The sequence below is a fragment of the Watersipora subatra genome, chromosome 9, assembly GCF_963576615.1.
Source record: "Watersipora subatra chromosome 9, tzWatSuba1.1, whole genome shotgun sequence".
In the NCBI taxonomy this organism is placed as follows: Eukaryota; Metazoa; Bryozoa; class Gymnolaemata; order Cheilostomatida; family Watersiporidae; genus Watersipora; species Watersipora subatra.
The window spans coordinates 17,441,901-17,564,514 of NC_088716.1; the positions used below are offsets into that span (position 1 = coordinate 17,441,901).

At 38.4% G+C, this 122,614-nt stretch overlaps 4 protein-coding genes across 4 annotated transcripts; 2 read left to right on the forward strand and 2 right to left on the reverse strand.

The window, feature by feature from the left end:
- The first annotated feature begins 32,050 nt into the window (after nt 1-32,050).
- On the forward strand, nt 32,051-32,650 carry LOC137404846 (zinc finger BED domain-containing protein 5-like). Its single transcript, XM_068091074.1, has one exon. It carries the CDS (start codon nt 32,051-32,053, stop codon nt 32,648-32,650), a length of 600 nt encoding a protein of 199 aa, XP_067947175.1.
- Nucleotides 32,651-43,580: 10,930 nt separating this feature from the next.
- On the reverse strand, nt 43,581-52,068 carry LOC137404847 (DNA fragmentation factor subunit beta-like). The gene is made up of 7 exons (XM_068091075.1): nt 52,041-52,068; nt 49,357-49,536; nt 48,101-48,280; nt 47,928-48,016; nt 46,084-46,269; nt 44,818-44,939; nt 43,581-43,779 (listed from the first exon to the last, which is right to left on the reverse strand). Exons 1-7 carry the CDS (start codon nt 52,066-52,068, stop codon nt 43,581-43,583), a joined length of 984 nt encoding a protein of 327 aa, XP_067947176.1.
- Nucleotides 52,069-59,566: 7,498 nt separating this feature from the next.
- LOC137404461 (uncharacterized) lies at nt 59,567-86,026 on the forward strand. Its single transcript, XM_068090672.1, has 3 exons — nt 59,567-59,720; nt 59,945-60,158; nt 84,765-86,026. The coding sequence occupies exons 1-3, from the start codon at nt 59,596-59,598 to the stop codon at nt 85,020-85,022; spliced, it is 597 nt and encodes a 198-aa protein (XP_067946773.1). The 5' UTR covers nt 59,567-59,595; the 3' UTR covers nt 85,023-86,026.
- A 6,874-nt stretch (nt 86,027-92,900) lies between these two features.
- LOC137404848 (DNA fragmentation factor subunit beta-like) lies at nt 92,901-108,963 on the reverse strand. Its single transcript, XM_068091076.1, has 7 exons — nt 108,859-108,963; nt 107,603-107,720; nt 107,052-107,243; nt 106,383-106,483; nt 94,835-95,065; nt 93,481-93,617; nt 92,901-93,102 (listed from the first exon to the last, which is right to left on the reverse strand). Exons 1-7 carry the CDS (start codon nt 108,961-108,963, stop codon nt 92,901-92,903), a joined length of 1,086 nt encoding a protein of 361 aa, XP_067947177.1.
- Nucleotides 108,964-122,614: the final 13,651 nt, after the last annotated feature.

The window sequence follows — 122,614 nt, forward strand, 5'->3', positions numbered from 1 at the left end:
ACAAAGAAAGTCACATATCTCATTTTTACATTTGCACCAGTATCAAGAGATACCATCCATCAAAACTTTGAACTCAACAAGCTTTTGCTGCAACAGTAATCTTTTTTAATACACAAATTTCCGTGTACTCATTGTTTATTTTTTCTCTTAATTCATTTGAACTTCACAAAAACACTTTTCTCATGATATGAAGTTTAAAAGTTAGAAAGGTAAATGCTGTATGTGTTGAATAAAAATATTTTGTGCAAATACTTTTTTATTACCCGGGCAACCCCAGGCATTCATTCGCAATTTTATATTCAAAGTTTTATATTATAAATAATGCTTTATAAATACACACTCTTAATTATTATAACTTCGTGAATTGTTAATGACTATTAATTTTATTTTTATCTTTACTTTTACCATAAAAATACTCCTGGTTTAAAAGCAAATTCACTCACATCATAAAAGTAGTTAGTAATTCTTTGCTTAGCTATTTTTCCCATCTCTCCAGATTTGGTCATCCCAGACTTAGTTTTTTTCTTGACATCCTTTTCAAGTCCTGCAATATGCAGACTCATGCAATAGAATAAAGTGCAACTATTTATTATTGATTACTACTACCCATACATTTAATAATAAAATAATTTATGTTTGGCAGTAGGTAATTAAATAAAACGTTTTTATTAAAAAAATTTCCTTTTTCAATGAACAACTTAGCATTTTATTTAAATTAATACATAAAGAAATACACACCCAATCATACAAATATAACTCTGTGAGCCTACTGTTTAGAAGAGAAGTTGAAGCTGATATTTGCAAAATTTTAAAACGATCAACATTCCTAGTAAACATTTAATATCGACTCCATTGCCTTTGTCTTGGTGATTCAACTTGTCAGTCAGCATGAATTTATAATTGCCATGAATTGTGAAAGATTAATTTGGAATACCGCTAGACGGTCTACTAGCTTTTTGACTGAGTGTTGATCTACCACGCTGAATGCCATAAGTTAAAGTCTCGTACAAATCAAATTTTATCCTAACATCTGATCTTAGTTTTAAACGGGTGACAGTATTATTTAGTAAAGATTTATTGAGTAATGGGTAATGTGAGTTGAAATACCTTTGAACCAGTCAGGATCCTCAGTATAACGCTCTTTCAAACTTCCACGCTCACGCAGCTTGTTTCTGATCGTTTGTAGAAACCTTGGACAAGCACAAGCTATTTCGGAAAGCTGATTACAAAACCTATCTTCTGACGTTGGAGTTATACAGACATCGTCTAGATGTCTGGTTATCTGGGATATCAGTAGATCTAAAAATTAATTTATTTATAAATATAAAATGTGTAAAAGTGTGTGTTAGCTTGGGGTGATAACCAGGCATTACTCTGTTCTGCTCTATATGATATTTTTACTACACAGTGCTAACCTAATACTAACAAATTGTTATATTTGGTCTGTTAGATACTCCTATACATGTCTTCATCATTCTATAATGCTGACTTTACTAAGGTGAAGTATCTTCAAGTTTGCTGTCTGCCCAATCAAAACATTTGCCTAAATTTGGCAAAATAATAGAATAGTTATTGACTTGATTATAGTATCTCAGATATTCAACTTTACACTTTCGAATTATTAATTTTAACTTGTGGTCTCTTGGTGATAGCCGTACCGGTTTGACTATTTGTGATAGACATCGTGTCTGTACCATCCTCCGGGCTAGGAAGGTAATCATCAACCGATTTAACATCATATTTTGACTGGTCCGTCATATAGCCGTCTTTGAGCTGTCTGTCTTGGTAGTCTATAAAAGGATCTCGAAGGGAGGTTGTTTGGAAATTTATAATGTGTAGATATGTGTGTTAGCAGGTGTTGATAATTACATATAACTCTGTTCTATATGGTATTTCTACAACACAATGCTAACATAATAGTAATAAATTGTTATATTTTGTTCTGTTAGATTCTCATATACATTTCTTCATCACTTTAATGCTGACTTTTCTAAAATGAAGTATCTTTAAGTTTTGTGTTCTGTTCAATTGAAACATTAATTTTGCTTAAATTTGACAAAGCAATAAAACAGTTATTGACTTGATTATGGTATCTCAGGCATTCAACTTTATACTTTCGAATTATCAATTTTAACTTTTGGTCTCTTTGTGACAGTTTTACGGTTTGGTTATTTAGATATGATTATTTATTTACTGCTAACTAGTGCTTGCTTGGTGATAGGCGAACCAGTTTGGCTATTTATAATAGGCATCATGTCTGTGCCATCCTTTAGGCTAGGAAGGTAATCATCATCCGACTTAACATCATCCTCAGACTGGGCCATCATATGGCCGTCTTTGAGTTGCCTGTCTTGGTAGTCTATAAAAAGATCTCAAAAGGAATATTTTTGGAAATATATAATGTGTAGTAGTGTGTGTTAGCAGGTGGTGATAATTACATATAGCTCTGCTCTGTTCTATATCAAGTTTCTACTGCAATAGCTAACATAATGCCAATAAACTGTTATATTTTGCTTTCTTAATGTGCTTATATACGTTTCTTCACTAATGCAATGCTGGATTCCTCCAGGTTTGAACAATATTCATCATCGGATACAAAGGCATATCTTGACTGGACAGTCATATGGCTGTCTAGATGTTCATCATCCATTATAATGATTGGTTCTTTTGACCAGTCGTTTGACTGGTCCGTCATATTTCTATCGGTCCAAATGAAGCCGAGGGAACCTTTATTGGTAGAATGACCATGTTAAATACTTTTAAAAGCTATAACTATATACACCATGCAATTTATTGCAACTAAAATAGCAAGTATGTATTGCACAACTCATAATGATAGACTTCTAACATTTTTAGCTTAACACATCGCATTTTACATAGCTGATTTTGACCCATGACATCTCTGTTTACTTCAACCTTGCTCTACACAGCATCATTCATTCATGAACAAAAATAGGGGATCCTAAATAGCATGAGAGCATCAACCGCTCGACACCTCCTTACCAATTTTCTGCGTTAAATTTATTTACAGAACCTTATGTGAAACTTGCGTGATTGGCAAAAGGTCACAATGAATAAAAGGTACCAGGTGACCGGCCACTACAGGTGATAAATAACAGGTCATACATATAAACTAAAAAAATGATTTGAACATTTAATGCTATTGTACATTGCTTTTCCTTTTATCGGCTCAGCAATGATCATTGTCATGGTGAGCTGTTTGTTTCTGGGAGGTTTTAACAGTTAAATAAGTTTTTTTACCAGCCATTTAGTTGAGATCTGAGAAATGTAATTTTTTTTCAAATATACAGTGCTAACCTAATGCGACTATTTCTTAACAACTATATTATATTATATACCCATAATATATTATATTACCATTATTAGATAAAATTCATTGATTGGTAAAAAGATGTGCAGTTTGATGTTTATTTTTACAATAATTGGAATTGTCTCCTCAGTTGCATTATTTTCTTTTTATTTTGTATTAACTCATTGCGTAAAGCTGTAATAGCACTTTAGTGGGCAGATTGATGCACATATATTATATTTATAGTAAGTAAATTATTATAATAATGACGCAATATTTTATTTTATCGGCTTTGTCACTTTATTCCACATTCCACCATCCAGCTTTTCTGAAATAGATTGTGCATTTGAGGCATCATATTCAGTTAGGAATTGTAAGTGCCTACAAAAAGTCCTGGGGTGTGAGTAGTGACCCAACGGTTGCCTGTAAAATTTTCATGCTTGTGTATTCTCAGTTTAGTTGCAACTTTTCATGGTTGTATTTCAGCTTATGCTATTCTTCGGTTGACCATTAACAAGACTAGAGCCCATGTTTGCTTTCCTTTATTTTGCTATTTTCTTCCATGTTTCTTTTGCTGGTTTTAATGGGAAAGTAACTGTGTGGAATTGAGAGTGATGCAGTAGTTATAGTGTATACACTATAGAACATTTCATTGATGCTGATGCAGTTGCTCTGGCCTTGCTAGAAATAAATAGTCATTTTGCATATTAACACGCTTTATTTTACATTAAAAATCATTAATCACTAATTAATTAAATTACCATTTATTAAGTTCCTATTAATGATTGTTTGTGCAAGATATTATTTGCTAATGAAAGATCGTTGGTGTCGAGTAATATTTCAAGGAAATAAGTGATATAACTATCATATTAGAGAACGAATACTCTATAAATATTATGTTAAAACTATAACCTTAGTAACAGTCAAAGGCAGTGGGGTTGACAAATAAGAACCAACTAATAAATGAACATTCACATAGAAGCAGCTACAGGCTAAATATTTTCCTACAATAAAAGGGAATAAGGTAAAGTTAGTTATAGTTATATATTCAAAGTTTTGTATTTATACGGATAAATACACAGTTCTAAATATACTGGCTTAGTTAGATAGCATTGCAACTATCTTTGCTTTAAAAACAGTAGTATCGTAAAAAAATTCAAGTATAAACCGAAAATCTCACAGCATAGTAGTGGTTACTATTTCTGATTTTACTCTTATTCTTCATCAATTGAGATTTAATTTTGAAATGCTTTTTCCAAACAATGTGCAGACTTATGTAATAAAACAACATGTAACCACTTGTTATTGATTATTGATTAATGTTCAATTGGATATTTAAGTCAACAAACCTTCGAACCAATCAAAGTCGTCTTGGCAGTTTTCAGCTGAATGCATCATGGTATTGCCAATAACTGAACGACTTTGGAAACCTCAGGTCATTCGAAACAATCGTGAAAAGTTGATCATAATGCTCATCTCTTGACAAACCTTGATCTTCTCTTACATAAACTCCTTCTGGCTGTCTATTTATCTTGTCTATGAGTAGATCTAAAAATTAATATATTTCAAAATGGATAATGTGTAGAAGTGTGTATTAGCATGGGGTGATAACTACATATAATTATGTTCTGTTCAATGTGGTATTACTACTACACAATGCTTATACAATACTAATAAATTATTATCTTTTGTTCCGTCAGATACTCATATACATGTCTTCACCATTTTAACGCTGACTTTTCTAAGGTGAAGTATCTTTAAGTTTTGCTATCTGTCCAATTGAAACATTCACTTAAATTTCACAAAGCCATAGAATAATTGGTGTCTTGGTTATAGTATCTCAGGCATTCAACTTTATATAATTAAATTATTAATTTTAACTAATGAGTCATTTTGTGATAGACATACTAGTTTGGTTCTTTGTGATGAATATCAGAAGATCATTACTCTTCAGAGTCTGAAAATCTTTATCAGCCTTGATAATGACATCACCGTGCTTAATATTTACAATATCTTTCTCATCAATCTACAACATAGAGACAGTGCTAGAAGTGACTACACACTCATGTAAGAGTGTTATAGGCATAGACTTACTGCTGACATGAGACATAACTGAATCAACCAAATCTATAATGACTCAGAGATGGTGAAGATTAATACAGGTACAATAGAATGTTAGCTTTATAAACTAAACTAGCGAAACGCTCAAAGGACATGGCCAGGCACTGAAAAGTAGCATCATTTCTGTGTAAAGTTCTTAGCCTTAAAACCTCGGCAATAAAAATGAAACTATCAGAAAGAAACAAAGGTGCTTACTAAATAGCCTCAATCTTTGCAGCATTTAGTCTAGTTCATACTTTGTGTTTACTGTTACGTTATTGATTATTTATTGTTGTTAAATTTATTGTTACTATAAACTGTAGATGAGGAGCAAGGCAGCGTGTTGCATTTATAATATTGTGTGACAATTAATCAATAGAATACCCAAAAGCTCTATGTTTTTGAGCTCTGTCATGGATGAGTCTAATGTTCTGATTGAAGTTATTTTGAAATCTATTGGGTAGAGTTAGTCAATAATATTTATCTACAATGCCCAGCCACACACTCACAGACAGGCAAATATCAAAGTTAATTTTTTAGAAGAAATACGATGAGGAAACAACTTCTTGCTAACACCTTCACTAAAACATTCGTAAAACTCAACTAGTCTCTCCAGCTATTTTCAGTACAACTACTGGCACTATCAACCTCAATTACAACAAGTCATGATACTCGTACTACAAAGCGGCTCTATTCATAGACAATAAAATGAATTTAAATGTGAGCTTAGCTAGTTTTTTCTGTGAGTGATTTTTTTTCTTAATTTGCTCATAGTTATGTATGGCTGTAGAAGCAATAAACTGCAGTGTTTGCCCTTGTACCACTTACCAGCGACCTATCTGTCCTAAGTTGAAATAACCATATTATGGTAGGTGTTTTCCGACAATCGCATACTTATGAAATATTTTTTGATTTTGTTTATGTTGATCTTCCTAATCTATAGTTTTAAAAAATAAATTCATCTATCATCTGAACATGTGAGTGTAAGCATTGTGTGTTCCATTTTTCTAGTGTTCTAAAATAAGCTATAACTATCTTGAGACGTTGACATTTTTTCCATATTTTAGTAAGCTAGCATCAATTTCCTTAATGTATGGCTCTGCTAAAATGTATGCAATCACAATTTTTAATTTCAGTTTTATTTTAGTTCCTTCACAAAACTCATCTCTACAACAAATCAATGTATACTTTGATCAACTATAGTTATCACGTTTTGTATTGGTGCAAAAATGCATATGTTGACGGTGGCAGACTGACAAGTTGCTATATAAATTTAAAAAGGTGTTTTACTGAACATCTTAAATGCAGAACACACTTCATAGTATTTCCTGCATTTTAAAAACAGTAGAGATCATTGGTACTTAGATATACTAATGAGGGTAGTCTTGCCCATTACAATTTGCACAGAGAATTTTTGCTATTAAAACACCTTTTTTTAAAGAGCTCTAGCAGTGTTCTTTCAATGAAAGATAGAAACCCACAAACACAAAGAGTGTAACGGAAACAATGAGTAAAGTTTACTAGAGTTATTTATTTTTGCTTTTAATAATACAATAAATGTATGATAATTTTTAAGGATATTGTTGTGAAGGTGAGTTCTTTACTTACTTGATCTGAATTTCTGTTTCTCTTATAAGCACTGCTTCTGAAGCTTTGCGAATAGGTTGACCTGAGACACAGACAATTGAAAAACGATTATTTCAAACAGGATACACATATGAATATACATATATGTATATGCATATATGTATATGTATATACATTTATGTATATATATATATGTATATGCATATATATGTATGCATATATATATATATATATATATACATATATATATATATATATGCATACATTGTATATATAAATATATATAGTTAAAAAGTATAGATCTATATATATATATAAATTGTTTTCTCACCCCGGTTAACCCGTATGGGTGGTCATTTCTGCTCTAACTCGGGTCTCCTACCAGAGACCTGGGAGTTTGAGCACTCGCCTCAAGATCTTAGTTGTTCCCAGTAGCGCACTTTTCTGCAACTCACATGAGTTGATTGCTATCGGTATTTGGGCAAGCCACATTTTATGCGCCCGTGTTATTGCGCCCAGTGCCCCAATGACTACTGGGATTACAGTTGTTATTACATTCCAGCATTTTTTCTATCTCTTCTCCAAGAGGGAGATATTTCTTTACCTTTTCCTTTTCTTTACTGGCTATATTGTAGCCATTGGGTACTGCTATAAAGTTTTATAAATATTTTAATCAATAAAAGGTATGCTTTTCTTTCTCAATTCTTTAAAGTTGAATCGAAAGTAGGACTGATAACTGTCTGCATGAACGTTACAGAAAGTGATCAGACACTTTTATAGTATTTTCTCGCACAAACATGCCATGCAGCTGAGGTTATTTGCACAACTCTATGGCACATTGGCTTGAAGTGTGACTTGTATTGGCAGGTACTTGTAACCGCTGTCCAAGCTATCCTTCTATTATAGGAAACACTTTTCGGGACCAGATCAGACTTTTTTCTGGTTGAACCAAGAGTATAAATCAAACTAACGTAATTTTCTTTAAATTTAATACATGGAACAATCTTAATTATCAAAACATCATCAAAAAAGTGATAACATTAAAAAAAACTTGCTCCCTACTCCATGCTAGTATCTTAACTTTGTGTGTGACATTACATTGTAAAATGTCAAGCTCCTAGATATTTTCTTACGCAGAACAGATACCATCCAGCTTATGACTTGATATCATGGATAAACTTGAAAAGTTCACAGAGAAGGTTACATCAGGTTGTGCTGCTATTTCTAAATAGACATTCAGTATACAATGTAGTACTGTGCTGACAAGTGGGTGTCACAAGCAGCTGTATGAGCTATTAATGACTAGAAACAACATTAAAGGTGAAGCCAGCTAAAAACCAGCTGATCTCCCGTTACAACCAAGTTGTGAATAGGATGACCTGGTACACAGACAATTCAAACAATCCAAACCAACTAGTGCCCTAGATCAACAATAATTTCAAACAGGATACTCACAAACTGATCTAGAAGATGTGAGTCTATTTGTTATATGCAGATATAACAAAGATGGCTACCGGCAGTGTTGTCACTAACAAACTGTTAATAAAATCTAAGCTTTCATTGTGTGGGATGTGTGAACAACGAACCTTTTACTCTTTAGCTATTATGACGTAGAACTGGCTATTCATAATGCTTACATATTATCATGTCGTCGATTTGAATGCGCTATCAAGTGTAAGTATTAAAGCTGCCCTACAAAAAGGCTCACAATAGAACACTATTGATTGTAAAAAGGAGACAAGAGTAGTTATGTTATCGCCTCTGCCCTTACATAATGCTTACTTTTTCACATTATCTTCAAGTATTTTCTTCAACGCTTCAGCGCTCATCAATGCCTATTTTGAACACAATTTTCCATGACTGACTGCCTCCAAAAATACTTTACTGCTTGTTTAAGATGTTTTGTTCAGATGCTACATTTAGAGAATTTTTGCTTTTGGAAATTTTCCCTTCGGTATTTGTGCACAGGATAAGCAGGCCTCTACACTTATTAATACAAACAAATCTTCAACACAATTATGCAGGATTGACCAGAGACTTGATATAAGCCTATAGATGTTTAATAGACTTTTTAACATTAGTTTTTTCCACGGTTTTTGTATGCATCTGACAGCGGGTTGATATGACAGCACCTTCTTTACATCAAAATAATCTTCAATTTTGACGCACATTCTCAATCACAGCGATATTTACACGCAGACAGCCGCGCCTCAGCGTGTTAGCATTATTGATTCATTAGTGCATCTTTAGGGTGTTTGTGACACAATGTTATCATGTATACATCCACTGACTCAAACGAGTATACGTACTATAGTAGCAATATGAGTTGGTAGTGATCAATTTAAAGACAAGATTAAGGTCAGATGGTTTGAGGTAATGTACAAGTAAGGAGTGAAACTAAGACTATGTAACATCTTATCTATTAGGTCACACACGGGTGTCACTAGAAATTAGCAAGTGCTATAAACAGTGTGACTTTCTTGAAATAGGCATTATGGTATTAATGTCAGAGAACGCTTATGCAGGCAGTATTTTAATAACAGAATTCATACGTGTAACATCTATCGCTTTGAAATGCCATCCATTTCTCCTGCAGTTAAATCTGGTTCAAGAGAGGTTATACTTCTTTAAGCTTCTTCCGATGCTCCAGTGCAAGGGAATAAGTATCTTGATACTGCCGTATGACAAAATTAGAGGGAGGACGACAAGAACTCAAATTTACTGACCAATCTAAACAGTTTTACGCTATTAAGTATAGAGTGAGTCTGTTCCCTCTGTGCTTTTGTCTTGTACGTTTTAGAATCTGTTTGAATATTCATCATAGAGCCGTGGCATCTACAAGAAATATAAATTTGAATGCTGCACCTAAAAATGACAAAAACTGAACAGTCAACAATTCAAGAGTTAGCCATTCATATAATAGTTGTTTTGTGCAATAGAATCTCTTCAATAATATAATAGCATATTTTTGTAGAAATAAAAAAAGCACAACTTTTAGATGTAAAATAATTTTTAAATGATCTACTCTCCATTAAAGGTATAGTAGTACTGTATTGTGTAGCCAATTGATTATCAACGGCTGTTACGAGAATAGTCAAGTTGTATCTTATTGTAAGATAGGTAGTTTAGGTACACATATTATGCTTTTTGATAGAATTATTGCAGCGTGATATTTAACAATAAATAGATCATCTCATATAACCATGATAGTGTTTGTTGCCAAATGAGGGCAAGCTAAATTGAAATGAATGCTACCAATTAGTATAAAATTAATAAAAATCTGTTTAAAGATTTTTGAAGCCTACACTATGTAGCTAAACAAAGTGGGTATAACATTTGATATGTAATAAAAAAAATATATATAGTGTATATACATAAAATTGAAGAGATCTTATGAAATGGTAAAATGATTTTATTCCTTAAAGTTTCATGCTATTAGCGTTTGATAAAATATTTGTATACAGTGTATAAATCATAGAGCTAATGCAATCGTCAGCTTTTACTAAAGAATTTCAAATCAATACCAAATGACAACAACACAATGTGTGTGAGTAAAATGTACCTGTAAAATTGAAGAGATCTTATAAAATAGTAAAATGATTTTATAACTTCAAGTTTCATGTTTAAAACAATCTTCAGATCTAATGATGATGATTGGGTATCGTATCACTTATATACAAACTGGTGCTATTTAAATGTTACTAAGTAGGTATTTAGCTTTATGTTTACATGCTGAAACCAGGCCTTTTTTTCATTCAGGCTAGCCATTTCTGGCAAATGTATTATGTAATACATTTATACATAATCCGCAGTAATATTTTGCTGTGTCGAATAGTTTGGCTTTTGATATAATTTGCCATTTTATAGAGTAGTTTGCCTGTTTGTCCTTTAGCTACCATATGAAGTTGCTCAGTTCTGTTTGCAATTTTTTATCTCGGTGATTAAAGGAAGCTGTACGGCTATTGTATCTTTGTTTGATTGTAGTGTTTGCTTGTCCAATATATGTGTGTTCAGCGCTACTTCCCGTTGCAGCTACTGTTGCCTGATATATTATTCCTTTAGTTTGGCACTTTCCTTCTAACAGGCACTCTTCTGGTCTTCTAAAGTTGCAGTCATTCATTCTGATGGCCTCGTTTGCTGTTGATAATAGCTGCGTTGTGTTTGTTTATGATACCTTTGACATTTGTCTTGCAGCAGTAGCTCAATTTCACTGTATTGGTGTTGAGGATCGTGTGTAGTTCGCCGGTAGCTGGAAATTCTTCACGTATTATTTTAGTGAACTCTTTTCCGATGTTGGTCGATACGTTTTTGCTGAATGGCGGATTGAACCATATTATTTTTCTTTGTCGCTGTGTTTTTCTTGACTGGGTGTTATCCTTGGGTGGTTCGTATTGCAACGTGTAATTGTATCCGCTGGTTCTTAGTGCTTCTGGGTATGGGTGTTTGGCTTTGTCAAAGATCTCTTTATTTGACGATGTCGTGTTTAGGCATTTGTTTATTGATGCCGAGATGTTCTCGATGATGCTTGGTGGGTGGTTGGAGTGTCTGTTGACATACTTTGGTTGATTGTTTTTTTCATGAATGGTGAATGGCGGCCCGTGTCTTTTCCCAAATGGTCCCGTCCACAAAGCGTTCAGTCTTTACGGTTGACTTCCCGCTGGGCTTAAGAGATGCCGGTGACTGATTGGACTCGGTCTCTAAAATGTAAGAGACCCGAGCCACCTCCGCCACCTCAATCTCGGCCACCCAATCCAGCTTCTCGTGTATCTCGAGTACTTCCTTGGAAGCAGATGCTGTCAAGTCGGCCAGGGCCGAGTTACCAGTGTCTCTTGGCCATTGGAGATAGATTTGTAGCCAACTATCTTCGTGGGTCGAGACTGGCCGATAACTGACAGAGTGTCAACCAAGTGTGACTCAACTCGAGCAAAGCTCGAGGAGGCAGCCTGGCCAGAGCACTCTGTCACTCGGTCGCTAGTGGCACCTACCGGTTTTTCAGAGGCAGTTTGGCTCGAGAGTGCAAACTCCTCTTCATCTAGGGCCGGAAAGTCCACCAGCCTCGCTTCTTCGTCGCTCCCCATGGGTTCGGACAGGCAAGGTTCGGTAGATAGCAAACTAGTGAGCTCATCTGTTCTAGCCATGTCGATAAGAGTGTTCGTAGTAGTGGCAATGCAGAGATCCTGGAGACTGTCTGTGTAGCTGTAGGGCATAAGCATAAGTAATTCCTGTTTTACTCTTCTGGTGGCTCCTCTACACGCCTGTTTGCTGTCTGAAGGCAGGCTCGGATTGGCTACTGATTGTTACAGCCACGCCCACTCGCCATACCTGTCTGGTGGTCCAGTAGCTCGTGCCGGCCGGGGATTATGTCGTACAGGCTCCCTAGACTCATCCCCATGGTGAGCTGGGGAAGGACTCTCAGTTCGGGCTGGGTTGGTTGGCAGATCTGCTAACTCCTCACTAACCGACTCTTCTGTGGTCGGTTCCTTTTGTTCTGAGTTACCATCAGCTATTATCCCTTGATTGGATTGGAGTAGCTACTCTGCCTGCTTCCGAGCCAACTCTGGCTTTTCTTTTTACCGCTTATTGTTCTCCCTAGTGAGATTTCCTCTGTTTGCCTTCTGGCCAGCTCCAGCTCGAGCTGGCAGTCTTTCTCTTGCTTTTTTGCGCGAGCCCCTTTCATGTTTGGGCCGCGTCGCTGCTAGAGTGTAGCTGGTGCTTGGCCTAGCTTTTTCTTGCGGGCATAGTAAGGCTTAGGCTGGCCCTCATTTTGAATAGAAGACTGGCCCTGGTTCTCAATCAAATAGGTATGGTTTGCCCATGTCTTTATGATTTTAAAAAGGCCCACACATTTGGCCTGTAATTTGGTGTTTTCTCCGCTTTGCCGGCGCTTGTTCAGAAGCCACACCCACTCTCCTGACGCGTATAATGGTGGCTCTTTTTGGTCCTCCTATCACACCGCCTGTTGGGCCTTCCTCAGTATTTCGTGAGCTGCTTTTAACCTCTTCTGCGTCTCAAGTACATACTGGTGGGAAGGCCACTCTTCCAGCAGAGGCGGGCTGATTTCCAACAGGTACAAGATTTCCAATTCCAGCATTTCCATCAGGTAACTCTCGGTTGAACATCAGCAGGTTTGTTGTTTTGCCCATAAAAGAGTGTGGCCTACCCCTGTAGGCCTGCATCAGCCGGGGCAACAGTTGTCCCACTCTTCCTGTCTTTGTGTCAGCAGAAGCGATCATAGTGAGTCTCCAAGTTGCCGGTTGTTTTTTTCCACAATGCCGTTAGCCTGATGGTGGTACGGTGTGGTGCGTGTCTTTTCTACTCGCTATGGCAGGCCAAGTTCTTCCATCAGTTGGCTCTCAAACTGTGCCCCTAGGTTCGTACGCATTTTTTCTGGCAAGCCCATGTAGCAAAATACTCGCTCGTCCAGCGCATTGGCAACTACAGAAGCCGTGGCATCCAAGAGGGCCAGTGCATCTTGCCACCGAGTAAAATGGTCTGTTAGCACGAGGATCCACTGGATCCCTCTCAGTGTGTCCGACATTGGTCCAACCAGGACAACTGCCACTTTTTTCCAGGGGCGACCTGCTTATAACCTTTGCCGGCTACCTGCTCCCTTGTTGCCACTGTGCTTTTCCGCCTGGCAGACCTCACAGCATCTGACCATTCTTTTCATCATGGCCTTCATACCTGACAAATACCAGATCAGTCGAAGCCGACTGACCGTTCTTCCCACCCCAGAGTAGGCCAGGGCGTGAGTCTGCCAAACAGCTGCTTTTCTGACCACTTCTCGCATCACCTTGGCTGGTCGTGTAGAGCAGTACGCTCCTCCAGTACCCTGTTCTGCAGCTGGAGGAATGGGCAAAAGTGGTGTAGCTGCCGCAGCTCAAATCTGCCCAATTCCAATTGCTCGGAGGTTAATTCCATTGCCTGCCGCATAGAGAGGTACATGGAGGCTACTGTTCCACATCCTACCTAATCGGAAAACTCCTTGCGTCGACACAGCCGTTGGAAGGATGCGTGATCTGTACGGAGGAGGAACTGGCATTCATAGAGGTAGGCCGGAAGTGTTTTACGGCCTTCACCACGGCGAGCAGTTCCCTCCAAGTCACACAGTAATTCCGCTCTTCCGGATTCAGTGTCTTGCTGATATTCATGATGACTCGCTCAATTTCCCTTGTACCTGAAACAACACTGCACCGACTCCGCAATTGCTAGTGTCTGTGCCCAGTATATATGGCTGCGTTGGGTCTGGGTAACCAGTACAGGGGCTGAGGACAGCGTCTCCTTCAACTTATTAAAGGCTTCTTGCTCCTCTTGGTCCCAAGACCAAGCCTCTCCTTGCTGGTGAGTCGGTTCAAATGACGGGCTGTGTCAGCGAAGTCGGGCATGTACTGTCGGTAGTATCCCTTGGTACCCAGGAAGCCCTGTAGCTCACTGAGACTCCTGGGATTCGGCCATTGCCAGACTGCCAGGGTCTTTTCTAGGCCGGTGGCTACTCCTTCCTTGCTAACTACATGTTCTAAGTACCAAACTCGCGGCTGCAGGAGCTCGGGCTTGGACCGCTTGAGTTTTAGTCCAGCTCCCTTCAAAAGGTGCAATACCTCCTCCAGCCATTGCAAGTGAGTATCAAAATCTGGGGCAACGACGATGAAATCATCCGGGTATAGAAAGAGTGTCTTCCAGTGTAGCCTGCGCAGGACCTGCTCTATAAGCCACTGGCATGTGGTCAGTGCTGAGGTCAGACCGAATGGCAGCACCTTTCATTTCCAGAGCTCGGATTGGCTCATGAAGGCGGACTTTTCCTGCACATCTGCGTCCAAGGGTACCTGCCAATACCCGCTCACCAGGTTGAGTGTGCTAAAATAACAGCAGCCAGAGAAGGCGTTGAAACTGTCATCAATCCGGGAAAAGGGTAGGCTTTCTGTGTGGTCACGGCGTTAAGTCGCCAGTAGTCGACGCAGAACCTCCATTTCCTACTCTCTTTCCGGACTAATACTATCGTGGAGCTCGTACTCCCTCAGCTGGCTCGATTAACCTCCTGTCTAGCAGCTCCTGTACCTGCCACTCGGCTTCTGCCTTTTTTTCCGGCCCCAGTCAGTGGGGTGGCTGTCGGATGGGGTGAGTACTTTTCTTCAGTAGAATAGAGTGCCCAACCTAGAAGGTATAACCCAAATCTCCGTCCCCCATGCTAAAGGTGTGCTGATAATGCACCAGTAGCTGCCCCAGCCGTGCCAGCTGGTCCAGCCTTTGGCAGTTCTTCTCGGCAGACACGTACAGATCCTTCAGGTGCGCTAGCATTTTTACACCCGGCATCGCTTCAACACCTCCCAGGGCGGGCCCGGATCCGGGGGAAGGTGGTTCATCATCCACCTGATGGACCTCTCCTCCTGTGTAGCTGCTGACGACCGATCCAGCCCCAAGTGATAGCGTTGGCTCGTGAAGTTGAAACACCTAGCAGTCACGCCTCCTTTTAGCCCAGGCCGGTTTAAGCTGGCAGCCAGGGGCGGCTCACCGAGGCAACTCTCTATTAATCGGAGCGGGCAGTGGTTTTTCGTGGTGACTCGACAAGGCCCTGTCATTTCTGTTCTGGCGGGTACTACCATGTCGCGCAATATTTGAACTTTACTAAGGAGCAACCGGTCCTGTCGGTTTGTTCAGGTCAAGGGATGACTCCAAACGGTCACGACTAGCTACTCCATGTTCATTGCGCACTGGTGAGCCACCAGGCAAGGCATCTCTAAGATAGCGTCCTCGCTTATCTGACTCACCACAAAGACCTCCTCGGTCTTTACTTCCCGGAGTTGTACTGGCGGGCGTACAGCCTCGTAAAATGTCAGCCTGGTCCCATCGGCCATGAGACTGTGGTTGTCACTCTCTTCCAACAAGCACCTTGTGGCCGGAGAGAGCTTATCAAACACCTGTTTGCTCAGCAGATTTGTGGTGCGCCCTGTGTCGATCAGAAACTGGACGGACTTCCTCTCCACCCTCCCTAGAAGGAAGCAGCTTGTGGAGTGATGCCGGCTCAGTGCCCGGGCTCTGATCAGCTCGGCGCCATTGCGCATACCTGCCACAGGTCTGGATACTCCTGGGCCCAAGCGCTGGGATATCTGCAAAGAGGGATGCGGTGCTTTGCTGGGAGTGAGCCCTTCCATTATTAAGAAAGGCTTCTCACCAGGCGAAGGGGGTTCCTTCCTTCGATCCGCCCTACAGGGGCGTCCGCGGTTCCTTAGGTGAGAACTCATTCTTGTGCCTTTTCACCGGGGGGCAGGGATACCAACAGGTTAACCTAGCTGCTTCTCCTGTCTCCCTGGGTTTCTCGGTTTTCGACCCAATCAGTGTCTGGGGGCACCGGGGTCAGTTTCTTCTTTTTCGTCGACAGGAGTTGGTTTCAATCCTCCCAAAGACTCGTAGTAGTTCTGAAGGGGGACAAGTCCAGTTTGGACTGGCCAAGAGGGCACGACCATGCTTGTCCTGTCTTTGTTGTCCTATAGTCGATCCCTCTCCATGTCGGCTTCTAAGAGTCGAGGCCCGACCGGAGTGGCCGGGTCACGACTGCTGCTATTTTCCGTTTGGTGGAGACTTTGGGGCCTTGGTGCAGGCAGTAGTTGGCCCTAATGCTACAGTCCCTCCCCGTTTTCTGGAACAGAGGGTCTACCCCGAGGGCACCGCTTTTTGACATGCCCCATCTTCCCCACACCCCCCTTCCATCACACCCCCCCCCAACATTACAGGAGTCGCTTTATGGGAACATCTTCACTGGGTGTGTGTTTCTCCGTAATTCTTCCCGTAAGGAGTTGGACCAATTGGGTTAGTTGGTCCATTGTGGCATCCCGGAACACCGCGGCCTGGTCTCCGGCAGGCTCCTCGACGCTTCACACTTCCGCCTAGTTTTTCTTTTCCGGCCAGATCTGCAAAAACGCTGTGCCGGCTTGCACAGCGTCTGCTGTGCCAGCTTGCACAGCGTCTGTTAAGATCACCATGGGCACAGCCAGCAGATGTCGCTGCAGATCAGTGTCATTGAGCGAGTTGCAAAATAATTCTATTGCCATATTGGCCTGGTAAGGCGCCAGCAAGTCACCGTAGGCCACCTTAACCCGACATTCTACTTGACAGGCGTGCTCCCATAGCGAGGTAGTCGCCATCTTCAGAAGGCTGTTTAGCCGAGTCCTTGATGTCAAGGGGAAAGACCGAACCATTCCCGGAGCATCTCAAAGATGACTCCCACCTCGTCTGCCTCACCGCAGTTCTTGGCATCCTCTCAGGGTGCACCCCTCAGATGCAACAGGCTGGCTTCATTCGTCCATCGGTTGGCCTCTGCCACCTCTCAGAACTGCCGGATGAAATACTCCATGACGCCGGTCCCGTTGTACTGAGGGGCTTTGAGCTGTGGCTTGGAGGCCTCAGTTTGTGGGGCCATCGCTAGGAGCTCCAGCACTTTGGCCAACCGGTCGATGCCACGCTCTGCGCTCCGCGCTCTCGTTTACATCTTTGTTTGAGAGTATGCCTGTTTACTGGGGGTTGACTGCCTGCCTCAGTACGGTTTGCCAGTAGCAGATAACAACGTCTCGTTGTTTTTTCCTAGCCGAGAGTTTGCCTGTTATTGGAAATTGACTGTGTGCATCAGCACAGTCGGCCAATAGCAGGGAATAACGTCTCAGTAGTCTTCTTATTGTGAGGCCTTCACAAATCTGGTGTGTCCGAGTGATGCAACAGCAAAGTCGGCAGCCGGTTCAGGGGTGCTTTTTTTGCCCAAGTGCTAGCTAACCCCGGTGTGCTCCATCAATGCTTATAAGCAAGGTTGGCAGCCAAGATCAGGTTTGCTCCTCAAAGTGTTTACTTGGTTGTTATGGATTTGGGCTAAGTATCCTACTGCAGCCACCATTGTGGAGGATTTTATCATGAAGACCGAGTTGTTATCTGAGCATACAATGTATATTTAAATGATAAATATATTTGTATTAATACAACTAGGTCCAGCATGCATACATAAATAATAAACAGTATGAGAATATAGTGTCTATCGTATGCAGGGAGCTGCGCTGTTCTGCCTGCCTTTCCAATCGTCCTTCCTTTTATCTTCTTTGCTCTTTGTTGGCTCCGCCCATTGGCGGTTTCGATTTCCGCCGTAACTTTTTGTAGCTACATGACCCGCGTCACTCCTATCCTTATTGCCGGCTCAGCCTCCAGGCGAAAGGGAGAGGTCCGGCCTGGCCTGTCAATTGACCGTTACGCTGGCACCGGCTCTGCTCGCGATGCTCCTCCCTCACAATATAACTATAATATATATTTGTATATAATTGTAATATATTTTGTATAATCTATTTTGTATATAATCTACATTAGATACACACCATACGTGCACACAATTGTGGATACAAATCACTAAAAGTGTGCAACCACTTTGACAAAGTATGTTGTTAGTCATTCCAAAATAATTCGAGTGATAACAACAGATAGAAACAGAAAGAGACTAATGTCAGTACAAGCTAGATGATGACTGTATCAATATATAGGCCTACTCTACATAAAAACTGTATGTTGACCACATGGTTAAAAATAAACTAATAACAAAAGATGACATTTTCTTTGTTCATAACAAGTACCTGGAAGAGTTGTATGAAAAGTATCAGTCTCTGCCACAAACACATGAGGAAATGGTGAGGTTTTCTTTTTTACTATGATGGTCAGCCAGTATTGATTGTATGACGATGGTGAACTTCTTCGGAATGTTATACAAATAATACCTGAAGGCAAACATAATTTTGAACATTTTGCATCACACATGTTTAACACTATTGAAAATGTTTATAAAGGATTGGTATAGGAGAAAATACAGTTAGAGGAAATTAAAAAAATTATTATTATAACCAAATATTTTATTAAGCAGCTATTCACTGATGCTTTACATTGAATAACTACTACTGCAAGCCACAGAAGGTGAATCTATAAGCCTTTTAAAGCCCCTTTGTGAGTGTATATCACTGTACTAATTGTGTACTTCTTAAAGTTCATGTATTCCTATGCAAACATCTGTTCATCATTCATCAATAAACGCCTGAATATTTATATTGCAGATCCAAGCAATTATGATTGTTCCCTACGCACAAAAAGTCAAGAGCATCAGGTTGGACTGTCTAGACCAGGGCTCACTATTGTAGTACCCACGGGTGACAAGACACTCTCATGGCCCGTTTAAGGTGCCTGCGAAGCATGTGCCAAAAACAGCATGGCTCATATTTCCATTCAGTATGAATGTTATACACATATTTTTAATTATTGCTCAAATTGGGCTACTTTTAACGCTATATAAAATCATAAAAATCAAGTGGAAATAATTGAAAAAATTAGTTAGAATGATTTGATATAAAAGTCGCTTCTTTCCAAGTTGAAAATCAGTCCCACTGTGCCGCCCCATTTTTTTCAGACCCGTTGACTGCACAAAGTGATGAGGAGTTTGCTTGTTTGTGCTTTTTTCCTTAAAAATCTAGGCAGAGAAGTGAAAAAAGGACACGTTTTTAATGATAGTTTTTAATGACAAAAAACTATTTTTATGTCCTTTAATGCGGTACAATGTAGAAAGGGACTTCAAAACCTGCCACAGAAACTTTGATGTCAACTATTAATACTGACACAAAAATCTGATAGATTAAAAACATTTTAGCCAAACAGCGAAGGTTTTTTTACGAAGCCAATGAAGAAACCACAAAATGCTCCTAAAGCCTTACTTAGAGCTGTGTATTTTTTAATAAAGAACAAGAAAACCTCTTTGGATGAAGAAGTTTTTAAAGAAACTATGGCGCTCGTTGCTATTGCATTAATCAAAGATGAAAACTATAGTCCTTGAGTTATCTCTGCGCCCTTTGATGTCCAGCTTGAAGCAAGTACAATAGCAAGACGATTTTCATCTTTGTGATCTTTGTCAACAACAGACAGAGCACTATCCATGACAGGCCGGCATGCGGACTTCATTGCACAATGCAGGAATGATCCAGACTTCTCAACGTTTCTGCAATACTACTGCATCATTCATCAACAGGCAATTTGTGTGAAAGTGGCCGGATTCATGTGACTTCATGTGGATCATGTGACTCCTGTCGCAAGGATTTTAAACAGGCTCTGATCTAAAGCAAACAGTACAGAGTGTAAAAGATGCTGCTAGATAAGCTGTCGGCTGAATACAACGACTTGCTATTACACACAGAAATAAGATGGTTTAGCAGAGGAAAGATTCTACAGCAATCTACAGCGTCCAGAGGAATTCAAAGAGTTCATGCATTCCAAAGAAAAAGAGGTGACACAGTTTGAGGTGTGCTTCAAGAGTGGTTACTTGTCCTCACGTTTTTAACTGTCTTGAATGAGAAGCTAAATTAACTTAGTTGGGAACTGCAAAGTAATGACAAAACTTGCTTACCTTATCTGTTCAGTAAACTATTTTAAGCTAAGATGAACCTTTTCTCTGCACAGATGTAAAGGGAAAAAATACTGCGTTTTCCTCTTTTGCACGCAATGTTAAAAGATGATGTTTCTGCATCTGCAGCTTTAGAGGAATTTATAATAAAATACTCCCAATTCATAAACAGGTTAGAAAAGGAATTTGAAGACAGGTTTGGTGACTTTGAGAAGATTTAGCCATGCATGTCAATTGTTACAAATCATTTCATGTATGTAGACATGATATCCACTGCTGAGCAGCTCAGTGCTTTATTCAGTATGAGCGCTAATGATGTATTAATATAAATCTTAGTGCTGCAAAATGGCATAAACCTTTAATTTCAGCAGTCTGCATCAAAATTTTGGTTCAAATTGATTTACCAATCTTACTGGTTAAGATATTTTCAGTATATTACAAAATAGTGTAACTGTTTTTGAATGAAACCCCAAACAATAATCAATAATTATGTTGAATATTTTGAATTTTGAAACTGAGTTTTTGACTAGTTACAAAGGCATCAAAAAACTGAAAAGCGATCTTAGATACAGCACGCATCAGAAATATTCCAGACTCCATAACCATCGAGTGGAAAGCAATAGCATAGCCTACAGAAATTACCATCTGAATTGGACATATTGAACATACTCTATGAACAATATTTGAAATTTAAGCTACAGGTTTCAATTGGCTTTGTGCTAGTAAACAATGAAACAAGCTGATTGCCATACTGTCACACCAGTGCAGGACATGAAAGAGACTATGAAGATTCAGCAGAAAAACTTTCTCAAAAGCAGTTTATAGAAAGAGCAACTCCTGCAAGACCATCAACTATTTGGTCTCGGTATTTGATAACTGACATCATATTCTATCTGTATCCAACAATAAATGATTCTATTGAGTGTCTAATGACTTTCCCAGGCTACACCAAACGTAACAAGGCAATATTAGCTAGCGATTTGGAAAGCTCTTGCAAGCCCCATCAAATCAACGTTTGGTTATTCTATGCCATCGCTTATACGTGAAAAAAATAGAAACTTTGGAATCCAAAACAAAACATATGTCAGTAAGTTCTTCAAAGCACTGGGTGTAAAAAAATTTACCGTGCCACCTTCACTTTATCTACAAGCCAAGTAAATAGAGAAAGCCGACTTGTTATCAGAGCATAAACTTATATTTATAGAATAAATATATTTGCATCATCATAACAGTGGTCAAAGCATGCATACATAAAGAATAAACAAGTACCAATGCACAATGTCTATTGTATGCAGGAAGCTGCGCGGCTCTCCTGCTTCTCTAAAATTCTCTTCCTAAAATTTTCTCGTCTTTAGGCTCCGCCTCCTTGCGGTTTCTGCGACCCGTCGTAGCGCTTTATTCTTTGTTCTGCCTATGTAACCCATGGACTGCCGAGTCATCTTTGCCCTCTATTGCTGACCAGACCTCCAAGCATAAGAGAGAAGCTAATCTCGGCCCGGCAACTGATCATCACGCTAGCACCAGCCCCGTTTTCGTTGCTCTTCCATCACACTCTCCTCCCAAGACTGGCCATAGGGGCCATCGAACCAACGCCAGAGAGAGAGAGAGCATCTGCACCCAGAGCCGGTGCTGTTGAGCCTTCTTTTCCCATTGGGAGATGGTATCCTCCAGGAACAGGGCATCATGGCTTTGATGTCAAGCATTCCTAGGGAACCTTCAATCTCAGAGAGCCATCTGATGCCACCGGCGGCTATCCTCTAAGAACCGGTTGCAGTGGGCCTCTTGTAGCCGTCAAGGCTCTTCCTCCTCAAATTGTTCTCTCAATAGGCTTTGGAGTTGGTCCGCTCTAGTGGGCAGGGTAAGCACGGGCTGGGGAGTCTCCTTTTTCCTACGGTGGTGGGAAAGCTGCGGTTCTGTGGCTCCAATTCCCTCCTCTTTAGGTGAAGGCTGCTTTTGGTCTGGCCTCTCCTGCCGTGACTTTTCTCAGGGTTGGTCGTTCTTCTGTCCAAACGGCCAAGGCCCTGGCCGGCCTCTTGGTTGGCGTAAGTGTGGGCCAACACTCCCGCATGGGCAAGTCGGCTGGCCATCTCCAGAGACGCAAGCAGGATTGCTTGGGCAGCCTGTCCACCAGGTAAATGACACTCCCACATTTTCTGCCTCTGTATGTCTTCCTGTGTGACATCAGCTGACACGTGCTGCTGTCAGTAGGGGCACACGAAGACAGCAAAATGCTGCACGACATGCTGTCAGATTTTCTGTGTGCCTAGCAGAGGTCACAGGTCCCAGGTGTCGAGATGGCGTGGCGGCCTGTATCCTCTTCCAAGTAGTCTTGTCCACAAAGCGCTTGGTCCACACGATCGGCTTCTTTCCTTTTTGTGCAGTTTGGTCTGGCCGTGTTGGCTCCCTGCTGAGTTTGGGAGATGCCAGCGACTGATTGGACTCGGTCTCTAAAATGTAAGAGACCCGAGCTGCCTTAGCCGCCTCGGCTGCCTCAATCTCAATCATGTATTTTGAGTACCTCCTCGGTAGTAGATGCTGCTGAGTCAGCCGGGGCCGAATTGCAGGTGTCCTCTCGGCCGTTGAAGATAGACTTGTAGCCAACTATCCCTGCTGGTCAAGACTGGCCGATAACCGACAGAGTGTCAAACAGGTGTGACTCAAATCAATCAGGGCTCGAGGAGGCAGCCTGGCCAGAGCACTCCATCACTCGGTGAATGGCGGCACCCACCGGCTCATCAGAGGCAGTTTGGCTTGAGAGTGCAAACTCCTTCTCATCCGAGACCAGTGAGTCCACCAGCCTCGCTTCCTTGTCGCTCTCCATAGGTTCGGACAGGCAAGGCTCAGTAGATAACCAACTAGTGAGCTCACCTGTTCTAGCCATGTCAATAAAGGTGTTTGTAGTAGTAGTAGTAGTGTAGAGATCCTGAAGACAGTCTGTGTAGCTGTAGGGCGTAAACGCAAGTGATCCCTGTTTCACACCCCTCATGGTTCCTCTACACGCCTTTTTTGCTGTCTGAAGGAGAGCTTGGATTGGCTGCCAATTGCCACAGCCACGCCCACTCACAATACCTGTTCAGTGGCCTAGTAGCTTGGGCCGGCCAGGGGTTATGCCAGATGGGCTCCCTAGACTCTTCCTCATGTTGAGGTGGGGAGGGCTCTCAGTCCGCGCTGGCTCGGCTGGCTCGGCTGGCAGATCTGTAAGCTCCTCACTAACTGACTCATCTGTAGTCGGCTCCCTTTGTTCGGAGTTACCATCGGCTATTATCCCCTGATTAGATTGGAGTAGCTGCCCGCCCGCCTCCGAGGCAACTTCGACTGGCTTTCCTTTTCACTGACTATTGTTCTTCGTGGTGAGATTTCTTCCGCTTGCCTCCTGGCCTAGTCCAGCTCAAGCTGGCAGTCCTTTTGTCTTTTGGTGGTCTTTTGTCTAATTGTAAAAATTGCTACGAGGTTACTGCACAGGTGACTTCGAGTTTTCTGGGCATCAGGTAGTTAAAGTGCTACAGAAGAAGATCGGAGAATGGAGATAAATTAATCTTTTACTTTGAGTCTCCTATAAATATACTGTTGAGTTTACATTCAGATTCTATTTCCCTGTTTGAGGCTAAGATGTAATTTCCTGCGCGTGCGAGATACGTATGTACAGTGAGTTCTTGACGGCTTCTTTTTAATCCATAGCATCTAGCAATACAATGGTTTAGATTGATGAATATACTAAAGGTAATATTTTTAGTACTCATTAATACATGTACTAATTAATAAAATTGTAACTTTTTGCTATCACTAATCGTCGTTTTATAATTTTTTATGGGTTCACCTAGCTACATTTGCTTCAAATTTTCTGTGGCAGTTTTATCCAGTAAATTAAATATATGATTTGACTTTAGATGTTCATTTCTCACTTGTAGAAAGTGAAGATTGATTCAATCGACGATTGATCAATACAAATCTTTACCTTCCAGAACCAAAACTTTGAATCGTTGGCTTGGGGTACTTATGCCTATGTTAAACATTTATTCGTTTTTAAAATTACACTTGCAATCTATCTAACTCCTAATTTGAAAGTTTTTAGTAGATACACGTTAGAATGACACATCTATGAATGACGTATATTTATTGCATTTGTTTTACTGATTACAGGATGTATATGTGGTCCCACCCGCCGAAGCGGCTTTGTCAGTGTGGAAACTGCCATAAATGGGAAAGAGAGAATTGAATGTGTGCTGCATAAACCATGATGTTTTGTTTGAGTTTGCTGCAGTAGATGAATTTGTCTTATTGTATCAGCTAAAACTATGTGAATGGCCATGACTTGATGAATATTTTTAACAAAAGCTTTATGTCAAGATGAAAAATTTTTTGCGTGTAAAAATTATATAATAAAATAATATTGTTGAAAATAATGCAAAACATGATTTGCAAACTATTGTAGTGAATTGGACACAGTATATGGATGTCCGCAGAACTGGAGAATGTGAGTTCAAATCCAGCTTGCAGGAGATTTCTCATCCTTAAAACTCTATCCCTATGTATATTCTTTTCAAAAATGCAGCTTGCCTATTTTACTTGCGGTAGTAAGAAACTAGTTTTTGGTGTGGGCAATGATATACAGCCCCACTCACAGGATAGACGATGGGCATAATGTGGGCGGGGCTTTTGGAAAGCTGTATATCGTTAGTGTGGGTAGCGGCAGAACTGTGCTGATACAAAAACCTTATTCTACATAGTTTGGTTGACAGAATTACTGTAGACCAGTAGAATTGTTAGTCAGTACTCAAATGTTTACACAGCATTTGGAGAAAGTGAGTAAGACAAATTTTCAATTTTCGTTATTTGAGGCCTTTGAAACATTCATAATAATGTATCTGTATCTGTATCTGAATTTAAAATTTTATTTTAGCTAACATGAGCAAATACAAAATGAAATATATGCCAATAGAGCCGCGTAGGACTAGACTTTTATCGCAAATAGCCGATGTGAATACGCGATATATTGCCAGGATATATCACGCATGACACCATTTTGGGCAAGTCTGGGCATGTTTTTTTTGGCCTGAGCATTTTTACCGCAATCAGAATTTTTCGATTTTAATCTTCAAATATTTTGCCAATGAAATTGCCTAACACAACAAACAACATATCAACTGATAGAAAAAAAAATCTTTTTTGTAAGATCAACTCAAATTTGACGCAACCACATCTTTAAGGCAGGCTTCTCGCCGGCTGATGGGGGTCCCTTCCTTCTTTCCTTTAGGTAGGTACTCGTTCTTGTGCCTTTTGACTAGGGTTCAGGAATACCAACAGGTTCGGCTGGCCGCTTCTCCTGTCTCCCTGCGCTTGTCGGTTTTTGACTCCCTCAGTGTCTTTTGGCACTGGGGCTAGTCTCCTCTTTTTCGTTGACAGGAGTTGGATCCAATCCTCACAAAGATTTGTATTAGTTCTAAAGGGGGACAAGTCCAGGTCGGTGCGGCCACAAAGGCGGCACAGCATGACCTTGCTTGTCCTGTCTTCATTGCTCTGGAATCGGTCCCTTTCCTTGTTGGCTTTTAGGCGCCAAGGTCCAGCCGGAGGGACCGGGTCTCGCCCGCTGGTAATTGTCGGGTGGTGGAGACTTTTGGGCTTTAGTGCAGGCAATATTTAGCCCTACTGCTGCGGCCTCTTCCCGTTTCCTGGAACAGGAGGATTACCTCCTGGGCACCCCTTTTGGACATGCCCCATCTTCCCACACACCCAACATTGCAGGAGTCTATTTATGAGAACATCTTCCCAGGGTGTATGTTCCTCCATAATCTTCTGTACTTGTCGGTTGAGGAGTTGGACAAACTGGGTCAGTCGGTCCAGCGCGGTGTCTTGGACAACCGTGGCCTGGTTTCTGGTGGGCTTCTCCACGCTTCGCACTTCCGGCTGGCTCTTCTTTTCTGGCCGGATCTGCAAAAACTCTGTGCCGGCTTGCACAGCATCTATTAAGGTCATCGTGGGCACGGCCAGCAGATGCCGCTGCAGATTGGTGTCATTGAGTGACTTGAAAAATAATTCTTTTGCCATATTTGTCTGGTAAGGCGCCGGCAAGTCACCGTATGCCACCTTAACCAGGCGTTCCACTTGACAGGCGTGCTTCTGTAATTAGGTGGTTGCTGCCATTTGAAGGCTGTTTAAACGAGTCTTTGCCTGTCAAGGGAAGAGGCCGAACCGAGCCCGAAGTATCTCAAAAATGGCTCCCACCTCGTCTGCCTCTCTACAGCTCTCGGCATCCTTTCGGAGTGCCTCTTTCAGATGTAACAAGCTGGCTCTATCTGTCCATCAATTGGCTTCTGCCACCTCTCGGACCCGGCGGATAAAATACTCCATGTCACTGGTCCTGCTGTACTGAGGGGCCTTCAACTGTGGTCTGGGGGCCTCAGGTCGTGGAACCACTGCTAGGCACTCCAGCACTTCAGCCAATCGATTGGAGCTGTGCTCCGCGCTCCGCGTTCTGTGCTCTCTTTTGCATTTTTAGCCGAGAGTATGCCTGTTACTGGGAAACGACTGCGTGCCTCAGCATGGTCTGCCAGTAGCAAAGAATGATGTCTCATTATTCTTCCCTAGCCGAGAGTATGACGGTGTGTCCGATCGATGCAAAAGCAACGTAGGCAGCCGGATCAGGTTTGCTCCTTGCCTGAGTGCTAACTAACGCCGGTGTGCTCGATCGATACTTGAAAGCAAAGTCGGCAGCCGAGATCAGGTTCACTCTCCTTGTGGTGTTTACTCGGTTGTTGTGGATCTGGATTACGAGTCTCACTGCTGCCACCAGTGTGAAGGATTTTACCGTGCCACCTTCACTTTATCCACAAGTCGAATAAATAAAGAAACCTAATTGTAAATGACTAATCCCATTTGAAAGAGCCTTTAGGGTGCAATGATGTATTCTATTCCGAGTTGTATAATAGGCATAGAATCCTATCACCAATCAGGTCTCAATACCTATGAATCAGGTAAACCACAAGATGCTTACTACTCTTTGGTTAGCAGAAAGAAAGTTGGTAGCTTTTTGAAGACCAGAAAAGGAAAGGCAACTTCTAAGTCATAAAATAAAACCAATACGCGAGCACAGTTGGTTTGTTGTACGACTAAATGTTGACAATATTCAAATGAAGTTTTTGTTATGTAAGAAGCAGACAAAAGGATATTTTATAAAATATGCTTTAAAAATTTTAAAAATTGTGGCACAAGTATATCCTATTACCTGACACTTGAATATCTTTAAGCATATGCTTAAACATATGAATTAGGCAACATATGTTGTCTAATTCCCAATTTTAATAAACTATTTTAACTACAAATAGGAAATATTATTAGGCCATGTTATAAATTATGCATTACTATTTTCACAATCAGAAAAAGTATAATTCACCATTAATTTCATATCCTACCATATCGATAAGAACGTGAACCAAAGCATCAGAGACTATCTGATTTGGTACGATTGTAATTCTAAGGCAATTTCTGAACGACTCTCAGATGTGTAATGTAAGTTCCTTGTTTCAATTGATCACAGACACCAGGACCAGGAGCGTATAACACAACAAAGCTGAATGCTTACAAAGATAAGTCTCCTGAATACAACATGGTGAGCAGAAACCCCATGCTAAGAGATACGACCCAGAAACCAGGACCAGGAGCCCATACTCACTGTGTTAGCAGCCTTGTTTCAAGTGTCTTATATTAGTTAGGAGTTGTCTCACCTTACTAGAAAAACTCATTTTTAGAAACGACTATTGTATGTACAGACAACCCTCGTTTATTTGGGCTAATACAGACTTGTTCATGTGCTGGTATGGAAAAATTTTTAACATTGAAAATAGATTATGGATGGGAAAATAAATGCAAAATCATGACACAATTTTTTCTCAGATTACATGTAATCAATGCAAGGTGGTTGACACAATAACGGAAAACTTATGCACATGCATCACTCGCGTCGTCTGTTACGATAGCGACCGCTCGATTAAAGAAACGTTATTCTTTGGACAGACACAAACACAGCTTAAGAAATTAGGTCCGAAGAAGCAGGGGTCATATATATACTATTCTATAATATTACATTTCATTTTATCATCTAATCATTTACATAAGAGCTGATATAATTATGGATGCCACTATAGTAATAGTTAACTCTCTTTGAATTTTATTCCTTCATAGTTTCACATTTTAACAGATTACAAAACTTTGAGCAATAATTCTGAGTTAAAAGAAATGAAAAATGGTGCAGACTACCTCATTAACTTTATTTACACAGGTCAAGGTTGTTTAAAGTAAATTAGACTTTGAGACAATAAATAAGCAATTTTAAAGTAAAATTACAAGTGTTGCAAGAAAAAGCTCTTTTTACATAACTGCTCTATAATGTAGATTGGCAAGGTGTTGGTGTCTGGTATTAGTTGTAATTGTTGTTCTGCAAAGTAGGAATGTAACGGATAGTCAGGAAATTAGAGTTTCAATTAACAATTATCAATAACACATTTAGCTTATCAACATTAATAACGTTTAGATGATCATAACTGTCTTATCTGTTAGCATGTAAACTCAGTTTTTGAGCGCATCCTAATTTATATTTAAACTTATTTATTATATAAGTTATAAGGTACATGAGTCAACATGTTTATAAAGTACATAATTCAACATGTCTATAAGGTACATGATTCAACATGTCTATAAGGTACATAATTCAACATGTCTATAAGGTACATGAGTCAACATGTCTATAAGGTACATAATTCAACATGTCTATAAGGTACATGATTCAACATGTCTATAAGGTACATAATTCAACATGTCTATAAGGTACATGAGTCAACATGTTTATAAGGTACATAATTCAACATGTCTATAAGGTACATGAGTCGACATGTTGATAAGGTACATAATCCAACATGTCTATAAGGTACATGAGTCGACATGTTCAAAGAGCACATGTACCTTATATATTATATAACTTATATTTAGAGTTTCTAATTGTTTCACAATTGTTGAGTTTATGCAAGTAGTGCTGCATTTTCTTCCTGCCAATGCTGATACCTAAATCTATTTATTTTTTATTATTTATTTATATTTATAATTCTCAGTGTTTGTTTTTTGTCTAGCTATAGCGATTAAAATATAGCAATGAAAAATCTGTATTGCAATGGATTTGTTCTCAGAACCTCCCAATCACAAAACGACAAGCTAAACCATTCAGCAATACAGGATACAACGGGCTCGCTAGGATGATAGTCATTATCTGGGTTAAACTGTATCTATAGCTACTCTGTATTACACGCAACGTTACTAAAATTTGCATTTATGGCTTTTATTAGTACATGTAAGTTTAGAAATATATATACTAACTTACTCAAATTGGCCAATGGCAACTACATTATCTGCCACTGTTTATAAGCTGTTTCTAATACCCGTGCAATGCCGGACATTCACCTAGTAAATGCCCGGTCACTTGGTCTCCCCATAAATACATTACTATGACTATTATCATCATAAATTATAACACAGCTTAAGCTGACATTATTTCCTGTCATCGATCTAGTTTCACTTGACTGAGATAGACAGAACCTTCTTGAATTAGTTAGTCAATCCTATTATTACTATTGGTAGTTATGCACAGCATGATGTTGAGCTGTTGTTTTTGCAACTTGGGTCAGAACAAATAACCAGAGAGATCCAAAACCTTCTTGAGTATTCTTGCCAATCCCAACAGAGCAGCAAATTGCACTTTTGGGATTTCCTTCTTGTCTACATTCAGTTTGATCAGCTCCTTTTCCAGATCCTTGACTGCACATAACACTTCACTGGGACAACTGGTACACGTGTCTTCCAAACCATCCTCAACTCTTTTGCCATTTCTTAAAGATTCTCCACTTTCGAATGTTCTTTGTCTTTTACTCTCCAGTTTCTTGATACTGCCACATCAATCAGCCAAGTGTGGTCTAGCTCCCTGTCCTTCAATACTATATCTGGTTGTGTAGCCCGGTGGTTCCTAAATTTTGGGGAATTTTTCCCCAAACGGGGGAATTTTCGTTTTCAGGGGTGGAAAAATTCCAGTCTTTATTTATAATTTTTTGATGATACCTTGTATTTGCAAAGCTGCGCATAATAGTTACATGCTGCATGTTGTTGTTTGTTGATAATAAACTGGTTGTTTATTACATTGTGTACTATGTGGTGATTCATAGTTTCATCATACTTTTTATAACTTTGGGGATTTTTTACTCCCTTTTCACCAATAAGATGCTGACCAGGACTGCCAACCTTAAAAAGGGTAAACTGAGTGAGATGGACCAAAAGAGTGAACAGTTTTTAAAAAAGGGTGATTTTTACTCATAAATGTTGGTAAATGGATTATTCTTTCATGAAATACAACACATTCTTAGTTAATAAACAAAAGAAAAGTGTATGTATTTTGTTGATTCCTCACTTATTTATGAAAATAAATTAAAAATGTTTTTTAAGACCTTAACAAGGCTGACAAAGAATCCGAATACATAGAAATATTTTGTAACAACAAAAACAGGGTGAGTGTGTGAGACGCTTGTGATATGAGGGCGAAAAAAGGTAATTGCGTGAGAGTTGACAGACCTTATGTTGACAACTGACTTCACATGCTATCAAGTAACTACTGGCTAAGATGTTAAGTCCCAAAAGTGCAGCACTGAGAGAAAGCAAGGTGTTGATAGTTTCAGTGGATACTAGGGCTGTGCCATTAGGTAAGCCAGTACTATTTAAAAATACTTTACAGTGAATAGTAGAGACTTCTACTTTAGTGCCTGGAATTATGTGTATTAATATCTTTACTATATTCAATGTATATTTAAGTTTGATTACTCAAGATTTTTCCGAGATGAGTGGAAAGAAAAGAAATTATGGATTTATTTTTACCACAGTAAATAGGGATGAAAGGCCAGTGTGTGCTTTGTACAAAGATGCAATCAAATGATTCTATGAAGCCTACAAAGCCAAAGCAATCCTTGCAGAATGTTCATGTGCCGCATAAGGCAAAGAAAAATCATTTATTGAGCATCATGGGCAGGCATTAAAACGGATGAAACTGGATTCATCTGGGTCATTGAGCAAAACAAATCAAAAAGTCACAGAAGCCTCATATGTTGTTTCCTTTGAAATCTATCAACAACTTAAGCCACCCACAATTGGAAAGAACCTAATTAAATCATGTGTACAGAAAATGGCCGAGATTGTACTGGGAAAAAAATCGGAAACAAAGATAGCACCCGTTGCGCTGTCAAATAACGCTGTACAGAGAAGGATTGGTGATTTGAGTGAAGATATAAAAGCTCAAGTAGTTGATAGGATCAAATCTGCTGCGTTTGGCCTATTTTCAGTCTCATTGGATAAGTCAACAGATGTTGCTTCTTGCTCACAACTGCTAGTTTTCGCAAGGCAAGTGCACTCCGGGGTATTCAAGGTGAAGTTTTTTTTTGTACCTCACTTCAAACAGCAACAAAAGCGGAAGATGTTCTCAGAGCAGTAGAAGTTTTCTTTGAAGCAGGAAACCTAGACTGGGCAAAACTGTGTGGTTGCTGTACTGATGTGGCCCCAGCTATGATTGGCTCAAAGTCTGGCTTTCATGCTCTTGTGAAAAAAAATCACCACAGGTAAAAGGAATGGACTGTATGATTCACCGCCAGGCTTTATCTTCCAAAACACTCCCCACATTACTACAGAGCACACTGGATGAAATTATACAGGTTGTGAACTTTATCGAAGGAAGTGCTCTTAATTCAAGGCTTTTCAAGCAGCCCTGTGAAGGTATGGATGCAAATCACCAGCTTCTCTTGTATCACACCAAAGTATGCTGGCTATCAAAAGGAAATGTCACAAAAAGAGTGATTGAACTGAGGGATGAGCTGAACTTATTCTTCCAAGAAAGCAGTATGTTAGAATTTTTGTCTTGGCTCAATGATGCCGAGTGGATCATCCGCCTTGGCTACTTGACTGACATCTTTGGACAGCTAAACAAGCTCAACTTACAAATGCAAGGCAGAAATACTAACATTATTAAGTTTGTAGACTGCCTTAAAGCCTTTATAGATAAGCTGGGAAACTGGAAGCGGAAAGTGGCAGTGAAGAATGTAGGCACATTTGAAAACTTGGATATGATTTTGGTAGAGAACAGTAATCAAATACCCAGTTCTATCCAACTTGCCATCACAGCCCATCTAAAGAGACTTGAGGAGAAGTTTAGAAGTTATTCCCTGAAGTGAGTAGTGATCAATTAGATATGGTACAAAATTCAATCAGGTTTACAGTTCAAAGCCTGCCTGATGCATGTCAAGATGAGTTCCTTTAACTGAAAATTGATTCCACTGCTAAAGATGTATGGAAAGAGAAAGAGGTTACGGAATTCTGAGCTCTTATGCAGCATTTCTACCCAAATATGGCAGAGCTTGCATTTCGAATTTTACTCCCATTCATTTCTACTTATCTAAGTGAATCCGGCTTCTCAATGCTACTGAATATCAAAACGAAGCAGCGCAACAAACTGGAAGTTGAGCCAGATCTCAGGTGTGCAATATCATCAACCAACCCATGCATAGACAAGCTGGTGAAGGAGTAAAAATGTCACACCTCACACTAATATGAATTCCTATTTTGTTTATATGTATTAATATTTTTATTAATTTGCGCAGCATGTATTTACTTCACAAGATTTGGGAGAATCATAAACAAAATGTGTTACAACTAGACTCTAGTTAAATTACTAAACGCTGTGATACTTGATATTTGGTGCTTTTGAATACAAAAATGACAAATTATGAAGAAGTATGCAGATTGAAAGCAAAACGAAGCCTGATAGAATAGGGGGAATAGAGTTTTAGTAGTGTGAAAAAAGGGAAACTAGCAAACCTAATTAGAAACCCCTGGTCTAGACCGTATCATATGACCTTTTGAATGCTCATACCCCATAGCATCTACGCTGTTTTTTCTCCAAGACTGTTTTATCTGGTTGTCATGCCACTTAAATATTTCTAATCCACACTGTCTAGATTGATTCCAATACACCAATCACACCACTTCATCGTCTCTTTTCTTGTACTCCATCACTACTATCTAACTGCATTCACTTAAGATAAAGAATGTAGTTTGTCTCTCTCTCCTCATATTCTACATAATGCCATGTCTATTTCTTTTTTCAATATGTTTCCTTCTCCATCTAGTTGGTAATGTCTGGGCCAGAGCTGCTATCAACATCCCTTCTGTCTCTTGCTGCACATAGCCATTATTTATTCATGCATATGTTAGTTTACTTTCAGAGTCTGCCACTAGCTGATGATATTATCATGTTATGCTTTTTATGTCCAGTCGTAGTTTTTATTCTCCTTTTTTTGCGTAACTCGCCATATTGATAAGTGCATAAGCCAAAACATCAGAAGCTTTCTGATTTGTTGTGATAGTAATTTTAAGGTGATTCCTGATCAGCTCTTCGATGTGTGATGTAGCTTCCCTATTTTGATTGATCACAGACACCAGGACCAGGAGCGTATAACACAAAAAAGCCTAGTACCTACAAAGATAAGTCTCCTGAATACAACATGGTGAGCAGAAACCCCATGCCAGGAGATAAAACCCAGAAACCAGGACCCAGAGCCCACACTCCCTGTGTAAGCAACCATGAAGTGTCCTATTTTAGTTGACAGTTGTCTCACTTTACTAGGAAAACAGTCATTTTTGGGAGTGACTGTTGTATGTGCAGACAACCCTAATTTATTCAGGCTAATACCAGGACAGGGCCATAATAGACTGGGCCAGGTGCTGACATTAAAAAAGCATCAACATTGAAAATTGGACATGGATGAGAAAATAACTGCACAATAATGACGCAAATTCTTTTTAAACCATGTGTAAACAAAGCAAGGTTGATGAAAAAATAGAACAGGAAACTTATGAGCATACGCCACTCACGTCGTCTGCCAAAAGAGTCAATGATCGGTCAAAATTGTCATTCTTTTGACGGATATTGATAGTGTCTAGTCCTGAGCTGCTATCAACGTCCGTTCTGTCTCTATCTTCATATAGCCATTCGTTATTCATGCATATCTTAGTTTTCCTTCAGTGTCTGCCACTAGCCAAGGTTATTACCATGAAAGGATTTTTCTGTACTGTCTCTAGTATTTCTTCTCCTTTCTCTCTTTTCTGCAGTCTTTTTTGCTGCTTTCTTTCTCCAATGACCTCAGTAACCTGTTGTAACCTTTCCTGATGTTTTCACGTAATCTTCTAGCTATTATCGTTATTATTATTATGTTTTGTTTCGGCATTGCAGCATCTGACTAAAATCAAATCAGCTGCTCCACTTTATTCATTTAGAATTCGTCACACACAGTATGAGGCTTCTTTCATAGTAGAGGTCAAAGAATAAGTTCATATCTGCCAGCACTTGTAATCACCAGTCTCCTCAAGTCCTCCAGTTTCTGAATCAACAAGTTCTGGACCATCTCAGACAACTGCTCCGGTTCGTTTTCTGTATTGAGAGATGACTATTTTAAAGACATGTTTTGCCAGATTCGGCTAAGGCTTACCACACAGCCTGTTTTTGACTCATGTTTGCCACACATAGTAAAATTGAAAGGAATAAGGGTTTGTTAGTTGTCAGGATGCATGTCCCGATTCTATTAAAAGATAACAACATCACTTTTTCACAACTTTTGACCACTGTAGAACAGGAGCTCACTGATCGTAAAATATTTACCTGTTATGTCATGTCATGAAAATATGCATGCAGTGTTATAACAAAAATAGTAAAATATGATAATGTTATTTATTCTCACATATCACAGAATTTGAATAAAAAATATATATCTTTTTTATGCAAATAAAGGTGCCTATTTTTCCCTCTGTTGAAATAATCTGCTAAAGAAGAAGAGAATGGCCAGAGACATGATAAATATTATAGATATACCCACCTGAACACTATTTATTTAAAGGGTAACTGACCGCAAATCGATATTACATCTATTTAAACAATCTAAATTTACAATTTACAATTTAAATAATCATGGTATTTCCTTTCTCAGCAGTAATTTGGATGCTACAACTACAAAATAAACTAGTTTTTGAAAGACAAAAACTCATGATGCAATCTCCAAACAATACCAATAAATCTATGGTTAACTGACAGCATTTTAAAATAGCATACATTTATAGAAATTTAATCATTCTATTTCATTTTTCTCCATTTATTTCTATGCAAAAAGAAAACAAACACAAGACAGTTGTAGAGACAAAAACAATGCAAGCTTTAACTTGTGATGTGGGAAGGTCAATTTTTGGTCAAACATACAAATGTAGATGTATGATATGCGGTACCAATGTTAGCGGTCAGCTAATGCATGGATGTGAGGCAAAAGCACTTCTGCTGGTCAACATTGTCATGCATTTTCCTCATCTAGTTGTCACACTACATGCTTCTATTACCCAATATGGGAGATAGGTTTAACGCAAGGTCAAAGTAGATTCCACAAATACTGAACTTTGTGCATTTACTCATTACTTATTAACTTCCAAGCAGAAGTTATAAATCTTGTAAAGGATTAGCAAGAAATTTTTCCATGACACAAATAAAATATGAAAAAAATGGTCCATAAAAATTAGCTTATTTGGAAGAATCTATTTATAGCCACAGTATTAATACTTGCTATCCTTTTATGAATATGATTTTTGAGCATATCATTTTTTGATAACAAATAAAAAAAGAGTGATTTTAATATAACATACCGCCGCAGCTGTTCCCATTTGATATTTGTCAAAGATCCCAATTATTTCTGTCCGTTTTCATGACTTTAAAATTTTGATACAACTTGGTATTTGATTAAAATTACACAGAAATATTATTTAAGCTCCTGTCTGTGTTGTTATCTGCTACTTTTAATATAATAATGTATTGTGCTATCAGTTAACCTGTAAGATTGCAGTGATCAAAGACAAATATTAGTTCAGTGGGTTCAGTTAGCAAATTACAAATTGCAGTGTGCTCAGGCATTGGAGACTCAATTATCTCTGTTTAAACTAATTCTTTAGTGAATGCACATTGAGCATTCAAGCAACTTGCCCTTTTTATTTGACATGATTTAATTACCAAGGATGCAAATTCCTAGGAAGGAGTAGAAAACTCCTGTTAATATTCGTACTTTTGATTTTTGTAGTTCACCATTCTAAAAGGATGCAATCTGGAGTCACATGAGCCATATGCAGATGTCATTATGCCAGTATGGTAAACTAGTATGCTTGCAGCTCAGTGAGCCATGAGAGATCATCATGTGTAATAATTATGTGCACAATTATTCGTAGATATAGAAAGGTAGTGGTATAGTTGGTGGGTTGCTCAGCTGGTTGGGGTAGAATGATTGGAGAATCTATTGGCCTGGGTTCAATACTCATTTCCTGCAACCTTTTTTCCTAACACTCCTCAGACGGACACCACTCTTATAGAAAATATTATGAAAATTATCTTTATTAGCGGTAGAAATATGACAAACTAATACTCTGGCAGTCCAATGCAGATAAGGAAAGGGGCTGAAAGGTGCAGATTATAGGTTGCACTTAGCTGGGAATCTGAATATCTCTTTGTGATTCCTGTGTGGTGCAATCTCTTTTCTTAACACTTTTAGTATGCCTTCAGACAGACAGACAGACAGACATACAAACAGACGTGGCTCATATTATGGTAAAGATTATGAAACCTTTAGTTACCACTCTTCAATATTACTAGTTCTCAAAAAGCAAACAGACTTTGTCCTAAAGTGGATATTAAGTTATTGTTTATGGTTTAGCAATATATTTTAATTATAATAGAAATATAAGCAGAGGCTGTGCATCGGCTTATATTTGCAAGCGCAAATATGCACAAACAATAGTTCTGTCATCTTCGCTGGACATATCTGAGTCCAGTAGCCTCAACGACTGGAGACATGCTCTGTTCGAAGAGCAGTTTAATGTTGGATGTCCTTCATGTCACCACCAGTGGCCTCAATTGGGAAATTAACTCCAACCTGTTGTTTACAAGTCATGCACTCTAGGCCATTAGGCAACGGCTCTTCTCATTTAACTAACTGTAACTGTTATTTAATACAAAAATCTTACCTATATTTAACAGTTTATTGTGAACAAATAACTGCCATAGTTAATTGTTGTTCATGAAACAAATTTGATTGAAAAGAGAAGACGAATACATTAGGATATCTATAAAAATATGGCTATAAGCCAGCCAATATTGACGGAAATAGACCAATACAATACTTATGATACAGTTTTGAAAAATCAATTTTAATAATAAATATTATTGATTTATTGATCTAAATACTATTAAATATATTACTTTTAATAATAAGTTGTAAGTTACCAAGTAAAATTAACGCAGTACCAGACTGCCAGCCGTGACACTCCAAAACCTCCCCTTATGTCACCCTTACTCCACCTGCACGTTTTACCAGAAAACACCGTAGTGCCAGACTACACCAGTAGGGTTACTCACGAGTCACCAAGACTCAGAAAGACTCTTAATAATCCTTTCTAAAATACGACAAGCACAGAGTCACAAGCTACGTGAACGGAGCTTGGATTCCCAATGACAACATGGCCGTTTTTGCTCGTCCGGTGGCGCATGCCCACGAACCCTTCCGAGCTATCGGCGGGCACCACATGACTACTAACTCACATTTCCCCCAGCTTTTAAGAAGCCACCAGCTATCCCTCATAGTCATCCAAATACCGGGGACGCCGTCGCTTTCGCTGCGACCACCTGAGCATTGACGATTGAAGCTCAGACTCATCAGGATCTAAATCCCCGGACGGAACCCCAGCAGTCTGAGGCTCACCATCCATGTTTTGAACTTCATCCTCGGCAGTCTGAGGACCGTCCTCCACATCCCCCTCCGAGACCTCAGCCACCTCACAGGGATGCAGCTGAGGCGGTGGGGGAGCAGCAGAACCGCGTAATCTATCTAGATTAGGCCGGCCGTCTTCGACCAGTTCACGAATGCCGTTTTCCCTACTATGGTCAGTGCCAAACTGCCGTTTGCGGACATCCCTCACATGCCTCGGCATACCATCTACGCACACGTTGTGCTTTGAAACGACTCCGGTAATCACTCCCGGTGCCCACTGTCTAGTGCACGGCGGAGTCGAGGGTTTCACCCACACCTCATCGCCGACAGCAAATTTGCCTTGACTGACCTCATCTAACCCGCGTAGATTGACGTCAAAGGACACTCGCCATGAATATCGATACAGATTATTCGAGGGTACCGAACCCCCATCTGTACCCTTGCGAGGCGTGACATTATACTAAAACGTCGCCTCCTCAGGGCTAATTCTTTCCCTCTCGACAATCCTCTTGATTGTCCGGTGATTCCTCTCAACGATTCCGTTGCCACTCGGGGCGTAAGCGGCACGAAATCTCAGAGAAATCGGCCACTCGTCAGCAAACTGTGCAACAGTTGCTGACCTAAACGCCATGGAATTGTCCATTAACAATTCGTCACACGGCCCTCGCTCAATTACGACCGTGCGTAACTGAGCCACGATGTGCGCTGCCGTCTCACTTGGCAAGTAGCGCCAGATAGCGAAACGTGACGGCCCGCAATCAACCATGGACAGAAACACCTGGCCGCCATAGTGAGTCACGTCTATGGCCACCCGGCACCAGTTCCCCTCGACAGCCAAGCTGCCTGTTTCCACGAGGTTCTCACCTCTCGGAGCCGGGTCAACACGCTGACAGGCCTCACAGCCAGCCAGCTCGCGTTTGACCTGCTCCCATGTCAAGTCACTGCGTACTTGCTGAGCAAGGTACAGTGTTCTCTCGACACCCAGATGGTGAGGCAAATGAGCCGCCCACACAGCTTCCCCGAGGGTCTCGCCGGTGAAGATGGCAGCAGCCATGCTCTCGGCCTCACCTCCACTCATCCCACGATGTCCAAGCCACTTCTTGGGCACCCTCGTCATTCTATCCGCCTTGTTCCCCACAGTAGGTACAAGACGCATAGTGACCGATAAGTCGTACTCGGCGATCGTATCATGGATCACCCCCAGCCGACGCTTCACCAGCATCTCTGCAGCACCTTTCGTGCAAACACGATTGCGCCCGTCAATTGTATTTGACATCCAATTGACAACTGTGAGAGAGTCAACCGCCAAGGTGAAGGTCTTGAACCCCCACGCGATAGCCAGGTTATCACCTCGTCCCACAGCTTCCAACTCGGCAACATCGATGTGTGAATGGTCTGACTCCTTCCTCAGCCACGACGCATCCTCAACAATGCTGCCATCAACCTCGACTGCCACACCGAGGCCCAGAGAGCTAGCATCTGTCCACACAACGACCGAACCGTTCGGTCTTACGTGCCACGGACCCCAAACAGGGTCCTCCTGACATACCCTTGTGTAAAGCTCACTAGCCAGCAAGCTGACCTCCTTTTCAACAGGGGCATCCCAGGCTCCGTTGCATCCCAGCCGCTTCAAGAAGCTGCAATGGGGCCGCAACCACCCAGCCACTGGGTAATGACCGACAAGTCAGCCACAAAACGAGAAAAGCTCTCTCTTAGTCAGCCCAGCTGGCTCAAGATATATTTCGGAGAGTGCAGTTCCCCTCGACATTTGCAAATGTCCACGAGTATTTTCCTTCAGAGAAATACCCAACAACCGACCTCCATCAAGGCCCTCCGGTTCTTTCGTCGCCAGCCCATACTTAGCAAGGTGCTTCCTCAGTTCCTCCATGCCAAGCACAGACTCCTGCACTACTATATCGTCGATATAGTGGTCAGTCCCTCGTCGGATCCGCTCGTCGAGCAAAAGAACCTTGCCTAGGATTTTGGTCATGATCCTAGGCGCACACGAAAGCCCGAAGCCTAAACGTGTCAGCACATAAGGGACCCCCTTATACTTCACGACCTGGTATTTCCACAGGTCCTCCGAAACATGGATTTGTAGGTACGCGGACTTGAGGTCAACTACCCCAAGTTTGCCACGCAACTGTCTCCACTTCCGGATTTTCTCGCCGCACACAGCGACCGCGTAACCTCCCTTGTGACTCTCGACAAACGCGTTCAGTTCACGGTAGTCCATGACTGGTGGCACTTTGTCCTTCGTTGGTTGCAACACGGCCAAAAGGGGGATAATACCCTCAATGGGCCGACTCCACCTTTTCAACCAACCTTTTGAGATCCAGCTCTCAATTTCAGCACAGTACCGCTCACGCAAATTAGGTGCCCGAGTACACTTGTACTCCGCGACCTGGGTCTGCAATCCTTTCGGAGATTCCCCGGACCACCGCCAGCTAACGGTCCAACGGCCTTGGGCAAAAGTGGCAACAAAATCGGGGTCGTCGACTCGCAGTGACACCAGATCACCACCCAACCCCGACAATGGTGCCACTCTTGCCACCCCTCATGCGCAGCCAGCCCCAGTATCCTGCCCTGCAGGTACTCCACAGCATCCACTCTGATAGGTTTTCCCCCACCTGACCGAATACTTCGCATCACTTCCTCTACAGACAGTGACGCCTCCCATGTGGTTAATGACATCGCCACCCAGCAAGCAGTCAACCCCAAGATTGCACAGCTTGTCCATAACAAGTGCCGTGACGCCGAAACAGTGTCCCTGTACACCGACGACCACCCAACACTGACCTTTCACATGAGACGCCTTACCATCCGCTGTCAACAGCGGGTGGCTCAGCTTAAGTCGGGTTGAGCCTGTCAACACCTGCGGACTTACCAGAGTCCTCTCGCTTCCAGTGTCAACCAGACACTGAAAACCGCAACCATTCAGAATTGCTCGAACGACCGGCATACGACTGCTCGTCGTAGGCGCTCCAGTCACCCCGGACAGCCAAGGACTGTCCCACAGTATACTCTTACTGCTTGCATGTGACCTCCAGCCTCCCCCTGTCACGCCAACACCACCTCGGGTCCCCCTGATGTTATGGGACCCCTCGTAAGCCTGGCTTATACGGTGTCCATATGAGAGGATGCGGCGCCCCGAGTTGCATCCTCCTGATGAAAACCCGGCTCATCCTCCGTGAGCCCTGCCGCCGCCCCAGGCGGTGGCCGTACAGGACAATCCCGTACAAAGTGCTCCCTGCTGCCGCACCGGAAACACCCGACCCTCTTGCCAGAAGAGGTCTTTTTTGCCCCCGTACCAGACGAAGGGCACTTAATACGTGGGCAGTCCTTCACCCGGTGTGGACCCCCACATCGAAAGCAACTGTCTTTGCTTCCCGGCTGCTTGCTAGAAACAGCCTCCAACTGCTTGCCAGAAGCAGTCGCCGGCCGGTTACCAGAACTGGCCGCTGAGCTAATTGTTGAGGGGCGACCCTCAACAGCTTCCGGGAAACCAACTTTCCCCTCACTCGGTTCAGCACCGAACCAAAATCAGCAGTATACGCCTGATCGTGCGTAACGGCCCACTCGTAGACTGACTCGGGCAGCCCTTCATAGAACTTGGTCCTAAAAACCATGTCCTCCAGCGTCACCCCCAGTCTACCGCCGAGCCGCTCCAGCCGCTCCAGGTACACGTCAACTGTCTCCCTGGATTCGAGTCAACAGCTGACAAAGCGACGCCATGCCTCCTGTCGAGGCATAGCGTACTCGGCAGTCAAAACTGCCTTCACGACATCCTACTGGGATGCCTCGCCCACCCTCATGCGTCCATGCACTCTGGCAGCAGTGCCATCGAGCATGTACGCAATCAGCGTGCACGGAGCAATGTGCTCCAACTCACACAGTCGCTCGTACTGCGAGAGCCATGCGGTTACTTCAAACGCACCATCACCGGCAAATGGCTGCATCTGCTGGCTCAGCCTTTCTAAAATAGGCCCTCGTGCCTCGTTCATCAGATTCGCTAAAAAGCGGCATCCAGAACCAGCGGCACTGTTACAGCGCTCGCGGCGCCCTCGGGTGGCTGACCACCTCCGCCATCGGTAGATGGCTCAGCCTTTTGGCTGCTCCCGGGCTCGCTCATGGCCCGCTCGTGCACACCTCAGCCCAGCTGAGTGGCACCACCTAACAACAAGGCAAAATAAATACAAATATACAAGGCCGAAATAGCTTGTAAGTTACCAAGTAAAAATAACGCAGTACCAGACTGCCAGCCGTGACACTCCAAAACCTCCCCTTATGTCACCCTTACTCCACCTGCACGTTTCACCAGAAAACACCGTAGTGCCAGACTACACCAGTAGGGTTACTCACGAGTCACCAAGACTCAGAAAGACTTAATAATCCTTTCTAAAATACGACAAGCACAGAGTCACAAGCTACGCGAACGGTGCTTGGATTCCCAATGACAACATGGCCATTTTTGCTTGTCCGGTGGCGCATGCCCACGAACCCTTCCGAGCTATCGGGGGGCACCACGTGACTACTAACTCACATAAGTTTTAATAGTATTAATTCTAAGCAACATCAAAAAGATGATATGTTTTCATTATTATTAAATTACCAAAAAACTTTTGATCCAATAAATTTGTAAAAATTAGATGAAAAGCACTTATGCTACTAACTTTCTTTTGTCTCTAGCAACAAAGCTACAGTTATCTTATCAATATTCTTCATTTTTCATACTGAGACATCACTGAAACAGTTATTAAAGCTTGCTGAAAAATATCGCAACTTTGCGCTATAACAAGACTAATATTTAAGTGGACTAACCTCATTCTGGTCAACTTTGAACAGCAACAAATGACTAGATTGGTTAACAGTATTGTAATCATTGATTTAGGCTTTTGCTGCGCGCATAGACTTTGGTATGACATATATCTAAGTTTTTCTATACTTCTTTGGAGGAATGATAACTCTTACATAGGATATATTTGAAGTGTAGATATTTAATTGATACTTAAAACAACATTTAACATCAATTAAAAACTGACACGTTTCAGGCTTAAATCTTCAACAAAAAGAATGAAATAAAAAAAAATTCACACCATGAGAGCAAAATTAACTTAATGCCAATAATTTTCAAACAAACTGTGCAAAACTAATGTAGCTATTTCTCAGCTAGCGAGTTATCTCAATATTAATGAATACAATTCATCAGTTGGTACATCTCAGTCAAAAGAAGGGCAGTGTAATGTTAGTTTTACAATAATTGGACTTGTCTCCTCGGCTAGGCTACTTATTTTATGATTTACTGTCAACCATTTTATGTTTCAGGGAGCAAAACTTGCTCCTCATCTAGCCCCATATTTGTGTGGTCCTCTCTTTCATGACACTTAGTGAGAACAAGCCTTATGTTCACCCTAGTAAATAAAAGGTCATAGAAATAGTCAACGTTTATTCTGACATCATGTCCTTCATGAATTAGTTCCATTAGTCTAGCCACAGTCTTCCGCTTTTCAATCCTGCAAAACAGACAACTCCTAGTTAGATAAGGTGAAACCAACCAAATGACTGTTTAGAATAAACAATTTTCCTAATATTGAGAAAAGAAAAGGAAGAAAAGAGAGTGGACTATAGTGAGAAAAATAGAGATAAAAGGAGGGAAAAAGAAAATGAAGAAAAAGAAAGTGAGAAATAAGTAACGAGAGAAGTGGATATGGAAAGAGAAAGAGAAGTAGAAAAAATGAGCAGTTGTGAGTGAAGGAAAAAAGAAAGGAAAGAGTGCAAGAGAAAGAGAGAGTGAGAGATAAAAAAGCAAAAAGTAGAGATATGAAAAAATAGAGGGAGAGAAATAGAAGGAGAGAAATAGAAGGAGAGAAATAGAGGGCGAGAAATAGAGGGAAAGCGAGAGAGAGAGTGAGAGAGAGAGTGAGAGAGAGAGATGGAGAGGGAGAGGGAGAGGGAGAGGGAGAGGGAGAGGGAGAGGGAGAGGGAGAGGGAGAGGGAGAGGGAGAGGGAGAGGGAGAGGGAGAGGGAGAGGGAGAGGGAGAAGGAGAGGGAGAAGGAGAGAGAGATACGGAGAGATAGGGAGAGATACGGAGAGATAGGGAGAGATAGGGAGAGATAGGGAGAGATAGGGAGAGATAGGGAGAGATAGGGAGAGATAGGGAGAGATAGGGAGAGATAGGGAGAGATAGGGAGAGATAGGGAGAGATAGGGAGAGATAGGGAGAGATAGGGAGAGATAGGGAGAGATAGGGAGAGATAGGGAGAGATAGGGAGAGATAGGGAGAGATAGGGAGAGATAGGGAGAGATAGGGAGAGATAGGGAGAGATAGGGAGAGATAGGGAGAGATAGGGAGAGATAGGGAGAGATAGGGAGAGATAGGGAGAGATAGGGAGAGATAGGGAGAGATAGGGAGAGATAGGGAGAGATAGGGAGAGATAGGGAGAGATAGGGAGAGATAGGGAGAGATAGGGAGAGATAGGGAGAGATAGGGAGATATAAGGAGAGGTAAAGGGAAAGAGAGAGTATGAGGCATTTCTTCAATCTACACTTACTGGTGGTCAAACTCAAACAGCGGCAACGCACGTAGTGTATCTTTTGACAAGTAAGGGTTGAAAGTGTGGGTAATAGGATGATTCGGATCATTCTCATATTGACACCCACCATCCAAGGTAACCTGAAAACCCACGTATGAATAGTTAATTTGTTTTTCAGTAAATAGTCGGCGAGCTTAAAAAAAGAGATAATATATATGCCATAGCAACTTTAGAGTTTAAACAACACAATAACATAGCAAGTTAGGAAAGTGTTCAAACTTATACTCTTCACGTCTGCCTTTGAATAGCCCACCACTAAATTACTTTGGTTTGTTGCACTATTCTGTTTATTTTCACCAAAAGCTACTAATACGAAGTACCTACAACCTTACAAAAGAACAGCATTGTAGTCCAAGAAAAATAACAATGGTACATCAAAGCTCTCAAATAAATTAGCATACAAAGCCAAGTATTAAGTCAACATATTTTACCTTGATTAGCTTATGGTAATGTACTAAATGCATACAGCACTGCAGACCTTACATAAATGATAAATATTTATATCATACAATCTCTTATCATGACAACAAATAACTTGCGTCCTCTACCACCAAATCTACCACATAATCTATCACTAAACAACTCCTAAACATTTCCATGTTTGAAATTATTAGGTGTTCACCAGGTTTCAATAGACTTCGTGCCAAAGGAGTGGTGTTTCGCAGTATGACTCATGAAAAAGCATCAATGACATGGTCTTATAGCTTTACTTGTGCATATTCAATAGCTGTCAAAATCAGTTACTGTGATTTTGTAACTATGATATTTAGGCCTATACTGTGTGTTTATAAACGTCTATAAATACTAGTCAGTTAGTATGTTGTATCAGTGAAATAAATGTACAACAAGAGATCTAGATCATTGGACAATGAGTAACAAGAGCTAGAAAAGGAATTACAAGTAGAGTATCAATAACATAATTTGAGTTAAAAAGGACCGGCACAGAGAACTTTTAAAATGCAGCATTTTGATTGATTGATTGTTTAACCAACGATAACTTGTCAAACCTCAACTTTTATGATCAGCTCCAAGATGTTCATTTCAGTTTATTAATAGTTGTCTGACCTACCAATAGTCAATAAATTTGTAGGAGTTGTCTAATCTATAAGTGGGAGAGTATTCTCGCTAATGACAACTTAAACTATCTCAAGTAATCTTAAGTTTTATTTTTGGCCAAAATGCTTTTCAGCTATCATATTGGTTATTTAATTGGCAAGAACTCACCCCTTCACACCTTAACAATCCATCTGCATCACAGAAGGCCCCTTTATCATGGTGAGCTTTAGAAAAGTAGTGGGAGTTGTAGTCCTCATCTTCTAGCTTTTTTTCCCACTCATCTAGAATCCTTTTGGCTACAGCTCTTTGAGCTGCATTTAGATTGCTCTCAGGTGAAAGCATGCGATTCTTTGCCTAAAATAATATGAAATTTAACCCACCTTTTGGTCACATCGTGTTGTTTTAATTCCAAAGCAGGTATCAACTTTTCAACTTTCCCTTGTTTGGCTGAATGAAATGAGATACCGTTTTATTAGAATATTCCAGCAAAATTCAACACCAAATATTTTCATAGGTGGTTTTTGATGGACTACTTTATACAAGCTACAAACATGTACACAGGGCAACAATTTGCAGATCAAGTAATATAAAAATATGGTAGGTATACTAATTATTATGATAAGCTTTTAATATTTCAACTTTAATGCTAGAAGTTTTACATAGGTAGTTTTTGAACAATAACATCTCTGTTTACTTCAACTTTGTACTACACAGCAGAATTCATTTATGAACATAAATAGAAGCTCTTAAACAGTATGAGAGTATCAGCCACTCGACACCTCAAGGCTGATATTCACAGAAATTAATAACAAGCTGATGTGTTTTGTAAACGGCCACAATAAGTAAATAGTAACAGGTGACAGGTTAAAACAGGTGATAAATGACAAGCCATAAACTAAAAAATTAGTTTACAAAATGTAATGCTACTTTAAAATATCCTTACTTATTAGCTGCCAAAATCCTTATTAAGATAGTGACTTTTCATTTCTGGAACATTTTCAAAGCATAAAATTAGCTTTGTCACCAGCCAATTTAGCAACTGAGATGCCAGCAATGTTAAAAATTTTCAAAAAGTGCAAAGCTAATGTAGGTATTTCTTAACTAGCAAACATTCTCGACATTAATGGATACAATTCATTGATTAGTACATGACAATGAAGAGAAGGGCAGTGTAATGTTAGTTTTCACAATAATACAATAATTGGGTTGTCCCCTCTGTTGCCTTAACTAATTTTTACTGTTAGCTCATTGTATGGAGCTGTTAAATAGCTTTAATGGGGTGGATAAAATATATATGTAACATATTATACATTTTACTAATTTAATTAAAAAATAGCTTATTAAATTTTATGTTATTACATGATTTAGCATCAAAAACTCAGTATTTTTTGCAAATACAAAGCAATTTTGCAGTATGCTAAGTAGTGAAATCATTTTCTCAAAAAAGGGAGTGCTGCTGAAAAAACCAATGGTGTACATGCACAGGCTTTGTGATGCTGCCCAGAGGTATTGTACGTTGTTTTGTACATGATTGCGTGATGCTAAAAACTATACAACTGTTTCAGATATTACACAGCTGTTAGCTACACCAGTAGTTTTATAGAAACACATAAGAAGACTATGGTTGTAAATGTAAGAATTTTGATGAACCAAGTATTCTGGCAATAAATAATATGTCTAAAAACTATGACAGGATTACCATATTGGAGAACGAATCCACTATAAATATATGTTAAAATTATAACTTTAGTAATATTCAGACACAGTGTGACTGACAAATAAGAGCGTACAAATTTACAGTCAGTCAGAAATAGTCACATGATAAAGTTATTCGTATTGTATAAGAGAACAAATTAAAGGTATTTATAACTTTATGTTCAAAGTCTTATATTCATATGCATAAATACACGCTCCTAAATACTCTGACCTTGTTACATGTTTATTACTACTGTTTTCTTCTTGAAATACTCATATCATAGAAATATTCATAGTATAAACAAAAAACTACTCACCTTTCTAAGGAAATTTTTTATTCTTCTCCTAGAATTTTCCTCCATCCCTTGAGATTTAGTTTCCATATCCTTGAACCCACTGCCAAGTTCTGCAATAAGTAAATTCACGTATCATGACAAAGTGCACTATTTATTATTGCATAACTTTTGAATGGTGATTTTACTCAACAGACCTTTAAACCACTTAGGATCGTCTTCACGGCGTTCACCTAGATTTCTTGCAGGTGGATTACCTTTCAAGAGCACATCTCGAAGCAACGGGTCGTGAAAAAGAATCGGGAACACAAGATTTACATCTTTCTTTGACACACCATTCCATGTTTCCAAAAGACTCTTTATCTGCTTTGTCCGATCTAAAATGTGACAATTTCCAATAACTCAGATCTGTTAATCTGTGTGGTATTGCTACTACACAATGCTAACATAATCCTAATAAATGAATATATTTTATTTTGTTAAATACTCATATACATGTCTTCATCTCTTTAATGCTGACTTTCCTAAGATGAAATATCTTTAAGTTTTGCTGTCTGTCCAATTGAAACATTCAACTAAATTTTGCCATGCAACAGAATAATTATGTCAACAATTATATTATATCAAGCACTCAACTTTATACAATTTTACCATCTAGCAATTGATTTTCAACTATTGGAATCCTTACGAACAATTTTTATCCGTCAGGGTTAACATCACGAATGGCGGCTTGTAAGAAGACAAATGACGGCCAAAAGTTTGTATCATATCCTCGCTTTCTTTATTAATCTACAACATCAACTACACCAATGATGACCCTTTGATCCTATCTTCTGAGAGGATCAAAAACTCAGCAAAAAGTCAGTTTGTAGCCTTAGAACCTCAGCAATAGAAATGGGACTATTGGCAAAGAAACAAAGATACTTAATAGCTTCAAATTTTCCAACATTTAATCTAGTTCATACCTTAGGTTACTTTTAATCTACTTGTAGTTGTTTTTTGACCAAGAAAAGTGCTGGTGTGTGTAAGCTACAGTTGTACTGTAATTGGTCTATATCAAATGCATTACATTAAGAGTACCGTAAAACCTCTATTTGAACGCTATGGTGCTCTATTTTCCAACCCTTTTACTTTAATGGCAGTCAATTGAAGGTGGCATTCAAATGAAGGCTGGCGGTGTATTTTTCAAATAACCCCCCAGAGTTGTAGTGAAGCTAAAGTTGCCTATATTTTGCCCTCTCTTTCTTGTGGACCTTTTGAATGCAATAAATCGCTAACTTACCTCCAAATTGTCAAAGATCTCTAAATAACTTATGCATTAGGAAGCTGAGAAATATCTCTACCAGTTGATATCTATTGCTTGCATTTATTCTGAAATGGTAATATAGCCTGCGCCTTGCTTTGTAATTTGTTAAAGCTTTCAAATTTTTATTTCCTAAATTTGTCAACAGACCTTTAAACCACTCAAGATCTTCTTGACGGCTTTCAGCAAAATTTCCTGGACGTGGATTACCTTTCATAAGCTCTCCTCGAAGCAGCGGATAGTGAAAAAGAATCACGCCCAATGGTACTGAAGTGTTCTTTGAAACACCATTCCTTCTTTCCAACTGGTTCTTCACCTGATCTATCTGATCTAAAATGTGACAATTACAGATAACTCTGTTCTGGTCTATATAGTAGTATTTCTACTACACAATGCTAACATAATACTAATAAATTAATATATTCTGTTCTGTTAGATACTCATATACATGTCTTCACCACTTTAATGCTGACTTTTCTAAAATGAAGTATCTTTCGCGTTTGCTGTCGGTCCAATTGAAAAATTCAACTAAAATTTTGCTAAGATTGAAAAATTGAAACATTAAACTAAATTTGCTAAGCAATAGAATAATCATTGTCTACGAATATATAATCTTAAGCACTCAACTTTATATTTTCTAATCTAGCAATTGATTCGTAACTAGTGGACAGCTTACATACAATTTTTATTCTTTAGGGTGAATACTGTGTATCGTATGGTGATTGAAGACGGATGGCCGCTACGAAGATGTTCATCATTCTTTATAGTAATAGAGACATCTTCATATTCAATACTCTTAATAATCTTATTAGTCTTTCTGATTATTAATCTGATTAATAGTTCTTATTAATCTACAACATCAACTACATCAATGATGACTCTTTGATCTTATCTTCTGAGAGGATCAAAAAACTCAGCAAAAAGTTAGTTTGTAGCCTTAGAACCTCAGCAATAGAAATGAGACTATTGGCAAAGAAACAAAGATTCTAATTAGCTTCGAATTTTCCAACATTTAATCTAGTTCATTCCTTGGTTTACTGTTAACCCAAGTACCGACCATAAAAATGCAGTTGTTCTACATGTAGTTGATTTTGACCAGAAAATTGCTGGTGTGTGCAAGCTACAGCTGTACTGTAACTGGTCCCTATCAAATGCACTACATCAAGGGTATATCTATGTAACTTCATTATGCTTACAAAAGAACATCAGGAAAACTTAATCGCAGTTAAAACACTCCGGAGTTTAGATTAAAACAGCTTAGGAGTTGCAATGAGTAGACAACCTCTTGTAGCTTCTTGTCTTTTTTGTATCACGCCAACTAAATATCAGCATGTTCATTAAATTCAACTAGTTCTTCCAGTTATTTTTAGTAGAACTACAGGCAAAATGAACCTCAACTTTAACAAGTAAAGATATCCGTATTACAAGTGGCTGTATTTATAGACATATACATGTACACAGATTTCAATATGAGCTTAGCTAGTCTATTCTGTGAGTAGTTTTCCATCTCAAATTGCACCTCGCTATTATATATCTCCAGAAACAGTAACTTGCAGTGTTTGTACTTGTACCACTCACGAAAAATCGATCTGCGCTAAGTTGAAACAACCATATTATAGCCGCTGGCATTTTTAACAATTACAAATTTCTAATTTAACTTCTTTCGTTACAATTTCGGTAGCAAATATTTTTTAACAAGTAGTAAATCTATCGAGAATTATTTCATTATATAATTGTGGTTTATGATCTAAAAGATAATAGAATATTCTAATACATATCACTAGTACTAACAGGGAAATGCTAAACTGACTAAAATTGTAACATTCTCCAACCATTTAACTGTAAACATTGTGTATCTAACTTTTCCAGTGTTTTAAGTAGTTTATGCTACTCTGAAAAATAGACATGCAAGCTCTCTCAATTCCTCTTTCGAGCTAAAATAGATTAAATGGTATGTTGTTCTTTTCTTTAATTTAATAAACACCCTTGACATTTTAAGTTCTAGTTCACTTCCAGTTTCTGAGCAAAACTTGTCTCTACAACAAATAATCACGTACTACATCATTTAGCACATACATCTTATATTGTTCATTGGCACCAATTAACATGCAGCCACTGTACAGGCCATCATAGAGACACACAACTGCAGGACCTGAATGCTGGTTGCGCTTGCCATACGGTACAGCTCCTTTATTTTACTAAAAAACTTTTATTTGTTCAAAATCAATTGATACTCTTCAAGCCTGGGGCCTGTTATTTATTATGCTAACCTTTAACTATAAGCGGTGGCTTAGCAACAACTCATTTAGAACACATTAATCGTATATTAAACAACTGCTTTTCACTCATTCACTATGCAAATCATGTGAGCCTTGATTACGCGTCCGCTCCGCCCTGAGTGTCTGTCCTGAGAGTTGTTGACAGTTTCACTTTTTTGACTCTTTGACTTTTTGACTTTTTAGAAATTTGTAAGAAATCTTTTAAAAATTTGTGGGAGATTTTGTTTGACCAAACTGAACCCAGTGTCTGTCCTGAAGTCTAGACCTTTGCGCTCTATGTACAACGGAGTGACATTCGGTATTGAGAAATGTGAAAGGCTAATTCTCAAAAAAAACCATTCTGTGCACACAGATGGCATAAAAATAAATGCCTATTAGTACCACCAGAGATATAGAAAAAAGGGTGAAAGTACTTGAGGATTATGCAAAGCAGCATCAACCATGAAGCCGAAGTACATCAAAAATCCATTACCAAATACAAGAAACACGTTCGGCAGGTCTTACGAAGTCAACTCAATGCCAGGAATCAAATCATGGCAATAAATACGGACGCACTGCCATTGATAAAATATCCAGCAGGCATAATAAAGTGGACTGAGAAAGCCATCAAAGAAACAGATATAGCAACTCATAAACTGACTATGCATGGAGCACTGAACCCAAAATCTGATCCTGCTAGATTGTATCTCAATAGGAAAGACAGAGGTGAGGGACTCAAAAGTGTACAGCAGACAGTGAAAGAGGAAGAACAAAGCATTGAAACTTATGGCGCCTCTATGGCCACCTCGGTTGCTAGATGAAATTCAGTCGGCTGCTCCAAAAATGGAGCTTCACAGTAATGATGAGGAACTTGACTGGCACAGGAAACCTTTTTATGGTGCTTACCATCAATGGATATCTAAGTTTGAAAATCTCCACCAGACATATATGTGGCTGAACCAAGGAAACCTAACGGCCAATACAGAGTCGCTACTTCTGGCTGTTTAGGATCAAGTGCTCCCAACAAAGCAACTTCAAAGAAAAATCTATCACACCAGAAACGATCCTACTTGTGGACTGTACAAATATGCACTTGAGACCATCCAATCATCTAACATATCAGCAGTGGATGCACACAGCTAGCAGGAAACGCATACACTGCGTGGCATTATCATGTTGCAGGTGTACTTCACAGAAGTTTATGTGATGATTATGACCTTAATAAGCCACAACACCGCTGGGAAGCTCTTGGTCAGGTAAATGAGAATGATCGTGCTAAAATCTTCTGTGACTTTCACATCTGGACTGATAAGCATGTCCTTCCAACCCAACCAAATATAGTGGTGATGGACAAGGAGAACAAGAGGGCTATTATAGTAGGTATAGCAGTACCCAATGACTACAATATAGCCAGCAAAGAAAAAGGAAAAAGCGAGGAATTATCTCCCTCTTGGAGAAGAGATGGAAAAATGCTGAGATGTAAGAACAACTGTAATTCCAGCCATCATTGGGGTACTGGGCGCAATAACACCTGCGCATAAAGTGTGGCTTGCCCAGATATCGACGGCAATCTACTTAAGTGATTTGCAAAAAAGCGCAGTTTTGGGAACAGCTAAGATCTGGATATGAATGCTTAAACTCCCAGGTCTCTGGTAGGAGACCTGAGTTGGATAAAAAAATACCACCCAAATGGGTTAACCGAGGTGAATAGTCTGATTTTTTAAAATCTATATTTATATATATAAAAAAAAAGTTTCCTCATCCCGGTTAACCCGCATGGGTAGTACTTTCTTCTCTAACTCGGGTCTCCTACCAGAGACCTGGGAGTTTGAGCACTTGGCTCAAGATATTAGCTGTTCTCAATAGCGCATTTTTCTCCAATTCACCTGAGTTGATTGCTGTTGGAATCTGGGCAAGCCACATGTTATACGCCGGTGTTATTGCGCCCAGTGCCCCAATGACTACTGGGATCACAGTTGTTTTTACACTCCAGCATTTTTCAATCTCTTCTCCAAGAGGAAGATATTTCTCTACCTTGTATTTTTCTTTGCTGGCTATATTGTAGTCATTGGGTACTGCTATATCTATTATAGTAGCCCTCTTGTTCTCCTCGTCTACCACCGCTATATCTGGTTGGTTTGCTAAGACAAGCTTGTCAGTCCAGATGACAAGCATGTCCTAGCAAATTAACATATTTAAATATAAATATATATATATGTATACATATATATATTTATATATATTTTTATATATGCATATGTACAATTATGCATTATTTATGTATTTTATATACTGTATGTTATATATAGAACACATGTATTATGTAGGTATACATATACATTCATAGAGATATTATTATGAAGAACAGCTATGATATTGAAGTGAGTACTCAGACTCCCAGGTTTCTGACAGGGTTTCCTACCTCAGCTTGAGTAGACATTACAACCCACTTTAGATAGTATTTAATTAATAAGTATCATATACTTATTCATTGTATTATTATTGATTATAATATGACCTATATATGATTACTTACTAAATTAATACTAACTAGTATGCTTCTTAGCCCCATGTGCAGTGAGACACTGTCATGAGTAATAGTTATTTGCATATTGGAAGAAGTAGTAAACTGACTGAGTTGTGTAGTGGTAGAACATGCTTTTGAATCTGGTTCTTGTTCAAGGACAGACGGAAGGGCAGAAGGACATACACTACTTTGATTATACTAATGATTAAAATATTATGTTTTTATTAGATGTATTTTCACTTATTATATTATAACGTATTATACTATTACGGATTATATTACTTCTTCTGGTATTCTTGCTTATACTATTACCAGTATCGTTAGTCATTGCATCCAACCAAAGTTTGAAAACAATGAATTATTTTAGGTTTATTGAAAAAAAGCATAGTAAACATTACCAGAGAAACATATTAGTGAACTACAATTGACATAAGTATGTCTTTATATTGCCCGGTTGTTGATGGCAGGCCTTTATTTATTTTCTCATTTTTGGCAGGCCGCAGTCTGCTCTCCTAACTCTTACTTAGCTGGACTTCTTGAGCGACCGTAGATATCCACACAAAGAATAACAGCAAATATGTTGGCAAATACCATTGCAGGTTCACCAAAAGATCTTAAATGTAAATCAAAATCAATGCGATGTTCAATGCTAAGTCTATGCAATAGGCAGGGTATTAGTCAACCATTTTTATCTAATAATGATAACACATGACAGAAACAATTTTGTAAATATTGTGATACTGTCTATGTGCTCAGATAGTTAAGAGACACAAGTATGACGCCTTGTCATTATTAGTACTCTGGCAGTTTGGTGCGTCATGAGAGATTCTCAGGTATGATAACTAAATGAAAATTTCTTTTAGACTACAGCAAAGATGGCATTTAGTGTGGGTCATAGCGCTCTAGTCGGACACCCCTCTTTTTGTAGGTTTCACTCCAATATAGAGCAATATTTCTCTCAACTTTTAGTCTCAGCTTTGAACCGATAGATGAACTAGTACTTTGGCAGTCTTGTTGACCATGAGAGATTATCATGTGTAATAGCTATGTGCACAATTATTCTTAGACATGGAAAGGTAGTCAAGTGACGTAGTGGGTAACGCACTTAGACATGGAAAGGTAGTCAAGTGAAGCAGTCGGTAACGCACTTAGACATGGAAAGGTAGTCAAGTGACGCAGTCGGTAACACACTTAGACATGGAAAGGTAGTCAAGTGACGCAGTCGGTAACACACTTAGACATGGAAAGGTAGTCAAGTGACGCAGTCGGTAACACACTTAGACATGGAAAGGTAATCAAGTGACGCAGTCGGTAACACACTTAGACATGGAAAGGTAGTCAAGTGACGCAGTCGGTAACGCACTTGAATGCGAATTGTAATATCCTAATTTGATTCTTGTGCAAGACACCTTTTGCTTTGATGCCCTTAATATGGCTTTAGACCAACAAACAGGCAGACACAGATTTTATTATAGTGAAAATTAGCCATAAAATTGCAAGTTGAAAAAGCTGAAAAGGCTGAAAGCATCCTCTTTACAAGTAGATGCCCTTTACCTGTACTAATGAAAAGATTAATACACTAATTTTAAAGATACACTTTGAGTCGTAAGTGGAAAACTGTCTGTCTGTCTGTCTGTCTGACAGCTATGAAATCCAAATGCGAATGATTAAGTTGAATGAAACAAACAGAAATGACATTCATGGGAAAAACATAAAAAAATGGTTGTTAAGACTTTTTGTTTTAGAAAAATTATTTCAACTTTTTGCTTTCAAGAACCTATATTAACAAAATTAAATTTTTCATTGTGCACATGCATTTGCTAGTTTGCCTGTTTTCTTGTTTGCCTATTCACATGCTCGTCTGATTGCTTTCTTGTTTGCTAGCTTGTTTCCATCTTTATTCATATATTAACTTCTGTGTCTGTATGTTAGTGCGCATGAACACTCAGCCTTTTCATATTTTTTTGTCTGATTTTATGTAAACTTCACAAGATTATATGCTTCTGGTTGTCCGCCAGGTCGCCAAAATAATTAGTTCTACAACTCTTTCTGGTTTCTGACGAAACACTTCTTAAACATCTAACAACAGGCTACTTTATTGAAAATGTTTAAATTTCTATGCATAATCTTGCTCGCTTTTGATTATATGTATACAGCAACTTCACAGCTAGATGGCACAATGGATTGAATGGCACCACAGATGAATGGAATAGCAATAAAAGGAGAACTTTCATCGCATTGTTTGACTTAATGAATGCAACTAACAAAGTTAGTCCAAGCTTCGCTTAATTTGAAAGCTGAGAAAAAGCACGTTAGCTTGCTCTATTAGCATTTGAACGCGTCATTATGTCGAAGCAGGGGTGCTTTTTACTGCTCGCTCTACTCTCAATATCAGCTCTTCTGATCGTGTTTAGTCTTCAAAACCAGACATTTTCATCTGTTACACGACTTTCTTTTCTAGGTAAGACTGTAGAATATACAGACCTTTCATTGTGCAAAGCATCTCTACTAGCAACACATGCGATATAATATATTTTTAACAGTTTTATAAACGAAGACATGATGTATATGTAGTTTGATTAAGTAAAATTTATTATCAAACAGCAACCAATCTTTCAGGGTTGTTTTTATGTTTTGCGTATCACTTCAGTGGTACCACTGGCTGCTATTGTTACTGATATTTGGCATAAAAGGGCTAAATTTTTGACCTTCTATTGAAAAATTATGCATTGCTAGTTGGAAAGAGTTATTACAGAGTCCTTTGGCCTTCTCATTGTAACAATTATTATAAACAGAGCAGAAAAGAGGTGATCTTGTAAGTTTTGCTGGTTAATAGAACTTGCATGAACACTTATGGGTGAACAATCAATTACATGTAGCTCAAATATTCAAGATTCAGTTTTCAAAAACGAAAAGCTGTTAAGAGTTTGAAGTACAACAAAATTTTACCTGGTTGTTTGTAAACTCATGTGTATTACTAGTGACTTTTCAATGTCAGCCACTCTACTTTAATAAATGGAGTTAATAGATCGCAAGTAATAGTCTTGTTTTAGCAAATTTATAGTTTTGTATTTTCTGTAATTGATCTCTAAGTTACCAACGTGATACACTGAAACTTAATTTTTATCGAGCAGGTTGCGTAAAGTTTATTCCTATGTGCGCATTTTCATAGCAGCACATGTACAAAATACTTGTTCGGAGTGCTACTTGCTCTCAAAATTCGACAGTAAAAATCACATTTTCACAGGAACCAAGATACATGTAAGCTTCACGTAAAATTACGTTTTCACAGGAACCAAGATAAACTTCATGTAAACTGAACGCTGATTTATAGCCCTAACCTCACATTGTATTTACAGACTAACCAATAGCTTCCATTTTTTGTTTACATCAATTAATATAATGTTTTCAAAAGCAAAGTTTGTGAAAATGTGTATCCTTCTAATACGAAGTTTTGGTATATAATTTGCACCAAAGCATACTTTCTGAAAGGGATATGTTATTAGCAGTACAAGATATTTCCTCTAAGGTATATATTATTAGTGCTACAGGATAATTCCTCTAAAGTATATATTATTGGTACTACAGGATACTTCCTTTAAGCTATATATTATTAGTGTTACAAAATACTTCCTCTAAGGTATATATTATTAGTACTAAAAGATACTTCCTCTAAGGTATATATTATTAATACTAAATGATACTTTCTCTAAGGTATATATTATTAATACTAAAGGATACTTCCTCTAAGGTATATATTATTAGTACTAAAGGATACTTCCTCTAAGGTATATATTATTAATACTAAATGATACTTTCTCTAAATTGCATACTACTAGTACTTCAGCATACTTCTTTGAATTTGTATATCAATTGACTAAAAGACAAAGTTTGTTAAAAATTATATTTCTAATCTTTTACTCAGTAAAAAAACCTGATGGCAAAAAACTAGCATATATTCTCAGTGGCTCTTTCTAAGATATCAACGGCTCTGCAATTTGTTGTTGTATATGTATTTTTGATGAAATATGTCGTTTTGTTCCAAAAATACATCTTTATTTTCATGCAAAATTGAATTCTGTGCTTTTTTAGGTCAACTATGAACACTTTCAGTAGAAATATTACAAGAGCTGCAGCTCATAGAAGGTAAAAATTGTGAGTCATATTGAAAGGAGCAAAGAGCTTTTTTGTTTACTGGAAAATAGTTCTTTCTTATGATTTACATGTAGTTAGCAACACACAGGGAGTAATCAATTGTATCAACAACTTTCGGCTGCTGTTGTTTGCCGTCCCTTGATAGTTGAGTAGAGACTGAGTTGTTTGGCCAGTTTGAAAAGATAAGCATCAGCTTACACCAAATGTTAATCGTATTTATTAAAAAGGTGTCGACTATTCTGTATCATTTGCAATTGTTTTTGATGCTTGAGTTGATTTGACTGTCAGGATATTTCAAAATTATAATTAATAAACATGAGTTGGATCAAACATATCAAATCAAATATGACTATGGCAACTATAGTTGTAAAGATATTGGACAGAATAGAGAGGCATAACGCTGTAACTTGATTGCAACAGCTGATTTCAACTATAACAATAATAGCAACTAGTGACTTCATTCTGCACATATTTTTCTTCAGAGTATTTTTATCAAGTTTTACTGATTTTAACCTTGAAACATCCTGGCCATTAGATTATCTCAAACATCAAAAACAATTGCAAATGATGAAAAAATACCCATACTTTCTGATAAAAAAAAACAATTTTGTGGAAGTTCATTTTCAAATTATATTTATTTTCCACAGATCAAGCAAGAAATCTATACTCAAAGCTTTAGTACATTATCCTAGATATGTTTACAGGAAAAGTTTTAATTTTGTAGGACAGAGCAGGCTGACAGGTTCGGAAACTCTAGCTAAGCCATATGAAGTTGGAAAGGGAATCGTGTACAAAGCTCTTGACAATTGTCACAAAGCAAAGTTTCTCGATGAATATAAAAATCCATGCTGGATTAATCAAACGTGAGTCATAAAATTTTTTGTCATATTCGATATTACAATATTGCCAAAGTGAGAATTTTCTATTTGTAGATATCTGAATGTAATGGCCAAGTGGTTCGGTTTAACCAAAGCTCTAAAGTAGTCACTAGCAAGTCATTTATGCTGTTAATCTCTGCAGATCTTACTAGTTATATTCAACTAAAAAAAGGTGTGCCAGCAGCAACGTTTCTACAGTTTAAAAAGCAGTTACAGCACAATAACAAAAGGTGTAAATCATTTTTGCATAATATTCAAAAATGAATCACAACGGTTTAGCTTCTCAGTGGGAGAAAGGGCCGGTAAAGCTAATGATTACCAAAGATTCAATTAATTTAATCCCTAAAATTTGCTAGAAAATATTTAGTAACTTGAATCTAGGATTAAACATTTCAGAAAACTAGACAAAGATTTGTGAGCGTATAACTACAATTATTGAAACTCTTAAGAAGAGAAGTAAAAAGTTTCGAAATGTTTACACTACCCTTCAATGCATTCATTTTGCTGCAGGAGAACAACCTGCGCAGCGAGAGTTATGCTTCTTGGCTTTCATAAAGCTGGCACATCAGATATGATAGACTGGTTTAATAATCACCCTGCTGTCACTGGTGAAACGCGAGACTATTTCATAAATAACTCTTCCATGACAGACGATTGTCCCTTGAAGTGGATGGAAACACATCTCAGAAATCCACGGTACATATAAAACCTATTCTAGTTTGGTTTAACGTTCCGAACACTGCATGTTTTCTTTGCAAGAGATTTTATGCAGAATTTTATAAACTATATATTTTATGAAAGTTTTATTAAAGAACCATCTCTTTTTACACAAATATGTATTTTAGTGCAAATAAAATATAAAATACTTTAAAGTTAACATGTACCACCGTGCAATGGTGTATAAGTTTAATTTGTTACAGACATCTTCAAAAGAAGAAAGATATCTTTTGTGGCTGTCCAGGATGTGCAATAATCTTTAAACTCCAAAAAGAGAATAAAACCGACATTTTATGGCGGAGCGCTGCACAGTACTTGTCTTACACTATGCTTGACACCTCTCGTTATATTATAACCATGCGAGAGCCTGCAGATCGGATGATATCTAATTTCTTCTATGAGCACAAGGAAAATAGGGTATGTGCTTTTATTGAACAATTATTGGTATTTGTAGTATGTGTCAACATACTGTATGTTTGATGTACTGTAAGATTAATGATGACGCAACAACTATAAGACTATATAAATTGGTATGCAAAATTTCTGAAACAGTAACTACATGTAAATAGTAAAGAACGAGAACAGGATTCTTAGAAAATGGTACGTGCTTCTATTGTGCAAACTTTGACAATTGTAGCACATGCGTCGAGCTCAAAACATTAATGACTTATTTGTTAACAACTTCGCTAGGGAGCACATCATTCGATTAGCTATCAATGACCAAATCCCACAACGCAAAAAAGAAGAGACTAGATTGCGCGACCTTTAACAGAAAACTGCACTTATCTAACTTATCTATATTTGTTGAAATTGTCAGTTGCACCTTTTTGAAGTTGTGCTCCCTAAAATTTAATTTATATCAACTCGAACAACTCTCATTGACACTATACTCTGTCAATTCTTGTTGACAACTAATTTCAACAATACCTCTTCACTGGATATTGTGCTGGACGCCAGGCCATGACATTGTAATTTGCGTAGATGTTTTTATATGTTATATATTGCATGCTTTGTTGTTCTTTTTATTATATCATAATTAATTTGTCCATATACTATATCGCTATTATGTCTTCGTTTATTGCTGTATTATAACCATGCGAACGAATTAGCAATTCTGTTAATAACCAATGTTATACATGTTTACTCGGTTCCATTAGCCAGAACAAGAAGGTTTATTGTATATAAAGGAGCGTGCTCATTCAGTTTGTCAAGCAAATAGCCATATGCTTCTTGGTTAGTGGAATTTCTTTCTGTTATAAAACCTGAAAGAAACTACACATATTCTCTTCTCTGTATGAATTATTCCAGATAGTGCCAAGTGCAGGCCCGCAGTTCCTTTACACTGGTGGCAACAGTGTAATTGAGCCAAACCCTGCAGGCAATATCTAGAAATTTTGAAAATAAAACTCTGGTAGACTTCAGTGTAGATAAACCGGAGTAGTATGGCAACCATCGGAAGTTCCAAATCTGGCTAAAATAGCTGTACGGCTATCCCCAACACTCGTAAAGAAACCTGGTGTTTTAGAATAACCAGTTTATACAGCACTCCAGAAAAAACGTTGATGACAGACACTACACCAACTGTTCTCCATTCTGTAAGCCACTCGATACTGCCAAAAAAATTAGGCACTCCAAGTCGGACTACGATTGCCTAAAACAGTCCTCTTTACTTAGAAAGAAGCTCAAGTCATGTCTAAAAGAAGGGCAAGAAGTGTAGACCAGGACACGGACCGACTAGCTGACGACATTGCACAACTTGTCAGATTAAGTCGGAACCCGGAACCGGCCTCCCTGTTCAAAACGCCCGATTATAAAGATGTCAGAGACCCAGAATACCTCATTAGCAGATTTAGAAAAATCGCAGCTGCAAATAAGTAGGCCGAGGCAGCCAGCACAGTGCACCTTAGAGAAGTTTTGAAGAAGAGACAGAGTCTTGTCGAAAGGCAATCAGAGTGGTGGCCATCTTTGAAACCATCCGAGCCTGATTTAGACTATTTTTTGACAAGCTTTAGCAGAATCAAACAGTTTAAAAACAAGAACCCAAACCTCCCTGCAGGAACAAGCAATAGAAATGGAATGGCTAGTCCAAATAGCGTTCGCGGAACTGCCCGAACTGTTAAGAAGCAACAAGACAAAAGAGCACATCTCAAACTCCCTAAACTACCCTGCCCTACAGCACTATCTCTTAGCCGTACTCACGGAGACTCTCGCCAACGCAATACAGGCTGTAGGAGAAATTATTCATACCAAATCTGGAACAAACGCAACTCTGGGCAGAGCCATCCAAACTGTAGTAAAACAAATAGAAGACTCAGAGGCCAATGTGAGACATGGTGCAGTACGCAATGTCGAATGTACTGCTATCCACAGTAAAGCAGCTAGGGAAAGAAGTTGAGCAGCTGCAAAACAAACCAACAGAGGCTTCAGAATAAGGAGTCAGGAAACGTGAAAAGGCCAACGCAGTAGCACTTACTTACCCGCATAAATGGAGCAGCCTCAAGCAGCTCCTTTTGAGAACAGAAAACCTGCTCAAAGGCTCCTGCTGTGGCGTCCACACTAGTTGGTCAAATTAGTGAAGACGTTTTTCTTGGCATGCCCTTCTGTATGGCACACCAATGCTTGATGGAGTTTAAATGACCCGTGGTGAACGTAGATGGGAAGCCATTGGCTTGTACCCACCGAACAGGGAAGCTTTTACAGAACAAAATTTAGGTAATTAGGAACGTGGCTGTGCCAGCTAGGACTGAGGTTGCAGTCAGGTGTAGGTTGACCACACAAAATTTCTCCCCACTCTAGATAATAGAAGGAAGACCTAAAGGCTCACCTTTAGCTACAAGCCTGAATGAGCCTGGAGCAGATGGAAATGCGTTGGTTAGGTGTGTCAACCTGAACCCCCAACCTCTGACCATCTATTCGGGAACTACCGTAAGCGCTTACACTAGTGTGAAAGTGCCTTCTCCTATTGCCGGAACCCCTACCCTCAAGGGAGGCCCTGCTGTGCCAATCACCCGAGTCGAGGCCAAGCAACAGATCCCCGAGCATCTCCAGAAACTATATCATGCTGCCAGACCCTCATGCGAAGACACAGATCAGACTAGAACGTCTGACCAAGTATGGGTCAGTTTTTAGCACTGGATATGACGATATGGGTAAAACTTCACTCATAGGGTACTCCATACTCATAAAAGACGAGACCCAACCTATTCGTCAACCTCCTCACTGCCCAAGGCTTAAAAAGGAGGCAAAAGCTGAAAGTCAGGTACAGGACCTGGTGACCGGAGGGTTGATTGAGCCGGCTGGAGGAGTGTGGAGCTCACCTATTGTATTAGTTAAGAAGAAGGATTGAAAATGGCAGCTCTGTGTGGTTTACAGAATGCTCAATGCAATAACAGAACGATACGCATACCCCCTTATTTGGATAAACAAAAGCCTGGATGCTTTAGAGCCAATATTTTAGTACCCTCAATCTCGTCAGCGGAGAGAGATAGGTTCGGCTAGACGAAAAGCCAAGGAAGAATCAGCCATCCTCACTCACTTGGGTCTGTGGAAATGGAGAGTCCTTCCTTTCAGACTGACTTCCACTTCAGCCACCTTTCAGCAATTGATGGAGAGAGCTTTGCACAGACTTCACTGGCAGACATTATCATTGTATCTGAATGGTGAGATTGTTATTGCACCTGATTTTGAAAATTACCTCCAGCGGCTCGAGAAAGTGTTCAAGCGACTACGGCAATCCATTCACAAGATCTCATCGACAAAGTGCAAACTGCTGCAGTTCCAATTGCGCTACCTTGCCCACATAGTAAGTAGTGAAAGGGTGGCCACAGACCCAGCTAAAGTGAAGGTGGTGAAGAGGTGGCCCATCCCGCAGGGAGTCCGGGAAGTGCAAGGGTTCTTGGGTACTGTCGGGTACTACCGGCAGTACATCTCAAGGTTTGCCACCATTGCGAAACTCTTCCACCACTGGTGGAGAAGGAGCCATGGCGATGGACCGGCAAGGAGCAGGCAGCATTTGAAACCCTGCGCTATCGCCTTACCACTGCGCCCGTGCTGGGGCATCCGGATCCGGAGAATACCGTTATCCTGGGCACGGATGCCAGCAGGTGCAGAGTAGGAGCTGTGTTGTCACAGCAGCATTTCGACCAGAAACAAGTGCTTGCTCATTATAGCAAAAACCTCAATCCCTCAGAGCGAAACTATTGTGTGACACATAGAGAGTGGATCGCAGTGGTCAAAGCGGGAAAACACTTCCGCCCGTACTTATATGAACAGGAGTTTTAGCTTTGCACAGACCAGGCCCTCTGCAGGAAAGAGCCCTCTCACCAGGTGGCGTGTTGGCTAGAGGTGCTAGCCGGGTTCAAATACAAACTGGATCACCATGCGGGATTGAAGCACGGCAACACTGATGGCTCAAACAGACAGACGTGCAAAGATTTTCCACAGTGTGTCCAGATAGGGTACCTCGATGAGGCCAAAGTTGGTTGGAGTTGAACCAAGAAAACCAGGAGGATGCTAGGGTGATCAGGAGAATCCATGCTCTGTCAGGGATGGCTAGGCCTGTGTGCGAGGTGGTCGGTCAACGGGTGCAACCCCTGTTTCCAATGAAGTTATCCACTAAGTTTTCAAAGTTAACCCAAGACCGGTCGAGGCCATTCTGGGACTCCCTGACATCAAACGGGTAATGACCCAATGTACTAATAGTTGTCACCAGAAACCACATAAGAGCTAGGCAGAGGTCACCAGAAGCGCTCACAAGATGACCAGCTACGCGGGCCAGCACCCTGCTCCCGCAGGGCACAGGCCGGTTCGAGGTCAGTCGAAGCCAGCCTGGGGCCCAATGTCTCAGCTCAGCAAACTAAACCGTTTGCTCAACTGCAGAGCAAGGGCAAGAGTGCCGTAGCCATAATGTACCCAGCACTTCGAAGTGACACCAAAGTCCCTATGGATCAGTTGGAGTTGGGGAGCTAGGAGCTCAGGGTTCTGCATCGCAGGAGGGAATCTCTGAGAATCAGGCATGTTAGCGTGCTAAAAGCCAGAGTGGCCCTTCATGGTCGAACCTGATAGTGTGCCTTGTGCCCCCCGCCCCGGCTATGAGAGAGCCAGTTATTTGGCCGGCACATGCCATGACCCACTCCAGGAGGGGAGAACGGTAAGCCGCCTCCAGCTTACTTGGTATTGGCCTTGACTGACCGCCACTGTTCGCAGTTTAGTACGAAGCTGTGAGGTGTGCCAAGCTACCAAGCACAGAGGAACTAAGCCTGCAGCAAGCCGGCAGCGATTATACGCTGGCCGACCTCAGCCGAAGGTCGTTGTTGACTTGGTAAGCCCCTCCTCACTACATGAGAGACAATAAGTGGACATTAGTGTTGTCAGACCACTTTACTCCCTGGCAGGATGCCATTGCCATTCTGGAAGCCACGGTTTCAGTGGCCTTGATGAAAAAAGTGTTCTGCTATTTGAGATTTGCAGAGTAATAACATACAAACAAAAGCGCTCAATTTGAGAGCCAACTGATGGAGACGCTCTGCCAGCTCTGGAAAGTGAGCAAGACACGAACTACTCCCTACCATCCAAGGCAAATGAAATCATGGAGATGTACAACCGAGGCCTGGCAACTCTCTTAGAGCCATGTTGTTGGAACGAGGCCAAGAGGAATGGGATGAGTCTCTGCTCCAGCTCGTGCGAGCGTACAAGGGCGACCCTTCACAGTCACAGGTAAGATGGCCAACTTAAGGTTGTTCGGCAGGGAGTTGCGTCTGCTTGACCAGTTAGAATGTCACCCGCTCCCACTGTCATGCATCTGCCAAGGACTACGTGCTGCGGAGGCAGCAAAGGTTGGAAAAAATGCATGAGGCCTTTAAGGCAAAAATGGGGACTAAGTAAGCAGATCATGAAAAGCCACTGGTCTTCGCACCTGGGGTTGGGTGTGGTTAGTAAACAGGCGGCGACGAGGGAGACAAAAAGTAAGCTACAAGCTAAGTTTGTGGGTCCCTAAAAAGTCAAAACCGCCTGTTCTGACTACACCTACATGTATGTGGTGAAAAGACAGGGCCAAACCTCAACTCACCACTAGTCTTGGTTGAAACCTTATCACGCCAGCCCTTGAAGCTCTGGCCGCGTTCCAGCAACGATTGAGGCTTGAAGAGGGCCAAATATGAAAGGAGCCAAGAAGTCTCGGCCCTCACGAAGAAACTGCTTGCAACCTGATGAAGAATTAATGGAGTTTCTTTTCCAAATGCGTCCAGCTGATAAGCTCGACGAATTGGGAAAGGCAACTCTACAAACCAATTCTGAGGAAGAAAACTTGTGCGACAGTTCAACTTCAGACCTCCTGCATCACCTCCCCAAAGCAAAGTCAGAGAGGAAATAAACCCTTCTCCTCTAGAAAGCCATGGTGAGTTTGCTATGAACCTGGACTCTAGACACCCAGCAATGTCCCCCCAGGCCGTGGAAAACCCCCTCATTGCTACAGAAGACCTGAATCATTGTTTGTCAAGTACTAGAAAATGCCGGAGCGATACAGTGATTGGGTCCATCACACAACGAAAGAATGTGACTACCTAGCCACAGACAAGATGACCCGGGAGCTTAGTTTAAACCGCCAAACCACTCTATTGGGACAGCCTCCAGCTGGTCACACATATTCAAGCCATGCCGTGATGGCTTCAGGAAGAAATGAGACAGTCCCAAAAGGCAGCCCACAGTATCAGAAACAGAATACCCTAGCTACTGATGACAAAAATTTGAATGATCAAGAAATTAGCTACCTTGAACACCATATTAAGCAATTTGAGATGTTGGCCCTATATATTATTATGAGAAGAGTTAGTTAGTAAATAAAACCGCCAAGTTTGTTTTGACTCAAACTGAAGCCACTTTTAGCACAAACTAGCGAACCAAATCTGTCTTAACTCTTTGCATATCATGAGCCCCCTAATGTCAGTGCGGTTGGTCAAAAACTGAATAATGCTGCTTTAGTAGGTTTTATACAAACCCTTTTCGATTAGTGAGTAGCTAACTAATTAGCCTATCTTATCCGTACTTAGATGAAAGAAAGCTATAATTACTCGGATGCCTCAGATAATGAAATAATATTCCCATTGGCTCAGGTTTGCATCTGAGCAGTGCAAAATCTAATGAATCAGATTTTGTATTAGGTTAATAAAAAATATGTTTACAGCCTATTCCGAGCGTAGTTTCAATTCTGAAAAAACTACCTTTTATTATAATTTGATTTTGAGCAATGACCAGTTGTGTCATATTCAGTACAGCAAGAAAGACTTTACTAATTTTAGGTATACATTATTTAATGAATAGGCATAGGCATTAATGTCATAGGCTATAATAGTAACAACCTAATGGTTGAAAAAGTGTCCGAACTCATTCTGCAACACATTTGTAGCATTTTTTGGCATTACCTATTGTATATTTTCATGCTAATTTATTTAGTATAAAAACATTTATATAGACTATGTGGTTCAAAGGTTATGATGTTTGATCCGCCTTCTTGTCAAGTAATAGGTTTTACATGATACTTGAGTATGTCTCAGTAATGAAAATGTGTTTTCGATGCAAGATTTTGAGGTTGCTATTGTGTTAGCTGACACGTTTTGTGAACACTTATCACTAGATTTTCGTTTTTATTTAAAAAATTAGGAAAATATGTTTGTACCAAAAGGGGAACAGCTTTCCTAAACTAAAAAACATTTATATAAAGTCCCAGATTCATTTTCACTGATCAGACTTTCAACTTGGTGTTCAGAATACGACGAATGATTTGGGTTTTTATGAGGGACTAAAGGTTTTGTTCTAATTTTTTCTATGATGGTTCTTAATAATATTAACTTGTAAAAGATATGTTTATCTAAATAGGAAAAGCAAAGCAAAACAAAAGAAGTTATTAAGCTCACAGAGTGTATGAAATAATTTCTTTTTTTCAAACTGCGTATGTCAAAAACATCATGTGTATGCACCAAATCTTTTGTTGCCTTATGGCAAAGTAACTTTTCAGAAACATTGTATGAAATAATAGCAGGGATTTTTAGGGCGCACCATAATTCATTTTCTAACTCTAAAGTTTTTAAGCATTTTCTTCAAAACTTTGAAAGCGCCAACAGCAAAATTAGTAGTAACTGAATCTGTTTTACCCTTTGTAATCTCTTGTTTAACTCGATCAGTATTTTGGCGTATAAAAAACTGTTTAGCTAATATGCTCACGCAGATGGTATTAATGTCATTCTGACTAAGAGAGAGTGAAAAATATATGCGAGATTAGCATCACTTCACTCATAAAAATATTAGATTTATCTTCTTCCGACTAGCTAATTAGACCACTTTTTCTTTTTCTGAGCGGCACCTTCAATAGACCACCACTATAGTGTGAGAGTTAAACATGCAGTATCATGGTGCTCAAATAGATGTTTTACAATAATTGTATCTGTGTCAAAAGCAGGGTGTGATTGTTTTCGCCAAACACACTTAACATATTCCCACCTTAGAGTATTGCCTCATAAAAAAATTGTTGTTGACTCTTTTAGATGCAAAATTCTGTATTTGATGTTGTTAATCTACCACCACTAGGCGATGTTTTAACGGAATATTATATGAATTTTTAAAGGATGTTGTCATCGTTCTCCTTCAAAGCCTCAACTCAATTTTTGGTCAAATTGCTATCCCATTTTCTATGCTCAGCTTTCTACTGGGTTTTTTAATTCATGGCATCGTAAAGGTTTTGTGCGACCTTCACTTTCCTCCACTAGTACAAGACTTGGTGTGTCAGTTTATACATATATTTTTTGCTTAGTTCATGAATTGTACACGAATGCTCAAATAACAGGCAATGAACAGGCCCAGAACAGCTCTGCTCTCTACAGCAAGTGTTCGTGCTTATATAGCTGGTAGGCCCCATCTCTGTTCTACTTGGCTGGGCCCGGTTTGGCTCGGCCCGTCCCGCCTTGGCTCAGCTTGGACTCGACTCAGTTTTGTCTTGACTCAGCTTTGGCTTGGCTCAGCTTAGCTTTGGCTTAGCTAAATGCAGGTAGACGTCATCCATAACACACTACCCTCCATTGGCGATTAGGGTCTCCAATTTATGTCTTGAGGGAGCACCAGTTGGGCCAGGGCTTCATGCTAGTGGGCTCCGTAGCGGAGGTGCTCTACCTCTTCCAGCAGCAGCTGGCACCCCTGGCCCTCCAGGTGTCCTTGCCACAGAATCGTCTGCATCGTCTTGGCAGCCTTCGTCCAATCCTGGGCATCCTGAGCCAACAACCGGGCCCGGCTGCGCTAAGTCTGCAGGAGGGCCTGGCTAGCCGGGGTCCGTCCCACATCTTGGTCAGCGTGCGTGGTCCGGCTGGGTCCAAGGCCATCTGGCTCCTTTTGGTTGAGGCTGCGCGAACCCGGGCTGGGAGACGCGACTGTGTCCTGGCCTGCTGGGCTCCTCTTCATGGGCTACAGCGTCTCCTTCCTCCAGTAGTAGGAGTCCCTGCAGCCATCATCTGAGAGCCAGGCATGAACTGGCAGAATCTCCTGGCAGAAATGCTCCAAGGAGTCTTGGTTGACCACATACGCCACCGGCTCCACTTCTCTCTGCTGGTGAGTAGCGTCGTGTAGTAGCATCTGATCCTGTAACACGCGCTGCCTGTCACAGGGGCATACGAACACGGCGTACTGTTGAAACACGTGAAAGCGAATCCGCCGGCTGCTTGTTGTAAACTGTCAGATCTGGCTGCTCCCGTCCTTCACCTGTTCCCCATTTGTGTGACAGTTCTGAAATACAGGTACTTGATGGTCCTCACCACTGTCTTCTTCCGTGGCCTGCTCTCCTCTGGCTCCAGATCCCTCACGCACGTATTTTCCCTTATGGCAACAGCCGGTGGAGAAGAAGACAATTCCGGTGAGAGGGGGTTAATTCGTCTCCTCTTAGTGCGCACAGCAGCCACCCGGCACTCCTCCACTTTTTCTTGCAGGGTCTCGTTGAGCGGGTCCTCCACTCTCTCTTTTGTTAGGGTCACATCCAACAGCACCGCCATTTTGCAACTTTCCCTCGCGACTTCCGGACGGTTTTCTAGCTATTCCTTAGAATAAAATACACCATCTCCGTACCGTTTCGGCTTCCTAGTTGTCCGGGCTGGCCTCGGATCATACCAGACTGGAGTTGATGGGATTGCTGGGTTAATAGGATCTGGCATTGCGGTCTCTCCGGTCTCCACCGGGTTTGATTCCAGTTCTCTCGGGACTTTTTCCTGTGTGACCGGATTGATTTTTTCGTAACTCGGAGAGCATCTTTGGTGTTCTCCCTTTGTGGGTCAAGTCGGGTTTTCTCCCGGAGTTATTTCCTGCCCTCGCTTTTCTGCAGCCTCTAGCAGCAATTTTTCTCAGTTGGAGGGCGGCAATATGGGTATGGGGTCAATTCTGACCTCCTCCGGTTTTCTCTCCGACTCGCTGGGTCGAGCTCCTTTCATGTTGGCGCCCCTCCTTGGTTCCAGAGTAGCCGGGACTTGTCCCAACCTCTCCGGGCAAGCATGGTAAGGCTTCAGCCTTCTCTCGCTCTAAATGGAAGACTGGCCCTGCCATTTCTCTAAACACATGTGGTTCCCCCTGGCCTTCAGGACCTGGTATGGTTCAAAAGATTTTGCCTGCAGCTTGGGATTTTCTCCCCGTCTCCGGCATTTGTTCGTGAGCCATGCCCAGTTGCCTGAGATGTACAGCGGTGGCTCCTTCCAGTCGTCGTGTCTCACCTCCATCTGACTTTGCCGTTGCGTCTTGCGCACTGCCTGCAGCCTCTGCTGCACCTTAAGGGTGTGCTCATGGGCAGGAAAGAACTTTGCCGGTGGGGGTGGCTTTCCAGCTGGTCTCACAGCATCAGCTATCGTCCCAACATCTTCATGTTGGCTGTCTCTCCAGTTGCGGAGTGGGGGTGCCTCGGTATGCTCTCGTTAGCTGGGAAAGCAGCAAGTTTTACTCATTCTGTCACAGCCAAGGAGTAGTGCCCTTAAGGAGTGTCCGAGTCCCCGGTTGTGCCGTTCAACGATTCCGTTGGCCTGTGGGTGATAAGGAGTTGTATGGGTTTTTCCCATGTTCCAGAGTTGGTACAGTTCGGCTCTCAGTTGGTTCTCAAACTACGCCCCCTGGTCTGTGTGAATCTGTTCAGGTAACCCCGAGTAGCAGAAGAACCGCTCATCCAGAGCGTTTGCGACCACAGGGGCCGTGGTGTCAGGTAGTGCCAGTGCGTCCTGCCATCGGGTGAAGTGGTTGGTGAGGCTCAGCACCCACTTGTTCCTTCTAAACGTGGCCAGAAATGGCCGCACCAGGTCCACGGCCTCCTTCTGCCAGGGTCATCCAGCGTACAGCCTTTTTTTCCCTCTGGCCGCTTTTGTCCCTCCATGCTTTGCGACCAGGCACACTTCACAACTCTTGATGAGCTGTCTGACTGTGGACGTCAGTCCTGGCCAGTACCAAGTCAGCTGGAGGCGGGTTATCATTCTTCCCACACTAGAGTGAGCCAGGGCGTGTGTTTGTCACACCTTGGTCTCCTGCATGGTCGAGGAATAGATGGTGCACCATCTAGCGCGGCCCTGCAGGGCCACGGGTGCTTCCAGCACGCCGTTGTGTCACATGCGCAGAGACCCTCGCATGTCATGCAGGATATCCAGCTCTCTGCTTTTGACTTTCGGGTGATCTGCTGGCACCTCTTTTTCTGTGGCGATGGCATGGTACATGATGGCCACTGGTCCTTGTTCGGTGGCATGAGTCTTCGCCAGCTCACTATTCTGTCCTGTCATCCTTGGTGTGGCTGATAGACCCTCAGGGGAACCTCCGGCACCCAGATTCAATCCCGCCACAGTTGGGGAAGAGTCTCGTGGGAGTTGCCAGCCGGGCTCCGGAGTATGTGACGTTTCACAGGGTCGATCCCGCGCCGTCGAGAGCGGGAGTCTTATCTAAGCAACTGGTCAGTACCCACATGGCTAACGACCCTTGTTCCCTTGCCAACTCCTTCTGTAAGGGGCCTCCATTCCTCTGCTGAATGCTCGGGCAATGCCAGCAGTCTTTGCATGTTTGCCTGCTCAGCTCATCTGCGTTACCGTGGCGAATCCCTGACTGATGTTCCAGAACGTAGCGGAACTCTGCCAGCATCTCGAGTGACCGGTTTACCTGCTTCGAGTGTTCCCTCCTCCTACATAGCCACTATAGTGAAGCGTAGTACGTCCGTAGGAGAAACTCCTGACCATACAGATAAGGCCGGAAGTGCATAACTGCCTTGACTACTGCAAGAAATTCTCGTCGAATGACACAGTAATTGCGTTCCGAGGGGGGTGAGGGTTTTGCTGTAGTAGGCAATGACCTTCTTGCAGCTCTCATGTATTTGGGACAGTGTCCGTGTCCAGGATGTACTGCCTCTGGTAATCCGGGTAGCCCAAAATCGGGGCGGTGCTGATACTGTCCTTCAGCTGGTTGAAGGCAACCTTTTCTCCTTCCATCCATCTCCAAGGCTCTCCTTTCGCAGTCAGTCGGTGCAAGGAATGTGCTATAGTGGCGAACTCCGAGATATATCGTCGATAGTAACCAATGATCCTAAGGAACCCTTGGAGTTTCTTCACTCCGCGCGGGTTCCGCCACTCCGTGACTGCCTTTACCTTGTCAGGGTCTGTAGAGACTACATCCTGGTTTTCTATGTGACCCAGGTAGTGGACCTGGGGTTGCAAAATTTTGCATTTGGACGGTTTTAGTTTTAGTCCGGTCTTGTGGGGTCTCTGGAAGACCTCCTCCAGCCAACGCAAGTTTGTATTAAAGTCTGGGGCGATGACTATAATATAATCACGATACAGTAGCAGCGTTGTCAAGTGGAGGCCGTGTAGAACATGTTTTATGAGCCCTTGGAAGGTGGCTGGGGCGGACGTCAGTCTAAACGACAACACCTTCTACTTCCACAATCTGGACCATGTTGAGAAGGCTGACTTCTCTTGCGCTTCTGCATCACGGGGTACCTGCCTATACCCGCTCACCAGGTCGAGCGTGCTGAAGTAGCAGCTGGCAGACTGGGCATCCAGGCTGTGGTCGATCCTGGGTAGGAGATGGGCATCCTGCTCGGTGACGGTGTTCAAACGCTGGTAATCTATGCAGAAGCGCCATTTCCCATCTTTTTTTTGCACCAGCACCACAGGGGAGCACCAAGCTCCTCCAGCTGGTTTGATAAGCCGCCTTTTAAGTAGATCTTAGATCTGCCTCTCGGCCTCTGCCTCCTTCTCCGGTCCGAGTCTGTGATGGGTTTCCAGATCGGCCGAGTGCCTTTCTTAAGCGGAATGGAATGTTCTACCTTGGACGTCCTTCCTACGTCACCGTCATTTGTGCTGAACACGGTGGCATATTGACTCAGAAAGGAGGCCAATCTCACCACTTGGCCTTTCTCCTTACAGTTCGGCCGGGTCGCCTGAAACAACTATTCAAGGTTAATACTAAACAACTAAGTACTAAAAAGCTATTCAACTATCCAATAACCTGTAGCTGTCACTCTCTTCAAGTTGGTCCCGAACGCATCCTGGCAATCGGTCAAATACTTGCTTATTGATCAGGTTTGTGGTGCATCCTGTGTTTAAAAGAAACTGGATGGGCCGCCCCTCCACTCTTCATGAGAGGAAATAGCTAATGGAATGAGGTCGGCTGAGGGCTTGCGCCCTAGTGGTGTCTTCCAAGACACCTTTTGTGAAGCCTGAGAGACTTCCTTTCCGCAGTGGAGCGGAATCGGTACCTCAGGCCGTCCAATGTCCTGGGTAGATCCGAGCCTACTGTGATTGCCATTCTCAAGGCGGAGAAGGGGCTGTATAATAATGTATACTATTGTTGTATAATATAGTTGTATAAAAAATATGATACACAATCAAATCTAGACTTCAAGCTTTCATTTCCAAACAGCAGCTATAAATTACAGCAAAAAATTAGATCATCTCTATTCAAGTTTGAACACAGTTTGAATGCAAACAATTATTGGGTTTTCTAATTTATACAATAGTACTAAACTTTTCTACTTGCACAATTTTAGGAATGCTTAGATTAATAGTTTTAGTCCATTTTTTTACATTGTTGTTTATCAGACAATTTAAATTTATAATCTGTCCCAAAATTGAGTGAATACTAAAAATTAAATGCATAAAGTAATAATATTTCTTACATAAATGCTCATAGCTTTAACACTTTTTAGACATCACTCCCTTACTATAACTACTCATTGGCGGAAGTGGGTAATCTCTTCTTCCATCAAATAATCTCAGAGTCTGTGGAATCTCTTACAAGATGTCTACGCAAATATGGGACCACAGCTTGCTTACTGAGACAAGCACCAATCTATCATCCACGACCATACATTGCTATAAGCATGCGCATCAGCTGTTATTCTACCCTTCTCAAAGAGCTCTTGAAGTTTATCCCCAAGGTGACTATGCTAATAGTACGAGTCAAGATTGCTTGCTGATACTAGCAATGATAATAGCAAACTAAAAATAAACCTCAAAAAAGTCGCAAAGAAAAGCTCACAATCGTGAACTATGTTCTTGAAAATAAATACAAAACAAAGCTAAAAAATTAAAGTCGTTTTGGATTGTGCTATCAAAATATTTTTGCGTAATTCTACCCTGCAAAGAGCAAAGTTTTTATATTGTTTCAAACAATAGGGCAGTTTCACTTCGATATATATGATCAAAAAGACAACTACTGAATACACACCTCTAAATCTAACCTACTATTTAGCGTAGGGATGGACGATAAATACTGATATGCTGATATCGTATCTTTTGGAGTTGTCTTCTCGACATATCGAGTTACCGATAACTCCCAAATATTGGTGATGCAATCAACTACCTACCGAAACAAAATAACTATTGACCTATTGGAAAAATAAAACATTGGGTTGACAGACAAGAATTTAAAAATTATCAATAATTATCAAGGGAACAAAGATTGTCATGGCATAAGATCTACTGAAATGATAAGATTGTGTGTGCAAAAATAGTCTTCAAAAGATTCAGTTGGGTGTTTAGGCTTCAGTTAGCATTTATTAGGATAAAAAAAACACCTTTGATTCAGCAACAAAATCACAGCCACAACAATCGTGATATCGTGATCCATTCATGAATAAAAAGGATGAACTGCAGAAAAAAGCAGTCTACAGCAAAAAAAATTGACAAACAATATATTGAGGTGTGAACTATTGATGAGAAAAAGAAACTACTGGTAAGATCGATAACACAATAGGGCAGTTTCACTTCGATATATATGATCGAAAAGACAAATACCGAATATCGCTTTTGTTATTTTGTCCTTCCCTACTCTATACATAACCTATTCATCGTTTTTACACAAAAATCACATGATCTCCGAAGTACTCCGGTTAGTGCCCCAACTGAATCAATATGAGTAGTATAAATAAATTATAGAGCCGTCTTTCCTTTTTCGATTCAGTCGTACCAAGCAAACACAATTTATATGAGTAAGTAATAAAATTTAATTAGTAGTAAATATTAGTAGTGAATTAAATAAAATTTACTACTCATTAAATAATTAATGAGTAGTAAATTACATCTAATTATTATTTACTGCCAACGTGTACCGCGAAGGTCATGTGAACTTATGTTTCTTGCAAGCACTGGAAAAAAACGGTTCTCTATATAGCTGGTAGCTGAAATTGAACATAAGACGAAGTCTATATATTCTGAACAATAGAAAGTTGCGGAGGTTGACTCACAACATTCATAGGAAAAGGAAACGTCAATAACATTTATTTATGGGCAGCAACCATGTCAACATGAACTAAGCTAAAGTTAGAAATCGGAGGTAGTCTAGAATCTTGATATTCTACTAAACGACATCATCAGCCTAACTCATCATCTTTTCTACCTTTGCGTCTCAGGCTAAAACTTCCAGGTTTAAGGAAAGATCCAATAAGAATGTTACATGCTGGCAGAGAGTCTCTAACTAACCTGAAGTGGGAGAATCAGAGGACAAAAAGGTATTCTTTTGGAGTTCGGATTTCCAACTTTGTGAACGCGCTGGGATCGAGATCAACTCAAGAATGCTAATTGAATTATAGAAAAAATAAGCTCAAGGTACTTTGAATTATTACATTGATTGCATTTATCAGTAATAGTGATTGATTGACATAGCTACGCTAGGTTTGATATAGTGTTGTTATGGCATTGCCTTAGTTACAAAAGCAGTAAAAGGAGATATAACAATATCGTAGATTTTTCCAACATGTTAACAAAACACTGATATTCAAAAAATTCATTGTATCTATACTCTGTGCATTGGTAAAGCGATGTCAGGCTACGAAGCGATCTCCTACAATGTTTCTTAATCTTACAAAACCGTTACTTTCACCACCCTCAGAGTCAGTGCTATTTTAATTATCTGCATGATCGCAAAAATCTGAATTGACTATAATGTCATCAACATAAGTAATTATTTGTTTTAAACTGTAATTAAACCATTTGTTTTTAAGTTGGAAATTCTCAACCAAAATATTAAAGTTAAATTTTAGGCTAACTTTATAGAGAAATCTGTAGACAACACTGTCACTACCATATAAGCCCATAAAGATCGTTGGTTATTGTATCAATGAATAATAAAATTCAGTTACTAGCAATTGCTGAGAAAGTCGCAAATATGCGTCTACGGCGGTCGACCATAGAAAACGCATAAATGTGTCTACTTCAGTGAAAGGGTTAAAAACGTTTTCTTTGCCACTGTTTGTGATAATAAACATGTACATTTCCTTCCGCAGCTGAGTTACTTTTACTTATTTTCCAGCTACGAGTACCACAGAACTACAGAACTCGCACGGGTACTGCTACTGCATTTTATCTACTAAATTTTTACTTCAAAAAGGTAAACACTTCTCATTCAATGTTGTATTGTCTATGAATTGCCACACATTCACTACTTGAAAACGTTGGACTTGCCACTGTTCGTGATAGTAAACATGTTCATTACCTTCCGCAGCTGACTTACTTTTACTTTTTTCCAGGTACGAGTACTACAGAACTACAGCTACTACAGAACGCATGGGCACTACGAGCGTTGTGATAGGCGATGGTGAAAAGAAAGCGAGCGGCGTGTATTACAAAAAAGCACACCATCTTATTCCCTTTTAGAAACGCTTGAAGCAGTACAATGCCTACCAAAAAGCCTACTGCCCAAATGCAAGAACAGATTGATTCCCGTAGAGAAAGAAACAGAATTTGCAAAGCAGCAGCTAGATGAGCAGAAACTGCAAAGCAAACACAGCTACACCTACGACGAGACAGAATACCTACTGCATCTACTAGAAGTGCAGAAACTGCAGAGCAAACACAGCTATGCCTACAACGAAACAGAATAGCTACTGCAGCTGCTAGAAGTACAGAAACTGCAGAGCAAACACAGCTACGCCTATAACGAAACAGAATAGCAGCTGCTAGAAGAGCAGAAACCGCTGAACAAACTCAGGTATATCGAGAGCAGGCCAGAATAGATGGTGCAGCTGCTAGAAGAGCATAGACTGCCGAGCCGACCCATCAGCGACTCCCATGGCGAGATACACTAACTACAGCAGCTGTTTGGCTGCCACAACCTACCAGGCGCCGTGCATGGGCAGAAAACTTTGCACTTGACCACAATCCTGCAACACAGTATAGAGCCTATCAAAAATTTTTTATGGGACGAATGTTTAAAAAATGTTCCAAATGTAATGCCTTACGTTGGAAAGGCGAGAGGCTAGGCATTTGTTGCAACAATAGGAAAATTTGCCTACGACCTCTCTCTGAGGATGTTCCACCTGTATTGACTCACCTATTCCAAGGCGCAAATCCTGATTCTGAACATTTTTGTGGGGAATATACGCAAATATAACAGCTGTTTTCAAATGGCATCATTTGGAGCTAAAATCATTGATGAGCCTGGATTTAACCCAAATTTCAAGGTTCAGGGTCAAGTCTACCATTTGATTGGATCCTTGCTTCCGATACCGGGTGAGCAACCACAGTTCCTGCAAATCTATTTCATGGGTGACCAGCAGGCAGAGGTAGAACGTCGGCGTGGTATTGTTGAAGGAGTGCGATTAAACGTAATCCGCGAAATGCAGGATGTTCTACACAAGCAAATTAAATATGTGCGTGATTTTAAAACCGCTCGAAAGAGGCTGCCTGAAAACACGGACGACTTGGGAACTGTCATTCATGCTGACAAACACCCTGTTGGAGAGCATGAAAGAAGATTCAATGCTCCTGTCATAGATGAAGTTGCTATTCAAATAGTTTGACAGCAGTTTGAAAGGCGAGATATTGTTCTGCAGTTACGTAGCAATGAACTACGGAGGATATCTGAGTCGCACAGAGCATATGACACCCTGCAGTATATACTAATTTTCTGGCGAGGTGACGATGGCTAGAACATTCAGCTGTGACAGACTGACATTCACACAGGAGAGCAAGGTACACGAAATGTTTCTGCTATGGATTTTTATGCTTGCAGACTGATTGTTCGTGATGGTAGCTTCAACTACATTCACAGGTGTCGAAAGCTGTTTTTTTCAGTTTGCAGTTGATATGTACGGTAAAATTGAAACTGAAAGACTTAGCTTTATCCACCACAATCAGACACGGCTAAGAGCTAATGACTACATCCACCTGCATGATGCAGTGGCTGATGATCGCAATGCAAACCAACGAGATAACATGGGGATTTTACTTTCTTCTTTTACTGGTGGCCCGCGCTACATGCACGAACGTACCCAGGATGCCATGAGATATGTGCGACATTAAGGCAGACCAGACCTCTTCATCACATTAACCTGCAACAGCAAATGGGATGAGATTTCCAATGAATTGCTGCTCGGTCAGCAAAGCTATGACAGACACGATATGGTTGCAAGAGTGTTCCACCTAAAACTAAAGCAACTAATAGATTACATCACCACCTGTGCAATATTTGGCGCTGTGCGATGCCATATGTACACCATTGAATGGCAAAAATGTGGACTTCCTCATGCACACATTCTAATTTGGTTATTTGATCACATATGGCCAGAACAGGTTGATTGTGTCATTTCTGCAGAAATACAAAATCGTGTGGAAGACCCTGAACTATTCGAAATTGTCTCCAAGCACATGGTACATGGCCAATGTGGCCAGCTAAACCCCGGTTCATCCTGCATGAAAAACGGGACATGTACCAAGAAGTACCCGAAAGCTCTCATTAAAGACACAGTTACTGGCATAGATGGGTATTCATTGTATTGTCGTCGTTCCGCTGATGATGGAGGTTTCACCAAACAAGACACATTGCGGGCTGCTGGAGAGGCCTACGGCATCACTTCGGATAATAGATGGTTAGTGCCTTACTGCCCTTTGCTGTCCAAAGTATTCAATGCACACATCAATGTCAAGTTTTGCAACTCAGTGAAGTCCATCAAATACATTTGAAAATATGTCAATAAGGGCAGTGATCAAGCAGTGTTTGGCTTGGAAAGAGATGGAGCACAGGTTGATGAAGTAGCTCGCTATGAGAGTGGAAGGTACATCAGTGCAAATGAAGCAATGTGGCCATCTTCAGTCTCCCCATTCATGCACGACACTCGACTGTTCAGCATCTTGGTGTCCATTTTGAGAATGGTCACAGAGTGTATTTCACTGAAGCAAATCTTCAGCAACAACTTCAAGAACCATGTGACACTACCCTTACAGTCTTTTTCAAGCTTTGTACACTTGATGATTTTGCCAGGACGCTTCTCTACTGTCAATTGCCAGCCTATTACACATTTGACGCATCCACAAAATGCTGGAAGATACGAGTTCAAGAAGTTGCAGTGCCTATCATCCTGGCATATATCAAACTGATGCCCTAGCACAGGTATACACTGTTCACTCTAACAATCGTGAATGTTTCTTTCTTCGAATCAATCTGCATGATGTAGTTGACCCAATGCAGGCATTTGGGGCTATTGGAAAATGATGCAAAGTGGAGAGAGGCCTTGGAAGAAGCTGCAACTGTACGGTCACCTGCCCAACTGCGCAAGTTGTTTGCTATTATGTTGAGCACCTGCCAGCTTTCTCACCCTCTTCAGCTATGGCAAGAGTTTAAGCAACATTTGGCTGAAGACATCCTGTTTCATGAGCGACAACTGCTTCAGGATCAACAACTGCAGTTCACAGATAGAATGTTCAATATTGTTCTTATATTTATCGAGGACCAAGTGCTCGAGGTCACAAACAACAACCTCTCAGTTTATGGACTTCCCAGGCTTGTTACAGTGGAGCAACCTGTTGTTTGCAGGGAAATATTATGCGAAACAGCATATGACCGTGAAGAGCTCCATCGCCATGTTGAAACCAATGAACCGCTGCGGCTGGAAGAGCAAAGAGCTGCATATAACACAGTTCTGGAGAAAATTGAACAAAACAGTTGCGGTATGATGTTTCTTCATGCACCAGGTGGGACCAGCAAAACCTTTGTCACTAATCTTATATTGGCAAAAGTACAAGAGCCTGGAAAAATTGCTTTAGCTGTAGCTTCATCTGGCATTGCAACTACCTTACTCCCTGGTGGCCGCACTGCGCATTCAGCACTGAAACTGCCTCTTAATTTGGCCAGAACTGAGAATCCTGTGTGCAATAAAAAAGAACAGCGGAACTGCCCAACTTCTGCAACGATGCGTTCTTATTGTGTGGGATGAGTGCACAATGTCACACAAGCTCGCATTTGAAGCTCTAAACTTTACCCTAAAAAACTTGCGTGACAATAATATACTTTTTGGTGAGCGAACTCTTTTAATTTCTGGAGATTTCCGCCAAACATTGCCTGTCATACAAAGAGGCACACCCGCTGATGAGATAAATGCATGTATCAAATCATCATTTTTATGGCCGTCTGTTGTGCAGCTACATTTGACACAGAACATGTGTGCCGCTATTCTTGACGACGAAACAAGGGCACATTTCGCTGCTGGACTGTTGCGTATTGGTGCAGGATGTTTGCCAGTCAGTGCTAAGGATGGATTGGTGTCACTTGATGACTACGGCACTTTTGTGGATTCAACCGAGGAATTTCAGGAGAAAGTTTACGCTAATCTGCGACAGAGGTTCCAAGATGTTGATTGGTTATCTGTGTGAGCTATTATTTGCCCCCAGAATGATGCAGCTGCTGCCATAAACTCACAGCTTTTAGCCCAACTACCTGGCAATTCAAAAACCCTCACTTCTGTTGATACGTCGTTAACTGATGGCGTTGCTGTAGAACATCCTGTAGAATTCTTAAACTCGCTGGACTTGCCCAAACTTCCTGCTCATAAATTGCAGATAAAGATAGGAACACCGATCATGCTTCTTTGCAACCTCAATCATCCAAAGTAATGTAATGGCACTCGACTAATTGTTACGCAAATGTTTTCACACGTAATTCAAGCCAAAATCATTTCAGCATCTGATAGAGGAAAATCTGTTTTTATTCCAAGGATCCCAATTATTCCAACCAATCTACCATTTAAAGTTAAAAAGATTCGGTTCCTCATCACCGTCTGCTTCGCTATGACCATCAACAAGTCACAAGGTCAGTCCCTCAAAGTAGCTGGTATCGACTTACTGTCCCCTGCTTTAGCCATGGCCAGCTGTATGTTGCCTGCTCAAGAGTAGGCACAAGCTGAAAACTGTTTGCTCATACACCCGACAGAAAAACAAAAAATGTAGTCTATCCACAAGTGTTACTTTGATTAACATTGTGTTATTGATGTCATGCTTGCATTAAATTAACATTATGTTATTAATGTGTCATGTTATGTTCTTCATATACTACTATACCTACCTATTATCCACGTGCAGCATCTTCTAGCATATTTTTTATATATATATATATATTTTCATGCATTTGTTTTCCTTATTGCGTCTCATAAAAAAGCTATTATGTTGGCGTTATGTTTTATTATTGTAAGGTGCTAATGCTGTATCTGCCTTGAAATTATACTGTCTGTGCTGTTATACATGTGAATTTTACTGATAAATTTTATTAACACAACCACATCACTGCAGCACTGTTTGTACATACCATGATTAGTGTTAGAAGTCTCCATTCGATGTCGAACTGTAGAAGTCATGTATAGTGCATGTAAATGTCTCTATTCAATAAATGCTGGCGATAGCTCAGCAGTGCAATAGCAAAATATTTTGTAGAATTTCTTAAAACATGCACAGTTTTTCAATACTGCCAGTTTGAACAACTTCTGTTTGCCTAGCGATGTCAATTTCATTATGAGTTCTCTGTACAAAAATAGGAAAACTCCCATTTTAGTGGTTTGAGACTGATGCATTGTAGCATTGTAGACTAGCTGTAAAATGCATTGCTGATTTCCATTGTTCTCTCCAAAATGATTGACATGTATGACTGCGTATGTTGTCTGATCAGCCCAACAATTTCAGTAGACTGCATAGTTGGAGTTGTTTTGCAGTATGAAAGACAACTCTCAATAAACCTTTTGCTGTACATGACTCTGTTCCCATGGAGGGGTAATTCAGCTAGTATATATATATATATTTACTCGTATTATTTAATATATTCGAGTGTATATACATATTCTTGATATATATTATATATAATATCGAGATATATATAATATATATCTCGATATTATATATATATTTTATATATTTATTTATTTGTTTGTTGGCTGTTGATCTGTCGTTCTTGTGTCCAGTTATAGGTATTAAAGGCTAATAAAGTAAAATCCATTTTACACTATTAGTTGAGGGTAACGTGAGGAGCAGACAGGTGTCTTATTCACTAAGCCAAACAGCCTACTTGTGGTACTATAAAATAGTTATTTGAATGTCTGGCATTGCCCGAGTAGTAAAAGTCTTTGCACACAAAAAATAATTTTTCATATATATGTACACTATATATACACTACAGTGTATATTAACTAGCATGCTTGGATATTTTTAGCACACTTAAAGGTCATGTCAGGTGTGAGCATATTTTTAGTATATGAGAGATCATGACCGCGTGAATGATCATGACCACGTGAAAGATCATGACTGCGTGAGAAATCATGACTGCATGAAAGATCTTGACCGTGTGAGTGACCATGAAAGCGTGAGAGATATTGACTGCATAAAATATCATGACTGCAGGAAAGATCATGATGGTGTGAGTGATCATGACAGAGTGAAAGATCATGACTGCATAAAAAATCATGACCGCGTGAGAGATCAGCACTGCGTAAAAGAGCATGATCATATGAGAGATTATGACTGTGTGAGAGATCAGGACTGTGTGATAGATCATGATTGTTGAGAAATCATCACTGTGTGAAAGATCATGACCGCGTGAGAGATCATGAATACATGAGTGATCATGACAGTGTGATAAATCATGATTATGTGAGAGCCCATGACTGCATGAGATATCATGACTGTGTGAGAGATCATGACAGTGTGAGAGATCATGACTGCATGATAGATCATAACTATGTGAGAGATCGTGACTGCGTGAGAGACCATGACTGCTTGAACGATCATGACTGCGTGAGAGATCATGACTGCTTCTTAAAAGATCATGGCGCAAAATGATTACAAGTACAGTAATTTAAAGTCAATACTTTATATCTGCACAACTGGGGAGTGTATAGGTATGATTCCTGTGTGATACCATTTTTTCATTTAAACGCCCAAATGGAAGATCAAACGCAGCTATTTTTATAACAAAGCTTAAAATACTCAAAATCATTAGGTAAAAAAACTTAAACAATGGCAACTACATTACCTGCCCCTGGTTTTCAATTTTTAATAAATATGTAGCACAAGCATTAAAAATTATTTCTTAACAATCTGTTTTAGCTATGTTTTGAGCTTTCAAATGTTTAAATTATGCATTGGCCAGACACACATGAAAGAATTAAACACCTTTATTTAAAAGTAAGAATAGTGAAGGTATTTATTACTCATGCATATCTGTGCTTTCAGCCAGCTTAACAAACTGTTTAACTGCTAGGGATAAATGTTTCCTGATTATCTAAAATTTAGTTGCTCGAAATAATCACATAAAACAGCATGAACTTAGTGTTTGAATTAAAAAATGTTCACAAATCTTTGACTTTTTTCAAGATCACCAGAGATTGAACAGGTATGCCAAATAATATTCTCTAAAACTCAACCTAGTTGTGGCAGGTTATTGATTAAAAAACTTCATTTATTGCACAATGTTACTTGACACGCATTCAGCCGCGATTAGCTAAAAATATTGTTTGGTTTTATAAGAACTGGCTAGAAAAACCTGACGTGCACAAGGGATTTTAGGTAAATATAGGTGATTGTGGACAACTTTAGGTAGTTTTTGATGATTTTAAGCAATTGTAGAGGCTTTTGAATAATTGAAAATGATTGTAGGTGATTGTGGATAAACTTAGATGATTATTGATGAATTCATGTATTTGTAAATGAATGTATGTGATCGAAGCTAATTTTAGGTGATTATAAAAGATTGCTGATGATTTTACATGTAGGTCACTTTTGGCATCACTAGGTTATTGTAGGTAACTTCAAGTAATTTTGAGTGATGGCAGGTAAATGAAAGTAATCGCAGGTGATTGTAAGTAATCATAAGTGTTCGCAAATTATATTACAAGACTTGGGTTGTTTGTAGTTGGTTTTAGGTAATTGAAGGGTTTTGGTAAAAAATCATAGGTGATTATAAGTACATGTAAATGATTTTACGTGGTTGTTGATGATCACAGGCGATTGTAGCGAATTATAGGTGATTATAGGTGATTGATGCATATTGTAGATAATTAAAGGTGATTGTAGGTAAGGGTGTACGACTAATTCATAAATTATATCAAAGCAGACACATATCGTAGTATTTTTTTCATACTGCATTCAAAGAGACAGTGTCGGTTTGTGTATATTAATTCTGGGATTTGTCAAGTTGCTGCTTGTTACTGGACTAAAAGTTTTTAGTATAAATATGTTGAAAAATCTTTATTATTCTTAGTAAAAATGATCTTCTTTGTAGGAAAAGATCTATTTCTCAAAAATGGAAGAGTATGCAAAAGACGAAGAAGAATCTATGAAGAGAATATTTAGGTTTGTTGGAATCCCTGTCATTAAAGCGAAAGAGGTGAACAGCAATGATGTTTCCAAGGTTACGAATCCTGGCTACCAGGTCAAACCTGTGCTGCCAGAGACAAAGGAACTTCTCAAAATGTTTTATGAACCATTTAATGTAGAACTAGCTGAGATGCTGGGAGATGACAAATGGTTGTGGAAATAGAGTGTAGATGGAAACAATGATCGTCTTGGTATGGAACTTTAGGGTGTTTAAAATAATTCAGCCGATCTGGCATTTTTGACCAGTCCGTTTTTCAATAGTACTGTAAGTTTTTCAGCAACAAAAAATGTAAAAGCTCCAAATTTTTTATTCAAAGTTAAAAACTCAATATTTATGTAAATAATGTAAAACTTGATTAAAATCAATGGCACAAAAAGATAAAAAAGATTATGTGAAATTTGACATGTGAAAAAAGTTAATATGTAATATTTTACTTCAGCACTAAAGATTACACAGTAATTTAAATCAATTTCTACTGGCTTTTTTACTTTTAAACAATCATTTTGCAAATTATAATTGCAAAATACTTCTTATAAAACTTTGATGCCTTCGTGTAAACATAATAGTCATTTTTCACAGCTCTTTTTGGGCAGATCATTGAAACAAACTTCTGCTTAATATTTGTGGTTTTAAATTGGAGTAAAGAATGCAATTATATAATAGAGTTAGAGAGTTATATATTAGAGAGCAATTAATATAGAGTTCCAATTTCTCTACATTTACCTGCTCCAATAATTCTAATCTCAAAATGTATCAGCTTTTATAATACCGGATTTTAAAAACAATAAACTGTCAAAAGTTGAAACTACTGTGGCTATTTTTATGTTGGAGTTGTTAAACCTTTCCAAAAATGTCTAAAGTTTTGTTAAATAAAATAGAAAAAAAGTGGTTTGGAAAATTTTGCTAGCTCATCTTTTAACAATTATAAAAAATATAGACAAAGAATGATGAACCAACAAATCTTGGTTAACAAATGGTCAACTCAAATTAAAAAAAACTTCAAGTGAAGGCAAGTGCAACATAGCTAAGATGTTTTCTGGCAACAAACCTTTAGTAGTTTTACACACAAAACAGCACAAATGTGTTAATTAATGTAATGCACCTTGTTTGCAAAAACTTTCATTCTGTTTACATCAGGTGTGTTGTTTGTTTGTTTGTTTGTTTGTTTATTTTCATATATAATATAACTACAAAAAATAATATGAAGAGTGTTTCTCACAGTATAAAAAGACATGAGAAATAAAAAAAAATGTCACTCCAGGGAAGGTGATGATGAGGTCCCTGTGCGCAATAGCAAGGCTAATCAAGGCGCGGAACCTGAAAGTAGAGTCAGCAGAAGTCTGTCTAGTTGGTTTAGTCTAGTCCGGTTGTCTGATGTAGCGCTTCAGTTCATTTTTGAAAGAATTAGGATTTACAATTTTACGCAGTGTAACCGATAGTAGCTTCCATAGCAATGACTTTTGATAATCCAAACAACATTGATCAGCTTTTGACTTAAACAATGGTATTTTTAGGTTTATGTGTGTTTTACGAGTAGTTAAATGTGTTATCGTTCTGTTTTTTTTCGTTTCATAAAATGTGTTGTGTGCTTTTATCAGTACTTTGTATTTGTATAACTTTTTAATAGTTAAAATTCTATTTAGGTTGAATAGCGGATTAGTAGAAAAATCATAAGATTTCTTGTTAATTATTCTGAGTAAACGGTTTTGAAAAACTTTAATTTTTAACTTCAAGTTTAAGTAGCAGTCTGGAGCATTTCCCTATGCCTCAACACAATACGAGAGTTTGGAATTGATGAAGGAATTGTACAGAATTAGCCAAACATCCCTAGAGAGGTGCTGAGACAATCGAAAAAACAACCCAGCATAAGGTCTAAAGTCTTTTAACAGTTTGGATATGTGATTGCTCCAATTTAGCTGAAAGTCAATAAGTACTCCTAAAAATTTTATATTGTCAGATTTATTTATTGCATGACCATTATTTAGTAGGGATTGTTCATTAAAGTGGTACGAGTTATGTGGGTTTTTGAATAAAATGTAGCAAGTTTTGTTGAAATTAATTGTTAGTTTATTTTGGTTGCACCAACTCTGAAGGATTTTTAGGTTTTAATTTATCAAATGTATTTGCTTGTGAAGGTCTTTGGATTCAAAAAAAAAGATTAGTATCGTCTGCATATAATATTGGTGAAATTACTTTTAATTGACATGCTAAGTCATTAATATATATTAGAAACAAAGTTGAACCCAATACAGATCCTTGAGGAACACCACATTTTATAGATTGTGGTGTTGACAGGGTAGTATTTATTTTTGTTTTTTGGCTCCGATCTTTTAAGTAGTTTTCTATCCATTTAGTAGCTGTTAATTTGAAACCAATAGACTTCAATTTTAATAACAATATATCATGATCAATGATATCAAATGCTTTGCTGAAATCTATAAATATACCAAGAACACAATTTCCCTTGTTAAAAGCTTGGACTGTTTTGTTTGTAAAGGAAATAATTTCATCTCTTGTTCCAATACCGTTTTCTAAAACCAAATTGATTAGAGTCTAGAATGTTATTGCGTTCAAGATAGTCCATGATTTGGAAATTTATAAGTTTTTCTGTGATTTTGCTAAATATCGGAAGAACTGAGATTGACCTATAATTTTCACATTTATTTATGTTTCCTTTTTTTATACAGAGGGTTAATTCTTGCAATTTTCATACCATCTGGAATAATTTGTGTAGATATGCTTTTGTTTATGATGCGGGAGAGTATATAGCTTAAAGAAGTAGCATTGCGTTTAATAACTTTGCTTGTAATACCATCTAAGCCAGCAGCTTTTTTTTTCGCTTAAAGAATTCATTGTGTCTATAATCTCTTGGCTGGTAACTGGATGTAATTCAAAGCTTGGATTGTAATTGGGTAGTCTGTAGCTCAAAATTTCAGTTGGAAGCTTTTTTGCTAGTGAGGGTCCAACGTTAGTAAAATATATATTTAATTCATTAGCTATTTCTATATCTGAACATATTAAATTAAATAGCCTCAAGTTGGGTTGGCACTCTGCAAATTTTTAATGTTGATTTGTTCAGTATTTGTGCGTTAATTACTTTCCAAGTTTCTGAAGCATTGAAGCAACTGTTAAAACAGTCCTTGAAATAAGAAAATTTTGCATTCTTCAATTCAGTTGACAGTTGATTCTTGATTTTGTTGTATTTAAATTTCAAGTTCGAATTAAGAGGAGACTTAGATCACCGGCGGTAAATATTGTATTTTTTTTTAAATTTTATTCAGCAAAGCATTGGTCAGCCAAGGTTTGGTATATTTGAATCTCTTGTTTCCGAAGGACCCGGACCTCTCAAGAGTGTATTTTGCTATCAGATTTTGAAGTGTTATAATAAAAAGAGTGTAATTTGTGCTGAGATATTCAGAAATGAAGGTATTATCCCAATTTGTATTTGTTATATATTGTGCTAATCTATCGTAATGGATATATTGTTTATTTGTGGTTGAAAAGTTACTGATTTGATCGTTAAAATTATAGTTTTTTGTCCTTATGTAAAAAGTAGGTAGATGATCAGTTAAATTACATTTAATAGTTCCTGAAAATATGTTGTTTTTCATTGTGTTTGTTAACATATGATCTAAACAGGGATGCTTTTGCTTTGATAGTTTTGTTGAAATTGTATTAGTGCTTTCAAAATTATATAAGGAAATTATGTTTTTATAGTTTTCACTTGCTTTTTTATATAGATAATCAATATTGATATTACCTAAAATGAGGCACTTAGACTCTGAGGTAGTTGCAAGAAACTGGTCAATGTCATTTAGAAATAAATCAAGGTCGGAACTCGGTCTACGATAAATTATAATTACCGTGAGGGAATGAACTGAAGCGCTACCAACTAGTCTGAAAGCGTGTACGTCTGCCCCTCTCATTGTGATATCCACCGTCTCAACAGCCATGCGACACCGTGCATAACCCCCAGCACCACCGCCCCTAAAGTGTCGCTGTGTACCTGAGAAAAAGTAATTCTGCAATGTAAAATTTGAAGCTTCATTTTCGTAGAATCAAGTTTCAGTAACACATATCACATCAAAACTAGTCTTAATTGTTGAAAGAAAATACTCAGAATCTGTAAATTTATTTCTTAAGCTCTGGCAATTAAAGTTTAGAACATGAAGACTATTAGTGGGTAAAACCAAATCTGGTTGAAAGAAAATACAGATTGTGGTACACAGTCTACACAAAACTCTGCCATAAATACATATAAGCACCAGTAAGAAAAACAAATCATGATTACTGCTAAGCTTCCAAATCATCCAAGTCACTTTGGGTTTTTATCTGAACAGCATCTGATTCAGGAGTTTTATGTGGGTAAATTATTTGATTGAAAGTTCAAATAAAGTGGAACTTTTGTTTGTTTTAATATTTCGAGCTTTCCAGAACAGTTTGTTTTGTTCTCTACTTAAAACTTTGTTGATGTAAATTCTGTTTTCTCTTGAAATCCTAAGAGTGAAGTATCAATAATATTCTTTCTGTATGATTCAAAAAAATTGTCTCGTTTAGTTGTCTGGATGAATTTAACAAGAATTCTGGGAGTCTGTCTAATCCTATAAACATTGTCAATATCTTGTGTAGGGCTGATGTCATCAAGTTTTGCTACCTTCAAAAGTTTTGAAAAACCTTCCATCAAGTTCTCGCCACTTTTAAATGGAATTCCGTTCAGCTCTATGGCATTTGCTCTGTTGAGATGTTCATTAGCTTCAACACGCATTAACAAATTATTATGTGTGGTTGATTGTTGCGTTACTGTTTTAGCTGATTCAAGTTCATTAACTTTAGATTTGACATCATTGATTTCTTCTTAAAAATTTTTTAGCGACAATTCATATTCCGCTTGCTTGTTCTCAATCAAGTCTAAACGTTTGTGTGTTTTGGCAACATCAGATATCGGCTGAGTTAGTTTTAGATCAATAGAAGCAAGAGTGATATGGTCTCCAAAGTATGAAGCAGATTCTCCACGTTTTGATCCCATATTGATCAGAAGTATAATAAAAGACTTACCAATTTCAGGGGGGTTTTACGGTTAACACCAATTACGCCCCCTATCACAGTCCTGTGCTTGAATTATTTCTTTTGTGTTCTGTAGTTGGTAAATACTGTATTCTGTACACGCCTTGATAGGGTATATATCAGCGGTCGAGTATGTGTCTTGTGTGTTGCGTATATAGAAATATAAGCTCTTTGCTGACAAATGCTTAATCCTCAGGAGCTCTCAAAAACACTTGTGCACAGTTCAACTGCTAACAGCTAAAAAAAATCAAGTGAAAGTTTTCTTATTTCAAACATAAACCTATGCTATGCAGCAAGTTTATACATTACATCTTAGGTAGATATGGGATTTCAATAGGCTGTTAAACAGGGCACTAGTGAGCTGTATATTGTGTGTACTATTTAAAGCTTTACCAGGTGACCCGAGATCACCAAAGTAACACTTGTACATATACTGTATCTACTAGTTACGTTTACTAGTACCCTGGCGATCTCATGTACTATGAGAGATTACCATCTGTGAAAATCAAGCGCAGAGGATAACCAAGTGCACAATAATTCTTAAATCCTAAAGACTAGGGTGGTGAGCAGCAATGCCATGTGCCGGGGGTTCAAATCCGATGTGATGCTATATTTTTTCCTCACATTTAACTGTGATTGCAGACGATTGTACAATTGGAAAGACTGATGCACTAGTGAGCTGTCAGTCTTGTGAAAGATCACTAAGTGAGTTGATAAAACACAGAGACTCACTAGCTGCACAATTATTTTAACTCCTGCAAGGCAAATGATTGGCACCGGTGGTAACAAGCTAGTGGTGGTGAATAGTCTGGTGGGTTCAAATCTTGAAAAGTGCATTCAGTTTTTCCAGCCTTAAATCACTGCTTTAGAGGAATGGATGAACAGAACTTTTATTACAGTAAGAATTGTATATTGACAATGTGTCAATACATTTCTCAATATATGAAACAAATAACATTACAACCGCAATGAAAAACAAACAAGGAAAATGAGTTGTCAGCCTTTGGTAAAGGAAGTCAGCAATCAGCCTATAAAAACTGTGTGCTGTTAATATATATATATATATACATGTATATATATATATATATATATATATATATATATATATATATATATATATATATATATATATATATATATTGATATATATATTATGCTCCCTCACTTCGGTTTGGTTGAGCGCTCTGTGAGAGGTGCGGCACTACTAGCCTTTGTGCAAAGCTCATCACTTTTGTGATTTGAGCACTCTGGTGCCAGCACATTGGCTTTCTTAAAGTCTGTGAAGCAACTTAGTTGTTTCGTGGCAGGAAGTCAACTCTCATTGGTAATGGGATTTGTGTCCCTTGCCTAAGCTCTGAGCTGCACTGATGAGGCTTCAATAGCCGAAACAGTACTGTCTGTAGCATGAGTATATATATATATATATATATATATATATATATATATATATATATATATATATATATATATAGAAATATATATATATATATATCTATATATATATATTAACAGAGGTGGGGTTTTTGTAAAACCCCACCCCGCCTCTGTTAATGTCAAACTAGCTATTCATGTTTACATATTATATTCTCATTGCTCATTGATTTAGACATGATATCCAGCTTTGGTGCAAAAGCTGCTCTAAAAAGGCTCACAATAGAATGCTATTGGTTGTTTGCTTATTTGAAGGGAGGAAAGCTAGTTGTTAGCTAACTCTGCCGTTAATGCCGCCTTTAGTAGTTAATAGCTCCTGCAGCTGCTGGAGAAACTCACTTGTCAGCACAGTACTACACTGAATGTCTAGTTAGAAATGGCAGCGCAGCCTGATGTAACCTTCTCTGTGAACTTCTTAAGTTTATCCATGATATCAAGTCATAAGCTGGATGGTATCAGTTTTGTGTAAGAACACATCTAGCTGCTGTCAACCTTACAATGTAATGTCACACATGAACCTAAGATACTAACATGAAGTAGGAAACAAGTTTTATTTATTGGTACAATTTTTAGATATTTTTTTTCATAATTAAAACTGTTTCCAGTATTAAATTTTTAAAAAATCAGTTGGTTTGCATTACATTCTTTGCTCTACCAAAAACAGTTTTTATCTGGTGATGAAACATGTTTCCTATACCAGAATGATTGCTTTGATGCTGGTTACAACTACCTGCCAATACTGGTCACAAAATTCAGAACAGAGTGCTACCATAGGCCTGTGCAAATAACCTCGGCTACATTGCATGTTTGCTTAACAAAATACATTACAAGTGGCTTGTCAATGTCACATAAGGAGCTAAGATACTAGCATGGAGTAGGAAAAAAGTTTTATTTAAATAATGCAACAAATTGTTAGACCATGTTTTCGTAATTAAACTTTTTCCTATATTACAATAAAAGATAGTGAGTTTGCATTATAATTTTGGCTCTACAACAAACAGCTTTGATCTGAAATATGTTTCCTATAATAAAATGATTGCATGGACAGTAGTTACAAGTACCTGCCAATACCAGTCACAATTCAGAACAGAGTGCTACCATAGGCCTGTGCAAATAACCTCGGCTAAATTGCATGTTTGCTTAACAAAATACAATACAAATGGCTTGTGAATTTCTATAATGTTCATACAGACAGTTATCAGTTCAACTTTTAAGAATTGAGAGAAAAACAAAACTTTCATTGATTAAAAATATTTATTAAGATTCAAATATCTAGCAAAGTTGAATAAAATAGATATCTATTAGAGCCATTCAATTAAAAATAAACAAAATCAAACATAAAGTATATGAATTAAAACAAACTATAAATATATGATCTAGTAAAGCAACATTCATAAAAAACTATCGGATATTTAGTCTATTAATATCATTATTATAGAAAATAATAAAAAACAATATACTTCAAATCATCATATATTAACAATACCTATCATCTCTACAATATACCTATCACCTTCATCACATAATAAATTTAGAGTTTGTATGCTACATTTTGTCTTTGGCCAGAGCCTTTCCCTTACCTGTAGCTAAATCTTTATGTGCGGATTTGTCATGACACTGAGAGTAAACAAGCTTTATGTTCTCTCTAGTGAATAAAAGACTGTAGAAAGAATCTTTGTCACTTTCTTTTATCGACTTGTTTTTAATTTTTTCAACAAGTTCTTTCTTTACATCTATCTGCTGCCGCCTGCAAGATAAAATACAACTTTTGACCAAAGAAGCTCAATTCAATGAAGCAATCGGATGAATAAAGAGTATGATAGGTCGTTATTCAATAACTGCTGGAATCAACAGATCTGTTTCTGAACATTCAAAGAGAAAGAAAGAAAATGAGACAGATAAAAAGATAAAAAGAGGGAGGGAGGAAAAAGCCAAGGGAGCAAGAAAGGGGGAAGAAGGTAATGAGTGATGGAAAGAAAAATAAGGAAATAGAGAAAGAGAGGGAGGAAAAGAGGGTAATGAAGAAAAAGGAAAAAAAAGAAGCATATCTGAATGAGAAAGACAAAAAGGTAGAGTTCATAGAAGAATAAGCTGTTTCTTAAACATATTCAATAGTTATGCTTACTGGTGGTCTAAATGCCAATCCCTAAATAAAGTTCGTGCATCTCTTGACAAGTAAGGGTTAATCCAGTGACCTAGATGAATGTTTCTTTTGCCATCCTTTGTTTGGTTGTATGTACAACCGATTTCAGATTTGTAGTGCTACAATAACAACATCTCTGATATTATATCTCCATATTTTCACTCACAAAAAAGGGCATAAAACACAATGGGTAAAATTATTCCTGCTATAATTTCTACATCAAGTGATAAAAACTATTGCCGCAGTTTTAAAATTTTCTTAAACATTTAACAATTCATCGGAAGTTGAGAATTCCATTAGAACCTTCTTTGAAACAGAGATTAGTGCAGAAACACAGGCTATCCCATTCACTATAGGTTACTTATTATATACAAACTTGAATTAAAACTTTCAAGTTTTACAATCTGCTGGTTGGAAAAAAAACATAAATTTATCACATCAGCTCCAAATAATTCCAATAGCTCTTTTAGCTAGATTAACATCTAGCTAAAACGTTCTTATATATGAGACATGATATATGTTGTCAAGTATAAGCTAAGAAACACTACTTAAATATTTAAAATTTATTATAAACATCCTAACAAGTAAGCAGCCACACTGATCATTTATAGTTTTTATTCAACAATATGCACTAGTCTCTGACAACAAGACTTAAAAAAGTTGGGCAATTAGTAAGCCTATTTAAATTCTTCAACTACTGACTTAACATGATGAGTGAGGAGCCAACAAGGAGTTATGCGCTCCTAAAATCAAAAATACATAGCATCGACCTTGTGATGCAAAATGACCCATCAATTTCTTTTTTCTAACAGTTAAACCACCATTGCCCAAAACATATCTATATATTCTTTGATCAATAAAAAATCAGTAAGAATGCATCTCTAAAAAGATTTTGTAAGTTTAAAAAAAATCTTGCTAATATGTTTCTAATTAGCAAAAGAGTTGTTACATTTGCTCTTTTTTAAATTTTCTGACAAACATGAAAAATATTGAAGGAGATTTCTGGTTTCTCTTCAACTTTGAGATAACCTGTAAGTTTAAAAACTTACAGTCTAGTAATGAGCCGCTAACAAATGACTCTGTTAACGGCATCAGCTTTTATTATAACAAAATAACGAAAAAACGGTTTTGTGAGTTACACTTATGGAACTATGTAATCTCGTTGAGAAGAGATGAAAAATCCAGTTAAGTTGATCTAGCCAATCAAAAACTGAGTACTATATTTTGGTAGTTAGACATATTAAAATGACTATGGGCACTAAACTCACCTAGGAGTGTATGATAAACCAATTACAGCTCATAGCATCAAGAGTTGTATTCTCTATCAGAAACTCACCCCTTCACATTCAAACCACCCCTTTTTATCGCAGAATGCACCTTTAGCATGGTCAGCTTTAGAAAAATAGTAGGAGTAGTACTTGATTGCTTTTAGTTTGTCTTGCCACTCATCTAGAATCTGTACAGCTTTTAGTTGCACTTTTGTTAGGTCTTCAGGTCTTTTTAGCTTTTCTTTTAGTTTCTTTGGTTCTTTTGGTACATTAAGTTCTTCAAACACGTAGTCCTTTGTCTAAAATAGTATAATAAAGTTAACTTATTTGATGACACCACACGATTCTTTCTTCAATAACTGGTCTCAATTTTGGAATTTGTACTTTTTGGCTATCTCTTCTTTTTTTCTCTGTGAGTTTAGCATCTTTTAACAACTGTTTTGTCTGAAATAGAACACACAAAAAACATTCACATTTCAAGGGAAATCTAATAATATTTGAGAACTTATATTTTTATTTGCTAGCAAAAATAATAATAAACTTTGCAAGAAACAGTTTTGACAAGCCTTGATTAAGTGATTTGATTAATCCCAGCCTCACTGTGGCAACTCTTATTTGTAAACTACTTTAGTTGAATTGTGAACTGCCAAAATTGAAAAAATTACGGAACTGGTCTGCGAAGAAAGTATTTGATAAATTTGTAGAAACAGTGCTGATAACATTTGCATCAATATTTTTGGTGAATCCTGGCCTCATGGAGGTATCTTTATTGGTAGAGTGACCTTGTGAACTACTTTATACAAGCAATAAACGTGTACACAATGTACAGGTAGCTCATTGAACAAACATATGCACAGTGTAATGATTTGCAAATCAAATAATAAGTATAGTACAAGTCAAAATAATTAGAAAAATTAAAAAAAATCTAATAATAGTTTAGGACTTTTACAAAGAGGTTATTTGGCAAAAAAGAAAAATAAACTTTACAAAAAACAATTTTGATACATATTGAATAAGTGATTTGGTTAATCCTGACCTGGCCGAGGCAACTCTTATTAGGATAATCTCTTTGTGAACTTTGTTATAAAAGTTATAAGCGTGCAAACATTTTAATGGTTCACAAATCAATTAATAAGTATGGTACTAACCAATATGATGAACTCTACAACTTTACTTCAAACTCAATGCAATATATTTTAAACAGCTGATTTTAAAAAATGACACCCATGTTCTTTTTGAACCTGGTCTGTCTAGATGTTATTCATGGACACTAAGAAAGCCTCTTAAACAGTGTTGTATGGAGGTATTAGCGCTAGCAGATACCAGCAGGTTCCGACACCTAAACATCAAGAGATATAAGCGATACTGCAGCCAATGAAATACCTGGTACATCAAATGACCATCAGGAGAAACAATAACTATAGACGTATTAACAAGCCAATTAGAAACTTCCAGTGTAAGGAATCCATCAGAGAACATGCATCAACAAGCAAGCTAGAAAGCTGCCAAAGTAAAGTAGAAGCGACATATACTCAACTCTGCCAACCTCTACCAGACACGACCAAGGTAGAAGGAGTTAGTCATCATTTTCAATTAGTACGCTCCAATGAAGTACTCAAGACAAGTCAACTATATTGCCAACTATCTTCAGCATAAAGAACAGAACCTGGGTACCGCAACGCCTTCTCACAGGCTAATAGAGATAGCCATAACAGCGCACAACTTCAGTGACTCCATCTTTTTCCTTCTTTCTTTGAAGCTCTTCCTTTTCCATCTGCTGAGGCCTTGTCAACTGCTAAGGCTGTTTCTAATTCAACGGTTGAACCTTTATATCTATAAATCTATATCATGACTCTCTTTTGTCAGTCAGAACTTGTAGACATACAGGAATGAGCAAAGGAACGTGAACAAATAAAAAAGCATTTTCACGAGCAAATATCAGTAGTGCTAGTAATAGCTTAACATCTTCACTAGTACCTGAACAATTAATAATCATACTAATTCCAAATAACTAGGAAGATGAAGAAGCAAATTCAATATTGATGTGCGTGTGGGTTTCAATTAATTGTGTATAACATAATTTCTCCCAAAACACTCATAACAACAGCATGAGAGCATCAACCACTCTACACCTCATGTCTAATATTCAGTGTCAAACATTATTACAGCTTGACGTGCTCGGTAAAAGACCACAGCAGATGAAAGAAAACATGCGTCAGGCTACTACAGGTGATAGACAACAGGTGGTAGCTTTGAACTACATGTAAAATATCTTTTTTACAAAATGTTAACTGATATATATTGGATTAGTTAATAGTTTAGCACGTGCAATTGCGAAAAGATTATACAGTACAGAGTGAGAGTGATAGAATGGTAAGATTAGCATGGCCTTGTGGTTAGCTGGCTTGTTTACAAACTTGTGGTTAAAATCTTCAGGAGTTCCGAACCAATACGGAGCAGATCTTTCATTTCTAAATGTTAATCACTATAAACAAACAGATGTTTGTCATTCGCTGGAATAACAGCGAAAGACAGATGATGAAATTTAAATCGATATATATAATAAGAGTAATGTAATATATATGTATATATACATATATGTACAGTTGCAAATAAGGTTCTACTATAATATAAAATAATACAGTAAAATAATACTAAAATAAAAGAGCTCTTCAAGAAATTGGAGGAAATAGTAATAGTAATAGTTATGTAAAATAGTTGTCCTTAATTTGTAGTTACTGGCAGTTTCATTACTTCTTATGTCCTGGACAGAAAATTTCAAGAAACTGCCAGTAGCTACAAGTTGAGTACCAGGTAGAAATATTACATATGTGTGTATATATACATATACTAGGTGAATGCTCGGGTAAGAAAAGAGTCTTTGGACAAAAAATTTGCTTTTATTCAACTATACAAGATTTATCATTCTAACTTTTAAACTTCATATCATGAGAAAAGTACTTTTGTGTAGTTCAAATTATTTTTTTTTACATAAAACAACTGTAAAAGTTTTTAAATTTTCTCAAACAGCTATAACTATAAAATTTCAAATCATGAAAGACAAGTTTTGGCCAAATAAATTAGAAGGAAAAAACAAAAATTTAAAGGTGTTTAAATGTAACCGTGAAATCATTAGCAAGTAATGATTAAATAGATCTACTCTGTTTCGCTAACGATTGTAACGAAAAATTATTTGGTACACAATTATATGATTTTAATTCATTTCAGTGTTTGTATCACAATACGAAAATATCTTAGGCTATAGACATATATAGAGTGGTATAAAACCCCTATCTAATGCAATCAACTCCTGATAAAAAACACTATCATTAAAAATTAGTAACAAAGCAATACGTTAGTAACTACCTACAAAAACTTTAGTTCATTTTGTGATTCTGATTTGCAAGAAAATATAATGTAAACAATGTACTATGTGAAGATTTCTTACTTTCGAGACAGACGTGTAACATAAACACTGATTTAGCAATTCAACCTTATAAAAACCAAAAATAGCAGTTTAAGAAACTTCACAAAAAACATCGTGTTTTTTAGAGCTAATAGAATTCAGAGTGTGTACATACGCTGTAGAGAATATAATAATATTTATAATCAATATGTCTTTTATAGCTCAGTGGTAGAGCCGGTGGATTTAAGACTTGTGGTGGCAATCTCTGTGAGTTCAAATTCATCAGAATGCGGAATTTTAATTCCAAGATTTTAGGAGCCATAGCTGGGCATACACAGACAGACAAACTTTGAGAAATATATACATACTAGCTGCATTACCCGCCTACAGTAACAGATTCACGTGCAGCATAAGGTTTATTGAGAGTTGTCTTTCATACTGTAAAACAACTCTAAATATGCAGTCTACTGAAATTGTTGCCCTGAATATGCATACACATATTATGAAGTCAATAATGTTGGGAAAAACAATAGAAATCTACAATGTGTTTTACAGCTAGATGCGTGTAAAATCTAGTAAATATTCTAGATTCATGTGTCTAGATTCATGCATCCTTTCATACCCGTCTATGGCCTGACCATCGCGCTCTTGCACTTGCCTCGCCGTCAATCACCTCGCAATCAACCGGCCCGCATCCGCCTCGCAATAAATCGCTTCGCAATCAATAGCCTCGCACCCAATCACTTTGCAGTCAATCGCTTCGCACTCAATCGCTTCGCAATTAATCGCCTCGCACTCGCAATCAATGGCCTCGCAATCAATCGCCTTGCACTAGCAATCAATCGCCTCGCACTCGCAATCAATCGCCTCGCACTCGCAATCAATCGCCTCGCAATCAATCGCCTAGCACTCAATCGCTTCGCAATCAATCGCTTCGCAATCAATTGCCTCGCACTCGCCAACTCATTCGGAAAGCCGCGCCTGGATACACTCGCTGCACTCGGGGCAAAAAAGGTCTCCCGCGCTTCCCCGAGTGACGCCACGGCCCCAAACCGCTAGCTGCATAACCTGTCCACAGAAACAGATTCATGTACAGCAAGAGGTTTATTGATAGTTGTCTTTTATACTGTAAAACAACTCCAAATATGCAGTTTACTGAATTTTTTTGCCCTGATCACACTATGCATACACATATGCAGTCATATAGGTCAATAATGTAGGGGAGAACAATGTAAATCTGCCATACGTTTTACAGCTAGTCTACAATGCATCAGTCTCAAACCACTCAAATCGGAGTTGCCCTATTCGTGTACAGAGAACTGATAATGAAATTGACATTGCTAGGCAAACTGAAGTTCTTCAAACTGACAGTATTGAAAAGTTTTGCATCTTTTAAAAAATTATACAAAATATTTTGCTATCGCCAGCATTTATTGAATGGAGACTTCTACGTTCTTAAAACACTAATCATAGCTCACAAGTTTTTCGTCTATAGCCTGTGTTTTGACATGGTATATACAAACAGTAATGAGGTTGTGTCAATAAAATTGATAAGTCTAACAGCACAGACAGTATGATGTCGAGGCAGATACAGCATTAGCACCGTACAATAATAAAACAAAGCGCCAACATGATAGCCTTTGTATGAGATACAATGAGGAAAAGAAATGCATGAAAAGATATATTTATATATACTGAAAATATGTTAGAAAATGCTGCATGTGGTATAGCAGAACATGAAGAACATAAAACAATAACACAATGTTAGTTCAGCGCAACACTTGCAGATAGACAACATTTTTGGTTTTTCTGTCGGGCGTATGAAGAAACAGTTTTCGGCGTGTGCCTACTTTTGAGCAGGCGACGTATAGCTGGTCATGGCTGATGCAGGGTGACAGTGAGTCGATAGCAGATGCTCTCTTTCTTTTCACAATAGGGTATCGCAACCCTCGGAGTACTCGTGTAAGTTCTGTAATAGTAAGTTACAGTAGGCCTACTCGTAGCTGGAAAAAAATTAGTAACTCGGCTGCTGAAGGAAATGAACATGACCCACTATCACGAACAGCAGCAAATCCAACGTTATTAAGTAGTGGAGATGTGGTAATTCATAGACAATACAACATTGTATAAGAAACACTTACCTTTTTGATGTGGAAATTTAGTAGGTGAGAAATGCGTTTTTCCAGTGGCTCCAAAAAACAAACGTTTACGTGACCTTCTCGGTACACGTTGGCAGTAAATATTAATTGCATGTAAATAACTACTCATTAATTTATTTTATTTAATGAAGAGTACATTTGTATAGCTGTATAGACACCTTTGTATAGGCCGCAGAACTCAGGAAGGTGCTTTTTGAGCCGGCAGAAAATTTGCTCTTTAAAAAGCGTGCTAACCGGGGATTTCGGTTAATGTGCCCGAGCGGTGAAATAAAAACAACAGAATTGCCACACCTTTATGTAAGCCGCTTGGCTCAGATCGTCAGAGAAAAGTAGCGGTTAATAATACGATATTACGAAATTACGATATTTAGTACTCATATTAGTTCGGTTGGCTTCGTTCGACCAAATGGAAAAAGAAAGACCGCTCTATAATTTATTTACTGTTACTACACATATTAACTCAGTTTGCTTCGTACGACCGAAATTCGTACGACGATAAAATGATAAACCGTTCTAAGGCAGACAATCAATCACACACGCAACAATTGTCGTTTATATAGTAGATATAATGTATATGTATATATATCCTATATATATGTATACATATATCATAAGATATATATATATATATATATATATATATATATATATATATATATATATATATATATATATATATATGCGCATATATATATATATATATATATGCGCATATATATAGCTTTGCGCATATATATATATATATATGCGCAAAGCTCATCACTTTTGTGATTTGAGCACTCTGGTGCCAGCACATTGACTTTCTTAAAGTCTGCGAGACAACTTAGTTGTTTCGTGGCAGGAAGTCAACTCTCATTGGTAATGGGATTTGTGTCCCTTGCCTAAGCTCTGAGCTGCACTGATGCGGCTTCAATAGCCGAAACAGTACTGTCTGTAGCATGAGTATATGCTCCCTTACTTCGGTTTGGTTGAGCGCTCTGTGAGAGGTGCGGCACTATTAGCCTTTGTGCAAAGCTCATCACTTTTGTGATTTGAGCACTCTGGTGCCAGCACATTGACTTTCTTAAAGTCTGCGAGACAACTTAGTTGTTTCGTGGCAGGAAGTCAACTCTCATTGGTAATGGGATTTGTGTCCCTTGCCTGAGCTCTGAGCTGCACTGATGAGGCTTCAATAGCCGAAATAGTACTGTCTGTAGCATGAGTATATGCTCCCTTACTTCGGTTTGGCTGAGCACTCTGTGAGAGGTGCGGCACTATTAGCCTTTGTGCAAAGCTCATCACTTTTGTGATTTGAGCATTCTGGTGCCAGCACATTGACTTTCTTAAAGTCTGCAAGACAACTTAGTTGTTTCGTGGCAGGAAGTCAACTCTCATTGGTAATGGGATTTGTGTCCCTTGCCTAAGCTCTGAGCTGCACTGATGAGGCTTCAATAGCCGAAACAGTACTGTCTGTAGCATGAGTATATATATAAATATATATATATATATATATATATATATATATATACATAAAAGTATTTGGGTAAAGTTTATTCAATTTATTACTACAACCATTGGTTTCATACAGCCAGCGAGCTAGCTGCAATCGTCAAGTAGTGTGAATGTGTACAGAGCAGTTGCTTTCATCACTAAATGTTAGAAGGATTAAAAGGATTAAAAAGCTAAAAGCTTGAAACTCAAAGTTGTGTGTTGTGTTTCATTTTGTGTTCGCAAGTGAATATTTGTTTCTGTGTCTACATGGTGACATGAGTTCTGATCATTTATTTAAAGTTTCCTGCTCTGGTCTATATATATATAGACCCGGTCTATATATATATATATATATATATATATATATATATATATATATATATATATATATATATATATATATATATATATATATATATATATATATATATATATATATATATATAGATGTCCTCTTTGCTGATGGCGAGTCCTTGCTGGGCCATCAACACACTGTGGCCCAGCAAGGACTCACCATCAGCAAAGAGGACATCAAGTGCAGAGTGCAGCGTATTAAGAACTGGGCAGCACCTGGCCATGACATGATTCAAGCCTTCTGGTTAAAGAAATTGACATCACTTCACACTAGAATGGCTAAGCAGATGGAATGCCCAATAGAACAAGGTGACCATCCAGAATGGCTGACCAAAGGACGAACCGTGCTTCTAATAAAAGATCCAAAGCAGGGGCCGATTCCTAAAAACTATCGACCAATAACGTGCTTGCCCACCACTTGGAAACTGCTCTCAGGAATAGTTGCAGACAAACTGGAAGAGCACATGAGTCACTATATGACCAGTGCTCAGAAAGGAATTGGGCGCAACACCCGAGGAGCTAAACATCAGTTACTGGTGGATCGGACGGTCTGTCAAGACAGCAGGAGAAGGCAAACCAATCTTGCCATGGCTTGGATTGACTACTAAAAGGCCTATGACTCCATTCCCCATAGTTGGATACTTGAGTGCCTCAGTATGTACAATGTTCACCCTGCTCTTGTGGCATTCATCAAGATGTCAATGACCAAATGGAAGACAGAACTGGAGGCTAATGGCAAAAAGCTGGCGAGTGCACAAATTAAGCGAGGCATCTATCAAGGTGACTCCTTATCACCGCTGCTCTTCTGCATATGCCTAAACCCTCTAAGCAATATGCTGGAAAAGACTCAATATGGGTACCAGTTTAAGAGTGGCACCAAGATAAACCACCTCTTCTACATGGATAACATCAAGCTGTACGCTAACAAAGAAAGGGACATTGATTTGCTAATACACTTCACTCAGGTATACAGCAAGGACATCGGAATAATCGTCGGTATTGAGAAATGTGGAAGACTAATTCTTAAGAAAGGCCATTCTATGCTCACAGATGGCCTAAGAATGCCAAATGGTACCATCAAAGATATAAAAGAAGGGTACAAGTACTTGGGGATTATGCAAAGCAACATCAACCACGAAGCCGAGGTACGTCACAAAGCCATTACCGAATACAAGAAACGCCTTCGGCAGGTCTTACGGAGCCAGCTCAATGCCAAGAACCAAGTCATGGCAATAAATACCTACGCACTGCCAGTAATAAGATATCCAGCAGGCATAATAAAGTGGACTGAGGAAGCCATCAAAGAAACAGATATAGCAACTCGTAAACTGCTGACCATGCATGGAGCACTCCACCCAAAATCTGATACTACTAGATTGTATCTTGATAGGAAAGATGGCGGTAGGGGACTCAAAAGTGTACAGCAGACAGTGAAAGAGGAAGAGCAAAGCATCAAAGCATATGCAGCCTCCATGGCCATCTCAGATAAGTTGCTAGCTGAATTTCAATCGGCTGCTCTTACAACGGACCTACGCCCTGATGATGAAGAAATTGACTGGCACACGAAACCTCTTCATGGTGCTTACGACCAACAAATATCTAAGGTTGGCGATCTTCACCAGACATATATGTGGCTGAACAAAGGAAACCTAATGGCCAATACAGAGTCGCTAATCATGGCAGCCCAGGAGCAAGTGCTCCCAACAAGGCAACTCCAAACGAAAATCTATCACACTAGAGACGATCCTAGATGCAGACTGTGCAAAGATGCACCTGAGACCATCCAACACATCATCAGTGGATGCAAGCAGCTAGCAGGGAACGCATACACTGAGCGGCATAATCATGTCGCAGGTGTTGTGTATAAAAGTCTATGTGATGAGTATGGCCTTAATAAACCACAACACTGGTGGGAAGCTCCTGGTAGGGTGAATGGAAATGACCGCGCTAAGATCCTCTGGGACTTCTACATCCAAACTGACAAGCATGTCCTAGCAAACCAACCAGATATAGTGGTGGTAGACAAGGAGAACAATAGGGCTACTATAACAGATATAGCAGTACCCAATGACTACAATATAGCCAGCAAAGAAAAAGAAAAGTTAGAGAAATATCTCCCTCTTGGAGAAGAAATTGAAAAATGCTGGAATGTTAGAACAACTGTAATCCCAGTAGTCATTGGGGCACTGGGCGCAATAACACCGGCGCATAAAATGTGGCTTGCCCAAATACCAACAGCAATCAACTCAGGTGAGTTGCAGAAAAGTGCGCTATTGGGAACAGCTAAGATCTTGAGGCGAGTGCTCAAACTCCCAGGTCGCTGGTAGGAGACCCGAGTTAGAGCAGAATTTACCACCCATACGGAGTATCCAGGGTGAGGAAACAATTTTATATATATATATATATATATATAGATATATATATAAAAACTCCGTAAAACTAAGTTATAGCTGTGCTTCTAATATCAACCACATAATTAGCGGGCACAATAAACAAGCACTATCACAACCAACCAACACCGACAGAAAATGCAATTGCAAAAATCGGGAAAATTGCCCTCTAAATGGAGAATGCCTTTCAAAATGCATAGTATATCAGGCAACCGTAGAGTCTGAAGAACGCGATGGGCAAGAGAAACAAACGTATGTAGGCCTCACCGAAACAACTTTTAAAACAAGACTAGCCAACCACAATACATCCTTTAAATATCCTACTAAAAGGCTGCAAACAGAATTGAGTAAATACATATGGGACTTAAAAGACAAGAACATTCGCTATAATATAACCTGGAAGATCATCAAAAGAGCGTGATCTTACAACACATCAACACAATCTTGCCAGTTATGTCTATGGGAAAAGTACTTCATCATATTCGAACCGAAGTTAGCCAGCCTTAACACTAGAAGTGAGCTAATATCCACATGCCGGCATGCCAGAAAACATCTAATTAGCTCAATAACATAATTTGACTACATAATTTGCTGTATACTATAATATATATATATCACACAATAGTATTAAGCCCTCAGCTTTATTAAGTAATTTTATAGCTTGTACATTATACATTTTAGTCATTCTACCTGAAGATTGCAACACGATTGCATGAAACTAATAGTAGTAATGATTTTAACCTGTAGTTTTTAATAAACTTCATACACAGCTCTAATTGACTCAATTATTGAGCACTTCACTTTACAGTGTAAACCACATATACTATATATATATATATATATATATATATATATATATATATATATATATATATATATATATATATATATATATATATATATATATATATATATATATATATATATATGGACATATATCATATATATATATGAAATATATATGTGTATATATCATATATATATATATGAAATATATATGTGTATATATCATATATATACATATATATATGATATACATGTTTATGTATATATGTCATATATATGTTTATATTATGCATAGGTATATATGTATGTATATATACACAATATAGATTATCCAATATGCTTGTTGGAATTGCTTTGATATTTACTGAAATATCAAAAAAATTTCTTTTTGGCCTTTCCTTTTTCTCACTAAAATGAACCATGAACAATTATATCAGTATGTAGAAAAGGAATCGTCTCCAAAGTCCTTCTCCATTCCGTTGGTCAAAGTATCAGACAAAAATGTTTGGTGTCTCATTTTTACGTTTGTACCAATATCATCTATCAAAACTTTGAATACAATGAGCTTTTGCTGCAACAGTAATATTTTTATCCACACACTTCCATGTAATCATTTTTATTATTAATTCAACATATTCATCATTTATATTTGTTTTTTTAGTTCAAAATAATTGTATCAGTGTCAAATCACTTTCCATTGTAATCATCGTTAAAAAAACAAACTATTTAGCCATTACTTGCTATCCATTTCTCACTTAAACACCTTTACAGATGTTTTATTGTTCTCTTTATTTTATTTGAACTTTTATGTGAGAGTAAATGCTGTATGTGTTAAATAAAAATAGTTTTGTGCAAATACTTTTTTATTACCCGGGAAAACCCCGGCATTCATTCGTAGTTTTATATTCAAAGTTTTATATTATAAATAATGCATTATAAATACACACTCTTAATTGTTATAACTTGGTGAATGGTGAATAACTATTAATTTTATTTTTTGTCTTTACTTTTATCATAGAAATACTCCCGGTTCAAAAGCAAATTCACTCACATCATAAAAGTAGTTTTTAATTCTTTGCTCAGCTATTCTTCGCATCTCTCCAGATTTAGTCATCCTAGACTTAGTTTCATCACTGGCATCCTTTTTAAGTCCTACAATATGCAAACCCATGCAATAGAATAAAGTGCAACTATTTTTTATTGATTATTACTACCCATACGTTTAATAATAAAATAATTTATGTTTGGCAGTAGATAACCAAAAAAATATTTGTATTAAAAATATTTTCTTTTTCAATGAACAACTTAGCATTTTATTTAAATTAATACATAAAGAAATACACACACAATCATACAAATATAACTCTATGAGCCTATTGTTTAGAAGAGAAGTTGAAGCTGATATTTGCAAAATTTTAAAACGATCAACATTCCTAGTAAGCATTTAATACTGACTCCACTGCCTTTTTCTTAGTGTTTCAACTTGTCAGTCAGCATGAATTTATAATTGTCATGAGTTTTGAAAGATTAACTTGGAATACCGCTAGACGGTCGACTAGCTTGTTTACTGAGTGTTGATCTCCCACGCTGAATGCCATAAGTTGAAGTCTCGCACAAATCAAATTTTATCCTAACATCTGATCCTAGTTTTAAACAGGTGACAGTATTATTTAGTAAAGATTATTGATTATTGAGTAATGGGTAATGTGAGTTGAAATACCTTCGAACCAGTCAGGATCCTCATCATAACTCTCCTTTGGATTTCCAAGCTCACGCTGTTTTTCTCTGATCGCTTGTAGAAACCTTGGTTTAGCACAAGCAATCTCGGAAAGTTGTTCACAAAACCTATCTGTTGACGTTGGTGTTATACAGACATTGTCTAGCTGTCTGGTTATCTGGGCAATCAGTAGATCTAGAAATTAATTTATTTATAAATATATAATGTGTAGAAGGGTGTGTGTTAGTATGGGGTGATAACTACATAAAACTTTGTTCTATATAGTATTTCTACTACACAATGCTAACATAATACTAATAAATTGTTATATATTGTTCTGTTAAATACTCATATACATTTCTTCATCATTTTAATGCTGACTTATTTAAAATGAAGTATCTTTAGGTTTTGCGGTCTGTCCAATTAAAACATTCACTAAAATTTTGTAAAACAATATAATAGTTATTGTCATGATTATAGTATCTCAGGCATTCAACTTATGCTTTCAAATTATTAATTTTAACAAATAGAGGGTTGCTTAGTGATAGACGTACCAGTTTCATTCTTTGTGGTGAATGTCAGAAGTGCATTATCGTTTAGGTTTTTAAACTGTGCTTTATTTTTTATAATGTCGCCGTTGTGTGTAATATATTTGAGATCTTCCACCTCAATCTACAACATAGAGACAGTACTAGGAGTGACTACAGACTTATGTAAGAGAATTATCAGTGTAGACTAACTGTATAGTTGAGACATGACTGGGTCAACTAGATCTATGACAACTCTTTGAGCCTATCTTCAGAGAAGGTAAAGATAAAGACAGTTAAAATGCTATATTTGTAGACTAAACTAGTGAAACATCCAATAAACATCGGTGGGCAATAAGCAGTATAGCATCATTTTTTGTGTAGGGTTCATAGTCTTAGGACCTTAAATGTAAAAACGACATTATTGGAGAAAAAAAAACAAGTATATCTACTAAATACTTAGAAACCTTTCAAAATTTAAATCTCAGTTTACTTTGTACATTGTGTTTACTGTTAAGTTCTTTATTATTGTTAAATTTATTATTGATACAATACATTGTAGATGAGGAATGAGGTATTTTGTTGCAACTATAATATTGAATGGCAACATCAATGAATCATCAGAATATCCAATCGCTCTATGTTTCTGAGCTTTATCATGGATGAGTCTATTGTTCCAAGTGAAGTGACTTTGAGAGTTAATAGGTAGATTTAGTTGATCATATTTATCTATAAAGGCGAGCCAGTCACTCACAATAGAACAAGTATCAAAGCTAAATCTTTAGATGAAACACAATGAGGAGACAACTCCTTGCTAACTTCTTCGCTAACAAATTCATGAAATTCAACTCGTTGTCTCCAGCTATCTTTAGTAAAACTACTGGCAGTATGAGCCTCAACTATAACAAGTACTAATATCCAAAGTGGCTTTATTTGCAAAGAGATACATGGATTTCAATGTGAGCTTAGCTAGTCTATTCTGTGAGTGATTTTGTTTATTTAAATTTTCTCACACTTATGTATGTCTACAGAAACAGTAACCTTTAGTGTTTGCAGTTGTACCACCTGAAAACAATCTATCTGTCTCAAGTCAAGCTGAATTGACCATATTATGGTTGTAGGTGTTTTGCGTCAATTACATATTTCTAATTTGTTTTTTAATTTTGCTTCATAATGGTCTCAGTAATAAATATTTTTAAAAATACATCTGAATGCCATCTGAACATTTGACTCTAAAAAATGCGTATTCAACTTTTTAGTGTTCTTAGAAAAGTTATAACTACCTTGAGAAATTGACATCCTTTCTTTTTACATTCTTTTAGCGAATTAGCTTCAATTTTCTGCGTATATGGTTCCCTTCGCTCTTCTTGAACGGTCAGCTTTACCATTTTCAATTTCAGTTCTCATTTATTGTCTTAGCAAATCTCATCTCTACAAAAAATAAACTCGTACTTTGAGCAACTACATATTAAATTTTCATTGGCACAAAAATACATAATTTGACAACAAAAAGTGTCAGACTGGCAAGTTTCAATATAGATTTAAAAATGCATTTTACAGAATCTCTTAGATGCAGAATACTATTCATAGTATTTCTTGTATTTCATAAACAGTAGAGATCATTAGTACCTCGATATACTGCTGAGGCATATCTCAACCATTACATTATGCACTGAGTATTCTTGCTATTTAAAAACCTTTTTCTAAGGAGTTCTAACACATTTTTCAATGAATGACAGAGACGCACAAACGCAAAAAAAAGTATAGAAAATAAACAGCGAATTTTTTAGGGTTATTGCTTTTTGCTCTTAATAATACAATAAAAAGATGGTAGTTGTTAATGATTTTTAAGGATATAATTGTGAAGATGAGTTCTCTACTTACTTGGTATGTGTTTTTGTTTCTCTTATAAGAGCTGCTTCTGAAGTTTTGTGAATAGGATGACCTTGTAGACAGACAATTGAAACAATCAAAATCAACTACTGTAAAAGATCAACAATCGTTTAAAAAAGGATACTCACTAACTGACTCAGAGGCGTCGAGCCTACTTGTTATATACAAATATAACAAAAGTTTCTACCGGCAGCGTTGTCACTAGCAACCTATCAATATAATGTAAGCTATCCTTGAGCGCTATATATGAAAAAGGGACCCCTCTCTTTTAGAATTTTTAACATAAAAATAACTATACATAATGTTTACATATTAATTATTATATTGTTTGAACATGATATCCAGCTTCAGTACTAAAGCAGCTCTAAAAAGGCTCACAATTGATTGTTTGTTTATCTAAAGGGAGACTGGCTAATTGTTAGCTGACTCTGTCGTTCATGCTGCCTCTAGCCATTAATAGCTTTTACAGCTGCTTGTGACACCCACTTGTCAGCACAATGCTATATTGAATGTCTATTTAGAAAGGGCAGGACAGCCTGATGTAGCCTTCTCTGTGAACTTCTCAAGTTTATTCATGACATCAAGTCATAAGCTGGATGGTATCTGTTCTGTGTAAGAAAATATTTAGTGGCTGTCAACCTTATAATGTAATGTCACATTTGAAGCTAAGATACTAGCGACGAGTAGGAAATGAGTTTTATTTATTGTTTCAATTTTAGAGGGTGTTTTTGTAATTAAATTGTTTCTTGTAGTACAATAAAGAAAGTCAGATTAGTTTGCATTATAGTTTTGGTTCTACCAGAAACAGCTTGATTTGGTCTCGAAACATGTTTTCGATAATAGAATGATTGCTTGGAAGCTGGTTACAAGCACCTGCTAATACCGGTCACAGTTTAAGACAGATTGCCACCATAGACTTGTGCAAATAACCTCAGCTATACTGCGTGTTTGCACAACAAAATACCACACAAGTGGCTTGTCACTTTCTGTAATGTTCATACAGACAGTTATCAGTCCAAGTTTCAAAAAACAATAAAGAAGCAAATCTTTCATTGATTAAAATATTAACTAAAATTTGAGTATAAAGAGAATATGAAGGAAATAGATATCCACTAGAACCCCACAATTATGAAGGAACAACAATCACACACATAAAAAACATAAATCAAAACTAATTATCAATAAAGGATGTAGTAAAAGCAATATGCAGAATAGCAGAATAGGACCACTTTTAGCTACGGAAAGAGATGCAAACAACCATTGATTAAAATGATTTCTAGAAAATTCCATTGATATTATATGTAAGTTCCTTGGCTGTTCTAGTGCCTTGCATCAGTGAATAATAACTATATTCTATCTGTAGCCAGGCGGTCTCCAGACTATCAGACTAGAAGAAAAAATGGTGGATAAGATAAATGAAATAAATATCTAATAAAATCATACAAAATTCAATAATTAAATGTATAAATTACTACAATTTATCAATAAATGGTTGAGTAAAAGCAATACTCTGGATACTAGTGAGAGACTATTAAATATTTACTCTATTAAACATAATATTTAGTAGCCTATTCTGTACATAATCATAGAACTGTAATACCTATAACCTATATGATTGATAGGCTACTTTTCCAGTTTGAGTAGAACCTTTCTCTCAGCTAGTACCAACTCACTATGTTCAGTTTTATCATGACACACAATGTGAACAAGTCTTATGTTATCCCTAGTAAATAAGAGGTCATAGAAACAGTCAAAGTTGATCCTATGTCTATCTCCTCCTCGAATTAGTTTTACTAGTCCAGGCATTACTGTCTGTGACTTCTCAACCCTGCAAGAAGGAAGATAAATCAATATATAGATCAATATTTGCCGTTTGTCTGTCTGTCGTGTCTCCAGTTATAGCAATCTGAATTTTACGATTTGAATTTGTGACCAGCTCCAGTGATAAAACCTTACAACAAAAATTACACAGCACACTGGTTTCAAACCTCATACCCTCATGTCAGGCATGTCCACAGATCCACAGACAAGCATGTCTAACTATTACGCTATGCTGTTCCTAACAATCCGAAAGTCAATGTAAAATTTACAAGTTCAGCAATTTTTCCCCGTATTTTTCCCGTTCGGCGTACAAGAGCTGTATTGCCGCTTTTACTTCTAGTGGCGACTACAGGTTACAAGCTAAGTACGTACTTTTATTATTAATTAGTATTATATTTTGCGTTTGTTTTCTTTTGGAAGTTTTTTAAAAGCTTTGTATTCATCACCTATTTTTTAATTACTGCTTTTCAAAAGTTTCAGTTTACACACCTTCAATTGTAAAACTGTAAAACTAAAGAATTTTTACATGGGTAGTTGTCCGTTGTCTTGAATACCAGTTGCCTCTACATTGTAGCAAAAAGAACCCTAGTGCACTACACTGCTTCAGTGATATCTTCAGATGTTTTGGATATTTTATTTTTACTTTTCTACCAGTAGTTGTATTCAAATGTTTGATGGATAGCATCAGCTGCCTCAGTAACTTTACATTTAAACAACTTTAAAGATGTTTAAATGTGAAATAAGCAAGTAATAGCTAGAATCTCATTACTTGTTGTTTTAATTTTCTCTAACTTCATTCGGACTGCACAAAACACTCTCACGATCAGAAGTTTAATAGTTAAAATGGTAAATGTGCTATATGTTAAGTAAAAATAGATTTTCTGTGCAAAAAACTTTTTATTACTTGTGCAACACTGGCCATTCAGCGAGTCCTAACTAAAGATGCCAAAATCCGATATTAATGAGACATTTAGATAACTAAAAAGCATGTTAGGCCTTTATTCAATAATTGCTAGAATCAACAGATCAGTTTCTAGACATCCAACAAGAAAGGGAGAAATTGAGGAAAGTAGGAAAAGGGTGAAAAAAGGAGAGCAAAGGTGTGAGAGATGAGGAAGAAATAGAGTAGAGAAAACAAAAAAAGATACAGAGAAAGGGAAAGAAGGAAAGAGGAAAATAAATAATCCCTGACTATAAAAAGATAGAGAGAGCTCTGAAAAGATTGATGCATATTTTATAATCAAACTTACTGGTGGTCTAAATTTTATGTGCTAAACAAAAGTTGTCCCTCTCGTGAACCGTGAGGGTTAATCTAGTGACCTAGATGAAGGTCTTATCCAAATTTCATGGCTTGGTTATACGGACAGCTTTTAGAATTGTAGTCCTAGAATAACAACTGCTCAAAAATGTTTGCGGTTTGTTAAGGGTTAATCCAGTGACCTAGATGAAGGTCTTGCTTTAAGTTCATGGCTTGGTTATACGAACAGCTTTCAGGTTTGTAGTCCTAGAATAACGACTGCTCAGATATATTAGCATGTTTTGACAATGATAACCGAGAGTATAATTACAATAAATAAATTACAAATCTAAGCATATCTTAAACCAATCAGGGGTTGACCAAAATATTTAAGATTTTTAAGCCTAAGATTTCAACAAAAACCTAGGCTTTAGATCAAACGAATGAAGCTGAGGCTAGCCTTGAATACCCTTGGAAGTAGTTTAGTCGTTTTTCTCCTATTTTTTCTATTTTCATTTCTTCCTCCTATTTTGTAAATTTTGCTAGAGTTTGTTATAGTATGTTTTTACTAAAATTCATTCAAATCTGTAACCTAGCATAGACTAGATTTTGATACTTTAATGTTTATGTTAAAATGAGTGAATATTAAGTTTATCAAGTGTTTGTTTTTTCATGACCTTGGAAGATATTTTATTAAAACATAACACAGTATATTCCTACACTTCTCTATTTATCATATTAACTATACAAGACTCTGAGCGACCAAGGCTGGATTATCAAGTTGCTACAGATAAAGCAGTGTAGTACATAGCAGTACAGTATATTAAAACAATCAAAGCCAACTAGGACAAAATATGTGTGATTGTTTCAAACTTATACTCAAAAGCTGATCAAGAAAAGTCGTTTCATCTTGTTATAAGCAAATATAACAAAGATGTCTATCGGCAGCGTTGTCACCAGTGAATAAGACCTAAGCTATAACTATGTGCTGTGCATAAAAAATGAACTCTCCTATTTCCCTTTATTCTCACAAAACAAATTCATAATGCCTACATATTATCATGTCATTTGTTCGAACATGATATCCAGCTTCAGTATAGAAGCTGCTCTAATAAGGCTCACAATAGAATGCTATTGGTTGTTTGCTTATCTAAAGAGAGACAAGCCAGTTGTTTGCTGATGGCGGCGTTGTCAATAGCAACCTGTCATTAAAATCTACCGGCATACTATCACTGTTTGCTATGCATGAGAAAAACTTTCCTCCCCATTCCTTATGTTAATGTAAAACTAATTATTCATAGTGCATTCATAGTGCATATTAAATTCTCATTTGTTTGAACATGATATCCACTTTCGCAACAAAAGCTGCTCTACAAAAAGCTCACAATCAAAATCTATTGATTATACGTTTATTGAAAGGAAAACATGCTAGTTGTTAGCTGACTCCGCCATTTATGCTGCCTCTAACTGTTATTAGCTCCTACAACCGCTTGTGACACCCACTTGTCAGCACAATACTGTAATGGATGTCTATTTAGAAATGACAGCACAGCCTGATGTAACCTTATCTGTGAACCTCGCAAGTTTACTCATGGTATCAAGTCATAAGCTGGATGGTATATGTTCTGTCTAAAAAAGTATCTAGTGGCTGCCAACCTTACAAAGTAATATTACATCTGAAGCTAAAATACTAGCATGGAGTGGGAAAAAGGTTCTATTTAGTGTTACAATTTTCCAGATGTTGTTTTCTGTATTACAATAAAAGAAAATCAAGTTAGTTTGCATTATCCTCTATTATTGGCTCTACAAGAAACAGCTTTGATCTGGTCCTGAAACGTGTTTTTTATAACAAAATTATTGCTTGGAAGGTGGTTACAAGTACCTGTCAATACCAGTCACAAATCAAGCAGAGTGCTACCATATACTTGTGCAAATAACCTCAGCTACACTACATGTTTACACAACAAATTACAATACAAGTGGCTTGTTACTTTCGGTAATGTTCATACAGACAGTTATCAGTCCAAGTTTCAAGAGAGAGAAGCAAACTTTTCATTGATTAAGATATTCATTAAAATTTGAGTATCTCGAGAATATGAATAAAATAGATATCTACTGGAGCCAAGCAATTAAAATTGAACTACAATCAAATGTAAAATGTGTAAGTTAAAAAAAATTATCAATAAAAGATTGAGTAAAAGCAACATGCAGAATAGTATCACTCTCAGGTATGGAGAGAGAAGTTAACAACCATTGAGTAAAATGATCTCTAGAAATCTCCATTGATATATAAATATAGGTTCACTGTAAGTTTATGTTACATATTTATGTAAGTTCACTTGCTCTTTCAGCGAGTTGCATTAGTGAATAATAACTCTATTCTATTTATAGCCAAAGTGCCTTCGGGCTATCATACTAGAAGACAAATGGTGGATAAGATAAATGAACTAGATATCTAGCCCCCCCATGGAGGGCTGAATACTAGTGAGAGACTATTACACATTTAATCTATTAAACATGATATTTAGTAGCCTAATCTGTACATAATCATAGAATCGTAGTACCTATAACCTATATGATTGATAAGCTACTTTTCCAGTTTGAGTAGAAACTTTCTCTCAGCTAGCACCAACTCACTATGTTCAGTTTTATCATGACACACAATGTGAACAAACCTTATGTTATCCCTAGTAAATAAGAGGTCATAGAAATAATCAAAGTTGATCCTAAATCTATTTCCTCTTCGAATTAGTTTTACTAGTCCAGACATCACTGTCTGTGACTTCTCAATCCTGCAAGAAAGAAGATAAATCAAAATAAAGATTAATATTTGCCGTTTGTCTTGTCAAGTGTCCAGTTATAGCAATAAGAATCTCACAACAAAAGTTATGCAGCACACTGGAGTTGAACTTCATACTTATAGTTTACAGGCAGGACATGGTATGTCTAACCATTACACTACGCTGTCCTTACTAAGCCTTATTATCTTATCTATCTTTATGTAAAGTCTATTGGTTCGGCATTGCTTACCCGTATTGCATCCGTTTGGCATATTGGAGTTGTATTACCACTTTTACTTCTAGCCTTGATTGCAGGTTACAAGCTAAGTATGTACTTTTATTATTACTTAGTATTATCTTTCGCGTTTGCTTTTCTTTTCAAGTTTTTTAAAAGCATTGTATTTATTACTTATTTTTTAATTGTATATTTTCAAAAGTGGCGTTTCAGCCTTAAACTTTACAAAGTGTTGGAGATATTGTAGTGAACATACCTTTTTCACCAGATTGTGTAGTGAATATGAAAAGGCTATCAATTGGCAAGCTGAAAAAGTAGTCGTTATCTTCTACAATGTTATCTTCTATATCTTCATGTACGACATGTTGAAAATCTTTCTTATCAATCTAAAGCGAATACAATTGGTTTTAAATAATCACACTGTTTGTTGACCCAATGATGATGACAAAAGCTAACGAGAAACTGTAAACTAAAAAGCTGGTGGTCAACAGGAGGGAAAGACGGACAGAAAAAAACATTAGAAAAAAAGCCCAGGAAAAAAGAGGGTTCAATCTCTTTTGTTCATCCCCAAGGGTTGGACGAAGAAGGCATGTTTTAGGGAGGCTTTTGGTGGCCTGACACTTTAGAGTATTTACATAAAAAAGGGTATGTTTTTTAGCTTGGTACCTGAATACCCATTTTTACTCAGTAGAAAAGGGTATTCATGAGCCAAAAAAGGAGGCGATTAGTCTGTGGTGATGAAGTGATAAGGGGTAGTTTTTTATTAATGTACAAGTCAATGGAAAAGGTGCATTTTATAACATCTCCGACTAGCCCTTGGGGATGAATAGAAGAGAGCGAACCCCCTAGGGTGAAAAGATAAAATATTTTGAATAAATAGTAAAAGAAATGTAAAAATCATTGCAAGTTACAATGGTATCGATTGAACCAGCATTTAGCTAAAAGCTATTCTCATGTAAAAAAGCTACAATTATTTGTTAAACTTTTTTAGTGGCTAGATAAATACTCTGAACTCAAGTCGTCAGCAATGAAAAATCTAAGATGAATGAAAAACTGAAATCGCTTGCTTTAATACTATAAAATGTTAAAAAATGTCTATTTATTGTGATGCAAATGTTAAATAAAATTTAATTTGCCGATAAACAAAGCATGCTATTTTAACCAATCAGCATTAAAGTTTTGCTTGTGTAACAGTTATTATGTACACAATTATTCCATAGTATGACCAGCTAGATGTGTAGTGTACTGGATAGTATGCTTGTCTGTGAAACTGGAAGTTCTGAGTTCAATGCTAATGAAAAGTGGATTTTACATTAGTATAACTTCATTAATTTTACTGGACACACGAATGACAGACGAGATGACAAACACTGAGATCTAAATATATAGATTGTTTCAGCTCTTTTGTAAAAATTATGGCCGAAAATAGCTAACAAGAACCTTAAATAGAAGGAGAAAACAACTATAACTCATATAGCCTAATAAAGTTTCCAATCTCGAATCAAATCGGATTTTGACCAGAAAAAACTCAAGATTTTTAAGCTTTAGATTTCAACAAAAACTTTGGCTTTCAACTAAACTGAAAGAAGCTGAGGCTAACCTTTAATACTTTCCTGTAGTATTCCTTTGGTTAAAGTTGGTAAAAATAGAAAAGAAACGTTTTTTCACTTTTATTTCTATTAGAATGTGTTACTGTACTTTTTGATTAAAATTCATTTAGATCTTTATCCTAGCATAGACTAGGTTTCGATACTTCAATGTTTATGTTAAAATGAGTGAAAATAAAACTTATGAAGTATTTGTTTTTTATGACCTTTGAACATATTTTATTAAAACACAACACAGTCTATTTTTGCACTTCTCTATTTATCATATAGAACATACAAGACTCCGAGTAAACAAGGCTGGATTATCAAGCTGCCACAGATACAGCAGTACATAACAGTACAGTACATTGAAACAAACAAAGCCAACTAGAGAAAAAGATCAGCATCATTTCAAACAGACTACTCACTAAATGATACAGAAGAGTTGTGTCCACTTGTTATATGCAAATACATGTATAACAAAGCTGGCTGCCGGCAGCGTTGTCACTGGAAACCTGTCAAGAAAGTTTAAGCTTTCACTGTGTGCTATGCATGAACAACCCACCCCTCCCTGTCCCCTTTATTCTCACAAAACTAGCTACTCATAATGTTTACATATATTATAATCTCATTGATTTGAACATGATATCCAGTTTCAGTACAAAAGTTGCTCTAAAAAGGCTCACAATAGAATGCTATTGATTGTTTGCTTATCTAAAGAGAGACAAGCTAGCTGTTTGCTGATGTTTGCGTTGTCAATTGCAACCTGTCAATAAAATCTGCCGGTCTACTATCACTGTCTGTTATTCATGAAAAACCCACCCTCACCTTTACATATGTTAATGTAAAACAGGCTATTCATAATGCTTACATATTATATTATCATTGATTTGAATACGTTATCCAGCTTCAGTACAAAAGTGGCTTGTCACTTTCTGTAATATTTTTATAGACAGTTATTTCATGTCAAAAATCTTTTCCACTGACATAGAATTCTCCTGGCTATCTCTTCTTCTTTCTCTGTCAGTTTAGCGTCCTTCAAAGACTGCTTTGCCTAAGACTCTCATTCCTCCGCAAATATCCTTATGCTAGCAGCCGTCACAGGTTGTTACTTTTCTAAATTTTGTAAAGTACAAACGTGCAACGTACTTGTGACGTCTTTCCTCATTTCTCTTAAACACCCTCAACACTCAAAATCAACGAATTAACCTAAAAAATTTGTTTCTATTTCAGAGATTTTCACTGATCGTAGGAGGGATTACTGGACTCAGTGGTATTTGCTGTACAACCAGAACTTGTAACACTAAAAAAATCATAATTTATTAAATTGAAATATTATGATGCTTCTAACTTAAATGTATGTTAGAACAGGGAAAATAATATGAACAGTTTTTTGTTTATGATCATATGACGTAGAGACCAATGTTTATCTTACTCTGGAGGCTGCAGAGCATATTATTACTCAATAGTTCTGTTCATGTCTACAGTACTATCTTTAGTCACCCTTAAAGGTTGACTTGCAACAAAATTCACATTGCAGTTATTTGATATGAAAAGATTCACCATGCCTTACTCTGCTGTGTTTTAGGTGCAAAATATGTGGAAATGTGATTACAAGCTCTTAAAAGCTCAAAAACGACCAGAAAATCGCAGCCACACGACACCACCGTAGTTTGGATTCTCTTTCCAAAATGGCTCAAATGTGACAAAGTTGTGAAAGATGGTTTCTGTTTAAACTTTGCAGTGATATCCTAAAACTTACCGTAAAAATTTGTTTAATTTTTTAGCCTTAGCTTGAAGGAGTACATATCATTGTCTGATAATCATGACGAGCCTGTTGGTCACTTATGATAATCGAAAAGTGCTGCAGAAATTATTTGCGAAGTATTGGGTCACATGATTAGATTACGACTTGCCGATTAGACCAAACCGAATAAAACTGTAAAGTAGCGAGCATCTATATTTGATACGGGGTCTTTGGTAAAACCCGAAGTGTTTGTCATAAACTAGTGCTACGATAAGTTTTATATTGAGCTTTTTATTGGCCTTTCAATTCCCGTGAGAACGTCACGTGACAAGACAATAACCAAATTTCATGGCTATGTCATCGAAATAAAGAGATTCCAATTTACGGCGGCTTTTCGTTTTTTGAGCTTTTAAGAGCTTTTAATCACATTTCCACATATTTGGCACCTACAACACAACAGAGTAAGACATGGTGAATCTTTTGATACCAAATAACTGTAATGTAAATTTTATTGCAAGTCAACCTTTAAACCTTACAAAGTGTTCGTCATGTAATAAATAGAGATAATGTAGTGAACATACCTTTTTCACCAGATTGTGTGGTGAATATGAAAAGGCTATCAATTGGCAAGCTGACAAAGTAGTCGTTATCTTCTACAATGGCGTCTTCATGTACGACATGTTGATAATCATTCGTATCAATCTAAAGCAAATACAATTGGTTTGAAATAATCACACTGTCTGTGCAAACCTATGGCTAAGAATTATGATGACAAAAGCTAAAGAGAAACTATGAAAGAACATGAAAAAAGATTGTGATCTCCAGGAGGGACAGACATAAAAAAAACAAACACTAGTTAAAAAGATCAAATATACAAAATAACATTATTAAAAAGTTACAAAAATAGTTGCAAGGTACGAGAGTATCAACGGAACCAGCATTCAGCTAAAGGTTATGTTTGTTTAAAAAGCTACAACTCTTTGTTCAACTTTTTAAAAGGCTAGATAACTTCTCTGAACTGAAGCCGTCGGCGATCTAAACACCAAGATGAATAGACGACTCTGAAATTGCTTGCTTTTTATATTATAAGTTCTTTAAATTGCTTATTCGTTGTACTGCAAATATTATAAGAATATATATAAAAATATTATATATATTCTACAAATACAAACATTATAAGAATATTGGCTGACAAACAAAGCAAGCTATTATAATCACTGAGTATTAAAGTTTGACTTGTGCAATAAAGATGATGTACACAATTATTCCATAGTAAGGCCAGTTGGATGTGTAGTGCACTGGATAGTAAGCTAACTACTTGCTCACACAATTGAGTAGGCATAAAATTATGCTACCGCTCTCCATGATGTTGCGCCATCACGTTGTGTCGTAACGGACAACGGAAGCGTATTTGCTCCCATATAGTGATATATACCGCCTAATGCATGTATCAAGCTTGTGCGTCTTAATTGGTAAGGCATTGGACCCGTGAGTGAGAGGGCCGAGATCAAGTCTTCTGCAATACAAATTTTTTAATCAAAGAATATAGGTGTAATGTAACTGGACAAACACACACTCGGACAGACCAACTTTGAGAAATATAGATTTTTTGTAGCTTGTAGCTTGTTTTTCAGCTATTTTGTAAAATGTTACAGTAGAGAACAGCTAACAAGAACATTAAGAGAATGAGAAAACAACCATCACTCAGCTTTATAAAGTTTCTGATCTCAAACCAAATCAGATGTTGACCAAAAATACTCCAGATTTTCCAGCTTCAGATTTCAACCAAAACTTCAGTTTTCCACTAAATTGAACGAAGCTGAGGTTAGCCTCGAATACTTAGAGTATTATTTTTGTTACAGTCGGTAAAAATAGAAGAGAACTGTTTCTCCCATTTTTTATTTTTGCTAGAATTTGTTATAGTAACTTTTAAAATTCTTTTAGATCTTTAATCTACATGTAGCATAGACTAGTTTTAATACTAAAAGTTGGGACTAAATTTGCTTCCTGTTCATGTACGCATCTATTGATAAATCTATTGTTGATAACTATCTTAAGGAAGCGACATCCCTTCTTGATGCACTCTTTCAGAGAGTTAGCAGCAACTCCATAAACATCTGAGCCCAAATTTTGTCGAACTTTCACTCGCTTCATTTGCATTTTCTCTTTATGCAGACCTTTACGAGAAAGATTTCTAAAATAAACATTAATCTGGTAAACAACATGATTATCTTCTTCTATTAACTTATCCCATTAAGGGTCAATTGCGAAAATGGCCATCCTCCTATAGCATGGGATTTACTATGGCCATTTGCTCATGAGAGTTATCGTGACTAGATGCTCTTCCTAACACCACTAATGGCTCTCATGGGATTTGAACCCCTAACCTACTGATCATATGCCAGCGCACTAACCACTGAGCCACTGCCGCTCCCCACGTACCACCCATCTGAGTACAAACATACAGTTTGATCAAAGTAGTCTTGCAATGGCCTCATAGTCTTGTTTTAGTAACGTAGGTAATAAAGTTTCTATCATCTCAGTGAATGCATACTGTCATTTCTACTAATACCAGTTATAATTTGAATCGACTATAAGTTATTTAACAATCTAAGACATGTAAATATCCTTCTGGACATTAGTTCATCATATGCATCGGTTATGAAAAAACTTTCATACCTTCATCAATCTTTAGTAATACTTCAATGGGAATGGAAAAGGGCTGTAGGTACAGAAAGTAAGTACATACATTGAAAATTATGTATCATTGTTGCAACGACTGTCTATGAACACCATAGCATCATCAATATCCTCTGCTGGTATAAATGTAAACACTATGAATATACAATGGTTTTCGTGTGTGAACAAAGTATATCTGCAAAAAACTATTATTACAGTTTACAAACAAAGTGCTTTATAAGCTATCGTTAAAATTCACAAAAACAAGATCACTGCATTATTTAGGAACAGGTTGTTTTTGAGTTAGGAACTGGTTGACGGTAGTCTACTTAGCTTATTGTGAGATGAGATTACGGTAGGTAAAAGGTCGTGTGTTACATACAGCATTCGGTCTGATGTGATTTGGAATTACTTCATTGTGGTGCTGCTTGTGGTAGTCAACTAGCATTGTAAGTATGATCTCTGCTTGTTTAATGGAAATAGAAGCCATGTGTGATAAGAACTCTTGAGTAGTCTAGTGAACTTGCTCAGGTGTCTTTCTACCCACCAATAAGGCGTTATTGATGACCAGTTTGACTTCCAGCATACTATGCTTCTGGCTCACATCATTGGGCCTTGTCAATGTATTGACTCCCAATGTGAACAGAGTGAAAATAGATATATTGAATGCATGTAACGAGAACATGTGTTGGTACTCTACTAATGTTGATGTTCGAAGTTTTAGTGAGTAGTGTGACTGTACCATGTTCTATTGTAGTGCATGTACGTTTGAACTGAATTTTAACACTAAGGCGACTCGCTTTTGGGCAAGCCTTACAATATTTTCTCAGTGCAGGGTATCCCAATTTTGTAATAAAAGAACCCTCGCAAATATGACAGGCATATATCTCCCAATATAGAAAAACACGTTTTTTTAAAAGTGATCGATCTACTACTATTTGAACCACCATATTCCAGGAGATGGACGAGCTGGGTGTTTTATTCACAATTCCCTCTGACTCTTTGATTTTCCCTTTTAGAACAGAAACCATTGACACAATTAATAAGTAACAATGAATGTA

Bases quoted from the DNA above. Each gene is read 5' to 3' on its own strand.
- LOC137404847 (XM_068091075.1), bottom strand. From the start codon at position 52,068: ATGCCTGCTGGATATTTTATCAATGGCA. The intron at 48,281-49,356 runs GTCTGTTGACAA...GTCACATTTTAG, and splicing joins AGATCTTGAGTGGTTTAAAG to ATCGGACAAAGCAGATAAAG. The intron at 44,940-46,083 runs GTGAGTTCTTGC...GTGGGTTTTCAG, and splicing joins GATTGTTAAGGTGTGAAGGG to GTTACCTTGGATGGTGGGTG.
- LOC137404848 (XM_068091076.1), bottom strand. From the start codon at position 108,963: ATGGTAAAGCTGACCGTTCAAGAAGAGCGAAGGGAACCATATACGCAG. The intron at 106,484-107,051 runs GTATTTCAACTC...TGCATATTGTAG, and splicing joins GGATCCTGACTGGTTCGAAG to GACTTAAAAAGGATGCCAGT. The intron at 95,066-106,382 runs GTGAGTGAATTT...ATACTATTTTAG, and splicing joins TTAAAAACTACTTTTATGAT to ACAAAGGACTACGTGTTTGA.
- LOC137404846 (XM_068091074.1), top strand. From the start codon at position 32,051: ATGGACTGTATGATTCACCGCCAGGCTTTATCTTCCAAAACACTCCCC.
- LOC137404461 (XM_068090672.1), top strand. From the start codon at position 59,596: ATGATAGACTGGTTTAATAATCACCCTGCTGTCACTGGTGAAACGCGA. The intron at 59,721-59,944 runs GTACATATAAAA...AATTTGTTACAG, and splicing joins ACACATCTCAGAAATCCACG to ACATCTTCAAAAGAAGAAAG. The intron at 60,159-84,764 runs GTATGTGCTTTT...TCTTCTTTGTAG, and splicing joins ATGAGCACAAGGAAAATAGG to GAAAAGATCTATTTCTCAAA.